The sequence below is a fragment of the Melopsittacus undulatus genome, chromosome 1 (assembly GCF_012275295.1).
Source record: "Melopsittacus undulatus isolate bMelUnd1 chromosome 1, bMelUnd1.mat.Z, whole genome shotgun sequence".
In the NCBI taxonomy this organism is placed as follows: Eukaryota; Metazoa; Chordata; class Aves; order Psittaciformes; family Psittaculidae; genus Melopsittacus; species Melopsittacus undulatus.
Window position 1 is genome coordinate 61,228,018 of NC_047527.1, and position 142,256 is coordinate 61,370,273.

The window sequence follows — 142,256 nt, forward strand, 5'->3', positions numbered from 1 at the left end:
ATCAGTGCCTGCTGATTCTCAGCACTTTTTTCTCATTTCATAGTTTTTGACTGTCATATGTTTTCCATTTAAAACCTAGCCCCGCTTTGCAGCAGAATTAAATTTGGCTTTAAAGATTGTCTTGCTGTAGTCAGTGCTGCCCAGATTCTTCTTTCCAAAAGCTACACCCTAGTGGTGCTTTCTTATTTGTCCTGTACTTAGACTAAGAAAACAAATTTCAACTCAAAAGATCAGACTAAAATTATTCCATAATATTTTGATGCTGAATGGAGTATTTCTTGAAAACGACTCGTTTGTTGGCAAAGCACAATAGCACTAGAGAGCCAGGAACAACTTCACTGAATCATCAGGTTGCTTGGAAATCTTTACAGTATTGTCAAAAGTTAGCTTGGAGAAATGAAAAACATTCATTGGAAAAAAAAAACCCTGAATATTTGTGGAAAAACATTCTCATTGCTCAAAAAGGCAGACTGTGTGTCTCCTTTTGTTGATATATAGCTTAACTGATACAAAAAGCAAATAGGCCCCAGCGGTAGCCTTACTGAAAAGGGATAGCAAAGCACGATGGCCTCATTTAATATTTTTACAACCATCTTATATGGGCTGCCAAGGGCAGCATCTGTCTCATTATTGCCATAAAGCTGACTGAACAAATCCTTAGGGATTAGTCTTAAAGGATTTTTTTGTGTGTGTGGGAGAGAACATGATATAAAATACTTTTTTCCCCTCCCCTGAGAAAGATGAATAAGAAAAATTCTCCAAATGTCACTTTCAGACTTTTTGTGATGTATATGTGCATTTTAAAGATAGGCGCTAAACCAGACGTGCACATTTTCTGGTTTATTCAGAGAAACCAACATTGTTTTCTGACTTCCATCATTTTGTGATAATATATATCCTCATTTCTGTTCTGGAGTTCACTGCTGAGATTTGGACAGAAAGGGAAATACGATCTAAAGAAAGTTCATTTTGTAGGAGTCTTTAGCTACAGTTAAATGTCTTAATATACCTATGAGCTTTTTTTCCAGTCTGGAATTCTGCTCAGTATGCTCTCTCTTTATCAGTGTAAGTGCATACAAAAAGCTGTCCATTTGCTGTACATTAGACTACATAATTCTCTGTGGTAGTGTTATCACAGACAACTTCAGCTGGCTAGACATTCTTCAACCAAATCTCCACATTCTGATGGGAAAATTGCAACTTCAGCTTTCATCTGGGTTGAAATATACAGCAATAGTAATAACACATGGGACAATTTACACAATTAAAATCTTCTGGGGCTAAAACAGTATTAAAACATTGTTAATATTTTAGTAATATGAAAATATTTCTGTTCTGCCATTCTAAAACTGTAAAGAGTTCATAGTTAGACATCTTTACCACCTTCCAACGTGTGACTCCTTCAGCTGCCGTGAAACGTACCTTTGTTAAATCTGAAGACGACACTGCCACAGTTTCTAAACAGACACATTTTACGAACCCAGTTTTGCAGTAGCTCACTACTACATGAATGGGGTTCTGAATAACTGTAAAAATAATGTGGTTACTTTCAGGATCAGGCTAGGGTAATTTATGCTATTGTTGCATGAAAAAGTTGGTTTTTTCCTCCTACTTTAGATTTGTCAGTAGTAACATTTTTGAAGTGTTATGCTCTAAAAACCTATTCTTCCAAGAACCATGCATCAACCAAGCCAACATCACTGTCTTGTGTATACAGATCTTCACCTCACATTCACAAAGGGGAAGCTGTATGAATTACAGAAAACTGAAAAGAAGTAAAATATCTCTGTCTCCAGATCTAGGGTGGGGTAAAATATGATCACTGTGGTTTATGCATTGTTTGCCATACACACAAGCTGCCGCCTGGAAAGCTAACAGCTGGTAGAGAATGTTTGTTTTTCCTTCACAGACAGCAGCTGCTTTCTATCAAATAAGCTCAGAAATGTTTTGAATAATATAGAAATACCCTCTGAAGGATACACAGTAAATCTTTCAGTCAAGCTTCAACAACCACAAAAAGTGTGATCAGATTCTTCTTCAGCAGGAAGAAAGAGAAGTTTTGATACAGCCCTTTCTGACTAAATTCTGTGTAAAGTAGTCTTAAGAGAAAGTTCACAGTTATGGGTTACCTATAAAAAGATTGAGAGATTAACACTGAAGGTATTTCCTGGCTATAAATAAATAATTTCTGACCACACCATGCTCAGAGCACAAACAGGACCAGGAACTCAAAGTGCCCCTAGCTCTCCAGCATATACATTTATCATTGGTCTGGTATAATGAAGATAACTTGATAAGCATTGTACTATGACAGTTTCTCTTTTGCACTGGCTGCTGAATGGACAGTAACTGTTTCCTGTGGCCAACCAGCTATTGATCTAATTCTGTTCTGCCAGTGGTGCAGTTAATGGGAATTCCACAGGCAAATCAAAGCAACATCTTGTCTTCATTTTATCTGAAATATGAGGTCATCTTTTGTACTCTAGACAGCCATTTACCACTCATTTTCCTTCACTGATGTTTATGAGCTGAGGTATAAAATAATTCTCAAAGATAGTTTAACTGAGTCAACAGTTGGCATTGTGACCGTGACTACTGCTGCACTATCAGCTGCATTCATTCCATAAATCAAAGTTTGCTTCTCATTCACCTTTGAGATAGCACACAGCAGAAAGTATCCTGAAAGGCAACTATGCTGTAGCTGAAGAAATGCAGCAGTTTGTCAGCATAAGAACTGAGGGGAGGAAAAAGTGCCCAAAGTCTTTAGCAAACAGCAACAGAATAGTAAATTGGTTCTTATCACTTTATATTCAAGGGCTTTTCCCCACATCATGTCTCAGAAATCATTTCAAAATGCTCGTTTTTACTTCTTAATATTTTTCTCACTAAATTATTGGTAACAAAATGAATTGAAGGAAGAGCTGTCATACACAGCAAGAGGGAAAGCCAAGGCACTCGATTCATTTGTAAAATGGTAAAGGACAACCAATACTGTGGGCAAGTATTTTTTATATGCAATATCAACTCATAAGATATAGTATATCTCATCTAATTTCAACAACAGCTGATGCTTTCCCCCTGGAAAACCCTGAAGTTGCCATTATAAAAGTCATAAATAATATGTTAATGAGATATAGATTGATTATATTGGAAAAGATGACATTCTCATCTATCATTCCAAATGCTGTTTAATGATGGATTACCAACCAGTAATTCCTCTGGTACAAGATTAAGTAAAATAGCAGGCTGTTTCAGCAGGCAAGTCCAGGGAGATGGCAATAAATCTGCTCAATTACTGTTATTACCAATCTTGTTTTCACTGATAAGGATATTATTATTTCATTTAGACTTGTTCATGCATCATAGGTTATTTCAGTCAGTCAGTGGGAGAAACTGCACTATTTTATTCTCAGATCTGCAAAGAACAGAGCTTTGAGAGAGCACAGTGTATGGAGATCAGCAGGACTTAACTAGACATATAAAAGCTAGCAATCTATCAGACCAAAAATACACTGTGAAAACCACATTTTAGAAAGCAGCATTTTGTTTGCAACCCAGCTTACTTATGTGAAAATTCTCAACCAAAGCATAGTGTGTGAGAAGCTGTCCCGTTGAAACAGTATTATTGGATCCTCTATGATTCATACTTCACCTTGGTCCTGTAATATATTGAGAATTAGGTTATTCAGACTATCTTTTGGCCAGGGAAATTAGACTGCAAATAAGCATAACAAAAAATGTCCCCTTTTTTCCCTGCCTCATGCTCAGGAGGGGAGAAAGCATGCAAGGAATTAAAAGAAGTCTACCACAGAAAGTTATTTTCTTTGCCAGCCAACCTGGCCTTGCAGTTCTGATAAACTCCCCCTCTTTGCAAGGAAATCAAAAACACTGTACTTCTCTCAGTGCCCATGTTCTCCCTGGAGTGTTTTTTAACAGCAGATAAGACTACAGTATGGAACATATCTAGTGCCTAGCTAACCAAACCAGATGTGAGGGAACTTTTAGATAGATAAGCAAATTTTAACCATCTATCAGTGGAGCAGGTGGTCTGTGGAAATACATCTCACTATAAGCGTGAACAATCCCTGTTACTTCAGCACTTATTTTTCTGTAAAAGAAGGGAAGATGAGAATAACGGCTCCTCTGTTCTCCAAACATTAGAAAGGCAACAGCCTTGCAGTATCAAGCTGTAATCTGTTCCTTGCAGGAGGGAATTTCTCCAACCCTGATCCAAAACCTGCTTCCCAAGTTTTCACAGACCTGACTCTTTCCCTGTGCTTATGGGCATCCCCAAAAGAAAGATGTCAATAAAGTAGGATTTTCCTCAAAGCACAAGATTGTTTACACTCTAGCTGTGGAAACTGTACTGAAGCAGCTAGATGAGCAGGAGAGATGCATGGAATACAGAATTTATTTCTCCCCTACTTTCATCTCCCAGGGGTCAGCAAAGAAGGGAAAGCTGCTGAGGTGCAATGGAAAATTTGCTTCAGGAAAAAGTTTCCTCCCTGACTTGTTCCTGTTTCGCAGCCCATCAGATAAGCTTTTATCTGATCGACCAAAACAAGGGCATGTTGCAGAATAGTGCCACCATGGAAGCATAACCATGAATATCTATGCAGTGCTGGACTAATTTAGCACTAAGGAAAGCAGTATGGGAGCCAGTATGGCTAGATCTTAGAAAAAAAAAATCAGTTTGATTGTCATCACTAGTCAAAAAGGCAACAAGAATTGTTAGGAATTATTGGGACAGGAGTGGAAGTAAAATAAAATATCATTGCATCACTGCATTTACCAACATTACCCATTCAAAGATGGTATAGCAGTTAGAGAATGCAACACAATCAAGAGGCAGACCAGCCTAACCTTACCCTGCTAATAGATCAGTAGCTAACTTAGTTTTAAAAAGACAATGAATCCATCTCAGATGTTGCACTTCAAGGATACACAGCATTGTAGAATTTTATCTTGGGCACCTTGACAGTGTTTGCTCTGTACAGAATTTTAAATGTATTCATATTATCAATCTAGAATGATCGCTCTGAAGATAAACCCAAAAGCCAAATAACTCAGTTAAAGGACAAATGCCAAAGAAATGTACAGAACCCACACACACCTGAGTACATTTAGGATTAAGATACATCCCAGGCACAAATTCTCCAGACTGCATTTGTCTCGTCTCATGGTTTAAAGTCTCTCTGCAGGCCTTGGCACAAGGAGCACAGCACCCAAGGACATTGCACACTGCTGACTACTGTGAAGGGAGGGAACAGGATTTTTTTGCCATCATGGTCTGCCTTGCTTGTCAAAACAGCTTTGTCTGGAACTTGCATAATGAAGGACGTCAGCACAGACGTAGGAGCAGAGCATGTCATTGTGGTGGCAGAACAAGCGGAGGGTAAATAAATATTGTAATTCATGTAATATGAACAGATGGCATTTCATCAAAGTTATTAACAAAATGGTTCAAAGATGTTTATATTCTCTTAACCTAAACAATAATGTACACCCATACCTAATTTTCACCTTGGACAGCCAATAGATTATGATGATTTCTATTCTCAAACCAATTTTTATCTTTCCAGACTACTTTAATTTTCTTCCATGTAGAAAAGCCAATAGAAGTTGACAATTCCTACCTTCTTATGATGTTTCCTCCCTTTTCCAGGCTATTTTTCACCTTTCTAGATAAGTTGCTATTATAGCTCCTTAGTTTTGTGATTACCGATGGCATCTCTGTTTTTTGGCACTCAGCTGCATTTCAAAGATGCCAGCTGAGTTTCTCCAGGATGCTTCTGGTTTCCAGGCTGAAGGGGTTTTCCCTGTCAATATTTCAGCAGGCATCTCCCATTCTGCAATTTTCCCTTTACAACCAGGTTGCCTTTATGGCTGCTCCCATCAGTTGCTGAGTTTGCTTAGTCTTTAATAAATTGACAATGCTTGACTCAGGAAAATGGTAGTTTGCAGGTGCTGCAGGATGATCAGAAAGGAAAGGTGTTCTGAAGATGTAAAAATGTCATCTCTTCAGCATACAACTGCTTATACCTCCTCTTTTTACTTTCCTTCTGATTCCCACCTTACCGAGGCTTTCAACAGTAGGCTGCATGATGTTTCCTGTAGCTCCTCAAATCTGCCTTGATACAAGGAGTCAGTAACTCATGTACCTGCCCTATAACACAAGAAATTCAATCTCTGAACTGTAATACTGAGTTGCTTGTGGATATATATGAAGGAACCTAAAGGAATTGTCTGCTGGTATTTTTTTAAATATTTTTTTCATGTTACATTTTTGTATCAGTTTTGATTCCTCAGTTTCTGAGATTTCCATGTTTAGGCCAGATTTACGGAGACTGAAGTCTGCTTATTTGATGTAAAACCAAATATACTAATAACAATCCATAAAGATCAGTAAGAATGTTATAGTTTTTTCCGATGCTGACGAAGACTGCTTGGCTTTGAAGAGGAAGTGTGTGTGGGGAGAGGAAGCCTGGCTATCTTTCCATGCCTTGCAGCCTTCCTGTAAGCACCGACGCAGTGCTTATTTACAGACCCAGTGGGGGAGCATGATGCTTTGCATGGCTATGAGGTCCTAATTTTACTGACTGTAAAAGCACCAGATATGGCTTCACTTTTTAATTATTATTATTTCTTCTGCAGGAAAGATTATTCACTTCTATACTCAATGCTAGTGCTTTTTGGACCATATGCACAAGTATGCAAAAGGCTCCTCTGCACAGCACAGGCTTAGGGAGATAATTCCTCTTCTTGTCCTGTCAGGAGCTACCTCCCACCATTTTAGTGAAAGCAGGTGGAAAGGATTAAAGCAGCAACTGTCCCTGTTTGCATCCTCTGCATGGCCATAGCTGGTCCAGTGCCCTGGACTTTCTTGAACAGACTTCCTTCTCCATTGAACAAACAGGATGCAGCTAGTCCCATGCAAACACAAAGGTGCCAGCAAACAGCTCCAACTCCAGAAACCTAGCAGCAGCAGCTATTCCCTACTCACTACCTGCAAAACACTGTGAAATGGAGGAGCAGACCAAGAAAACAGGATTACCCCAGATGGCTGAGGCTTAAATGGTATTTTCTTGCTGGGCCAATTCTTGCCTTTCATAACACTGATGAGCTGATATGCTTAACATCGATGAAATAATAGGCTGAGTGTGCTGTAGTAAGCTATCTAAAGATCACTAGAGCTTCAAAACGTGGTCAGTAAGTAAATATTAATCTGGTTACCTACAGCTGTTGTCTGCTGTAGGTGCACTCAGCTGGTCAGAAACCAGCCCTGCTGTCATCAGCCAGGACAGCTAGCTCACTGCTACACAGCACCCCGTCACAACCAAATGGCCATTCTGCCACACACTTGGTGCCAGTGGCAGGGAAGTCCTGACTGGAGGCATGACATCACTGCAGCTTGCAGGGAAGTTCCTCTAATTGCAGGGGACTGGCACAGCCCTCTGGGTACCCTGCACCCCATTCCCCTTCTCACTTAGTGTGTTTACAGCTCAGCCTACTGATTTGAAGTTTTCTATGCAACATCGGTTCCAAAGAGGTCCGGGAGATGCACTCTATTGGTTATCAAACTTTAGCTAGGTTGTGTTGTGCTTTTCCAGAAATACCCTTTCTCCACACTGCCCATCTTGACTGGATAAAAATCTTGACCTGTTTCAGTTCAAGGAAGTGTCTTGCCAGCACTGGAAGAGGGTTGCATTCACCTCTGCAGCATCTGAGACAGACCCTTTTCTGATTCTTCAATAATTGGGAGAATTTCTGAAAGCCACAATGAGTTCCCTTTCTTGGCCATGCTTGCCCAGCATTGTCAGTTGTACTCGCACGCAGTATCTACTACCATGTCCAGGTAATGCTTCTCCCTCAACAAATGATTTCTGAATAGGTTTTCACTAGCTTCTTTGCCCCACCAGTAAACTTATCAGTTATGTAAGTGCAATGACTGTCTCCTTATGGTGGTAGTAGACCCATTTCTGTAATATGTGCATAAATACATAAAGATAACACACTAGTGATTTTACAGTGGGTTGTTGCAGATGCAGTATTATTTTCATTTCAGTTCTTGTAATTTAGCAACATTTCTGCCTACTGCAGCTCCTCTTTAGGCCTCCTATTTTCTCAGCCATTACCAAAACGGCAGTGGTGCACTGATGGCTTCTTCATTGCTGGGAGTCTCTTCTCTGAGCTGATGTTACACAACAAGCCTTGTCTCCAAGAAATAAAAGGTGCATTAATGAGTCTTTATTATACTCTAAGTGAACAAAATCCTGGGAAATCTATCCTAATGATGTTAAGTGAAGTCATTGTAACCCCTGCTTGGGGTTTACCTTGGGTATTTCAAGATAGCACCCACAGGCACTATGTCTTCAGCAGGATTTTGTACCAAATTGGCTGTTACTGGGTAAAAACACATCAAGATATGCAGAAGTGATAACACAACCTTTGTGGAGTTTCACAATCGTTCTGAGCTGATGCAGCTGAAAAACATGCCGCTTGCCCATAAAAACACAGTCCATTTGTTTGTGTAACTGTTCTAATCTTTCACTTTGTACATAACAATAGGCTTTGCAGGTGTTGACATAATACAGGTTATCATGTTTCTGGTTTGATTTAGTAATTTTTGATGTGTCTTGTCTGTTCTTGTATCAAACTAACATCTAAGCCTGTACAGGATGTGCGATCTTAGTAGCTTTAATTTGCTATGCACTTCCTCTTTCTAAAATGAATTTTTGTTAGTTATAGATTCAGATTGCTCCCTACAAGAAATAGTACCCATATTCTTTAGGTATACACTTCCTATCATGACAACGTAGTTATCTGCTGCTATTGGGGGTTTGCCTGTTCCTATATTTTTTCATTTTTTAAATCCGTCTCCTTATTATGTGCAAACCTTGATGCTTATAATTCATTTTGTTGCACGTGTATCTCTTCTCTTTTAGTAAATTCAGGCTCTTTGGATGTAGAAATACTTAAGACTAGATGATCTTAAGGTCCTTTCCAACCCTAACTATTCTATGATTCTAAGACTGGCTGGATCCTCAGAAGAAACTGATACTGATCTCTTGATACCTGAGTCAAAGTATTACTAAAATAATGCCTCCAACAGTGCCTGATTTCCACAAGGCCCATTGTTGCTGTTGATTATTAATAGGAGACAATTATTTAAAATTACCTCCATGCCTGGCAAAATCTTGGAGCAGATTCTCCTGCAAGGCATGCTAAGGCACATGAAAAACAACAAGGTGCTTGGTGACAGCCAGCATGGCTTCACTAAGGGAAAATCCTGCCTGACCAATTTGGTGGCCTTCTATGATGGGGCTATGGAACTGATGGACAGGGGTGGAGCAGTTGGTGTCATCTACCTGGACTTGTGCAAAGCGTTTGACACTGTCCCACACGACATCCTTGTCTCTAAATTGGAGAGACATCAATTTGATAGGTGGACGACTCAGTGAATAAAGAACTGGCTGGATGGTCGCACTCAAAGAGTTGTGGTCGATGGTTCAATGTCCAGGTGGAGACCAGTAACAAGTGGAGTCCCTCAGGGATCGGTGTTGGGACCGGTCTTATTCAACATCTCTGTCGCTGACATGGACAGTGGGATTGAGTGTGCCCTCAGCAAGTTTGCCGATGACACCAAGCTGTGTGGTTCTGTTGATACGCTGGAGGGAAGGAATGCCATCCAGAGGGACCTTGACATGCTTGTGAGGTGGGCTGATGCCAGCCTCATGAAGTTTAACCATGCCAAGTGCAAGGTCCTACACCTGGGTTGGAGCAATCCCAGGCACAGCTACAGGTTGGGCAGAGAAGAGATTCAGAGCAGCCCTGCGGAGAAGGACCTGGGGGTGTCGGTTGATGAGAAAATGAACATGAGCCAGCAGTGTGCGCTCACAGCCCAGAAAGCCAACCGTATTCTGGGCTGCATCAAAAGAAGTGTGACCAGCAGGTCGAAGGAGATGATCCTGCCCCTCTGCTCTGCTCTCGTGAGACCTCACTTGGAGTATTGTGTGCAGTTCTGGTGTCCACAACATAAAAAGGACATGGAACTGTTAGAACAAGTCCAGAGGAGGGCCACGAGGATGATCAGGGGACTGGAGCACCTCCCATATGAAGACAGGCTGAGAAAGTTGGGGCTGTTCAGCCTGGAGAAGAGAAGGCTGCGTGAAGACTTCATAGCAGCCTTCCAGTATCTTAAGAGGGGCTTATAGAGATGCTGGGGAAGAACTCTTCATCAGGGACTATAGTGACAGGACAAGGGGTAATAGGGAAATTTAGATTGGATATAAGGAAGAAGTTCTTTACTGTGAGGGTGGTGAGGCACTGGAATGGGTTGCCCAGGGAAGTTGCAAATGCTCCATCCCTGGCAGTGTTCAAGGCCAGGTTGGACAAGGCCTTGGGTGGCATGGTTTTGTGTGAGGTATCCCTGCCCATGGCAGGGGCATTGGAAGTCGATGATCTTAAGGTCCTTTCCAACCCTAACTATTCTATGATTCTATTACATTTTCTCACATTCACATGTTTGTATAAGTCCTTTGGGACGTATAGATGCCATAATATTATGCTGCTGACTCAGAAAAACAAATCAAATTACAATTCTTGTAGGCCAAAAATTCTTTTGCTCTTTTTAATTCTGTTTTTTTTTATCCCTTTAAATTTCAGTTGCTCTATTCATCAGATATTTTACCTTTTACATCACTGATTAAATTAAGATACAAATTAATTTAAGGGCTCTAACTGCTTTTGTCAGCAATTTGAATGCTTATTAAGTGGTTTAAAGTATAATTAATTAAGGATGTATTGCTTCACATCCACGAGTCAGTAAAATATTCAGCATTTACATCTTAAATTTATTTAAGCATTATCACTTTTTCTGTAGTTCAAGAAGAGTTTTGAAGGCTGTAGTCATGATTTCCTCATTCTGAATGAAAGACTAACTACTAATTGCACTGAATATAGTCTTCCTCTGGCCTTTTATAATTAGAAAATTAATTGGCCTTTACAAAGTGCTACATCTTTGCTTGTTCCTAATGAAAAAATTATGTACCCACTCACTATCTGTTTCCCAGGTTAAGAAAGACTGCTGATCAGTAAATCAATGCTAGAGATGGGTCTGGAGTTTAGGCACCAACCTAAGTCACACACTGCTCTGAACCTTTCTTTTTTTTTCGCTGTTCTTTCTTCCCTGTACTAAAAACCTACTCTAGAACAGCAGCAATCAGTCTTTTGAATATATTCCAAAATAGTCCAGAAGGCGCAGCCACACAAACAAAAGCAGCCATAACACCAAATGTCACATAAGCAGATGTTTCTTGTGAGTTTACTGTGCTTTCCCCTTCTCCAACACCTTTATGAAAGTGAAACCATTATGCCCTGCCTTCACCTTCCCCATAAATCCTTTGGCTGTAACTACCAGGGTGGGGTAGGAGGGGTAAGTGGTTTAGGCAAACCCCATATTTCTTTGAAGGCTCCTGGTGAAGAAAAAGAAAGCATGCATCAAGTAAAAAGCAGTGACTGGACCAGCCCCATTCTAAATATGGAAGGAAAAGACTGGCCGTTGTAGATATTTTTCACATTTTTATATAACAATTTATTTGGGAACAGAAAAAACAGATCACATGCTCAACATGAGCTAAAAAAAAGTACCAGTGACTTCTCCCTCCTTATTTTTGAAGCTGAATTATTCTAAAATAACGGAGTATGTTGAGAGCAATCAAGACAGGAGGATTTGGACATCCTTCCCAAAACAGGCCAGCCTCTTTCACCTTTAGCAAAAAGAATTTGGTGTTTAAAGAAGCAAAAGCAGAACTGGAGATTTCTGCAGCTGATGTCGGTGGAGATGAATTAACCTCCTGAGGTTTATTTGCTTTTCCTCTTCTCATCTCACCATTAAAGGGGATACTTGAACCAGCAGCTGGGTGGGAGCCTGGCTACCAGCCAGGGCCAACCCAGCACAGATGTTCAACAAAAAGTTGCTTGTAAACTCTGGACTTAAGACAAAGAACAAGTAATTTAGGCTTATCAGTCTCTGTGTTCACTCTGCATCATTGACGTGAGTCGTCTGTGCTTCCTCACCATGACTGTACAATAAACTCCACATGAGAAAGATCTTTCCTTTTAAACCAGCTTATTAGTTTGCACGTCTATAAAACCACAGCTTCAGTGAAACTGGTTATACAATTATTTGAGTAATAAAGTCTGTTTGATCTTTTGCAAAGTCAGTGAGACCTAGAGCTGCTCAAGCTTTGCACAGCAGCTTGAAAGAGCACTGTTTCTAGAAGCTCACTGGAAAGATAAAGCATTTTCATCTGCAACTCACACCCAGGTTAATAAACAGTTAATACAAAGTAAGGTATATACTATCCCAATTGAATAATTTCCATGCATTTGCCTATAATCTTTTTCTTGTCAAATAGAAGTCACATTGTTCTTAAAACTGTTTGATATTAGTTTAATTCTTACTTAAGAAACCCTTATTCTGTGCAAATCTGGTCATTCTTCCCTCAGCTACTTTACCAGCTTGCCTGAAAGGGTACGTATGTATTTTTTCATTTTTGTATTTCTATAATGATTAAAAAAAATATTTTAAATGTGATTTGAGAACAGATGCATACAGTAAGGAAATGGAAACCCTGGTTTGAAATGAAGCCATTCCAGCCAAAGCAAGAGCAGATGATGCATTAACATTGAAAATCTAAGTATGCCCTACTTAACCTGAGAGGGTAAAATTTTGTAAAATCAAGAACAAAACACCTAAAAAGTAACAATGTAACTCTTTCATAGTATCACATCAAAATTACACAGAACACCCCAGTGATCACTAGGGAATCTGCCACAGTTTAGTTTTTCCAATCCGATTAAGTCCATACTTCGTGGAATAATATGTCCCCCTCCCCCTGCAGGCCGAAAGTAGATGCGGTCAAATCTCATCTTGCACTTGTATACGGCACGCAGGTTGGTATTGGAGTGAGTGTCCCAAGTATAGCGGCAGTGTTGTGGTTTACCCAAAAACTCCCACATATCCATAATGTTGTTAGGTAAATTTCCTAGTTTAGCAACCTGAAAGTAGAAAGACGGGGGGGGGGGGAGGGAGAGGGATTGGGGAGGGAAATACACAAGACACTGAGTTCACAAATTTAACCATCAAAACCAGATCTGAGTTGTCACAACATCACTTTTTCTGCAAAACATAAGTTGTGGAAAACAAAAAGAGTGGAGATGTTTCTAAATCATGGTATTTCTCAGGATACTCTAAAGCGTGACCAATTTCTGTAGTACTTTCTAAATCCAAAACATGTTACAAAATATGCACTAAAAAAATATCTCTGAAATTTTAAGATATGGGGTTCAACACCATGCTCTCTGAATCAATGTCATTCCAGTTTACTGCCATGGAACTTTATGACAGGGAAAGATGAAACACTGACCTTTTAGTAATAATGCATAAATTTTACTTTTAATAGCAGCAGCCAAAAATGACTTCTAATTTTGAATGTCTCAATGATGGGGTATTAATTCTGAACTCCAGAGATCTATTTCTCCAGAGCATTAACCCTCTGAGAATTGGAGAGTTGAGCAAGTAAAGATCAGGTTCTCAAAATGAAAAGATGCTTTTGAAATTGAAACTTCATCAACTGTCCCTGCATCTTCTCAGATATAAATACTGCTAATAAAGCATATTGTTACTGGGGCAGTGAGGGGCTCCTTATATGTATCACCTCAACTATAATAATACCTCAGCATAGCAATGCTGCAGTTTCTACTTACTCAGACTTCCAGTTTTTAAGAATAAATGTCTCATATGTCTATTCTGTCTAAGGAGGTAATTTCTCATGAAGACAACAGAAAAGCTTGAGGAGATTTTGTCAGAATACCTTCCAAAATAACAAAGTTGCTTATTTCTATTTACCTCACTGTCTCTAAGGTTTGTATCCCCTCCAAATATAACAGTGGTGGACTCAGGCTCCTTCTGCATTTCTTTAAACACTATTTGTAGTTGCTTCATACGCTCCTTGGAGTGATCTTTAGTGCTCTCCAGATGAGAAGTCATAAGGCAAAGTTCATTACCAGATATGCTCACCTGTGTGTGAAACGAAGAGGCAATGTTACTATCCACACTACGATAAAAAGTTCAAAGTCAAAAGTCTAATGCTGAAATAAACTACTTACTGAAAGAGCTCTGGTTAGTATTAATTTTACATTGAAGAAAAGTGGCTTCCAGGAGGATAACAGACTTTTAGTCTTGTTTTCAGACGTTATGAGACTTGAAAACAAAGTATGACCAGCAATTTACATAAAAGATTTAAGTTTGTTAGTAACAAATGAAGCCGAGTTTGAATGTTTGGTGAAGTTTTTCTGCTGTTTGAGACTGTCACAGAATAAAGCCAGTCCAGCCGTTCCTGAGATTTTTTATCTTTTGAAAGCAGAAATGCAGCTGTTAAGTACATACTGTCTCACTCACATGCACAACCAAAAGGTTCCTCATCATAGAGGTTGTTGGAAAAGGTATTATGTCATGTTTCAGTAGTTTCACTCTTGATTTCTTCAACATTATGACAGTGAAATAGCCATCTATGTTACCTGAAGAAGAACAAGGAAAGAAATGGTCAAGGGTATCTTCTGCTGTTCAGAAGGTTCTGAAGGAGACCTTTTTGCCATGATCCAGGAGAATCCCATTAATTTTAAGATGCATGAAGTCATTAGTTAGAAGTTTCACAATAGGGGTGTGACTTTTTTAGATTTTGTAAATGCAAATAATTAACAAATTACTTATCTATGGAACTTTCTGGGGTTTGGGGTTTTCCTTGTTACTCTTGCTATCAGTTTCTCAAAATGCAGAAAAAATAAAAAGAAATCTGGAGAGAGACATTTTTCAAAGACATGTGGTGACAGGACAAGGGGGAATGGCTTCAAACTGATAGAGGGGAGATTTAGATTAGACATCAGTAAAAAAATGTTTACTATGAGGGTGGTGAGGCACTGGCACAGTGCCTCTACCTAGAGCTGTGGCTGCCCCATCCATAGCAGTGTTTAAGGCCAGGTTGGAGAGGGCTTTGAGCAACCTTGTCAAAACACTAGTGGAAGGTAGCCCTGCCCATTACAGGGGGTTTGGAACTAGATGATCTTTAAGGTTCCTTTCAACCCAAACCATTCTATGATTCCAAACCAACAGGCAAGCAGGTTTTTCACATGCATAACTTGCATTATATCCTGATAGTAAAACACAGAAAGTAACTTAAGTGCTCTTTCTTGACTTTATTCCTTTCATTCCTGCAAATGGTCAGAGATTTTAGCAGAGGAGACAGAATAAAACTGAACTTACTTCTCTTGTTTCTGTCTGAAAGTGAGGGTTATTTCTTACCTGGAATCACAGTGTAATTGCCTGCTTTCATCTGTAGAAGACAGAGATGTGGTGGGACAACCTCTTGTAAAAACACAACATCTGGACTGTATCTGAAATCAGCAAGATGAGATTTTAAATTAACTACTGGAATGTAGCAGTGTTACGCTCTAAGGTCAAATGGAACAGGGTCAGGGGTTCAGGCACACTTTGACCTCCTCTTTAGATACTCAACTTCAGGAGCTGCAAAGTAGCCTTGGAACATATTCTACAACATCTAAGTTCTCCAGGAGATTCCGACTGTCACCTCAGTCCCTCACAACAGATCCCTTCAGGTAACCTGCCATGCATTTTCTCCAGTCTCGTCAATGAAGAGCTCTTAAGAGTTTTTCAGTCAGTAACAGTTTGTGTGAGGCAGCAGTCCTGAAAATACTGATTTAGATATGACTTTACAGCTGTCCCTATATTTGCTATACTGCTAACAGCCCTCCTGTAAGCAGGTAAAGGACAACCCTATCACCTTACTTACAAAAGAAAAATATGTCACCCCAGGTTAACAAAATCAAGTGAGAATTTATTTAGTTAAGGAGTTTCTGCTGGTTTAAGAGGAACTTAAATTATTACTTAATTATATAAATAATATAATTACTTTATTAATTTACACTGATAAAGTTACTGTGTTAAGATAAATCAATTTACGTAATTGTTAAGCTGCTCATAAATATATTCATGGAAGGTTTCCACTGGTGGAACTATAAAAGATAATTACAAATTCTACTGCTTTTATCTTACCTTGCACATTTTCATTTATAATAGACAAGTAACAGTTACAGCAAGAGACCCACTTTTCAAATTTTACTGAAAAAGTCTCCACTGTTTCAGTTTGCTCTAGAATGATGTTACTCATACTGCTGGAATGAGACAAGTTTCTTGCAGTTTTACACTTCTCATATACAGGATGGAAGTATGAAATATGCTCTTGATACACAACTACAACTTGCACAATATTGATTATTAAAAAGGCTTTTTAAAATAGGCACCACAGAATATATGACCTTTGGGATGCTGCATGGGCTCATACCTCTTCCAACCAGTATGTCAATGTTTCTTCAGCTATTTAGGATTTATAAAGTGATTGTATTGTTTTATCTAATGTTAACATAATCTAGGCATGAAGATTTGTAAGTATCTAAACCAAGAAGCTTGCTTTTTCCTTTAAAGCTAGGTACATGAAAATACAGAGATGAAGCTGTACTTACAATGCCAGGTAAGAACAGATTCCTCTAGCTCGTTCTTTTAGATTTCCTAGATCCAGCCCATCAATGTTCCAGGTTATCAGTGAGAAGCTGCTGTCATCTTCTTGTTTCTTTGAGTCTGCACTATTGACACTGTCATCACTAGTAGTTGCATCTGCTGTGAGGTCAATACTAAAGAGAGAGTTTACTTGTTTTACAACATGGATTATACTACTCTTCCTGCAATTACCTCCCTTATCTTCTAAAGCAAAATGTTTTAGACCCATCTAAAGAGCAACCCATAGGTGGCCATTAAAACTTTCACAACAAATAAATTAACATGTATTGATATCAGCATGATTTAAAAGCACAGTAACATACAGACCTCAGTCATCCGTAGCCTTAGTACACAGAAGTAAGCAGGCCTTCCTCCTCCTTATACATATAAAATAACATTTACCATTCTGATTTAAGTTAATCAGACAGCCACCAATATAATCCAAAGCACTTGAGTAATTCAACACTTTCCCCATGCTAGAGACAGGCTGGGTGTATTAGTTTTTCAAACACTTTCCAGCATACTAGAAACGAAGGACTCCAGCCAGGACTTGCTTTTTATGTGTCCATCTTTGTAGTACAGCCAAGTGTTTTCAATTGCCAAATCCCTGAGGAGATAAATGTGTCAACTCATTATGTAACAAATTTATAGCCCTTTTCTTTGGGAATACTCACGCCATATCCCACCTCAAAAACATAGACCCTGTCTACCCTGTGACCAAAACAGAGTTGATATCACAGTAATGTGTTAGCTGTTGTGAGCAGTGCTTATACAGCATCAATGCCTTCCCTGATTCTCCTGTTGCCCTTCCAATAAGTAGGCTGGAGGTGCACAAGAGGCTGGGAGGGAACAGAGCCAGGACAGGTGACCCCAAATGACCAAAGGGATATCCCACATCATATAATACTGCGCTCAGCCATAAAAGCAGGGGAAAATGAAGAGAAAGGGAGAACGTTTAGGGTTATAGTGTTTGTTGTCCCAAGTAACTATTACACATGATGGAGCCCAACTTTCCTGATGGCCAAACAGCTGCCTGCCCATGGAAAGCACTGAATGAATTGTTTTCCTTTGCTTGCACTTGCAGCTTTTTCTTTACCTATTAAACTGCCTTTACCTCAACCCTTGAGTTTTCTCACTCTTACCCTTCCAGTTCTCACCCCCATCCCACCAAGGAGAAGAAAGTTAAGTGTCTGTGGGGGTCTGAGTTGCCCACCAGGATTAAATCACAACAGTAATCCAAAGTAAATTTCTTGAGTAAAAGTAAAGTCTGTAACAAAATACATTAAACAGTATAGCTAAGACTGGATAAACTGTATTTTGGCAAAGTAAGGATTCCAGAATTTTCTTTTAAACATAAAATTTGTATGCACACATGAAAATAAGGCCTGGAACCAAACCAAATCTATTCCCTAGATCTTAGTACTGGTTTTGTACTTAATGCTGCATAAACAACCTAAGAGTCCACTACCATACACATGTAATCTAAACTGAACAGAAAAAGGAAAGCAGAGGAAAAAGAGGAAGCTAAGGGATATTTAAGTAGGTAAATAATGTGGTATATGCCTCCAGTGTCTCCATGATGACTTTCTATATTTATACTGTAACCTGAAGGACTGAGATGAAATATAAAAGTCTATGTGGTCTGCAGTGATCTTCCCGTGACGGGAAGGTCTTCAAATAGTCCTCCCTCCCAACACATCCTGCCATATAACAGCTCAAGACACAAGCCACAGTGCAAAAAGACAGAGGCAAGTAGTGAAAAAGGTGATGCCAAATTGATACAGATATATTCTAACTCATCATGGACTGCATACAGACTAATGTTAATGTTCAGTAGGCTTGCATTTTTTCATACATACATATCAAGCAAAAGCTGATATGCTGTTACCAAATACAGCTTAGAACTATAAAGATCATAAGATGTCTTATGATATCACTTATAATGTGGTATATGCCTCCAGTATCTCCATGATGACTTTCTATATTTACACTGTAACCTGAAGGACCATAAGATGTCTTATGATCTTTATAGTGCAAGGTCCTGCATTCAGGTCAGGGCAATCCAAACCACAATTACAGGCTGGATGAGAGCTGGATTGAGAGCAGCCCTGACAAGAAGGACTTGGGGTGTTGGTTGAGGAGAAGCTCATCATGAGCCGGCAGTGTGTGCTTGCACCCCAGAAAGCCAACTGTATGCTGGGCTGCATTAAAAGGAATCTGGCCAGCAGGTCAAAGGAGGTGATCCTGCTCCACTACTCTGCTCTCGTGCAGCTGTGCATCCAGCTCTGGGGCTTCCAGCATAAGAAGGACATAGAACTGGTCAGGCCACGAAGATGATCAGAGGGCTGCAGCACCTTTGCTTTGAAAACAGGCTGAGAGAGTTGGGCTTCTTCAGCCCAGAGAAGAGAAGGCTCCTGAGAGATCTTATAACAGTCCTCCAATACCTAGAGGAGACCTACAAGAAACCTGGAGAGGGACTTTTTACAAAGGCATGCAGGGATAGGATGAGGGGGAATGGCTTTAAACTGACAGAGGGGAGATTTAGATTAGAGATTAGTAAGAAAATCTTCACTTTGAGGGTGGTGAGACACTGGCACAGGTTGCCCAGAGAAGCCGTGGATACCCTATCCCTGGCAGTGTTCAAGGTCAGGCTGGACGGGTCTAGTTGGAAGGTGTCCCTGCCCATGGCAGAGGGGTTGGAACTAGATGATCTTTAAGGGCCCTTCCAACACATTCCATAATTCCATATATAACAAGAAAGTCTAATATATAAAACCACAGTAAAAACACTTCCCTCAGGACTGTGTATGGCAGGGATCAGTAAAAGTTAAATTGTACATGCAGTTCACTACCTTCGGTGTGCCCTATGGGTATGCTGTGAGATAATCTGTGTGTACAAGGTGCTGATCTTAGATTCTAACTTCCACAGGTACATTTAACAATGTGTGCATGTACATCAATTTTATTTATAGAAATATAAATGCACATAGAATCACAGAATCAGCTAGGTTGGAAATGACCTTTAAGATCAAGTCCAACCTTTACCTCAGGACTGACAAGTCAACCCTTAAACCATGTCACTGAGGGCCTCATCTACAGTGTTTCTGAACGCTTCCCTGGGAAGCTGTGAATGCTCCATCCCTGTCAGTGTTCAAGGCCAGGTTGGACAGAGTCTTGGGTGACATGGTCTTGTGGAAGGTGTGCCTGCCAATGGCAGGGGGGCTGGAACTAGATGATCTTAAGGTCCTTTCCAACCCTAATAATTCTGATTCTAAACCTGTTCCAGTGCCTGACCATCTTTTCTGTGAACAAGTTCTTCCTTATACCCAATATAAACCTCCCCTGGCACAGCTTCAGGCTATTACCTCTTGTCTTGTCAACTACACGTAGTATATGGCATATATGCAGTTTACATATATACAAATGTGTATGTGTGTAGTAAAACCTGCATATGTATTACTGCACAAGACAAGGCAAATGAGCTCATCCCTTCTCCAAGACTCACAATCCCAGAGGAAGGTGGCTGAAGCATCCAGTGAGGGAAAGTACATCTCCCAAGTCTGACAACCTCCCAAGAGAAACTATTCCCCTCGCAGACGATAGTGTTGGGGAGCAATGAGAACTCCTGCAGAAACTTCAGTGTGAAGACCACAAACCACCTGCCTCACTGCATGTCAGCAGTGGTGCGAGGTCAAATGGGGAGAGGAGCGCTGCTCCTCGAGGGTACACTATGACCTGGAGACAGGCGGGTGAGAGGCACTCTTGCTGTCCCCGGCTCCACGACCACCTACCAGCGCCCGGGCCCCGCGCAGGCCGTCGACACCCCGCCCGTGGCCTCATCCTCATTCTCCATCGGCGGCTCGAAGTAGGCGTTCAGCGCCCTCTGAAACACAGAGGCAGACGACAGGGTAGGCAGGGGCAGCTGCCGGGGCAGCCCACCGTGGCCCCCGGACCAGGCGTACCTCTATGTGCCAGTCGTGGCTGGCCAAGAAGCTGCGCGCCACCGCCGCGTCCCTGCTGGTGATGGCGGTAAACTCGGAGCACAGCACCCTTCTCCGCTTAGCAAGTGGAGACTCTTCCTCTTTCTCTTCTTTCTGCTGCTCCTCCTCCTCCACCGCCTCCACCACCAGCAGCTCCCCCTCCGCCTCCTCCTCCGGCCGCCGCCTCTCTGCCGCCGCCGCCTCCATGGTTGCTCGGCGGCGGGACGCTGCGGACGGAAACTAGGGGGAAAGCTCCGCCCGGCGGAGTTGCTGTTCCGGAGCGCGGGCAGCAGAGGAGCTGGCAGTATGGGGTTCACGGTGGAGAGCCTGAAGCAGGCCATGAAGTACATGACAGAGTCGCAGGGCTTCGACCGGGTGCTCAACAAGGTACGGGCGGCCTCAGAGCGGGACACACGGGAGGGCGTCCCGCCGGCGACGGGCAGGTAACGGCAGCCTCTGACCGGAGAGACGGCGGTTGGCCGCAGCGGGGCTGATCGTTTAAAAGCCGCTTTTTCCCCTCCTAGAATAAAAGGCTAAGCTGGGATGAAGTGTTGTGGTGGGTTGCCCTTGGCTGATGCAGGTGCTCGCCAAAGCCACTCAGCTGGACAGGGGAGAGAATATACGGCAAAAGGCTTGTGAGTTAAGGTCAGAGAGATCACTCACCAGTTACCGTCATGGGCAAAGCAAGCTTGGCTGCGGGGAGGGAGGAGGGAGTTTAATTTGTTATCAACCACATCAGGGTGGGATAATGAGAAATAAAACTAAATCTTAAAAAAAAACCCTTCCTTCTTCCTGGGTTCCACTTCACTCCCAAATTCTCTATCTCCTCCCTTGCCAGCAGCACAGGGGAACAGGGAATAGGGGTTGTGGACAGTACATCACACGTTGTCTCTGCTGCTCCTTTCTCTTCACATTCTTACCCTGCTCCAGCGTGGGGTCTGTCCCACAGGAGAAAGTCCTCCATGAGCTTCTCCAATGCGAGTCCTTCCCCCAGGCAGCAGTTCTTCATGGACTGCTCCAGTGTGGGTGCCTTCCATGGGTGCATCCTTCAGGACCAGACTGCTCCAGTGTGGGTCCCTTCCATGGGTGCTGCCCTTCAGGACCAGACTGCGCCAATGTGGGTCCCTTCCATGGGTGCAGTCCTTCAGGACCAGACTGTTCCAGTGTGGGTCCCTTCCATGGGTGCTGCCCTTCAGGAACAGACTGCTCCAGCATTGGTCCCCTGCATGGCCACAGGTCCTGCCAGGATCCTCCACTAGTGTGGGCTTCCCACAGGGTCACACCACAGGGTCACGGCCTCTTTCAGGCATCCACCTTCTCCAGTGTGGGGTCCTCCGTGGGTTGCAGGTGGAGATCTGTTCCCCATGGACCTCCATGGCCTGCAGGTGTAGATCCACCATGGACCTCCATGGGCTGCAGGGGCACAGCTGCTTCACCATGGTCTGCACCGCAGGGAAATCTCTGCTGTGGTGCCTGGGTCACCTCCTGCCCTCCTGCCCTGACCTGCAGGACTGACCTGGCTCCTGCAGGCCTGTTGCTCTCACATGCTCTCACACTCCAGGGTCTGGCTAAGCTGCTTTATCCTGCCAGGGCAGTAGCTCCTCAGGCCCTGCCTCAGACAGGCAGCAGCATGACAGGCAGTGCCCTTGAGCCCCACAGGCCAGGCCACTGGAGCTGGAGGATGCCGAGGGCTGTGGAGTGTTAGCTGAACCATGACCTGGTGTCATGGCTGAGGGCACTTCAGGAGCACAGTGGTGCAGGCCTGGATTCAAGATCTCTAAATGGTTGTAGTGGTAACACATGAAAGCACAATTGTTATTTAGTAACTTTTAAAATACAAGAGCTACCTTCCAGTACCTCTCTAAGGATTCTACTGAATAACCTGCTGTGACTTATTTAGTAATTAGTATTCTTCCCTTCATAATAAGTGTGACTAAGCTAACTTCCAGGACTGTGAAAGTATGAAATAAATTATTACTCTACTCTGTTTAAAAATTAAACATGGCTCGTTACAACATCTCACAGTTTACCTTGAAGTCAGACTGGAAGCACAATCATCTCACTGCTCTGTGAGGTTCCACAAAAGGCCCAGCATGAAGAAATGTATTTAACTGGTATGGCTCTATTGTAATGCTACGTCATGATCAAAAACGTTGAAATTACTGTATTGTCCTAAAATCTGTAGTGTAGCTTCTGTGTAGGGTGGTCCTGTGAAGCAGTTTCATTAAATTTTGCAACACTAGAACTCTCCATTTAATTTCTTATTTATTTGTGTGACTGTGACATAAAGGGATGCAATAACTATATCTAAGAAAATCAACCAGGTCAAAATGTACACATTTTGCAATACTGAAGCATTGCTTTCATTGACAGCTTCATGATCTGATATATTTAATAGAAGGTAACTGTTTGCAGAGCAACTCATCTTGTTTCCCCAAGACGTTTTGGTCTTGTATATAAAGCTTAAGAAACTCATTCATTTATAAAGTAGTTCTTAGTCAGCCTTCACTGTGGTAATTTACTCTCCTTTACCTTAAAACTTTACCAGTCTAGTAAGTGGAGAGCAAATTATAGAATCATAGAATAGTTAGGGTTGGAAAAGACCTTAAGATCATTTAGGTCCAAACTCCCTGCCATAGGCAGGGACACCTCACACTAAACCATGTCACCCAAGGCTCTGTCCAACCTGGCCTTGAACACTGCAAGGGATGGAGCATTTGCAACTTCCCTGGGCAACCCATTCCAGTGCCTCACCACCCTTACAGTAAAGAATTTCTTCCTTATCCAGTCTAAACTTCTCCTGTTTAAGTTTTAACCCATTACCCCTTGTCCTATCGTTACAGTCCTTAATGAATGCACTATTTCAGCTCATAATGGCAGCTGTCTGGAAGTGAGCCTTAGGAGACTGGCTTCGTAAGACAGGCTTCCTCTGAAATGCTTTTAGACCTTTTCTGCAGTCTCCTAGACTTAAGATGCTATGAATATAATCATAACAATAGAAATGCAGTTTTGTTTGAATTTAAACTATTTGCTGGTTTTTTTTTTTCCGGGAGATACCTGAAGCTTTTCTTTCTGTAATTAAATTACTCGAGATTTTTCCTGTTCTGGATAAGACAGATTCCAGTCTGAAACTTTCCAGCTCCAGCAACAGACTTAGTTTCTGGTTTCATTCCAATGTGACATCCACACAGGGCTTAATGACTGTGGGTTTTAAAGCCCTTTCTCCAAGGAAGTAGTGCATCGAAGTAGTAGCTGGGAGCTGAAACACCATACTGTTCACAGAGACAGAGGCGTGGGAGGACAAGCACAGGAGGGCTGTGAGAGGTAGAGACCAGCAGTTCTAGCTGTGTAAGTCCTGGAAGCATTTGTACATAGAACTATTTTCGTCAAGGAGAGCAGGCAGCTAGTGCCAGATCAGAGCAATGACAAACCAGATGTTTTCCTTGCCTTGCTGATGGATTGGAGCACTCCCTGATGGTACTGAAAGCCATCTGCTCCCAGTGTCAGGCATCAGTGAAGTCCTCATTAGATCTGTCAGAAACTTAGACCTTCAGTCAGTGCAGCACAGCATGCCTGGTTTAGTATTTAGGACTTCTGTTGATCAAGGTGCTATTTCTGTATTAGGACACTGCCTCAGTGATTTCCTTCCCCTCTGCTTAATTCTAGCTTTTTGCATTCATAGACAGACTGTGTACTACGTCATCATTTATCTTAGTATCATTTCTCTGCAGAATTTGAATAAATTTTGGCCTTTCAGAAAGGGACATAGACTGAAACTGAGTGCTTACACTGCATCATAAATAAGGAATAGCAAAATGAGAGACATTTAAATCTTAATTCCATGTAAGATTCAGAAGATTTGAGTCAACTCAGCTGATACGGTATTGAAACGTGTAACTTTTTTAAAGAAGTGTAAAAAATCAGTAGGAATTATAATGAATATGCCCGTATTTCACTTGTGACAGTCTAAAGGTACTTCAAAGTCTTAGTTGTAGATGTAAACGTATATGCTGAACTTACCTCAGTTTTGCATCTGCTTTCAGATTTTGAACATATTTTGGATTTTGACTATAATGCTACTAACTGAATCACGGTAACTTTGTGGTCTCAAAAATCCAGCTGCTTGTGTTAGTTACAGGGGGAAGCATGGTACCATATGTGTACTGTAATTTTCTATTTAATACCTATGGGCTGGAATAAAAGTTTATACACAAGTTGTGGTACTGTAATGCAGTGTGATACAGTCTTTGATACTTCTGCCAAGGAATATGAATTTCAGTTCAGGGAGACCAATCTGATTAGCATTTTCAGTGCTCCTGTCCAAATACTGATTTTTACTGAGGTTGCTCTGGTAGGAGGATTATTAATGAATTACTGTCAGTCTCATTTCCATTTAGCGAGCTAACAAATATGCCTTCACAAGTGTGGTACACACAGATAGAGCAGTTTTGTGTTCCCTCTAATCTGGCTTTTCAGTCACAGATGAAAGCAGAAGGAAAATTGAATGTTGTCTCCTAAGCAGTTCCTGAGAGCATAGCAAGTATTGAAGCTTTGTTAAGCTGTCAGTTTAAATCTAAACTGAAAAGACATTTGTATGCATTTTATCTGCACTAAAAAGATATTTGTCTTCTAAGGCAACAGTCTTGTGCTCAAGATTTATGGAAATACCTCATATGACAGTTTAATTACTATATTTTCTGTCTTCTGTCTCATGAGTCCAGAGTTAAGATTTACTTTCAGTTTGATTCAGGCCACTATTGGGTGTTGGTACTATTGTCAGTAAGCTTTTTTTATTCTTGTTTTGGTTATACAGATGAAACTTCTTTCTGCAACTCCTGGAAAAATTGTTTGTGAAATGAAAGTTGAGGAGGAGCACACAAACAGAGGTGGCACATTACATGGAGGTTTGACAGCCACGCTTGTGGATGTAGTGTCAACAGCAGCATTGCTGTACACAGAAAGAGCAGCACCCGGGGTCAGTGTGGACATGAACATCACGTAAGTATCAGCCATGATATTTACCAGAACATACTAACTTTTTGTCCCCTAACACAGTATTGAGTCCATTGTACATCATTTCTGTGCTGTAGTACTCACTTAAAAGAAAAAAAACCAAAAGGCTTTCTGTGATTTTAGAAGTCTTGTTTGGATAAATTAAGGGGAGATTTTATTTGGAGACACTGCCATTTGGTTGTAAAATTGGAGTTGGACTTTAAGCTTTTATTTGTTACATACATTTAAGAGACAGAGCCCATACATTCATAGAATGTGAAAGGATGTTGATGTGTGGTGAATTTTAGTCTTAGGAGATTGGCTCAAACTCAGTCTTTCCTTGTAAAGATATGTTAAGAGTGTCCTCAAACACCAAGATCTATGGTAAGCAGCTTTCTGTAAGCCCTTTTTTTAATATTTTTGAATAAAATATTAAAACAGGGAAAATATTGAAACAGGAAACAGTTTAGTTCTGTTGTATGCTCACATAGAGAGCAAATTACAAATTGGATCAGAATTTCTCAGTGCAGGAAGATTCCTTTGCTCATTCAAAGGTCATTCAAAGGTAGTTTTATACTGAGAATAGTTCTTTCTGTCATGCAAATTTAAAAGCACGATGTCTTTAAAAAGTTGCTCTAAAACCTTTTCTGCTCATGCTGTTACAGCTTGTCAGCTTTGATTCGTTACTTTTAATGAAGACATTAAGACTAATTGGAAGTAAAGCAATCCTACTTGGAATAACTAACACAGAGTATTAAAAATCTTGGGAAAATATCCTGTCATCAAAACTTAAAAAGAAAATGTAAGCTTTGAAAGTGTCTGGGGAGCGATCTGTATCTTTACCAGGTTCTCTCCCCCACCTACCCCAGCATATTCTGGTTTCTCCACTGGATGAGTGGGACTGGAGTGTCTATTTAAGCTTCGTACTGCCACTGTGATGACTAGGAACTTACTGAAAATGAAAACCTGAAATTCTATGATTCTTGGTTTTTTTCCCTATAGTAGTATAACAAGAGGCCAACATATGATTATTTATATTATAAAGTATGCCTACCCAATTACAGAAGCCCTAAAATCTTAAGATAATGCTGTCTCTGGAGGTGATCCAAAATGGTTGAGTAACATAACCTTTTGGAAATGTTATGTCAAGCAATATTAAGAGATTTGTTTAACCCAGACTACTGCTTTACTTGAACAAGTGAGATATTGCATATTGAATACTGCTATAGTACAACTTTTTCCTTTTGGGGAAGGAGCTCTTTAAAACATTGACACAAGGGAGATATGTCAGTAATGGAAAGAACAGAGACACAGAAGCTTTTTGTTTGTTTGGGGTTATTTTTGTTGCCTTTTTTTAAATCACAAGAGGATCAGCAGCAGCTTCTAAGAATGAAACAAGACTGAAACCATACCCTCTGTCAACTGATGTGGCTTGTGCTACACCAGTATTAGGCATGACTGACGATACTTTTGACATGGTCTCATGGATAAAAATGGACTGGTTGATGAAAGTAATCTCAATAAGATTTATATCCAGCAATTACACATCTTCCTCTGTAATTCTAACATTTGAATATTGTTCCCTTACCTCAGATCATGGTTGGATCATATTCATCCTAATTCTTTCCAGGCTATTTGTAGGGGAGTTTCTTCTTATTCCCTGGAGAGGTTGTTTTAAAAGCACACCCTTCTATCCATGAAAATAAAAACAAAGAGTTATCTAATGAATGGAAACAGCATCAAACCTGGGAAGTTTTGAAGGCCTCCCAGATTTCCATTACTTTTATCATGGTGTGGGAAGCAGTTAACCTATGCTTGGGTTTCATAACAGAAACGACCTTCTGGAGTTTTGTAATAGAGACATTTTGCAGCTGAACCAGCCAGGCTAGTTTAGAAAGGCTGTAGGGAGCTAGCAGTGGCTACAATAGGACTTGGAGCTGACCTTCTAACTGAGGTCTTTGGTACCTGTTTGTTTCTGCTCCAAAATGGACTCTTCCTCAGAATCAAGCCAATGGGTTTCTTTGAGTCCTCTATTTTCTCAGAGAATTCTTATACTGAATTACCACTGCAGTACTTAGAGGAACTCAAGGACTTTAAGAAGTGGGGATTTGCAAGCAGGCAGTTATGATGTGTCTTTATTGCTCACTTTTGTTAATTCCCTTTGTGATAATCTAAAACCACAGGAGTAATCTTGGATTTGTGCTCTATAAAGCCTCTTACCTGTTGCTTTTGCTCTTCCTTGAAGATATACTTCTGCTGCTAAGATGGGAGAAGAGATACTGATTACAGCTCAGATTTTGAAGCAAGGAAGAAATCTTGCATTTGCCACCGTGGATTTAACAAATAAGGCAACAGGGAAATTAATTGCACAAGGTAGACATACAAAGTATCTAGGATAAGAAAGTAATGTAAAAAATAATAATTTTGGGCATAAGAATCCCATATAGAATTATTTTTCTCATTATGCTATAAGACATTTGTACAAAGTTGTGTTGATCTATATGAAGTGAATTTGTCTCACTCATAATAAATGAACAAATTTCTTAATTACCACTAGAGTGACTACAAGCCTAAAATTAGTGCCTATTTTGAGATGAACAACAGAGTGTGATAGCATGGGGATGCATCTGGCTTTTTTGAGTCAAGATAGCAAAAGGAACAAGCCTTTGGAGCAGCCATATGGGTTATCAGCATGACAGTGTTTTAGAAGACCTGTTTTCCTTGCTTGCAGTGTGGTCGTGTGATAAAGTAACCCCGTCTTCAGGCCCATCACAGTCACAATCAAAAAACACTATATATGCTTACAAACTAAGCTACTCATTGTGTAAGATAGGTGTAGTCCAGAGTTCTTGTAACAGAGTGTGAAAATGGTTTGAGAGTGTAAAGCAGGGTAATACAAAATGTGATTTACTGATACTGTAACAAATTCAAAAGTATTAAATAAAACTTTCTGAAACTACCTTTTTAAAGATTATTTAACAGTTTTGTAGTCTTTTTGCACTGAGTAAAAGCTTGCCAGCATGGAGTGGTTGAGAGTGTGTGGTAGAACCCTTGTATGCAAATTCACCTGAAATTACATCATCCCCCTGTGATTCTTGAATGTGAAAATGCAGTTACATCACTGGGGCTTTTCACCTTTAACTACCTGAGTTCTGGCTATATTTGTTTAAATATCATCAGTTCAGAGACATACCAAAATAAATTGGATGAGCCTTTCATCAGGCTAAGGCTGTAGATTGCCTGACCTGGGTTGAATGTGGTACAGTTAAGCTGCTGTTCTTCAGCTGAAAACTTGTCTCCTCATGCACTGTTGTGGACAGGTTAAACCACTTTCTTCAAACTGATGACAAACAATCCTTGGCAGGGCTATCACACTGCAATAAAAATGGTGATGCTATGTATGCAGTGCAAGTTTGCATAAACCATGACCTTAGTCTCTTGTGGAAGATCTGAAAAAGTTAACCTACACAAGTAAAGGGCATGCAGAATTCTTTTTGTTATTGTTGACAAAAAGTCAAGTTGACTTATTGTCTTCAGTGCTTTGAATTTTGTTATCAAATATGCAGGGGTTTTATGCATTCCTAAACCTAAGAAATAATTTCCCATGAGTTAAGCGACCTGTTCATGTAGACTGATTTTCAGCGTGAAGTTGAACAAGATTACCAGTATATCAGACTCTCCAGAAGTCTTTTCAAAAAAGTGATACAGCTGATAACCTTTAATGGAAGCTCTCTAAAGAAATACTTACGGTGGGCTCAGGCTATCAGCATGTATTTTAGCTGTGAGTTTATAACAGTTATTTGTGGTATATACATTCTCACCAAGGCTTTTTCTCTAAGGCTGTCTTCAGAAGCTTACGTGCCTTACATGCCTGTGGGTAGTTGAACTAATAGCAGCATCCTCTCTCAGCAGTGCATCTGTAATTATTTTTCCCCAGTATTTGCACTCATGCTTAAAATCATCTCTCGGTCCTATTTATAGAAACACAGTGCTTTGCTAAAGCAGTTCTCTGAAGATTACAGGAGCAACTTATTGCAGGAGCAATCTTTTCTGCTTAGCAGTATGATATGCTTCACTCTATTAAATTGTCTCTCACTTTACAGCTTCCTCTGCCTAGAGCTCTATTATGAGTCTTAAACATCTCCAACTCCTCCACAATTACTAGGATGAGCAGACAGAGAAGATCTGTCATAGCATGTGGACACACCAAGTGGTTTAGCAATTGCTGTTCTAGTTGTTTTCTATTAACACGTTCTGCCATCTCCAGTCATCTTTTTTCTCATTCTTAAATTTACTGGCTGCCTTCTTCCATAGGATACCCATGTGGTAGAGTGCAAGGAAATGGAAGCAAGGATTAAAACTGCTCCCCCAGCTACTACAAACCCCACTGGGACACAAGATGGATTTTGTCTAATATCTGAAATAAAAGACAGAGGGTGAGAATGATGGAGGTGACAAATTGAATATGTGCCCAAAGATTGAATGCTCTCAGCTCTGTGTGCTGGGGCTGCTCTGTCCTTGTGTGACTGTCCCACTGCAACTTCACATGACTTTCCTCAATCAAAGCTGGCTGCCTCAGGAGCCTACCATAGTTAAGTGGTCCCATTCTATCACTGAGCATTCATCATATCTACATAATTACAATTGAAAAGTGTTCAGGCAAATTAAGAGCAGCAAACCTCAACAGGGAAACAACAGTATCCTCCTGTTCCCTTTCAAGCCTGGCAAGGATTGTTGCAGGCTGAGAGGAAACGGGGAACAACCCCTTCCTGAAGTAACAAGTGAATTCTGTTTTCCCTTGTAACAGACCATTCAGCACAGTGTTTTAGTGCTGCCTAATTAATAAGAGGGATGTCATTATTATTCAGGCCAGTTATTTTAAAATGGTTCATTGAACTGATTATTTTAAGACAACCTTGTCTGTACCTCCTCCACCAGCAGCAGCATGTTGACCTAATTTATTTCACAACATGACTTAGGCTTGGAGATGATCTTAGAAGGAATTGTTGCCACTGAGCTTGCATAGCTTTGGGAGTAAACTGTCAATCATCAAGCTTAATGTTTGGAATTGTTCTTTACTGATTTCACTCTAACCTACATGTTGAAAAATCTGTATCTTACCTTAGCCGAGTCTCGAAGTAAGGGAAAAGATTACTGTTCTAAGGATAAATGGTACATAGGGTACCTGGCATCAGAACAAATAATCTCCTGCGGAGCTGACCTGGTTCTATCACTACAGATTGAGGCATAATTCCCTTACAAGCAAGCAAATAAAGTGGCTTGATCAGACCATCTTGTGCGTCTTACACCAGTTTACATATCCAGTATCTGACAGACATTTGTAAACTCCGTATCTTCTGGCTGCAAATTACACCATCATTTCTATATTGTGCTCTCTTTTTTCTCCTAGTATTTTTATTTTTTTAACATATCAAACACCTGCAGTGTATTCCTTGATGCCTAGAGTTCTGTCCTTATGGAGGGCCACGCTTTTCGCATAGTGATATGTGATGTGCTGGAACAGTTTGGGTCTCTGTGAAAGTAAGTGTAGCTTCTTTCTTCATGCAACATACGGGTCAGCCAAGCGTTCCATGCTGGTTTCACTATTGCATGAGTGCATTCAGACAGACACCCAGATACTTGCACCAGTGTACAACTATGCAATACAGAGCCCTTGAGACAATGAGGAATTGGGACAGAGTTGTTCCCACTGGAATTTAAAACCAAGAGCCCAGATACAGGACAAACACACATCACAGATTAAGGTGCTTTGAGGAGGGATTTAGTCATTAAGTATTCCAGCTCTCAGGAAGAAGCAACTAGGGAGAGCTAGGCTGTTAAGTAACTGTTCTGAACAGCAGTTTAATTCTGTTCAGCTTCATTGACTGGCTCTGAGCCACTTCCAGGGCATATGGAAAAATTTCCAACTGTATTTTATCACTAACCATTTTAGAATTCTCTATCTGCAGAATCCATTTGAACAGCAGAGACTCCCAAAACCTCTCCCTTACCTCAGTGGCTATGGGAATGAAGAAAAACATTACTTTGATTCCTATTTTGTTACTCAAGTGCTCAGGGACAAGGTGACGACAGTTACTACTTTGTGATTCTGTAACACGTGCCTTGAATGACTGCTGTTGCCAGATCCCCTGATCCCGAGCTGCCACAGTTGTGGGACACTGAAGCATATGCAGTTCTCACCTAAACCAGAGTAAATTACCTGCAAGCTGTAATCAAACAAGACACATTGGCTATCCTCCAGAAAACAAACAAACCAGCTAACTTTTGTTCACCAAACCAGTGCCTTGGGGCTGTGCCACTGTAGTGGCATCCAAACTTTGATTTGTTTTGCTTGGAAGCGGTAGCTGCTTGAGTAGATTTCAAGAGTGCAGAAAAGCAGCTTGTAGAGTGGGTGCTCTAGCATGAAATAATTGTGCTCAAATTAAGGGACCTTTCCATATGTAAATCCTTTCCAAGCAGAAGTAGGTCATAGATATCTTCAGCCCTAAAAAGCATTTCAGTCAGCCATGCAGAAGAGGAATTATGCTCACCACTTCACTTGCCTCAGCTAACATGTAGAGCTGGTGCACCCTTCCACCATATCCGTATTGTCTCGTCAGCTTCATGATGAACTGCGGTGCATCCGTCAGGAAGCAGCACCTACTGCTCTAGATGGAACTGCCATTTTTATCTCAGCATCCCTGACAGTAAGAATGAAAGCCAAACCCTAGACAGAAATATCCTTTCTGTGTGCTAGCAATACTAACGGACAAGTAATAACACTGGCTTTATGGCTAGGGAGAGTGGTTTACATGTAAAGATTATCCAAATGAAAAATTCCACTAAAGGACTTCCAGAATAAACACCACTCAGGCTAGTACCATTCTTCAAACATCCATGCTAAACTGTTCCCCTTTTGTAAGACATTATTAAAACCCTTTATCTCACTGCTTCATTTCAGAAAGCTGTTCCAGAATCCATACGCTTATGTAGCTTCCAAATGTGCTGCTGCAGTAAGTGCAAGACTAAAAAGGGAGAAGCTTTTCCAGGCTAATAAAAGAAAATGGCAGTTAAATGAACTCACAGCACGTATCTGCTTAATGCATGTAAATGTAGTCTAGTAATTCTTGGCTCTAACAGCTACTGTGCTAGCGGCAGGAATCTTAATGTAGTCTCAAATGAAGCCTGTAACAGTGCATTAGAGTAATCTCACACTTAAGGAGCAAAAAAAACCCTTAAGTGACCATTCTCAGCCCCTAGAGATCCAGATGTAACAGGAGATGGTGTTCATTAACTGTGAGTAACTGAACTTTGCCTGTGACAAGCACCAGAAAACACCATGTTCTCCCAGCCACAAAACAGACACAGGCAGGGAGACGCCTGCAGAACGCTCAAGCCAGGAGTATGCACAAGCAACAGGAATCTGTGCACCTGTAGGAGGTTTGAAAGTAATTTTAAAGCTAATACATTATGCCTTAACACGTCACCAAAGAGATGCGGTCACTCGCAAGGACCAGAGCACCTACCTGTAGTGAAGACTGATCCATAATTACAAACAACAAAAAAGGCAGAGGATCAAAGTATGTCTTTCAGAGGTATGTTTTTAGAAGTCTGGAAAATTGAAAACTGGCAAAATTACCATCTTTCCACCAGCTTTGTTTCCAATAGGCTTAACATTCTGATATGAAAAAAAAAAATTAATAATCAGCTTGTAGCAAGGGATCAGTACCTTCAGGGAAAGCTTTCAATGCTCAAAGGGTCAGTAGTAGTTTTGAGTAACTGATTTCTTTTTGCAAGAGAAACACTGATATCCCCAATGTGTTTCTAGTACCTAATCTATCAACACAGCAGTTTTAGTGTTACAAAATAGCTTTTGAGAAGCCATTTGTGCTGAGACATATGACAAAGGGTATCAACTGCAAACTAGCTACAGACCTATTACACTTGGGCAGTGCTTGTACAAGCAGTTCTATCCATCCTGCTGTATTTTTGATACCACTTGTGCAGCTTAAGAGGTCTGACAAATGAAGGGAAACTATACAGCCATGTACAGGCTATGACACTTAAGAAGTTTCTCCTCCTTATCTGGAAAGCACCTGACACAAGCTTCCCATCAACAGACTTTTTTCAATGCAAGGTTTAATGGGCCTCTGCCCACTTCATTTTGCTGCCTCTAAAGTTTATCCTGTTGGCACTTGCCAAGTTGACATGACAAATCCTCAAGCAATAGCCCGGCAAAACTCCCATATTCAGATGTGATAGAGCATATTTCAATTCCTGCAATTAGCATATCCAAAGGAGCCACAACAGCAGGTAGCAACCAAAATTGCCTTCTAAAAGAGCTTTTTCTTTACAGACAGCTCCACTGAACCAACTAATCTGGTTTAGAGTCACAAACTGCTTTGTGAGCAGTTTTGTGAGATAGAACTTAGGCTCTTAAGAAAGCCTACCAAAAAGGCACTAAGCTGATACCAAAAGGGCCTGAAAACAAAGGCTAGGTATTGCGAACTGCTCCCGTTCACTTCTGAAGCACATTTTACTGAAGTAACTGAAGAGTATTCTGAGATTGAACTAGAAGCTCCAGTGAGAAAGAGTGGGACAATTTCAGACTTAATCTCTTCTTCAGAAGTCATCCTGCTTGAGAAAAAGATACCTTTCAAAGATGCCAAATCTTACTATCGCCAACACATAAAAAGCATTTGTATGCAGCCATTCAGGCCAACACCTCAAGGCTGTTAAGAGAAACCAGAATGAAGAAAATTCCTAATGCGAGAACTACTGTAATTTCCTTTGCTAACCAAGATAACTACAGCCATATTCTGACTGCTGTGAGATGATGTCCAAAACAACACATTAAGAAACAGAGGGATTGTACTTGGAAAGCAAAATCCAAACTGATGAAACTTGAACATACATGACCTTACAAACCCCATCTTGAGCTTCATTTTATGTCTTAATAATATGCTTGGTATTATGTCTTACAGGTCAATCAAATAAGGGAAATTTTAAGTACTATTATAGCAGGTATGTTGATAACTAAATATTCCAGAAAGTCTCCACATTCTGTGAAGCAGCATTTTCAAGATACTTCTTTGTGATTTAAGGCATTTAGAGTGAAGTTGCAGCTTTCAGGTGGTGTTTTTTCTATGGTGCTCCAGTTTAATGTGGAGGACTTTATGAGCAAAGAACTAGAAATATCCACAATAGTACAATAGTATGTCAGTGATATGTTTGACAGATCACTATACAATAGTACACTAGTGATATGTTTCACAGCTAAACATTTCACTCATATATGTCAGAACATCTCTGCCACTAATCTTAGTTAATACCATTTTAAAGTCTGCGTATTTTCAGTGTTTGTAGTGGGTGATACTGTCAAGATGCAAGACTACTAAAATTGAGTTCATAGGATTTCCATAAATAAAACCAGTCATCTTTCATCTAATTTATTTAAGTTCCAATTTTTTTTCCAATTCCAAATAAAAGCTAAATACAAGTTTTAAACAGGTAAGCACTAGTTTTATCCAAAGGGAGCAGGCTTATGCAGTTTTACTCCAGTAAAGTACTCAACCCTTAAGCAGAGCCTTCTTTGTCATCAAAACTATACAGTAGTCTTCCTTTTATCATTGCACAATCTTAAAATGTTCTGTCAGAACCAACTTTTGACACTCCAAACACTATTTTACATTGTTTTATAACATCTATTCCAAAAGAAAAAAGAAAAAAACAAAAAACAAAACAAAAACCTCAATGGGTTTTCCGTAAGAAATGTTTTAGAAACCAGTATTTCCTGCACAGTTCACCTGCACGTTTACAAGTCTCAACTCTCAAGAAAAAATAATCCTCTACCAACATTGTTTCTGCAGCTATTATTTTACTTTATTTTTAGCTGCTTTAGCAACTTCAGACTCCAGGTCTGCCTCATCCATACAAATGCACTCAACTTGAAAGAATACTTCATATAGTTATACAGCAACTTGGGGAAAGAGATACAAAACAAAAGTGCCAGTAAACTTAGACATGGCCCAGCAAAATAAAAGAGGCAAGAAATGCCTACACATTAAATGAGATGCCTTTTTTTTTTCTAAAGACAGATTTCTTTCCCACATTTACTTCCTATTGTAATAGCCACTTTTCTGTTCATTAAAATGATTGATAGTGCTCTTTGATACAATCATTAACAGCAAAGCTGTAAGGCTTTTATACCCATTACATTCACTTCTCACCCTCCGAATACTGATGGTTAACATTACAGATGTTAGGGGGCATGACCAGCACAAATGGGAACACCACCACAAATGATCACCTTGTGCTTTCAGATACATTTGTTTCAGTGTACAGTCCCTTCACATTTTACCAAGATGCTGATGCAGTGCAGAAGGTGCAGAGCATCCTCTCTTTCACAAGGTCCATGCAGAAAACATCTAAAAAAAATTGTAAAGTTCTGAGATACAAATGATAAAAATAATCCAGGATGATCAAGGTTCACAATGTATAGTGTTCTGAACATGAGTCCATTTTCTTCTAAATTCTGAAAGAATAAAGTGGTGAGGAAAGTGAAAATCCACTGCTGCATTCTGTGATCTTCCCCATTTTGCTGGCCAGAACCTTACTCTGGCATGTAAGGACGGAGGTGATCCTCTATGGTACCAACTGTCCAGTGAGTGAGCTGCTCCTGTGGCAGGTACAGGCAGATGCTGCATAACTTGAAGATTGTAGCTTTGTTTTTTGGAGTCTAAAGGCAAAGACAAAAATCTATTAAACATGAAAGTTAACTCAAGACTAATATGCAGATGCCCAGCAAACTCAATCCTTAGGTTGCCGCTGGTTGCGGAAGAATAATACGGACATTTAAAAGCCACTGTTTCACTTGTATGAACAGCCTGAACTCTCTATTAGGCTGACATCTAATACCTGAAGTATTTTCACTATTCTGTTCATTCTTCACTTGAATAATTTTTATAGTATCACCCAAGTTAAGCCATTTTTTATTTTTTCCAAACCACTGTTAAACCTATTTTAGACCTTATTTTTTAATACAAACCCTTTAAATTAATTGTGTGAATGCATCTGTGGCTCACAGCTCGTTTCTGTACATATTAATCCTATTTATAGCACAAGTTTCCTTTGAGACTGTTGAAATTCAAGCATGAATGCATGAGCAACTTTTCTACCTCAGTATTTTGCAGCAAGATCACTGATATTCCGCAGACGAAAAAGCATTTTGTGGTTACCTGCAAGTGCTGTCTGTCAATGAAGAGAAACACTGACTGGTTAGGGTTGTTGACAACAATTCCAGTCTTGTCCTTTCGGCTCAGAACATGCAGAAACTGTTTTTCATAGTCACCGTGATGAAATTCAAACTTGGCCTGTGTTGTGTGAATGAGGGGAATAAAATATTTAGGAAATTAAAGCTCACACTTAACCAACTGATTTCCTCCCACCTGGAGCTTTACAACCACTTCTGTTTCTTTCCTTCTCCCACCTATGAAAAGCAGAACCTGGGGACCATAGAGACAACAGCACACTTGACTCTTGGCACAATTTAAAGAATTCCCAAGTTTCTTTCTGCGAACACTGACATCAGTTATTGCAATGACGTACTAATAATTCAAAGGTACAACTTCAACTGCATTTACAAATCTGGATTTAGCTTGTTGTGGCAGAACATCCTGGTGCATCAATAATACAGCACATTGCTTCATACTACTGCAGAACTGGCACAGAAAATGCATATAACTGTTCAAAAAACTGAATGCAAACAGCTAAAGTTAGCTATTGAAAAGAAAATTAGTCTAAAATGTTTGACATTTATTTCAAGGTAAAATCATACTTGAAGAATTCAATCTATCTCAGATTCTCTTTAATAAAATACAGTAACTTGAGATACTCTGAAAATCTTAATGACGCCATCATATTTAGACAAAGATTCAACTGTACTAAAAGCCACATACTAACACAACTCATGCACCTGCAAATACACCATTTGCAAAGGTCCTTCAGTCACACAAACTTTGGAAGTGCTAAAAAAACAGTGCATAAAGATGGAAACAGAATTTGGCATACAAAACACTGCTTCATAAACAGAGAGCACACTTTAGCATCTACAGAAGATGCATAACTTGCCAATGAACTGGTTAAGAAGAGAGTACTTATTCTCCCCTTCAAGTGTGAGTTACTGAATGAAGTTAAACAAAAATAATTACCTGAACAGGCCTAAAGGATTCATCAGATCCCTTCCACCGAGAAAACAGGAGACAGACTATCTTCTCAATATCATTACGAGGCCAAAGAATGAAGTCCATCTCCTGGGTACAGCCGATCACATCCTGTAAGTAGCAAGGTTCTGTACTTAGATTCCCTCCGTTAGTAAAAAATACAGACCAGAAATTTATCTACACAAGCACACAACTGAAAGGTGGTATTTATTACCATATTTGTGCAATGCTCCAGTTGTATTACTCATAGCCCAACTAAAAGCCTTCCTTACCTTCCACTGAAATTTAGTATCAGGATCCAGTTAACATAAATTCCCTTTTAAGGAACTTTTAAGAAAACATTCGCAAAGACTATCTTCCAATACTTGTAATGAAAAACCATTTAGCTCTGCAGCAAGAGCTGTTGCAAGAATTAACACTATACCTAAAGAACAAGGATAGCAAGAAGATATAATTCCCTAGGCATAGTTGAATAAGATAGATGAAGGGTAAAGCTTGAGCACTATGTATTTAAACAGACTTTAAGAAAACATACGCTGCTACCCTTCAAAACAGACCCCATAAACACAAGACCACAAAATCCTCATGCAGCAAAAAAGACAAAAAAAATAGCCTTAAGAGCCACAAAGAGCAGCACAATATTGAAAATGGTAACTCAGCAAGTGTAAAGAGGAACTTTACCCTGCGCATAGACTGGTAGCGGGGTGCATGAAGCTGTACTACATCCTTCTGCAGAAGCTCTAAGGAACTTTCCAAAGAATAGCTGGAATCCCGCACACCTTTCAGGATATTTTCTTCATAATTATTGGTCATGACTGGTATTACTTCAGACACTTCAAAAAGCGCTGACTTTTTCTTCTGAAAGAAGCACAGGTTACATGAAGATTATAATTCTTTCTACGCAACCACAGGTAAGAATTTGGCAGGATTAGTGATTTTCTGTTAGCATTCACATCTGAAGTGCACATCACATCAATCAGGACTTTGACACAAACACTAAAATGTACATGCAAAATTTTAGAAATTAAAGAGAATCAGTGCAGCAACCTTTATTAAAAAGAAATAACATGGCTTTTATAGTCTCCAAAGATGCAGATTTACATTACCATCTTGCATACAATAAAGCTGTATCTAAACGTGAACATAACTGCCCTTTTATTATGTAAATACTTTACTTCAGGCTGACCAAGAGTCCCCTGCACATCAAGCAACACTTTTTTTTCCCCTTCACAATACTTTAAAGCTGGCCTTTTATGAAAAGGGAAGTCTTTCAAAGCCACATTTGGTAACTGCGTGATCAAGGTCCAATCTGAAGTTAGCTGTAAGTCATAATCTTAGGAGAACTATTTTGATTTGCTAAGTAACTTTTATAATCACTACAAATATCTCAGTCTCTCTCAAGCAAGGCAAAAACATCAGGGAATTAGGAATAAGTTTCTGCTGCATGAAAAATTGCTTAAAGTCGTATATCTGCTTCTAACAGCTATACAATATCTGTTATAGCTTACAGCTCATGAGAAGTCTTGACCTATTTAAGAACTACATGACAGCAAAGCATATTTTATCAAATAACCCCCCAAGCCCCTGGCCAGAACATACATAATGGGCAACTATGTGACAACCAAGCTAGGCTGAGCTAAACTCCTACTTTAATCAAACTGGCACTGATGGACATCTTCAGTTCACTATAAGCAAATTCTGTAGGATTCAAAACAGGCATCTGCAACTAATTTCTACAAAGCAACCACAAAGTACTATTAATGCTCCAGCTGAAACCATTACAGTCATATCATCTGAGAAAACCTAATTGTTACTACTGCTTAAACATTCACATTTCTTCCTATTTCTGTGACAGTACTAGGAAATTACATTCCACTATATCCATTTGTTTGCAGTAGAACTGAAGAACAAAAGCAAACTGAACTTAAGAATTAAGTAATTTTTTCAATTAAAGTTCAGAGAACAATCATCACTAAAAAGCACACAGCTATTAAAGCAAATGCAAAACCTATACATTTGAAGGGATTAAACAATTTCGGTGTTCATCTACATGCACTTCGTGCATGATGAACTCTGCTACCATTTGCTTCTATCTTCACTTCCTCATAATTTGTTCCGCACATTCTCTTACTACAAGCACCTACATTTCTTCACCATCTGTGGACGGAAACTCTCCTAAAACTGCGGGTCTATAGTTAGCCTTAGAAATATCACCAGGCTCCCCACCCTGGCCCACACACACAGCATTCAGGAGCAGCAAAAGCAGCCAAGCAAGGACTTCCTCTTTTGCTTCCTCACTCCCTTTCAAAATGGTAGCAGCAGCTTCACATATGCCTGCACATTTGGGCCACTTCAATATTGCATTTCGCAACCCTTCCCTTCAACTGCCAGATCGGCCCTTCTGTTTTAACCAGATGCATAGTTACTTTAGCAATTGAACCAACCAGATCTCCCTTTTCAATTCAACTGCTCACAGCCAGCAATTACACAATCCAAACTCCAATTAGGCTCAATACATTACAATATTAACTTTGAAAAACCTTTACCCAATTCGGAAGTCATCAAGTAATCATTTAACGGGGCACTGGCACCTCTACATTACAAACCTACAAATATGTGAAAAGCCAAAATGACAAACATAAACTAAATAAATATGGTAATTAAAAAAGAAATCATAAAAAAAATGCAATCTATTAAGGATAAACTGTAAGATGCAATCGGGCAGCAAGACTTTACACAGCATCGTTAATATCCATCACAACAGCCAATACCGCATGAAAGATTAAAACTAAGTTACCTTGTCTTTGAACACAAAGGCAATGTACATCTTGAAGTCAAACTGGTCAGCTAAAGATTCTTTTTTCTTTCTAAGCTGAGCACGAAGTCTGTTCAGAGCTTGTTTCTTCCGGGAGTTTGGGTCCCCCATTTTGTAACACAGGTGGTACTAAAGCCTTTGGAAACTGTCGCTAAACTATGGGCACCTTTTCGGAAGACTCAAGTACAACAGAAACAAGTCGTTTGATTCCTGCTAATATGACTAAACAGATAAAACGCTAATGTAACCCAAAACCGCACCTCAGGCAATATTTTACGAAAATGGCCTTTCGGAGGGGTCAAGGAACCAAGTAAGTAGTTGTCCAGCCATGGCTGGAGAAGGGATTTTACAATAAACCAAGAAGAAAAACCCCTAAGAATTTTGAAGACAATTTAACAGTTTAGCTGCAGGAATAAGTGGGCAAGAAAAAAAAAAAGAACCAGCAAACAAATGTTATCACAATTTATGTGTACAATAAAAAGCAACTGGCACAAGCCCAATCCATGGGGAGGGGGGTACTTTTGCTCTGCTTACAAAAGAAAAAAAAAAGTGAAGCTGAAATTACAAATTGCGTTTTACCCCAGCCAGATCCATGACTCTGATTATTATTATTCTCAGCCTTCCACTACTGCTATGTTGCCCGCCTTATTTTTTTCCCCCCTTCAGAATTATTACACTTGGTGGAGAGCAGAGAAAAGGGTGCAAAGGACGACTGCACATCCTAGGAGGTACATTTCTCTGCCAACAACAAAATCAGCTACAGACGACACAGTGATGGCTTGCAGGTGAGCAAAGAGAAAAAACAGCGGACTCATTTCTAACTTCATCCTGCTCATCATCAGGCACATCACTGACCTGCGGCTGCTGCTGCCAAAGAGAAGAGGGCTCATGATGGCCATAGACGAAGGGCGGGCAGGGGTTTAAGGGACAGTATTATCTCACCTAGAGACTAAAACTCAAATTAGTGCCCCAAACCCAGGCTCCTTACCAGTGGGAGAACCCTATATCCCCCAGCACCTCACACACTTCCTGGGCTGCTGACGCCCCGCGGATCCTTCTCTCTCAGCTGCTGCTGCGGCTCAACAGCGAGCACGGTTAGCCGAGGCTGTGCATGGCCAACGCTTCTCGCTTCTCCTTAGGCCTCTCCCTACACAGAGTGCCAGAGGCTGCAGCAAGCAGGCGGGCGGCCCGTGCCCAGGGCGGCGGGACACGCCGCAGGAGGACGGTGTCTCCCCTCTCACTTCATGGTCACGACTTGGGAAACATGGGAGAGTTTTGCTCCTGCTTTTCTCGCAACACAGGTTTTTGGTGTCAAATTTTTGAGAGGTTTAAAAAACAAAAAATAAAAACCTGCAACTCTAGGTTGCAATTTTAAACCTCTAAAACACCCTCCCCCCAAAAAGTAAAACCCCAATTTTCAAGTTATTTTCCTCCTCTCTCCAGACATTTTTTCCCCACCCCTGGTGTTTGATTAGTCGGGGTTAGTAAGTTTTTAGGTTAGGAAATTCGTCGGACCAAGTTAAGGAAAGGGAGGAAAAAAGTATTCCCCCCTCCTCCTCTTGTGAGGAAAGGAAAAAAGGAAAACAAAACCAAAAAAGCAACCCCTCCCAAAACTTCTCCCCCTCACTTAGGCAAGGAACTGAGAGACTGAGACAAGAGACCGAGCCCGTGGCCCGCTCGCTACCCGCAGCCGGCGGGCGCAGGAGGAGCAGTGGAGGCGGCGGCGCTGCTAGCAGCACGGAGAGGAGCCATGTCAAGATAAAGCCACGAAGCCGCGGAGCCCCGCCATGCCTGCTGCAGTAGACACGGTGACCGGGCCGCCCGCTCTGCCGCTGCGCAGCCCCAATCTGGTCCCCATAGTCTAGCTCAGCGCCCCGGTGCCGGGGAGTGGGGAAATGGTGACGGAAAGAGAAAAAGGAGGAGAAAGAGGCGACGGCGGCAGCAGCAGCGGAAGGAGGAGGAGACGGCGACGGGTCCCTGCGCTAGTGGCTCCTACGGAGAACGGCGGGCATAGAGATCCCGGAGCGGCGGATAGGGATGGCCGGAAGACGGATGAAAGAGCTAAGGCGAGCTTCTCTTCTCCCAGGCGGTCCGGGGACGTCCCCGAAGGCGGCTGGCAGGAGTGAGTGGCAGCGCCGCGGTGTGCCCCGGTAGCTCGGCACGGGAGCGAGCGCGGAGAGGAGCTGCGCGGCCGGCACCGACCACTCAAAATGGCAGCGCCTGAGTCACACAGGCACCGCCCTGCCCGCACAGCGCAGGCGAGTTCTGCCGGCGCGTACCAAGAGCTCCAGTCCCCGAGGTGGGGATAGCACACAATGGACTCCTATGCTTCGGGCAGTAAGGTCCAGCGGTAGCTTTGCTAGCCGTGCGAACGCCTTTTCGGGGCAAGCAGAGAGCACACCGAAGGGCAGAGGACCCCCGAGCCGTCCTCACGATAAGAGTTGGGGTTGCACCTCCGTGCTCCTTCCCCCCGCCACTGCCACGCCCCGTGTCATCCCCCTCGTGCGCCATGTGACGCCGGGTGGACAAGGACCCGGATGGAGTTGCACAACAGCAGTTCTGTGAGACAAGGGGTGGGGGAAGTAACGTTGGTACCGCGCAAAGGCGGGCTAACATCGATCGAGTCGCTCCGTCCTCTCCCGGTACTCATCGGGAAGAGAATGCTTAAACCTTAAACATTGTGATTTATATTGGTAAACACAGTTTTTAAGCCTGGTAGCAGCACGGTTTGTTCAGTTCTTTTCAGCCCATCATACGTGTGTGAAGTAAACTAGAAGAATGTAAATCCAGCGTTTACTAAAAGTTTACATGGCGATGGCCTGACTCCAATACTGATCTCGCATGTTCCTAAGGTCCTTTCCAACCCTAACTGGTCTATGATTCTCTATATATTATGCTTACAACAGGCTGTGTTCCTCTCTGGTGGTGGTTGCAATGCTTCCAAGGAGGCAGACTAATTGTTGTAAAGCAGTAATAGCTATTCCAGAGACCCAAACCTAATCCTCGGATAAAAGTAAAAAGAGAAAAGTGTGAAATGTAAGCAGGCTTATCTGTACTATGGGGAAACAGTTCTTTCACCCTCCCTGAAATGGAAGTGCAGTGAGGACAAACCTCACTTTTACCTGGGGTCTTCCCCAGGGTGAGAAGGAACAATTACTATCTTCAGCACTGGGCACAGGCATTTGGTGACTACCCCTCCTGTATCCCTGCTGGGAAAGCCTTACCACCCAAAATAACCCACACTCCATAGGTTTCAGTCTTTTTTTCTCCTTTTACTTGTCCCTTATACTTTCCCTTGTTCTCTCTTGAGAACTATTTCCCTCTAGTACTCATTTCCTTTACACACTTTCCCTTGGATATCTTTCTCTTGGATTTTCCTCCTGCCTGCCTTGCAAGAGGCTGCCATGTTGTAGCCATTAGACCTTGTTTTCCTCACACTGCATGAGTCAGGCTCTCTGATGCAAACACTTCATCTCGCCTTCCCCTTCATAGGTGTTACCCAGGACACTCCTCTCTTGTTCGAACAGGAACAGAGCAGAAAGGGAGTAATTTTTACCCACTTACTTACACACTTGTTCACTCCTAATGGCAGTGCCTGTTGGAAATCACCCTTTGGAGGTAAAAAGTAAAACCTCTACACAGGAATACTCTGCTGCTGGGACTATTTAAAAATACCAGCATTTTTAAACTACATTATCAGTCTGGCCTTGATGAGAGCTGTGCTTAGATACCCTTTTTTTCCATTCACAGCGTTTTTGTTTGCCGTGCCGCCCTACAGGGTATATTGTGCTGCAGTCTTGTGCCTGCTGCTATTTTAAGCCGTGACTCACACTTGGCCTGTGACCCTCTTTGTGCTGGCACTGCCGATGCAAGGACGGGTGGATGCAGCAGCATTGCAGGACACAGGGATTGACCCGGGACAGAAGACCCTCTGAGAGAACTGGCACCTTTCCTGCAGTTTTCTTCCGGCCCAGTAACTCCAGCTGCCCTCTCAAGTGAAGGGATGTGGCTGCAGCTACTGCTCTTTGTCACAAGGGACTGGGCAGCTGCCCAGCCCCTGGTTGAGGAATGTAGCCAAAAAAATCTGTCAAATGTAGTGCTGGCAGTACAGTTTTTCTTCTGGAAGACTTTCTAGAAGAGCTATGAGGACTATATGTACTTAGAGGAAATATATATATACACGAATATGTGCAGAGGAAACAGGAGATCGAGTACAGAGTATTACATGTTAAGCAGCTGCCAGCTGTCTCCTGCAAACTCTGGCTGCTGGAATCTTTCCACAACATTTCAGGAGGAGATGGGGAACTGAAATCACTCCAGGTTCCTTGTGTATAGATTGCCACTTCTCCTTGTATAGGAGAACCAAACACAGGGACTTTTTTTCTTTTCACTCAAGGGCTAGCAAAGATATCCTGACAGTGGTTATACAAATGACTGCATCAACCAAACAAAGTATGTTTATTATATATATATGTGCAGAAATATCTGCACTATTAAAGCCATGAGTAGTAGCTGAGTCTTGTCCTACATTTACAGTTTGCTGCTTTTCCTCCATCATGCACAACGATGAAGATCATACAGTAGGAAAATGCCAGCATCTTGGTTAAAATACGTATTTTAAGTAATGTCACTGAGTGGAGAGTTAAGAATTATGAAAATCTTTACATGCAGCTAACCCATAATTCCCTTGAGCTGATAATTGTATATTATTGTTATGCTTCTTACTGGTTATGCAATGTTGTACCATTTGAAAGAGAGGCTTTGTGCCTGAAAGCTGGTGTGTGTTTTGCAATTACAGTACTTGGTCTAATGACAGACTGCCTCTCTTCAAATCTAGTTTAAAATTATGTAAGCTTTATCATGAAGAAGAGAGAAATGTGTGTGGTATACAACACAAACCCGACAAGTAGGTTGTGGCAGTATACGCAAAATACATAATAGGGTTTTTCTTTAGGCTTCAATTCATTAGCACAGCAAAACCAGTGTTCCTTGTGCATGTTAAATCCAGGCTGGGCACAACAGTCAGTAGAGTGGGTCAGGTTCTGTTTGGTTAATGCAGCACAGACAAATAAGCTGGTGTCCTTTATTTCTTTCTCTCACTCAAAGTGAGGAGGACTTGATAGGTTACCATGTAGCTGCAGTCCCATGGTCTCTGAGGAACTGAATGCTTGTGTACCCCTAGGGACTTTGGTCTCTGCAACAGAGGGGTAGACTGTTTTGACAGTTCAGCTGTCTGTCAGACAGACTGTTCAGCTGTCATCCATATTTTTATACAGGATCAGGCAGCATGGGCAATAAATCGTGTGGAGGTAGGAGAGACCTGGCCACAAAATTACATTCCTTGGGAGAGAAGGTGTCTGAGTAATGTAGTTTTGAGAAGTACTGTGAGTTCGGAGTATCTGCTTACTTGTATATTTTTACCTTCTCTGCTCTGAAAAACTTCAATTTTCTATTCACCATTTTATTGTTTCCATGCTGTTTTCAGTGAAACAAAACACTGTTGTTTTCCTCACATTGCAGTTGCATAATAACTTGTGGAGTTTTCTCCTGTAAGTTAAAAAAGGATTGGTAACTATAGAAAGACCTTGTCTTTTTTTCTCCCAAATGATGTGATTTCACAGTCTAGTTCCTGTTTTCGTAATTAAATGTTTACTCATAAGCACGTGGGCAGAATTGTATGCTAATGCCTCTGTTCTTAATTTCCAGCTCAATAATTAATTAATATGTAACAATTTCTAGTTAATAATTAGTTTGTAACAGATTGTATCAAATTGATGTACATGTTATAGGTATAGTTAGGAAGAGATGAGCTGGATTCTGTAATCTTTCTGGTTATGCTTTCCATGCATACTGTGCTGGCTGTGTATGTTAGAAGTAGTGTCAGCCCTGAAGCTACTTGCTTCAAAAACAAAACTATGATTAATTCAGTGCCAAATGTTTATGCATGAAACAAAAGTAAATTAGTATTCTTTATAAATTCAAACAATGCAAATTAGATGGCAATTAAAACTCTTTCCTATACTTTGGAATATAGTGCAATTCACTGTTTTCTGCCTTTAGAGAAAACATTTGTTTCTAAGACGTAACAGGAAAGCTTTTGTGCACAGAAATTACAATGTTTAGTGCATAAAACATTCCTTATATCATGCTCTGGATGACTGTATATCTGCTGCACAGCTACTGATACATAATTAAGCTTCATTCATCACTTCCCTATGTCCTGCCTTCTAGTCGTAGGGCTGTGGTCACAAAAGTGGCAGGGGGATTGGAACTAGATGATCTTAAGGTCCTTTCCAACCCTAACTATTCTATGATTCTATGTTGTTGGGCACGTGAGGTATTGATCCTAAGCTTATATCTACTGTCGTTATGTTTGTTTCATCTAAATTAGTATAATCCTTCCTTTGGACAAGGTTTCATGCAGCCTTCCGTCCTGGTTAACCTAGGGAAAAGAAGACAAATCATGAACTTCTTGTCGGTAACACACGAAACACTCCTCTATGCGATGTAATACCCCAGAAACAAGACGCTGAGGGACTGGAAGCGTTAGGCACTGTGATGCCACGCTGCCACCTAGTGTCATCCAGCAAATTGCGGGGAGCCCTTTTATCCCTCAAGTAAATGACCTTTTAATTGGGCAGACAGGCCAAAAAAAACACCAACAGCAAGAGACCCGAGAGCCACAGTTCCTGTTTATTGATTCAGCGATCTCGGGGCTTCCTTTCCTGCAGCCCTCTACAGGGCTTGCACCCAGAGGAGGACTGAGACACACATAAATGTCACCATTGTATGATTCTATGGTTTATGTGTTTTAGAGGCACAACACTGCACTGACTCCCTTGGCTCTCTCCACAGTAGTTTTCTGCATCTAAAATAATTACAGTAGTAGTTTATGTTAAATAAAAAAAAAAGAAAAGTGTTTACGATATTTACTTATTAGTGTCATTTATGAAACACAAAATTACAATGTAGTTTACCTGCGCTTAATGTAGCAGGTAGAAATAGAGTCCTTAAGCACTCTAGAGCTAGATAATTATCTGTAGGTTACAGAGCCTTGGCAAAAGGCCTTGACAAAAGGTAGATAGAATGTGGCTGTCAAGTAGAAACACCATTTTGCCAGTATTTGATTCAGCTAGCCAGGTCCAAACTCTGTGTGTAATGCTGAGGAAGTTTCCACACACTGGAATCTAGGCAAGACCGCACCCCAGAGGTAGTAGAGACTATGTAGTGCCTTTCCACCTACTCCTGTGTTCCCAGATTCCTGGAATCATAGAATCAGCTAGGCTGGAAAAGACCTTTAGGATCATCAAGTCCAACCTTTACCCCAGGACTGCCAAGTCCACCACTAAGCCATGTTCGCTAAGTACATGAAGAACTCCCAAGAAGCTTTTTTTCAGCTGTCATTTGCTATAAGAACTGATGACATTTATTAGTAGCAATGGTGTACAAAAGCTTTAAAAATCACACACTGTTGTGCATAATCTATCAAATTAGCTGGGCTGTATGCGAAACCTCACTGTGTTTACTTAGGCTTATCTGAAGTGCAAATAGTTCTAGGTATTCATGACAGAGAGGTTTGGGTTTTTTTATAAGCCAAATAAGCTAAAATACATTATATTGCACTCAGTCTGAATAACTATGTATTTTCCTAGCATTGGGTTGACAGAATTTTGCATTTAAAATGCCATAACCCCTATTTAAAATTAACCTTCAGTCATAAAACCAGGAATTATTACAGTTTGTAATTAATATAATTTGTAGTTATCAAGGAAATTTTATTTGCTGATGTGATTTTCAAAGTGGAAATTAAGTCTGTGCAGTTCTGGTGTCCTTAACATAAAAAGGACATGGAACTGTTAGAACAAGTCCAGAGGAGGGCTATGAGGATGATCAGGGGACTGGAGCACCTCCTGTATGAAGACAGGCTGAGAAAGTTGGGGCTATTCAGCCTGGAGAAGAGAAGGCTGCGTGGAGACCTCATAGCAGCCTTCCAGTATCTGAAGGGGGCTTACAGGGATGCTGGGGAGGGACTATTCATTAGGGACTGTAGTGATAGGACAAGGGGTAATGGGTTGAAATTTAAACAGGGGAAGTTTAGATTGGATATAAGGAAGAAGTTCTTTACTGTGAGGGTAGTGAGGCACTGGAATGGGTTGCCCAAGGAAGTTGTGAATGCTCCATCCCTGGCGGTGTTCAAGGCCAGGTTGCACAGAGCCTTGGGCGACATTTCTGAGAGTGAGGTGTCCTTGTCCATGGCAGGGGGGTTAGAACGAGATGATCTTAAGGTCCTTTCCAACCCTAACTATTCTATGATTCTATGATTACTTTTTGTGAGATTTTTGTATAATTTTTAGTTTCTCCCCCCCTCCAAAAAAAAGGAGGAGGCTCTTTAGACAACTCTAGAAGTACTTTCCAAAGGATATTGTGGGCGATGAAAGTTTAAATGGGTCAATGGGAAACTGAACAAGTTTATGCAAGAGAGATTAGCTTTCTTTCCTTATCCTTGTTTACAGATTTCCTAATGCATCCTTATTTATATTCTGCCCTTCCTTCTTTCATCACACCGTCACATTCCCCTTAAGACATGCTCCTAGGTACTATACAGTTTCTTCACAAACAGAAGACTGACAGAGTGGCATGCTATATAAATGCTTCTCTCTGTAATGATCCCAATTTCTAATAGCTCCATCAAGTTGCCTAGAAAAAGTGTTGATATCTACTCCAGCTATGAGACCTTCACTGCAAGGAATGTGTGCTTAACTGTACAACCATTTACTCACAAGTCAGCAGAAGATTCTATTATCATAAATATAAGATAAAAATGCAAATATTTGCAAGAACATAATCATAAAGTGGCTCCTAACAACCTTAACAGCATACCTTATGCATAATTAATGGAGACTTGTAGTCTATATCATATGCAAAATTATTGTTGCTATCAGTTGCTGTGGCTTAACCATGTTAATTTTCTCCCCTTTTTTTTTGCAAATTGTACTGTATTTAGATAGGAGTGATGGCAGTGAAGTGGATACATGGTTCAATTTGGTTTGGTACAATATCTTCATAAATGATGGTAAGTTTGGGGAGTGACAAAGCAGTCAGATAGACTTTGCACCTGTTTTCAAGCTACAAGGAGATTTTGAATATAGAACCAATAGACCTTCTATGCAACCTTTCAATAGCTAAGATGAGCACCAGGCAGTGCTTGTGTGTTTAATTTCCTACAGCTTTACTCAGTCCAGATGAGTCCAGCCTTGTTACCTAAAATTTGGTGTAAAGGAAATACTCTCTAAGACTCGTTTTGGAGTTTTAGAAAGCAGGTATTTATTCAGTGCTAGGAACACACAGGATTGCTCCACCTAGCGTGTCCACTGAGTTGCACAAAATTCATTCCTTTTATTGTACAAAACGTGCATATGCAACCCATTTCTTGGAAAGAGGCAGTCTCTCCCAAGAACTAATTCAAATATTTACATTCACATTCCACATGTACCATTGAGCCTGAGGTCCTTTGAGGGGCTCTGGTGGTCTTTTAGGGCCAGTATACAGTGTCCTTCAGTTAAACTCTGATAATGAGCATGTGCTGTTCAGACATGTTGCATAACTTGTCACAGTAGTTGCTTGCAGACTACCAGTCTGAACTGGTTACAGTTCCTTCTGTGGAAACCAGGTTCTTCTGATCTTTCCTGTTTTGCTCTTCAGAATGTTGACTTGTCATTGCTTATTGCAGATGTTTCGAAACATGACCTTGCCTCCAGGTTGATTATTTATAGAAGCTACATACTCAGAATCAAGTATTTTACAAATAATTCAAGGGATCAAGTCTGCCCTTTTCGTATGAGAGTTTTTGATGGATCGTCATCAGAGACCCTCATAACTAAACCTTTGTACCCAATTTTGAAACATATTTGATTATAACAACTACAACATTTGTATCACCATACAGGCAGGGATACAAATTAGGATAGTCAAGATTATTCCAACAAAAAAAAAAAAAAAAAAAAAAAGAAATTAACCAGGACAAGTTTGACAGCCAAGAGTTAAGTTTATCCTGTATTTCTTGGAATCCCCAAGAAGTGTAATCTGTGGTAACATCATGTAAAACTTTAGTGTGATCCCAGATCTCTTCCAAATCCATAGTAATTCTGCCACTTTGATCAATATACATGCAACAGCTGTATTTATGATAGTACAAACACCGCCTTGTGAAGCAAAAACAAATCAAGGTCCTTCCTGTTTTGGATCACTACATTTGACAGGCTAGATACTTCAATCTGCAAAGCCTATATGGCACAAACGGTTTTATTTTCAATGTTTTCTATTACTGTTGTAATGTTTATTGTGTTTTTCTCTAACTCCCTTACCCCAAGCCATGGGAAGAACCATCTCATAAAACTGTGAAAGCCATGGGGTCTGTCAGCTATAGCACTACGAACCCTGTTTACTGTACTCCTTGCTGGTATGGTCTGTCAATAATTGTGATGTTAGGAACTAAAGCTCCAAAGGTACATGCTCCTCTGTATCCTAGGGTAATATTTCCCAAGCAGTTGTGCCACATAGCCAATAACATCCTGTTCCTGCTGGAACTAGAAGACCAGTGTAATTCAGTCATTGAAATTCAGGGCCTATGCTTGTCATGTTAAGAAAGCGTCTCATTACAACATGAGAGTTTTCCCACAGAGATACCATTTCCTGAACTCACTAAACAGGCACATGTAATATTTTCTTCTAATAGAATTGGGGTTTTTTTCCAGTATGTTTCCCACTTTGTAACACTGGATCTTTTCAAGAGTGGTATTGCTCCAAAATTTGTCCAAGAGCCATTATGTGGAAGTGGGATTCCTATTAAGGATAACCTTTGACTAGAATCCTTAGGCGCTGGGTGCAAATCCAACAATCTCATTTTTGTACAGGAATTGGGTAATATTTTGGATTAGAGATAAGTGTATATTAACCCTTATTCTCACCAAAGCAAGATATAGAACCTGTACACAAGTCATAAATGTGTCCTGACATGTATTTTCCAGCTGAGTTTTGTGTTATTCTTTCTACCATTCCACTTGACTGAGGTCTATATGGTGTATGCAAATCCCAAGAAATTCACAATATTTTACTCATTTGTTGAACTTCTGCTATAAAATGCGAGCCCCTATCTGATGACATTCCCAAAGTAATTTCAAATAATGGAATCATTTCTTTTAATAGCATTTTACCACTTCTCTCACTCTTTTGGTGTGCATGCAAAGGCTTCTGGCCAGCCAGTAAATGTGTCTATTAGAACAAGCAAGTATTTCCATCCCCCTTTTCTTGGCAGTTCAGTAAAATCTATTTTCCAAAACTCTCTGGGTAAATTATCTTGTTTATTGGTCCCTAACAACATTTTATTCTGAGTGTTAGGATTATTTTTACTACAAATTTCATCTCTCTCTGTAACAGATCTCACAACTTCTATTGTATTTCAGCTAATAACAGCTTTCTGGAGGTGTTTCAATCCATTTTTAAATCCCCAATGTACTCTAACATGTTCCTCTTTCATGATTTTTCTCATCAGAAAGTGAGGTATTACTATTTGTCCATTAGGGGTCACCGCCCATCCCTTTTCCTGGTTTTGTGCTTGTAAAGTGTCAATGAATTTTTCGTCTTGAAGGTCATGTTTGGGGTTTTCAGTTAAAACAAGTCTCTTTTCTGGCATTAGGGCTAACACTTCACCTTCCATTTCAATGCCTTTTTCTACAGCCGCTTTTGTTGCTAAATCTGCTTATCTGTTTCCCTGTTCTTGAATGGTTTTTCACAATTGATGGGCATAATAGTTTTTCTTCTAGGAAGTCTGACACTGTCTAAACAATGTGGTCAGCATCTTTGACCTCAGTCCCTTGTGCTGAAAGTAATCCTCTTTCTTTCTATATGGCTCCATGGGCAAGAACTACTCCAAAGGTCCATCCAAATACAGACATCTTTTCCTTTGCTCAGTTCCAAGGTATGGGTGACATCTATCAGTTCTGCCTTTTGTGCTGATGTTTTCGGGAGAAGGGACATCACTTCTGTTACATCCTTAGCAGTGATCACTACACAGCCCAACATATGCTTCCCTTCTCACATAAAAATACTACCATCTGTATATAGAATCATAGAATATTTATGGATATTTATAAAATCATAGAAAAGTTTGGGTTGGGAAGGACCTTAAGATCATCAAGTTCCAACCCCCCTGCTGTGAGCAGGGACTCATCACACCAGACCATGTCGCCCAAGGTTCTGTTCAGCCAGGCCTTGAACTCTGCCAGCATTTACCACTTCTTTGGGCAACACATTCCAGTGCCTCACTACCCTTACAGTAAAGAACTTCTTCCTTGTATCTAACCTAAACTTCCCCTGTGTAAGTTTTAACCCTTTACCCCTTCTTCAATCGCTACAATCCCTGATGAAGAGTCCCTCTCCAGCATCTTTGTAGGCCCCCTTCACCTACTGGAAGGCTGCTATGAGGTCTCCACGCAGCCTTCTCTTCTCCAGGCTGAACAGCCCCAGCTTTCTCAGCCTGTCTTCCTGTGGGAGGTGCTGCAGCCCTCTTATCATCCTTGTGGCCTTCCTCTGGACTTGATCCAACAGCTCCATGTCCTTATGTTATATAGTTCGTAGTCCAGTTTTCTTAATGGAACATCCTTCAAGTCCGGATGACTGGAACAGGCTTCTTCAGTGGTTTGTAGACAGTCATGCTCAGATATCCCTTCTATCAGCTGGGATGAAAGAAACATGGCAGGATTGACAGTGGCTGTTGTTTTGAGCACAACATCATCCTGTTTGAACAATACCATTTGGTATTTCAAGATGCTTCCTAGCAGACAACCAATGCACTCTTTTCTGGTCCAATTCTTTAAGAACCATTTGTGGAACATGTACTATCATTTTCTGTCCCAAAGTGAATTTACGAGCCTCGTGTATTAACAGTACTGTTGCTACAACAGACTTGAAACATCCTGACCATCCTTAGCTTACAGTGTCCAATTGTTTGGAAAAATACATCACAGCTCATCTTGAATTTCCCAGATGTGATAAACCTCCCAGTGCTACTCCCTGCCTTTCATAAGTGAACAATTCAACAGCTTTAGTGGGATCAGGCAGCCCCAGAGCAGGAGCTTTCGTCAGTACTTGTTTTAATCTTTTAAAGACAGTGCTGCCTTTTTCCGTCCCCTCCAACTTGGCGTCTGACAGTCGTTCCTTAGCATCTCACCTAACAGTTTAACTAGAAGTCCGTAATTTGCAATCCATAGGCGACACCATCCGGCCATTCCTAGAAATGCCTGCAATTCACAGGCACTCAGTGGCGCCCGCAGGCGACAGATGGCCTGCTTTCGTTCTGTGCTCATTTGCCTTTTATAATCTCAAAGCCCAAGCAGGTTACAGTTTCTTGCACAATTTGTGCTTTTTCCTTCGATATCCTATATCTGCTGAGACCCAGAAAATTTAACAGGCTGATAGTCAATATGGCACACTGTTCTTGAGGTTCTGCTGCTATTACAATGTCATCTACATACTGCAGCACCATCCTGTCTGTATTTTCTTGTCACAGTAATTCCAACTCCTTAGCTAGTTGGTTTCCAGACATTATATGGCTATTCTTGAACCTTTGTGGAAGGACTGTCCATGTGTATTGCGTTTTCCTCCCGCCTCAGGGTTTTCCTGTACAAAAACGAATAGCTCCTGACTCTCTAAATCAAGAGGTGTGCAGAAAAAGGCATCTTACAAGTCTAAAGCTGTAAACCAACCTTGGTCCCCTGTAAGGGCAGTTAATAAAGTGTACAGGTTGGTTATTATGGGATTAGCATCTTGGACGATCTTATTTATTGCCCTTAAATCTTGAACTAACCTAAGGTTCTCTCAATCTGTCTTTTTCACTGGTGCTATATTTAGATTTACATTCCTTTAACAAATTGTATCTAATAAACTTCTGAATGATTGGCACTAACCCCATTCTAGATTATAGTTTTAAACATACTGCTTCAATGTTACCTGTATTGATCCTGGTTTAAGCTCAACTCTTACTAGTTTGGCACGTCTCAATCTCACAGCTATTTCTCCAGCCCACACAACTGGGAGTACTGCTTCTTCTATTTCCTAAGAGATTCCTGGGAGATTTCACGAAGTGAGAAACAATTCATCATCCCACTTTCCCTCTCTTTTCAAAACCAACACTGAGTGAAACAACACATCATAATCCAATGTTCCATTCTTCGGCCATTTCTCTCCACTTATTCGTACAGCAGCCACCACTATAAGAAACATTTCATTAGACCTTGTCTCCTTGCAGTTCCTCCTTGGGCTCCTCCAATCTTTCCCCAGCGTTTCAGTAGACATCCCAAGGGAGATTTCTTTTCAATTCCCCCATCCCGAAGGCTTACACTTACGATACACAACTACAAACACCAAACCTAACACAGAAGTGCTCCTCAGGCCGCCTCCAGCACCACTCACTCCTCCCGATCTACGCTCCCGCTTATCCCACCCGCCCAGGGCCCCTCAAAGCGCCCGCTCCGCTCCGCCTCCCTCGCCCTCGGTCCTCCCGCCAGTGGCCCGCGGGGCGTGGTTCCCCCGGCTGTGGTAAAGAGCGCGGCCCACGATTGGCTCGGAGAGCGGCGTCTGATCACGTGGCTGTGCCCCCTCTCTCCGCGCTCCTTAAAGCCGCACGCCGAGGAGGAACGGGCAGCTGGTTGGGTGTGCGTTGAGCTGAGGCTGGGTGAACGGCTGCTGGTAGTGGTGAGCCGGGCCGAGGTCGGGGAGCTCGCTGGGTGCGTGCGGTGAGTGGAGCAGATGAGGCCACTCTCGCTGGAGCTTTTGGGAGCGAGGTGGGCGCAGGTTTGCATGGCGGCGTTTGGGTCTTGGCGGGCTCCTGCCTCGCTTCCCTATTGGCCGCGGCGGCAGGTTGGGAGGGGTGCTGCAGGCTTGGTTGGCGGGGGGATCCCTCCGCCATCTTGGGTGTGCGGCTGTGGCGCTCTCCCACCTCTCATCCGTGCAGGAAGGGACAGCGGGACTGTGGTTCGTGGCGGTGTCTGTGGTGGGCTGCTGTGGTAAAGGCGGTGTCAGCGACGCGGGGAGTGTCCTCGGGCTTTGCGTTTGCAGTGCCTGTAACGGGAAGGAACCCCGAGAGCCGCGCGGTTCATGACTGAATGTTAGTGCTGCCATAAAAGTTGATGAGGGGAAACTAGTGGCTTGTAGCTAGTGTCCCCGAGCTTCCTTTGCAGCTGAGCGTTAATAATTCTTTTGTTTTTTTCAGTGATCCTATGAATTCCAAAATGAAACAGAAACAGAGCGCAGAAAAAACAGGACCTTTGCAGGTATAGGCTTTAAAGTGTTGACGCTAGAATATGGGGCAGAGAGGGGATGGAAATTAAACGGTTATCAAGAGTATCTCAAACACAAGATTTTCTTTGTTCTGAGGTTTACGCTCAGTTCTGTAGGAAATGGTCCCTCTAACACGTGTTTCATATCCGCTGAAGGAATAGAACGTCCTTCCACCTGGCTTATGATCTGTTGGCTTGGGTAACCTCACGGCAGGCAGTGTGCTTGGGAACTGCTCTGCTTGGGCATACGAGGTTAAAGCTGCTTTTTTCTTACTGCTCAGCAAGTCCTTTTTACTTCGACACTGAGTGTGCTGTCTTCCCATGTGACTTGGGTATTTAGGTGCTGGCTACCTGCTCTAATTTGGCTACTGGATAAGTCTGGCTGCTAAGGGGTTGTAGAGTGGGTTCTGCAGTCTGCCCTTAAATAGGGCCGAAGAGTTAAGTTGATCTTGGCTTGAGCATGCTTTAACTGAAGTATTCATGCAGGCAGTTATGTTTCTGAAGTCACCCTCATGAATCATAGTTGCTGTGGAATTGGTGGAAAAGCTTAAATAATGCAGATTTTTTTTAAGAGGTGGCTTATAAGATATTAAAGTTTATACTTATTTTACTCTTGTTACAATGTTCCTTTGTTAAACCTTTTAATATAGATCCTAATTGGAACAGTACAAATACAAATAGAGGCTAATAGCCTTCTGTATGAGGAGCAGAGTTATAATGAAAACCTCTGGTGTTAATGAAAATTGACAATTGTTAACTCTGATTTATACACGTGATAATCTTGTCTTGTAGTGACTCTAGGGTATAAGTTTCTCAGTGTGGCTTTTTGTTCTTTCAGTGTGTTAACTCGGGTATTACTTAATAACTTCTTGGCAGAGTATACTTTAACCTTCAATAGCAGCAAGCAGTGTCTCACACGGTGTGCCTCCTGTTCCCACAGCAGTTAGTGTTTGGCCTTTACTTTAACAGTAGGGTGATTGGTGGCAGAAACTACCGTGGGAAATGCAAGCTCTTGTCATCTCAAGTACAGTGTGAATCGGGAACTTTCTCACTTTCTCACGCTGGTATGGCATTGTACTCCGGCTATTCTTGCTTGGTTGTCTGCCATTGTTTGCTATCTCGTGGTGGCTGTGTAACCAACCCAATCAGAAAGCTTTAATGCAGGAAAAAGGTATTTATGCATGACAGAAAAGATGATAAACATACTGTTTATACAAAACAATAACCTGTCTGTATCGAAGCAAGGAAGCTTTAGATACCTTTTAATGGGTAATCAAAGCAACCCATATATTTAAATGAACACCACTTGAGGGTGTGTTCACAGGTAACCAAAGCAGGTACTGCCTGTGATTTAGCCACATAAACTTGCAATTGCAGTCACTTTTGTCTATGTCCCCTGAAATCTAAGACTGCTGATGTCAAATACAACTTTGAGAGCTTCAGCTAAAGTTTGTGTGTCACTGCATTGTAACTGGCTTTGAAATCCAGTTGGAATATTTCTGCTGGAAGACCTTTTCAGGTTCCTTCATGAAGGGGGTTTCCCAGAGGCAAGGACTGAACATTGCTTCATGTGATTAAGATTCATCTCTGCTACAAGTAACTAGCTTTCCTTTACACAAGCCTTAACATAGGCTAGGGTATCACCTTTTTCTTTTGCAAAGGTGAACCATGTGTTACCTTAATAGAAACATGACGAATTCAGAAGCCTCATTCTATGGAGAGATAAGTGGCAAATGTCTGAAGCTGTGTTCTTCCTTCTAGAAGTACCTCACAGACACCACAAGCAGTGCTGCCCCAAGACGGACTCTTAAAATGATCCAGCCTTCAGCAACAGGTTGCCTAGTTGGCAGACGTAATGAGGTATGACTTAAAAGATAACTTGTAGACGTGTAATTATTTCTACTTGTAGTGAAATGCTTTTGAGCTCTTAACTGAAAACCAATATTGTTGAAAAACATAATCTGCTAATAAGTATGACACAACTTAAGCTTACTATTGTTTTAACAATTAATATTAAAAACTATCAATTTCTAAGTACTTCAGAAAAATGCTTGCTGTTTTTCTTTTGATAAACCTATGGGTATAAAGAAGATGTGTGTAAATTAGTACTATAATGCAAAAAAAGCAGGGCATACGAAGACTTATTTTCAGTCATAGTGAGCAGATTTACAGGTCTTTGTTTTTTTAAGAAAAAGCTGGAACGTTGCTCTGAAGTTAAACCTGCCTGTCTTCTATGTAGAAGAAATCTTCAGTCAAAAGGAAATGCAAGTTAACCTCAAAGGCTTGTCAAGCTGAGGTGTCCGTGATAAAGGAGCAAGAAAGTGAGAATATTAATGATGCTATTGAAGCTGTAGATCTCATGATAAAAGGTATGTGGTAATTCCTGAAACATTCTCTTGCACATTTTATGCTCCTATTGGAATAGAATTTGAAATGCCGTTACTTTTGTCAGTTGGATATGGGCTTTGTAGGGACTTTTTTTTTTCTGTGATTCCTAGCAAGAATTAATGATACTTATTGTCTATACAGTGGTAAATACAGTATAGATAGCCAATGCTTAAGAACAAGTTTGATTGCCGGTAGCTGAAAAGTGATGTGTGCAACAGTGTTAAGAAGTCCTGTAGCTTGTTATTTGGCTTGGCTATGAGTTTTTAAGTGACTAAGTTGAGGTGAAAGCCTGTTCTGGCATAGTGTGATGTGTGTGCAGTTTCTCAGAACCATTAAGGCCAATATGGACAGTGACTTGGTAATAAGACTTTTATCTTCTACAAAGATAAAAAGTACATGTTAAGATTGATATTTGCAAATATGACCATCTGTATAGATTGTAAGCTCTTTTCTGTAAGCTTATGTTTCTAGTTGTAAATTTGTAACTAATTTCTGGGAAAGCAATACATGGAGGGAGCTCTTACTATCACAGTTTATAGAATACTTATATACAAATTAGATCTCTTAAAGTGATCCCAAGAATTCAGTCTTAGCACAGGCTCACTGTAGTTTCTTTCTTCAGAAAGTCCTTCACCTCAGTATTGGAAGGAACTCGCTGAAGAAAGGAGAAAAGCTCTGTATGAAGTGCTTCAAGAGAATGAAAAGGTAGCTAGTGAAAGATAACCAACTTCCTTACTAGTGACTAGTGTCTTTCTGTTTTAACGTTTTGTTATTTGAACTCAGTTGCACAAAGAAATTGAACAGAAAGATGGTGAAATTGCCCGCCTGAAAGAAGAAAATGAAGAGCTGATGTCCCTTGCTGAACACGTGCACTTTATGACCAGCATGATTGAGGTACTTACAGGAATTTTTGGTTGTAGAATGAAAATGAGAAACCAGCAAAGATGCTTTTAATGAATCATGGCTTCTTTTTTTGTGTGCTCCCAGAACACTCCTTTTTAAATTATTCACATGTTTCGTGTAGGTTTGTTCTAATCTAGAGGCAGGGTCTCTTTTAGGGGATGATTTTTTTTCCACCTTGGAACCCACAAGGGTAACAAGTACCAAGAGGGACCTTTCCTGAAGGGAAGGTTCAACCTATTGTCATAGCACAGGCTTTGCATGTTAGAGATGGTGACAAGGAAAAGAAGGGTTCTTTTTCACTTTGAGATGACCTGGAATTCAAATGTGTAATAGACTCTATGAGGCTGCTGGCTAAACCAAGTTTTTGTACTGGTTGTGCCCTTTGAGGAACTAAAGCTGGAACAGGGACACATGAAGAAGACCAGCAAGAGGGAGAAGGAAACACCTTTGCTTTTTAAAGTCAACTAAGGAATTGCCAGTTTTGTGGAAAGGTCTAATGCATGAAGTCTGTAATGTTCATAAACTTGTAAATTTCAGAACAGCTTCCTCTGAGAAGTCCTTGGGGATATGTAGTTGTCACTGATTCCATGACTCTACCAGCAGCAGATTGTAACAGCCTCTGAAGCTGTCATAAATAATATGGAACCTTGATACTACAATTACTAGCTAGGTGGTTTTTATAGGGATTGAGCTCTTAACTGGAGCATGTAGCTGGATGGCTGGCAAATACTTTGGTTTTGATTAGACTGCAAAGGTGGAAATAAAATGAAAAATTATTGCAAGCAACATAAAGTAAACAGGTTAGTTACTTAGCTCAGTCTTGAGAGACTCCACTAATTTGCTACACATGAATTACTTTTTTTGGTATTTAGGGAGTGCTGCTTGTGATTAACCCACATACAGGTGTTAAATGACTTAAGGAATTAAAGAACTAATGTACTTGGAAACTTCTCTACAGGTCCTCAATGATGCACCTCTTAGTTGTAAGCTGCTAACTTCTGAGGCTTTAATAAGCCTTAAGTGATACATGAAACAACCAGTAGCCTTAAGAGCAGCCTCTTAAAGTCCTATTTTTCTTCCTTAGATCACCTTAGATAAGGAACTATTAATTTGAACAGTAAGTGCTAGAAACTGCCAGGTCTTCTAATTCATCTAGACTTAATGTAACTTCCTTATCTTGGCTTAAAAATTGAGCCCCATCTGCTATATAGTATCTTTTCTAAAGTTAAACCTGTATAGTACTATTTTTAGTAATATTTAACTTGGGAAGCTGATTCACATATTTTAGGTTGCCAAACATAAAACCTGTCCTACTGTGAAGAACCTAAGGAAGACCTAACAGTCAGCAAAGCTGCAGATGTAGTCTGTGAGTTAGACATAGCAATTTAAGTTAAACTAGAGTGTCTAAGATTTTTGAGACTGAGGAATGCTTTAATTACACAACAATCTCAAATGAAGATAATCAGCTTGCTTAGTTTAATATGCACATTCTTATTTCACTGGCTGTTAAGTAGAAAGCAATAAATTTGTTGTCTCCTGGTTTTTCTTTTTTGTTTGTTTGTTTGTTTGTTTGTTTTGTTTTTTTTCCTAGAGGCTAACTGGGCAAGCACCTGACGATCTTGATGAACTGGAAAGTCTGTCTCTAAAGCAGTCCAAACAAGAAAATGAAGAGCTTAACTGTGCAGATGATGCAGGCAGTGCTTCCGAGGAAGGACCATCACAAATATGTGGCGTACGGGGGAGTATATCGGATCTTGCTTCAAAGGAAACAAGTAATTTGCAGGAAGAATGATAATCTTTAAATAGGCTTATATATGTGGCTTTTAATTGCAGACTTCCTCTTGAAAGGATATAGTAAAACTTCTCAGGTATAGAAACTCTTGTGGAAGCATTACAGATGTTGGTTTTAACTGGAATTATGTACAGTGAGTACCTGGATACTGCATCCAGAACTTAACCACAGGCTGTGCTTAGTTGCTTGTATAAATGCAAATACTGTGTATTTCAAATTGTTGTGTAAATATCAGTTGGTCTGACATGATAATGAAAGTTGATAAATAAATCTTTGCATTATTAAAGCTGCCTCTTATTTGAATGGGAAATTGCTAGTTCTAGATTTAAATCAGTTGTGACTGCTGTAGGTTAAAGCATTTGAGTTTTTTACTGAGTACCTGGGCAGTTTTTAACTCTTGACTTCCAGAGTTCTGGAGAATAGAATGGTTTTGGTGGATAGAGAAAGCAAAATAAAACCTGTGTGCTGTTGGTGAGACTTCAGAAAGTTGAGAATAGATAATAAAGAGTCTAGATTTATGCTTTTTGGGTTTTAAATGATTACTTCTGTCTTTTAAGAGAGCCTTTTCCAAGTTCTGTAGACCAGAGCTTAAAGAAAGTGTTTTAGAAATGCGTTTATTTGCTTGTGAAGAAAAGGTGGTGTGTTCTTGCTCCTAATAGCAGCTGTATTGAAAACTTGCATGGAGACAATGCAGCTGACTGCACTTGAGAGCTGTTCTGAATGGAGACTCAGTATCTGTTTTCAAAGTACTGCTCTGGTGTTTACAAAGAGATAAAGCACCTTTTTACCAAGATAGTAATGTTCTGAAGGGCTTACAGGAACACAAAGCACACTTTGGAACTTTGACCATCTTATCTGGCATTCATATGAGGTGAAAAATGCTTGCAGTTGAAAGCACTGAGGTAGAAAGAGTAAGTTAAATACAGTTTTCCAGTCCTGACTGAACTCAGCAGTTCTGTAACAAGGTCTTAAATGGCTTTAAAAGGTGGCTGCCATTGCAATATCTAGTGAAGATCTTAAAGTTGAGTGGCTTTCAGGAGGCAGAAGTACTTGGAGAGATTCTTGTTTATGAGTCTTATCAGGCTTTGTGAAAATGGGTGCTTCAGGGTATGTGTGAAAAAGATCTGTGGAGTTATTGGATGAGCACCTTTAGATTCCTTCCATATCTTATTATCTCCCTGCCTCTGTCAGTAAGTTAGATTTTTCACAATATATTTCAGTTGGGACACTTGGGGAATGTCAAACAATACAGGAAGTAATACTCCTTCTGTTTTCTATTTCACCTTGAATCTGGTGCCACAACATGAGGCATCATGTTTTCCTGGGAACATTGTAAGCAAAGGATTACATCATACAGTTTGTGCTCTAGAGGATGCTTAGATGTAATCCTTTCCATTACAGTGAAGAAATGGTGACAAAGGGGAGTCCTGTAATTTGTACTGGTGCTGTGTTTAAGAGAAAACAGCTGTATGCTGGATAACTGCTTTGTAGAGGAACCTTTGTTTTCTGTTCAAAGAAAAAAAAGATAATACTGTCAAGTGACAACTATCTCTGTTTCTTAAGCAATCTTAATGTCAGCAGTTCTTCAATAGTAAATACAGAAAAGCATGAAACCTTAGTTATAACTTCATGCAGTGCGATTCAGTTTGAGGTATTCATAGTTAACAGACATTTTTCAGAGGTGGCTTTATTTTTAAACATTGGGAATATTTTGCATTTGCAGAGACTGCAGGAGGGAGGACAGCATTATTGCATAATAGCTGACCAGTGCAACTGAGCAAGAGCAACTTGTTTTCCACCATTTCACCACCTGCTCTGTGAACTGCTGTAATATGGGTGCTGCTGTTAGAACCAGGATTTGCATGGTTTTTTCCTTATTTCCATCAAGATGGGCATGAAAAATGCTTATTAGACTTAAATCTTGTCCTTTTTCTTGATTTTTTTTTTTAATGTTTTAAGTAAAAGACTCCCCTAAGTAGCTGCATCCCTACTTCTCTTGGTTTTATTAATTTCAGCTCATTAGAGAGAATAGTTTGCTGTATCAACTCCTGAAAAAAAGATGGTGCAGGACAAGACTTAGGGCATAGAAATAAAACCCATGTACATGCTCAGTCTCCATCTTTGATGTTTTGGACCTTTGATTGAATAATCTCCCTAGGCCTATTATGTCAGAAGTATTGTGTTGTCAGAAGGTTTAAAATGATGCATTAATCACTGCTTAAACATCCTCAAAAAGGAACAAGTTTCATTTATTGTCTTGAAATTCCCAAGCATTTTTGGAACATGCATGCAGTCAAGTGATGTTACATAGCCTAGGAACTTTGTATGCAGATGTGAAAGGCTTGTCAAATGTGTAGTAATTGTACAGAAATCTATGTAATTAGTTCTTTTACAACCATCTGACCTCTTATCTTTGTTTAATTATGTAGGGAATTCATTTACCACTGAAACATAGCTATGTAACAGCTGAAAATCAGCATCACTGAAGACAATGACATGTCATATCTAGCTAAATTACAGAGACCATTCTGTTGAGCAGAATAAAATTACCATTTCTGGAACATAACTGCATAATGTGATTCTTTCTGAGAAGTCATAAATGCTTTTGTGTACCGCGTGCCCAGCATGCTGACTCCTTTTCAGTGCAGGGACTATGGCCACAGTCTTGTTTTTCCCTGAAGTATCCTATGGCTGCTGAGAAGCGGGATGCTCCTGCTCCATCCCAGCACTTCTCCCATAAAAAAAATGTGCCCCAACAGAATGATTTTGGACATGTAAGTGAAGTGTGGGGAGATGGGCCATTTGCAGGTGTCAGCTGTTTGAAGAGGGAGCTGCTGTTCGGGGACAAGCAAACAGGTGGATGTTTGTGAGAGGAAAAGCTTTTAACCAGTTTAGCAAAAAAAATAACAATTTTTGGTGTAAACATCCATTGTACTTAAGACAATGCACAGAGAAGTGAATTAGACTGTAATAACTACTTGACTGAACAACTGAAACTGGTGGTTGGCATTGTGTTGCTTACATGAGGGCCCAGAGTGTTGTCATGCGTTGCGTAAGTAGTGACACTGGTCATCTGTTTTGCAAGGAAGTGGAATGCATATTCCTATACTCTTCCTTGAGGGCTGTCTGAGGTTGTTTTCAGAACTGGCTTTGAGATTCTGAGCAGGTGGTTTGCAGATCTGCCAAGGCTGTGTGTTTCCCATGCTCTGTTGTTCTTGAGGCTGAATTGCATTGTTACGATTTTCTTCAGCAGAAAATGTTCACTGCATATTGTTAATTCCTATTTCCCGTCTTGTGACAACACGAAGTAGTTCATCAAGTGCTAATGGTGTTCTGAGAAACATTAGTTTGCTGCTGCTCTGTAAATATGACACCTGAAATTAAATGTGATTGGCTGTGTTCAAGGTTAAACCCTTGGGTATGACCATACCTCTGTCATACCCTCAGGGACACTGCAGCCATTTGGAGAGGGTGCTATGCATCCTATTGTTGGGATAATTCCATTGCAAAGCAGGAGTCCATACTTAAGATGTGTGGTCTGGCAGTTGTAGTGACTCCTGATTTTGAATGTTTAAAGTTAGCAATAACCTGGATATGACTGCAGTAAAGGATAAAGGTTTAATGGATGCTTTTTCTGAAGGTATACTGGAGACAGGAGTCTTGGTAGTAGTATGAAGCTCTGGGCAGCCCAACTTACACTGTGGCTATAGCTAGAGTAATATAGAGATACTATGGGTTTATGTCTACCAGGCAGAATACAGAGAGACAATAACAGCATGGCAGGGGTAGTGAGAACCACCATAGCTATGAAAAGCATGAAGTGAAAATCAAAAAGCACCAAACCCCTTTTCCCAGTGTACTTTTCCTGATTAGCTCCTTGTCTCCTCAGTCTGCACTGCTACCAAGTTACTTCAGGAACTTCTTCCTAAAGTATTTTTCTGGGGCAGCCCAGGCCTTTAAGTTTGTTCTAGTCAACCTGCTGCAGCCCTGAGGAGAAGGATTTGTCAGAGAATCACAGAATGGTTTGGGTTGGAAGGGACCTTAAAGAACACCCAGTTCTAACCCTCCTGCCATGGGCAGGGACACCTTCCACTAAACCAGGTTGCTCAAAGTCCCCTCCAACCTGTCCTTGAACGATGACAGGGAGGGGGCTTTAAGCAACCTGATGTAGTGGAAGGTGTAACTTACTACCATCTGGTTCATTCTTGCTCATTAGTAAGCATCCTTCTTGCTACATTCACCTCTGCAGGTCTGTGTTTTCCTCTTCTACAAAGGAGAGTTCTTCCATTAGTGTGGTAGTAAAGGGCAGCACTGTCAGCTGTGCAAGCATAAAAGCATGTAATTTATGAGACAAATATAGTGCTTGTTCCTTTTTATTTGCCTTCTGGTTTTGGAACTTTGAAAGTTTGTTCACTTTTTCAAGGGTTTATTACCCTGGGGTCATGGGGATGTTTGGTTTTGTTCTTAAATTGAGAGTGTGATTTTATATGTTTGTCATGAATCATATTAAAGCATGATTCTTTGTTAGTTTTCTAACACAGTATTAACACTCAAAGTGAAATTTAGCCTCTCTACATCTGTGTCCCAGGTTCAAGCTTGTCAGTCTCAGCACAACAGGAACTGAATGTGGTCTAACCACTCCCACTTAAACTCCTGTGAATTTCCTCATTGACTTTATTGACAGGAGGATTTGCTCCTGCCTGGTTCATATGAGCTGTGTACATGTTTTTTAATGGTTATAATGGTGTAGCAGATCAGTTTCAGGTTAATGGACTTCTCAAAAGGTGGATTTAAACTACAGTGAGATGAAAGTAGCTATACATTCCATTCCAGCTTTGACTCTGCTCAATAGGCAGTTCTGCATTCCCTAGGTCTGTGCCATGGGGCTGAATGTCTCCAAGAGGAAAAGGACTGTTGTCTGTCTGAGAAGTCTGTCTTCACAGAAGGAAGAAGTAGCCAGCAAAAGTCTCATAACAGCCCTGGAGCCTCTTCAGCGTATTTTCCACTAGTCCTTGTGAAACCTTTCTTGATTATCTTGAAGGATAGGCAAAGCTGGTTTGCTCCAAACTTAAACTAGGACTAGCCAGAAGTGTCAGGTGCTAGTGCTTACTTGAAAGTGAACTCTGCTCCTTCCAGAGTGACAGTTCAGGATGTAGCACCTGCAACCGATGACACTGGGGCTTTTGTGTTAACAAAACCATGTTCTGTGCTGTGATAGCAAATTACAAGCAAGCCTTTGACTGATAGTATATATTACAGGTAGGAAATTTTGGCAGAAATATGAATATAAGAACATTTTCATCTTTTTAAATACTGTATACCTCTTGCTGATGTTCTGGGGTGGAAGCAAGGGCCTGCATTGAAGCAACCAGAGAAGGAACACTGAGAGGGCACAGTCCTCCCCTTAAGACAAGGGGAGTTAAAATAGCAGTTTAGTTTATAACTGGCTTTTTTAAGAAGTGCTTTGGTTCACCTTGCAGAGGTACAACTAAGAGCAGTTGTTTTCACTATGCTTTCCTCTCTACTTTTTCTACTTCTGTGGCTTGTGTGTTTGTTTCCATTACTAAAACAATTTGCCACATACCCCCATCTTGTCCAGCAAAAAGAAGGAAACGCAGGTGTTGCACATACTAAGACACAAGTTAGTGCTGTGCCTTTTCACCCCTGCAGAAGTTGCAGTCTTCTGTCTGCCCTCAGGCAGCAGTCCTTGCTATGTGTAGTTCACCTGTTCTGATGTTCCTGTAAGACTTTAATGTTCTTCTAAGTCTTGAAGTTGATCTGGTATGGAACACAAATCATTTCTCTGCTGTAAGAAATCAGCAGGTGACTTCACATACTTTAACTAAACTGAGATTCGTCATAAAGTTTTGACCTAACAGTTCTCCCCAGATCCAGCTGCAAGTAGTGGATGGAAGAGCTACCTATGATACTGGGACCTGACTTGCAGGATGTTTGAAGGCTGTAGGAGCCTCACAGGAGAGAGGCTGCTGATAGAAAGAGGGAATATACATATGGACTGATTGTGCTTAGTAATTAAAAAATAATCTTTATTATAACTTAAATGTGATAGGAAATATGGTGAGTACAAATGCCACAAAACTCAAAGGAAAAAAAATAATAAAAAAAGAAGCAGAAGTCAGTACAAAAGGACACCTTGGAAGAATTCAGCTGATGGGAGAGGTGTGGTATAAAAACCATAACATGGCTATTTCACCTGCTGCAAAAACAGTCTGTCTTCCTCAGTAAACAAGCATTTTGAACTGTACAAAATGTACTTTTTTAATTAAAGGAAGAATATATATTTATAAATATACAGATATGTACACTGTTGTAACAACATTCACAGTAAAAAAAAAACCCAAACAAAAGGGCCCTGGCCTGCCAAGTGTTTGGCGCACAAGGCTTCCTTTTGATGTGAACTGTTTGCAATCTTTTCTATGTAGCCTATGCAAATTTGGGTACGTCAACTGACATCTAAATAGCATTTCATGCATAATGAACACAGTACAGGAACACTCTTCTGTTAAATTCTATTCACCTCCTCTGTTAACTTAAGGCTCACAATCAACAGTTTGAAGTACTTGCTGTCTTTCATCCTTGCAGTGGGGAGGGGGGGAATGCATTCACCCTCTGTTTATTACTGCCTTCTAGGTCCACTTGTTCTAGTTCATTGTATTGAAATGACTATAAAAAGCTATGATGCACTAATTAGAGTGTATGAACTCCAAGCCTGCCTGCAACTTACAGGAGCAAATGGCTTTGGGGACTCACATTAACTGTATTCACTCCTTCCTGGAACAAATAAATGCACTTTACCTTTTCATTTAGTTTTCAGAAACCTACGTGATTGATCCCCCTCACAAATCTCTGCATTAATAACAGCTTGTTGCTGGAGGGCGAGAAAGGAAATAAAAGGCCAGTGAAGGCATTTAGAATGAGTCACCAAAGTGACACCTCCCAGGGTTTACATCATGCTGTTTCTGGAGGCAAAACTTGAAGAAACTTGCTCTGTATTTCATTAGTGAGAAGGCCAAGTGGTGTTCCTTGCTGCTGGAGTGTTGGTGGGAACACCAAGAGAAGGCTTCTTTGGTGTCCTGTTCAGGTGGCCTCTGACTTATCCTTAGATACAGCATCGCACATCTCAAGCTTTCACGACAACTTCAAGGAAGTAAATGCAATACTCAATAAAACAGATGAAGATGCCAAATTCTAAAAACTCATGGAAGTTTGTTGAGGCTGAATAACTGTGATTACATCATACGTTATTGATCGGTCAGGACAGTTCCTCAGCATCCAGCTGTTCCATCATGAGCTGCAAAGGGGAGCCAATAGGAACCCTTAAGCTGGATTTTAAATGTTGCTTTTCCTTAAGAGGTCTGTAAATTGCTACATTTGAGGGCATTCTAGAATTCTTCAGTCTTCCTTCTGCTCCCCACACTGAAGTGCAGCCTCATCCTCCTTTAATGCCTGTCACGAGTAGGCAGGTGCTTTTCCACCTAAAAACCTGTGGCAGTTTCAGTTCCACGGCGGCTTCCAGCTCTAACAAATTCCCGGGGAAATTTGTCCAGCTGTTCATATGCCAGTCTCCCATCTTCACCTGGATGCAAAATGTTAATGCATAATCATGTATTAAGTCATTGCCCTACAACATTTGAAGTACTGGATTCTCTGCTCTTAGGAAGTACTGTTCAGCCACTAACTTCTTCCCCTTAAAATTCCTCTTGCTGAAGGCAGCTTCAGAAATTAAATGGAAAAGTTAAGCATGCTCTGAATATTCAAATTATTTTATTTTCTCATGTAATTTCCTGGGTTTATCTACAGCAAAGCAGAGGCAGATGTGCCTTGTATGATTAGATGACAGTATCTGTACCCTTGGCTTACTAGATGACCTGTGGTACTCATCAAGGTCTCAGTTGCAGCTATGATATACTTGAGGGAGATGATGTTTATCTACTTCTACTTTGGACAGTATAAAGCTTACCCAGTTCTCACTTCCTAGCACTTTAAATAAGTGAGTCTAGCCACTTCTTCACTTATACCACTGACAACCAAGAAGCAGTCTATTTGCTAAATTCAACTATTTGTGTCTCAAACCCTTTTTTCTTAGGCACTGTCATCTCTGTGCACCTCAAGATAGGACTGAGCTTAGTATGCTGAATTGGCCATTAGGAGCCAAAATGCTCTCTCTGTGTTGTCTAGAGCTCTCCCAGAGGTTTCTGAAGTGTCCCTGCATAAGTTGTTTCATAATGTGGGCACTGACACATCCAACAGCAGAGTGAATTCCTGTTGAACTGGTGAATGAAGGAGAGTATATTTGAAGAGTCTGCATAACTAAAATCACAGATGGGCACACACATGCAGTAGAAATTCATGCCTGATATAAAAGCCATTAAAATACAACTTTACTGCCCTGAAACTGTACTGGTTTGAGTACGGATGCCCTGAAACTGTGCAGCCATGCTTGCAGTCACACACTGCTAGGCAGCTAGATTACAGTTTAATGAACAGGGTATCTCTTGTCTCAAGGACAAATGAGGGTCAATGCAAGGTGCCTGAGTTATGGTGTGAAGGACTTGCAGGCTAGGGTCTGCCCAAATAAGCATATAAATGAACACTTGGCAGCGCTGATGGCATTTGAGAGTGTGACTGTGGCACTACAAGGGGGGGACCTCCAAGAGGAGGGGTTATGAGATGCAGCAGGCAGCCTGCTCATCCTGCATCCTAAATGCTGCTTGGTTTGCAAATTCATTATGTATTATTTCTGTTTGCCAACTTCTCCTTTGCTGTTTTTAATTTTCTGCTTCATCCTCCAGGCTCACACAATTCAATCTCTCTTTCTGGTTCATTTTCATAGTTTTCAAAATAAATGATATTTAAGAATATATATTTTCTAACCTGTTTGAGTCTCTAGGTAAAGCTTTGTTTCAATTTATAGTCTTATGCTTTGCATAACTTAGGTATCTTACATACTGCTTTGTCAAAAAAGAAAATGAATTCTGCTCTAAAACAGGCAACTCACCAAGGGCGAGCAGGGTTTCAGATGCCACTTTTCTGATCTCTTCATTGTCAGATTGACAGAGTGTGACCAGCATTTTAATACTCTCAGTAGCCTGGGAAGTGCAAAAGATAAGATAAACTTTGCCATCATCACAGAGCCCGGCTGTTTTTGCTATGGAGCTTCTAAACCATTCCCAAACAGTACAGTATCTGTAAAAGGAAGCAGTGCAGCAATGCAAAACAAAAACACTATTGCTGCTGCTGTTGCAATTCCTATTTTGCTGTTTGTACCTCTCAGATATCCTTTCTTTAAAGTAAAGCCAAGAGCCACAATGAATTCATTGTCTCTTACCTTGAGGAACCTTAAAGCCAAGCAGGCTGCTTTCTGCAGCTGGAGGTTGGGCTGGGTTAGTGCTTCACAGTAATAAATCAAGGCCTGAAAAAAAGATAAAGAAGAATACTGAGGAAAATGTGTGTCTGTATGGAGCAGGAGTGTGGAGGCATTGCTGCCCTGCTAAAGGGAGAGGGATCACTAAAGTGAGCACATGCGATGGTGAAGCACAGCCTCTGCTACAGGTAATATGGTGGGATAATTCCCTACAGCAGATAGGAAACTATCTGCAGCCCAGGCCACTAGTTATTGCTTAGTAATCTCAGGTCAGCTTTGTTGAGGAACAGTTCATGTGAAAGCAAGAGGCACAGTCTTGTATCCTTGAGAGCCTTCCCATATAAATTACCAAAGAGCTTTAAATGGGCCTTGGAGTCTAAATAGCTCAAGAGCTGACCCTTGAGATGGTCTCTCTCTAATGCAGAGACAGTAATGAACAGTCTGGGATGGACCCTAGGGGGACTGCAGGTATCTATTACAAGGTTAGCATGAGCTGCTAGACCACTTTACTGTGTGGCCCTAGAAATTAGTAGCTACTGCTGAGCAAACAAACCAGTGTGAGCAGCAGATCTCAGCAGCAGTTGGCTGCACAATGAATTCAGCTGCAGCATAAGGCTGCATAATGCCCTCACACAAGGCATCTTGTGGTTCTTCCTGCAGACAGTGAACCAGGTATCACCTATACATGCCTGTTTCAGGAGGAAGTTCTATTTCACCTGAGATGCTGCCTCCATGATGCTGGGGTTGGATGGAATGAGATACCAAGAGGCTGCAAAACTGGAAGATGAAGTGGGAGGGCAAGCAAAGAGGGGATTGGATCTACAGAGAAGAGCAGCAAAGAGTGAGCTTATTTTTCTCCTCTCTCTGCCTTCTTTCCACCACTTTTCCTCTTCCAACTGCCTTTTATTTCACTTTCTCCTGACAGGGAACCAGAAGGATAGCTGGGAAAGGTCTGCCATGAAAGGGCAGAAGCCAACCCCTAATTTCTTCTTCTTCTCCTTTCTCTTTCATATTTGGGTTTAATCTGGCCGTGCTTGTTGCCATATATGCGTGACAGATCTCAGAGCTGAGCTGTGTCTGCCCAAGGTAGTCCATCCCTCCCAGAAATGGTGGGAGGTCCCATAGATGCCTCTTTGGAAGAAAATATAGAAATCCCAGACGTAATTCTTTGCATGTTGGTGATGCTGAGGACTATTGCCTTGAAGCCTTGAGCTGAAGCCAGGTCTGAAACAGGCCAGCAGAAATGCTGAAGTGTGGAAGACAGCGGGAGAGCACAGCCATCAGTAAGTACCTGCAGTTTTGGTTAGTACCTGTTTAGTGTAATGACAGGTAGAAGCAGACTGGTGTAATGACAGAAACAGACCTGCATATTTGCAGAAAAATTAGATGGGAAATCCCCCTGGGTAAGTTTAAATCAAGCTTGGAGCAATTATTTTATATGTGTAGACATTTGAGACACATAGGCAGAAAAAATGTCATGACAATACAGGTCTCTTATGCGATAGGTGATTTTCTGCTGCTTACCTTCTCCCTGAAGTGCCTGTTTTCTGCAGTAGCTGTCAGAAGTGATGCCACAGTCTCACTGACTTCATTCTTATTTTCATTGAGGAGTAAAGCCAAAGCTCTCAAAACTTCTTGCTGTGGTGGAAGGTTATTGGAGTTTATTTTGGCCACGTTTTGCTGCAGTTTTCCATCTTTCACAGACTGCAGCACCTGAACCACAGAAGCTAGAAGTGCAGGAGAAAGGTCCTTGTTATTTATTTTATCCTTTCCATACCCTGAATTTCCCTGCCAGCAATCGTCAATTTATACTATGCAGACAAAGCACATGAAAAAATCCCCCTCTGAGCTCTGAGCAATTGCAGTATTGCAGTGCCTGCATGGGGAGCGAATTGTTTGGGCTGTAAATTGTGCTGGTTTCCCAGGTGTTTTCCCAAAGATGAAGAGATGGGCTAGGTGGGACACTGCAGCATTTAACGCCTACTCTGAGCTAAGGGCCTACCTGTCAAATCTTCACTTTCTGCTGGAAGATGCAAATTCTCTCCCAACAAGTGAAACCCACATCCTTGTCAGGGTAGTGACTTCCAGAGCATCTTTGTGAGAGCTTTTCCTAGGCAGATTGATGTCCGCCACCCAGAGCCATGCCTAATTGTTCCAGTGGAGGGCTGAAATATGTTTTTACTTCCAGGCTTTTGAGTAAAACTCTGCAGTAAGCCCAAATAATAATGAAAAAACTAGGCAAGGTTCCTCCAATTCCCTCTCAGAGTAGAAAACTTGGCACGCCAGGGACTGCAGTGTAGAACACTCCAGATGCTCTGTGAAGCATCTGCTTCTCTTTAGCTCTCAATGGCAGAGCCTGTCAAATACTGAAGTGCTATGATACCTTGGCTCCTGAGAATCACTCAGGTCTCTTCATTAAGGATAGTGAAAAACTGGAATGTCATCCAGTCATCCAGGCAGGCACAGAAAACCTCCCAGCCATTTCCTAAAAACTAACTTTCAACATAGTTTTTACCTTTTGAATATGGAAATAGAAATGACTGAGGATATATCTGCATCAGCTCCTTTATTTCAGTGGGTTCAGGTGCATTTGGACTTACTATCCAAGGCACTTCTTTGACTCCTTTGCCCCCTTCTTTTGTGAAATTAGCCTCTGGGCTGAATTGTTTTGAGCTGAACTCAGAAAGACACCGATGGGCTCCCCTGTTAGCCACCAGAATTTATATATCCTACCTTCTTTAGCGAGCTGCAGCAAATAGCTTCCAAGGTCATTAACACTGTGGCTGGCAAAATAGTTGTAATACTGAAAGACGGTAATGATCTCAGAGGACATGCTGGAGTACAGGACAGGCTCCGTGCGATCCAGGATCTGAGACACCAGGATCCTGAAGACTGCAGGCAGTCATGGACAAAGAGAGGTATCAGTGAGGAAAAACAGCTGCTGGCAAAATGCTGCAGTCTACTTTAAAGCCAGAAAGAAGGAACCATATCTGCAAAGCCAGATACTTCCCAATGTTTCTAACCTCAGCTGTGGCTAGGTTACAAGCTAGATAGACCTTCTCCTGGCCTAGCTCTTATCACCAGAGGATATCTTTGTAAGGATGAACCTCTGCCAGTTTACTGATGGCTAATGCCATCAATGCCTATCCAATCAATGTGGTGTTCTTTCTACCCAAACGATATCCTGAATCACTAAACACATACCCACATGCGATGCCACTGTACTTCACTGGGATGCACACAGAGGCAGGATTTGGCTTTTGGCTTTGCTTGGGTTTATGTTCCTGCGTGAGCATGTGGCATGAAGAAAACTAGTCTGAGGCACTGTCTGTGAGAACTGTAGCATGGAGCAGAAAGGAAAACACTGCCCTGGGTAGGCATCTGCAGTGCAGGTGCTCACTCCTGAGCAAGTCACCCTACTTCCCTGTTCGGTCCCACAGACAGCTAGTCTGTATAGCTGGAGTTTGAGATGTGGAGCCTGTTTTGAGATAAACTCAGTTGAATGTGTATGAATTTCATCCCCAGTGCACTGTAGTGGGGCATGGACATAATACAGACACATAAAATCATGTGTGAGGATTCGTACTTCAGCCTGTACTTTGGAATAGACTTACTTTCCAATTAGCTCATAAACATTAGATCATGAACATCACTGTATTTTCTTTCCTGCTGACCTCATCTTTTTCTCCTATTCTGATCTCACTATCTGGGGCCAAAACTGTTTCAAGAGTTGTAGTATTAGACCTAAAGTAAGATCTTGAAGCTGTGATGAAACAGACCTCCAAGAGTTTGGAAAACAAAGCAATGAAGATCAAATAAAGCCTAGTACACAACTGCTCTCCATTTTGATAACTGACACTTTTTTTCTGCAGTAGTTGGTACCTGTTTCTGCAAGTCCTGGACACTCCTCATTCACAGTGGTGGCAAAATTGAGATCCAGCTGCTTCATCATCTTGTCTGCAGATGTGTGATACACTCCTGAAGGGCCAGTACACTTCATCCAGAAAGCCAGCAATGATAGCTTCTTGTGGAACTCTGGAATTGCTGGAGGAGAAGACAATATGTACAATGAAACAAAGCAATACTACAAGCACCAACTTCCAGAAGAGAAAAGACTGTAAGAGCAAAGGAAACCTCACCTACTGATAGACAGTTACTGTTTGGTGCATTGTCTTGTGCCATTACCTTTACAGATTGTGATTATGTGCTCATCCCAAGATTGTGCCATATTTTTTTTGTTTCCCATAGCAGGATGTGAGAAAATTTGCTCATGATCCAGTTCTGGGCATTCACATCTCTTCCTTTTAAATACCACAAAATACTAGCGAAATAGCACAAGTGTTCTGCACAAGACTGGTCCCTTCCTAGCACTGCTTTGTGGCCTTGGGTAAGTCACTCAATCTTGCCTTCATTTTCTAACAAACAAAGTAAATACACCATGTTATATTTACGTATCATGTCAAAGTGCTCACGAGGGTAGCTATGTGCTTGTCAAATTCTTCCAAGTTATTAAAATAGATGCATCAATAGGAAAAATAATGAAATAATTCTCCGTAAAGATGACAAAATATAATTGATAAAATATTCAAGAAGTTGTATTAATATTTACAAGGCAAATCCTGCCTTTCCTTGGGAAAGAGGAAAGAGAGGTGGAGGAAGACTTTGGCTCTTCAGAGGTGGCAGCATCCCCACTCCATCACAGTGGTGGTGGACCTCTGTCCATATTCTGCACAAGGAGGGTAAAAAGTCCTTTCTCTTTTCAGCTGCCTGGTTTTGGATAGCAGAGCTGAAGACAGAATAAGGTCCCTGACCTGCTGTGGTGACTGCTACATCTGCTGGTAAGTCACGAGTTGGCCCTTACTATGGTGGCATCTCCTCCAGTGATGGTGAGCTCTGCACAGCACTCGTTTCAGCAGGTATGCATGTCCAAACAAACCGTTTTCAGAAGCACACCCCTAAATTGTCTCTTACCATCAGTAAGGGAGGTGATGTTTCCCAAGTTCTCACTGCTGATCTCCGCGATATTCTCCATCACGAGGATCTGCCTGGACAGCTTATCCAGGAGGCCTCTTGCCACAAAAGGTGTTTTACTGGAGAACACAATTTGCTGGTGGAGACAAATGGGGAGAGAGGAAAAGGATTCAACCTCAGAAGAAAAAACCCCTCTGAAACACCTGGCAACTGAAGTGCAATAGCAAGTTCACTGCCCTGGAACCATGGCATCTCCTTAACTTTGAAAGTTAGTTTTTTTCTGGGATAGTGTATGGTTGTGGCTGGTATGCATTGTTGCTTATATCTTGTATAACATCCACATCCAGATCCAGACACTTGAGTATCCAAGCAGCCATTTGCATATGTAATTTCTGATTTACGCACTCTGCAAAGCTAAAGGAGTCTATCATCACAAGCCTTAAAGCCAGAACAGAATATTAGTCTGACTTTCACATAATATAGGCTGTGGACTTTCGGGACATACCTGCCTGAGGGCACACCAATGATAGCTCTTTCTCCACTCCATTTCAGCTCTGATGAACTACTCAAGTGCCTTTATTAATTTGGTGCCTTCTTCCTGCTGCTGACATCTGCACGTCACTCTTCTGCAGTCCATATAAATATTGTTCATATCCAATCTGCTCCATGTGTGGACAATAGCTCAAGCTCACCTCCCCTGGCTGAATAGCTACTGTGTACTCTTGTATTTAAACCAAAACACTCAATTTTTCTCATACTTGTGAGTCAGCAGTGTCCAGCTCAGCACTAAAGGTAATGGAATTTGGCTTGCTCTCTATTGATTTAGTGGGCCTTTGGGAAAATAAAGCTAATTATATCTACGATGGAAGAGCCAAATAATCACAAAGAGGAAGCTGCAGTATGTTTTGATTCCCAGGGAAACCCTGAAGCCCTTGCTTGCTGGAGTGGCTTTTGATGGAGGTTTAAAATCACATTTCCTGTGCTCAGGTTCCAAAAAAAGAACAGCTCTAAAACACTGTGCTAGTTACCTGTCAGCGTGAACAGACACTTTTGATGTCTGCCATGTGTCAGGGGGCTGCCATGTGCTGCCTTCACTGTGTCCGTTGCAGACCACCTCACTTACACAAAGTCATTTCTGCTCTTAAACATGGAGGCCTTTGCTCAGTTTTAATCAGTGGGGCCACAGGCTTCTGGTTTACCATGGAAGATGTTGGCTGCCTTAACCAGGGACCTATTTCATTAGGATGTCCTCCTGGTGAAGCCAGTGGACATTTGTAACCCAGAGCAGGGGCTGCCCTGCTAGGATGGAAATCATAGAAGCATAGAATGATATTGGGTAGGAAGAGACCTTAAAGATCATCTAGTTCTGACCTCCCTGTCATGAGCAGGGACACCTCACACTAGATCAGGCTCCTCAAAGCCCCATCCAGCCTGGCCTTGAACACTGCCAGGGATGGGGCATCCACAGCTTCTCTGGGCAACCTGCACCAGTGCCTCACCACCCTCATAGTGAATAATTTCTTCCCAATATCTAATCTCAGTTTCCCTTCTTTTAGCTTATATCCATTCCCCTTGTCCTATCACTACACGCCCCTATAAAAAGACCCACTCCAGCTGATTGGGGGTGAAGGATGTCACCGCCCTACCCCACACAGCTGCTGTCCCGGCACTGTGCTCACTCACGCTGCCTCCCAGGAGCAGCACAGACCCTGCTCGTACCCCACGTTACAGGCACACACCGGTGCCTGCAGGAGAACCCCACATCTCCGCAGAGGAGCTGTGCTGGTACCTGGATGAGCTGCGTGCAGTACTGCAGGTGCTTAACTATGGTGACATCCAGGCTGTCGTTCCCCGTGGTCAGCGGCAGGGGGCTGCCGGCCACGCTGGTGCCCACGCCCGTGTCCTCGGTGAGAGCTTCGCTCAGGTGCCCTCTGGCTTCCGGGTGCTCCGTCCTGTAACTGGGGAGGACGAAGGGAGGAGGGGTCAGTGCAGGGCCAGGCACGGCCGTGGCACACACACACACACGCACACACACACAGACAGACACGCTCACTCAGGGTGAGAAGCAAGCAGCAATGCTGGAAGCAGCCACATCATACCGCGAAGGGGCAGCGCTGCCTGGCCGGGCGCCGGAGGGCAGTACCCACCGAGGGGACGGCTCTCTGGGCCCTGACTGGTTTGCCCTGAGCGATGCAATGCCCTCAACAGTAACCCTTTTTAACCTGCAGGCACTTTCACCTCTCATCTGTTGGTGAATCGCCTCCCCAGTCAAGATGGATTAAGCACCATTCGTGCCATCCCAGGCACCGAGCTGCTAAGAGCAGCTCTGTGCTTTCCTTGTCCTCCTGCTACCAAACATAATGCGCATTGCAGAAGTAAAGGAAATCCACTGCTGGAGTCAGCGACATGATGTTTTCATATGCTGTTTCAGGCACAATTTGTACAGCTTGCTTTGCTAATGGTTTCTGTAAGAGCGTAAAGCTGGTCTCACTGTGTTTTAAAATCCTTATATCCAACATTGTCTTGTGCAAATGTGTTTAAACACAAAGCCTGGGGTCAATCCCAGATGGCAAGTGTATTTGGCTGCAAGTTCAGAAGTTTCAGCACTTGCAATCTTTACACTGAGTCACACGCTTACACATCTAAAAATGGAAGCAGGAATCTACACTGTCTGGGGATGAGCCAGAGGGAAAAAAAGAAAATACAACTTCTACTTTTGCTGAAGAGATTTGAGCTGCTTTCCGAGTTAGCTTGTAAGTGACTCACATTTTTGCTGCCTAAGTTAAATTTATGCTGAAGCGCCTGGTTAAAGCCAGATCCTTAAATCAACCCAGGCTGAACGAGCTCAGTGCCATTTTTGTAAGCAACACCATTTCCCAAGTTTGTCTTCCCACCAAGTCATATTCTGGAGAAAAGATACCCAGTGTGGTGGTGGGAACTGCACGGTGGCTGCTTGTTTGCACTCAAAATCCTTTTAAGCAGGTCACAATAAGCTGCAAGAAGCACAGCTCCCTGGCTGGGAAGCAAGGGGTGCCAGGGAGCCATGGTGTTTTCTTTTTTTCCAGCTCTAGCACTGCTTATATGCCTGCTGGGCATTGTGTCAGCTGCAAGGATGCAAACATGCTTTTAGGATCTAATGACTGAAACACACAGCATCTTAAGGTCACACGACAATGACAGACCACGGCACAAACACCACAGCTATTTCTTTTTCTTTTTTTCTTCTCAGAAAGACCAAAAGTGATGAAAGAAGGGCAGGTAACACGCAGGGCCATGAACAGAGTACCAGTCATCACTCTTAGATTCCAAAGGAAACCTACACCATGCTGCTTAAATCTGGCCCTGTGTTATTGTTACTGACAAGCTTAATCCACTGCAAAGACTCATTCGGCTAGAGAGAAAAGACAAAGGGAGGGGGGAAAAACCACAGAGGAATTAGTAATTGCATCCAAGGAAAGCCAGGTCCAAACCTATGTCAAGGAAGAGGCTCTGCCAGTATTGATGTCCGCTTAATTTAATTTAACCTTCTCCTTTGGAGGACAGATTGCATATATTTCAACAGAGAAATGATCCTGGAAGCTACAGATTTTGTATGCAGCAGCCACAGGGAACCCTCTGACCCTATGAACTCATCAAGGATTACTCAAGTCTTCCTTGAATAATGTGTGCACCGGGATCCCCTGTTAGCGACAAAGAGCTAGGGTATCAGTTTGGCGTAAGCACAGCTGGCAGTTGCTACAAACTTACCTATTCTTCTCAATCTCAGTATCTGAAAATACTGAGTCTGCACCTCCTCCACCATTACAAACCTCCACACCACCACCATCCTCATCATCAAAGTCAGAGGTGTTCAGGAAATCAAAGCTCTCTAAAGCACTTTCAACTGTTAGACTTAAACTGGAGGACCTGCTTCGGCTTACTGCTGGCTTGCACTGCAAAGGCAGAACGAACCAATGAAAACCCCACATATTAGCTACTACTGAAAGAAAAGAAAAAAAAAAGAATAAAGCTTAAAACTTTCAAATTCTTAATTTTATTTTTTAAATTTCATTTTATTGGGTGTTTCATTTCAAACCTTCATATTCATAGCACATACAATCAAAGCCTGAGAACTGGAAAACCCCTTCCATTCCTCCTCCCCTCCCCATCCTACCCACTTTCCTCCCCAAAGCAAAACTCTCAAAGGCAAAATTTGGTGTGTTTTATAGAAATGAGAAGTACAGCTTGAATCCAAGTGACTCAGCTTTCAGTGTTCTCCAAGAGGAGAGAACAGCAATTAACGCAGTGGAAGTTGAGAGGGGAGGGAATGTTTTGTAATTACTGTTCTCCACCTACAGAAGCCAATTTCTAGATAACCGATGGCACTATGGGATTTATTCCAGATGTAACTCCAACAGACCTCAATCAGGAGTAAACGTAGTCCCATATCTGCAGATTTATTCATGGGATGAGAGGACTATTGTGGCCTTCAAAGCCACATAGCTTATCAAGGAAAAGCCAATTCAGGCATCAGAGTTGACAGATAAAGCCAGTATTGTAACTCAGAAATTAACAGTGTTAGAGAGCGGGGAGCCATCCCAATTCACTACTGGGAAGAAACGTGACAGAAACTGTGCTGTTGCTGTAGAAAGTATCAGACACTCTGGTCCCACATGGTGACACATCCAGACATGCCTACAGAGTTGATTCCAGGGTCACCTTGCAGGAGCAGATGTAGCTTGAAGGATCACCTCCATTGGTTTGTGCAGTGACTTCAACACCTTTAGCACCATGTGGTTATTTGATCAGAAACAGCCAGGAGCCACCAGTGCTGTTACACGAGGCACGTCTTCTAGGCAAGAGCCAGGACTTGAAGAAAGAAATGCATTGGCCTCTGAGCTGCTGCTGACTCAGCACCAGCTGCTCTAGAGCTGAGGGGGTTTGGAGTTCTGTTTCCAGTTCATTTGCACACAGTATTAACTTTATAACAGTTGTATGTTAGCACTTGACTCTGCAGTCAGTAGCTGGTCAAACACACTTCCCAACACCTCTGTGACACAGGTGGGTGCTGTATTCTGATTCTTCTGCCAGCACTGATGGTTTTAGCTACCATTTCTTCAGGTATTCTTCAGGCAAAAGCAAACAGCAATATGTGGGCTTCTCTTCTTTGCCCATCTAATATGGCCAAGAGAGATTTCTTCAGCCACAGCTGGATTCCAGTTCAGCCTTTTTGCATGGGGAACCCAGGTTGGCTGCTGGCAATGCTGAGTGCCAGTTTGCAAGCTGATCAATAGGTGACACCCAGACATAAGCAGATCTGGAAGAGGCGTTCATCTCAAGTGTGCAGGAATCCTGTCTGCATACATGTGTCCTCTCCCCCCATCCCATCCTTTGTAACTTCTGATAAAAGGAGTGTAAATAAGCAGTCTCCATTGTCCCTCTGCTGTTTGAGAAGCTGCAGAGCAGCCAGAAAGTTAAAAAGTAACAGTAACGGTAGCTTTGCCTGCTGGAACCTCCTTGGGAAATACAGTGCAAAACCCAGGGGCTACAGGCTGTTAAAAAAAAACACTTAACTTGGGGAAGTACCATGCAGCTGCAAACACCAATTGAAACAAGGATGTTAACAAAGCTCTTGTGTAAAGATGATTCTGAAGGATAAACACATCCCTCCTTCCTCCTCTGCCATGTTTTTGAATGATGAGGCTTAAGTGATTAGCAGACTGACTTGCATATGAATATGAAGCATTTGAAATGATCATTTCCCATATAATACTCTTTGCACAGTAATGCCTCAAGAGTTGTTATTGGTGGGAGAGATACCAGTCACAGTGATCAGTAGTAAAGGCATTAACAACACGCATGCAAAACACTTTTCTTTTTGTCAACACTTTCTGTCCATCCTGATGTAATGACAGGATGTCTCTCATTTTAAAAATGGATGGGGGAAAGAGGAAAAGGCTTGGAAGAAGCCTAGGTGATATGGGGATGACAACCTTCAGCAGGACTTGTGCATCTGAATCCATTTGGCAATTTAGAAGATTCGGATTTTATGGCTGCAAGGCCCGATCCTCAGCTGGTGTAGTTTTACACAGCTCCAGAGAGTACACCCACTGAGGATGTGACCCATACATTTAAAGGGCAGAAGGTTGGCTATAATCTGATCTTCAGTATGGCACAAGCAACGGATTCAAAAGTGGTTTCTCCAGAGAAGGGTTTGATTTAATTATCCCTCTGCCACTCCACCTTTTTCTTTTTCCCCCAGGTTTTGAGCATGTTAAAAGGTCCATTGCTGGAGAATACAAGGCTACAGTAAGCACATCATTGACCACAGAAGTTTAAAAATTGAACACTGTGAAAGGATGCTCCAAGCAGGAGCAAATCTACTGCTACTGAGGAGTTATACTGGTCTCCAAAAGCCCTACTTTGATGTTTGTGAGGCAGGGGAGGAGATTCTACCCACTTAGATTTTCTTTAGGGTAGTATTTTCTGAAAACGTACTCACTTTTAGGATGTCATCTAGATGCATCACTTCCTGGTCCAGGTCCTGAAACTCTTTATACTGCTCTTTATGTGGCTCAAGAGCTAAGAGAAGCCCTTGCAAGGCTTCTTCAATGCTTCCATCCAGATAAGACTTGTATCCTTCTGACTCCCCACTAATCGACCCCTCACACAGCAGCCTCTCTGGAGTCATGGGTGCCTCAGCTGATGTAAGCCTTTTTACCAGCTGCTTTGTGATGTTGCCCTCATAGGTATCCAGCTCCACAGGCTTGAGCTCTGAACCTTCATCCGTGTCCTGCAGGAGAGACACTGGGACACTTGCTTCTAGGAAGACATGATCGCTCCCAGCATCAGAGGTCTTTCGGCAAACTTCAGGAGCTGCCTTTGTGGTGCTCTTGTTCTCAATCACTGTGCCCTCTCCCTGGGACAGCAGGTCCTTCGGCTCAGTGACAGAGTCTCTGCGGGAGTCACTGCTGCTACAGTCCAGGCTTGAGCTCTTGGAGGAGTCAAGACCTTGGTGCTGGGTGGGGGTCGCAGTGATGTCAGGGCTGGAGCTGACGTGGGCAGAAGAGGGCTCTGCTGAGTTGGCAGGGGGCACACGGTCTTCATAAGGCAGGTCACCAAAAGTGAAAGAAAGAGGCCGTTTCTCGGTGGTTGCTGTTCCATTCTCAAAGACATCATCTGGCAAATTTGACTGAAAAGGTAATAGAGAAGGAGAGAAAAGTTTTTCATTAAGCACTGGAAAGAGGGAAAAAATACAGCGTGTGCCTGTGAAGTAAAAACACAAGGAATACGAATAAAGAAGCATTTGGGACTTGAAAGACAGGAAAGATATTTCAAATCCAACTTCTGCTTTCATCTGGCACTGCTCCTGATTTCAGCAGGCAAACTGCTGGGACACTTGGGCTCAGCACCTCTCCGATAAGCAGAGAGCTCTAGGAAGTAAATCCCAGAACAGAGACCCAAAGTCTGCTTGATCTACCAGTTTCCCTCAGACAGCATTTCCAGTGAGCTGCTCCAGTTCCTGCAACATGTCTCTTTTTAATGGAGTTGTACTTAAGCCACCCTGTCTCCATTTTCCTATCCATCATAGATTTTCTGACTTCTAAAGTAGCAATCCCCAAAATTTAATGCTGTTTGCCCCAAAAGTTTCTCTAGTATCGTGGCATTTAAATGGTGACATTACTGTGCTATTGCTTTTCTGTTGAAATTTTGTTCTGTATGTGGATATCTCTCCTAATTGTTGAGCATGAGTTATATAGAAGTCCTATTCGACAGGAGTTTCTGCCAGAATGAAACAGAAGAATTGTGTGGTGATGTATTGACCAGATCATTCAGGAAGCAAAACCAGCATATACAGACCCAAAAGTGATCACAGCATGTCATGTCTCTGACAGACCTATGGAGAAAAATCACTCTAGGAGTCACAACCTGCCTATCTGACCTACAGATCTTGCTCTGTTTTGTGGCCAGCTCATAGAAATGCACAGCATAGATGGAAGGCAACTACTATTTTGCTGACGATTTGCTGGAAAGAGCCATAGACATGCACATGTTGGTAAGGTGCATAAGGCTAAAAGTACCAAAAACTTGCATTTTTTTCCCCCAGCACTATTAGCAGTCTTTTTTCCCCCTAAATATAATTATACTCGAAGGTTTATTTTTATTTCTTCTTTTCCTCAATATGGGTATGCTTTTAGCATCTGAAAGTCCTGTTACTAGGCAAATGTCTAATATCAATCAGTGCAGTGGGAGAATTTTAGAGAATACCATTAGCTTGTATTCCTGCCCTGCTCTCTGCCCCCAGATAGTTGGCTTCTGATCATTATCCCTGTAGAAACCAAGAGGAATTTTGATTCAATGGGAGCAGCATGGGCTCACAGTCATGTTCTCCCCTCTAATCAGTCAGCAAAATGAGTGAGTTGCAACAGAGAGCGACGCATGAAGCATGCGGGGGAATGGAGATGCCACATGGGGACTGACAAAATCCTTCACCAAACATAAACGAGGACTCACATATAGCTCTAGCTTTGGGCTTAGCCTGAGCGATGGCAGGTCACTAAAAGAGCGACTGCGACGAAGCTTGTCAAAGAAAGTGTCTTGCAGAGCATCTAAGATTGTCAACTTTGGCCTGTCTTGCAGGGGGTGCAGCCATTTCTTCAACAGTTAAAGCAAAGAGGGTGTGAGGAAGGGCAAGTTAAATGAGTGCTTTACAGCAGTGCACTAGATTACAGGCATGAGTTTCAGCACTTGTAAAATTCATATCTGTACAGATGGTCTATTCAGTTTATATGCAGTCCTAATTAAGCATTCAGGATTTGATTCACACAAAAATGTGGGAGCACCCTATGAATATCTTAGGTACAGGAACAAATTTTATCATGGGATACATTAGAAATACTAGTGCGATAATGGTTGTTTAACTACTGTTACAAAATGAAGACACATTTTAAAAAGCTGATTCAGGTTTTCTAGCAGTCAGGCAAGAATAGGTATGCAATAATTTGCCACATAGTTTGAAAGATGCCAAGATCACAGCCACCTTTTAGGACAGCAGCTAGGAATGCACTTTCGTTATAAGTATTTGTAAGGGTAGCCTGCTGCAACCAGGGGAAAAAAGCTTCTATGTGTAAAGCAATGAAGTATTTTCAGTACTTGAACTGCTCTAGGGCTTCTCATTACATAAACATGAAGCTAAACAGAACTTACAAAGAATGAGTGGTCCTTGAAGGTTGGTGTTTCAGGAGTGCCTTGGCTGTACATGGACATTCTCCTCTGGAGAGCAGATGCCTTGCTCACATTTCCTGCAGATGGGGTCAAGTCTTCAACATCAAAGGGGCTATGGACACACAAGCAGAGAAAAACAAAAGGTTGTTAGGTTGAGAGAGAAGGAAATTCAGGTCCACAGAAAGGATGTTTGAAAAGGTGGTTTATTAACACATCAAAACCCAGAGGTAGCAAGTTCTTTTAACAGAAATGTTTAAAAGAAAATGTTGTTAATTAGACAGCAGGTTCCCAAGTGTGGTTTTCTGTTCTGGTAAGTGTTCTACTCTCAGAAATCACTTATGTAGCATAGTTATTCTTCTCACATGAAAAGTAGTCTTGGATTTGAGTTGCCAAGTGTCACACATACTAATGAGAAAGGTGCTCTACTATTAATAGAGCTGTTGCATTATAAAGGAAACCAGCAGCTGTTATTGCTGACTTCATGTTTATTGTATTAGAAGAAACAGCATACATGACTGTAAAAGTTAAATACATCAATGCTTCTTCATTTACCTATTTCATTAAAATGCAGTGAGAATTGGGTTTGAATCTTAACACTGTGCTGACCACTGCAGACACATATGGCAATGCTAGGAGATTTCCTACCACTCTCATGGTGAATGAAACCCTTAAAAGCCAGCTTTTAAAGATTGGCAACTTCTGATCTTGACTAGAGTGGCATAAATCCAGGACAACTCTATTGAACTTTACTATTAAGAAAATGAATGCACATATGAGCACTTAGTTCTTTTGAACTTAGGGAAGAATTTTACACTTAGGCAATTTTATGATCTCTCATCACTATACGTTTCACATGTCTTTCAATGTCAGTACTTACCAAACCTAATTTAACAGCTGAAACCAGGCACAAACCCCTTTTGCCACAGGTAACACAGAGAATTTATGGGTGGCCATGAACTATTTCTCATCTCCCAAACTTGAGCCATAATTCCTTCCCCATCTGTTTCAGCAGTAAGCAAAACAAAGAGAAGAGACTACATGGATGGACCTTTTCTCTTCGGTTGAATTTTTACAGTTGCTTGACCAATCAATCAGTTGTACTTACTACCAGGTGATTTCAAGGTTCAGCTTTATTGTGCCAAGGTCATTAATGTCTACTGCAACCACCTGAGGCCGAGCTGCAAACAGGTCTTTTGTCTCACAGGTAACACTTCCCACAAGGATGTGAGTTGCAAGTCCTTTAACTTCTGTGACCTGTAAGAGACCAGGGAAAGACATAAAATCACAGAACGGTTTGGGTTGGAAGGGGTCTTTAAAGCTCATCCAGTTCCAACCTCCCTGCAATGGGCAGTGACACACTAGACCAGATTGCTCAAAGCACCATCCAACCTGGCCTTGAACACTGCCAGGGATAGGGCAGCCACAACTTCTCTGGGCAACCTGTGCCGGTGCCTCACCACCCTCACAGTGGATGGAGCAGTGGTGGAAAGACCTGTATATTTCTCCAGATCAATAGATGCTGCTTTCTTATCTGAACAGTATTAACAAACTCATCAGGACTGGGATTTTTCGGTTTTATAATTTTTTGTTGTTGGTTTTCTTGAATGCTGTTAATAAACAGGTTTCCAATGCTCCCTTGCTTTGATGTAACTGATCTGAGTTGCTGGAGAGTGATGTGAGGCAAGGTTCATGTTAGTGTGACTATGGGGAGAGTTAGGATAACCTCTCCACAAGACTCCCAAACTGGTAAGTCTTGTAGCATTTAGGATGAACAATACTATAGTACATCACTCTAGTAGGTATGTTGGAAATACTAATGATAGCTCGTTTCTGAAGAGTTTAATGATCTGTTTCTGTGGGCTTGCTGATAGTGCATGAGAAGGCAGTTTCATGACTCCTGGCCTTGCTTGCAGCCAAAGGAATCAGCATGTGTACCTTAATGGAAATCAATCCAACAATGAGAGGGAGGAAAACCATTTCTTCTCCATCCCAGCTCTGCTTGCCATTCACTTCTATTTTGCCCTTCAGTTTCCATCGCTGGCGACCATAACGCATGAAAATCTGAAAAAGAGAAATCCTCTTATTTTCTTGAGAAATCTGCTGTCATGATGCACAAAAATCAGAAGCAGAATTGGGGGAAAGGGTCAGTAAAATGTTGGAAGAGGTAGTGGTTTGGTACTGCTCTTCTGCTTCCCATCAAGCCAAAAGGAAAAGATCTATCCTGCAGGATCTGTGCATCCCAGCTCTCCTAAACACTTCTGGTAATGTACCTCTTGCCCCAGCTTTTACCTTTGTGTACCTAGATGACAACTAGCTGCAGGAGTTTTTAACTCTATTTGCAGGAAAGTAGCAATGAGGAGGGCAGGATGAAAGCCCCCATGATATTTCCTAACATCTACAGCTTGCTGGATCTGCTGCCTTCCCAGGCAGAAGAGAGGGTAGATGAGCTCATGGGTGTCCCCCTCACCAGCAGTGAGACTTTGGCTGCCTGGTGATGCATATAACAATGCAGTAAGACAATTTGAAGTGATAAGAGCAGCAAGCCCATTTTGGGCTGTGGAGTTGGCTGGGAGGGACCTGTACCAACTAATTGGCCCCACAGGGGAAGCACATGCTTGCAGGCATGAAAGCATCAGGAGAGATTTCTCACAGGGAATGAGAGTGGGAACAAATGAATTGATGATCAAGACATCTGGGAAGTACAGGCTGGGGAGATCCATTACCAAGCCACTGCGATCTATTGCAGGGTTAGCTCTGTTCTGAATAAAGCTGGAGGCTTTTACTTAATATTACTTAACCTGCTGATAATATTCTCCACTGGAATGTTGCCCTGACCAGAGATCCTGACACAGCCTCATAGCAGGTAATATCTGGGTCTCAAGAAATGGTTATTCTGTGTCTTTCTGCTGCTCTGCTTTATGATGAAGTAAAGTCTTAGCATCCAGTAAGGATGTGTTCAGTTTGCTCTACATGCATGGGATGCAACATATGCGTTTTCCAGGGGAATTAGAAAAGTTTGACACAAATAAGATTTTTAAAAGTTAAAAAGCATAAAGAAAACTTGTAGTCCTTCTAATAGACATTATCCAGTGCTCTGACTATAATTTTCATGTCTTCTGACAGATGCCTTGGCAAAGGCAGAAGGAGAACTATAAGGTTTTTCAGAGCATATACTGGAAAAATAATTGCTGTTTCTTGGGGTACTGATGTGAAAAGGTTTTATACATTTTGATGTGAAAAGCAGCAGAAATTTGCCTTCAGATTTTTTTACTATTAAATAAACCATAAACCAATGCAAACATACCTCGTATTGATCTCCTGGGCAGAGCCGAGCGAAGCCAGCCAGACCTGAGAAGGAAAGACATGAGGGGCTATGGGAGGGCACAGTGGTGTCCGGCAGTGGGTTGCAGTGGGGTGCTTGAGGCCACTGCTGCTGTGCTTGGACAGGAAAGGGTGGCAGCATCCTACAACCCACTCAGCCACTCGCTGGGAGGTGTCTGTAACCCCCCTCTTACTTCTGCCTCCCTTTCCCCCAGTCTTAATTTTCTTTCTATTTTTATTGGTACAAAATTAATTGGGTTGGGGCTTCTTGCATAAGAAAGACTTGCACTTCCCATCCGGTTTTCCTGGAGAGCTCGAAGTTTCCTTTTCTATAATAATTATAGAAAAAGAAAAAACAGCTCCCTGACATCCTCTGGCTTCAGAAGCTCAGCTTAACACACTAACTATCACATGGTGCAGGTGAGCTGCGGAATACTGTGCACTGCTTGCTGCTTAACACTAATCAGATGGAGCTGGACATTTTAACACAGATTCCCTTTTAGTACATCTTAATAGAGACACAGCAAATTAAACAGGCTGCTTCTGCTTGGCATTTCCTTAACATTATGATTCCCATACTAGCTGAATATCTTCCAATAGTAAATACATCACAGAAAGTGACTGACATCTGTAAAATGAGATTTATCCCATCTTTTCCCAGAGGGGGAGTAGTGCAGCAAAGCTCTAGTGTTTACTTATCTTTTTCGTAAGATAGGACATGATGATGCTATTTCTATACTGGCACTGTGCATATGCAGTGAAAGTTTCCTGAGGGATCATGCTGAAATCCCAGGGAAGCTACTGTCCCTCTCCTGGCCTTGAGACCCTCTCTTCTACAGGACTGAACCGGTGGTTTCTCATTCAGAGGGATCCTTCCCTTTCTCATAGATCTCCTCAGCAGGCAGCTGCTGCACTTATTTTGCTGTAGAAATTTACCAGCTTTGCCTGGGTAAGCCTGAAACTGGCTCCAGTGGTGTTGCAATGCCCCAAGAGACCATCCTGAGGAGAAACACAAAGCCTGTGGCAGAGAAAGGAATGAAACCAAAACTGCTGGGGTCTTCAGGCTGTGTTTGTCTTAAAATGCCATGACTGAACATATTGGGTGTGTTAAAATTACAGCAAGTATGATGAGTCCTAGTACTGGCTTTATTTGCTGGCTGAATTAGTCCCAATCCCTGAGACCTGCTTGATCCTCCTCTTCCATTTCTTTGACCAGAGAAGAGTTTTCTTCAGTCCTCTTACTGTGCAGCCCTTACAGAGGGGCCCTTGCGCAGCACTCATATTACCAAGTCCTTCCTAGTTTATTTACTGTTTATAAATAATTCAAGCTTACTAGCACTTCACTGCTGCTTCTTTCTCCCCAGGCACGCTTTTATAAGTGAATTTGATCTCTTCTGGGATACATCACTGAAAGTATCTGAGGAAAATAAAAGGTCCTTTCTTTGCTCAGTGGATGGGGCTGGAGGGTGGGAAGCACAGCTTAAAAGTCCACATGTTGTCTGGATGTTGTCTGGAGTCAAGGTCTTTGAGTGGTGACTGGCCTAACCAGGCTGGTCAAGTGTCTTCAGCCTGATGAACAGGGGGATAAGAGCTTACTTGATTCCTAGGAAACAACTTTTTGGTAACCGACTGGCTTCTGGGGACTAAACACATGGCAGGAGCCAATGGTGACTATACAAGCACCATGCCTGTAGTGTAAATGGAATGGGTGATTGCTCCTGGAGTGTCAGCATAAGTGATTAGGAAATAAGGTCCTTACATGGCTGTGGTAAGGTGGCAGGGCCACCTGAAGCTCACACAGCCTGTACAGCCATGTGCAGGATGCTGGACATGTGGACACATGGACTGTGTGGTTGTGGTGCTGGGCTCCATGCTGCAGAGCCCCTGGTGCATCAGGCCAGTATATTGCCTTCCCTGTGTGAGACAGCTGGGTATTTCACCTGCTATCTTGGTACTTCCAAGAGGTAGAGGGCATCTCCCTATACATCATAACAGGACACACTGATTCCATACCAGAACTTCTAAATTTCCACTGTTTAATTTTGGCACCTGATTAATCCCTGAGCAGTAATCTAAGCCTGTTGAGAAGTTTATTATCTTTATTTTGAAAAATAATTGGGCTTTTGGGGGGCTTTTTTTTAATACTGGCTGTAAAAATGCAGTGTGGGTCCCCTGCTTCCTGACAGCATTGTGTGGTTTGGCTTGCTTTCAGTGTAAGTGACAGAGGGCACAAGGTAAAAATAACTTTCACTGGAATGGCTAGGAACAGATAAGCTTTGGGGAGAGGAATGCTTTGATTTTAAATTAGATCCTAAAGTTAGCTGGATATACTGCAGTATAACTTAAGGGAGGAGCTTGCTCTGTGATCTGCAGGCTTTTGTGGTAGAGCTGTTATCAGCTTTAGCAGTGGCTGGATTGTCCTATTGTATTCCTGTTCCTCGGTAAGACTATCTAAATAGAAATCTTAGATGTCCTAATTAGAGAATACTTAACGATACAGCATTTCTCTTTGCTATTTTCTAATTTGGGCTTCTTTATGTTATGAGAACTGTGTTCAGAGGTAGCTGCTGTTTAAGGTTTGTGCTCAGCTCTCACACCCGAGTGCAGCACCTGACTTCTCAAGAGCTCATGAACTTTGCTGGAGGATTTGGACACAGAAAGTAGAAGGGGCCAGACCTTTTTCAGCACAGATTTTTGTGACACCATGACATCTTCTGCAACATGTCCTGCTGTCAGGAACAGTGCATTGCACTGCATTTACAGCAAGTAAAGGAACACTTCGAGGGACATGGTGTGATGCAGTGCCCTTTCTACACTACGTGACCTCATGTTTCCTTCAGCATGTTCATGCTATGATTCTACTGTGAGTTTTTTGTACAGCAACCTCTGACTTGGTTTCTGTGTGTTCATCTTGTCACTTTACATCTGTGCATTTTTGATTGCCTTTCCAGTACTGGAGTGGGGGCTTTAAAACCTGAGGTTTGGTGCTGTGGGATGGAGCTAGGAGAACAGCTGCTGCACTTGTTTCTCTCATATGAGAGCACAGAGTAACTATTTTAACTTAATCTAAGCTAGATCATGTCAGTGCAACCATAAGAAACAACTAACTCAACTGTGACAAGGCAGGCAGAATTAAAGCTCTGTATGAGATTTGTAAGCTTTAAAAAATGCACCAGCAGATTTTTTTAAATGGCAAGATTTCAAGTGAAGAATTAAGAGTGCATGAGTATTTCAATGCTGATTTTGTTTGGTAGAACTATTTTCAGGCCAGTGATTGAAGATCCAAAAAAAGATATCCCCCACAATCTCTTCTTTAAGAGTCTTAAAGGGATAACAGGATTAGCAATACCCGGTGATTCACTGATGCTTCAAGTAAAACTGATTCCATTGTATGCAAACCTGTCAAGTCCCCTGCCATAAAGACAAGGAGGAAAATGAAAAGGTGGGTGCCACCACAGAGCTATATATGTGTTTAAACGGTAAACTACCCCAGCTCTTTGCTTTTTTATGTTTGTTTGAAAATAGTAGTAATCAGGATCAGCAAAAGTAAAGGACTTAGAAACATCTGATGTCAAAATAAGGAAGTTTTGAACTTCAGCTCTGTGGGCATTCACACCATTTCCCAGTCATCTTCTTAAAGGATTATGAAAAGGCAAAAGAGACAGCAGCATTCGAAACTGAATTGCTTTGGCTATCGGGGGAGTGTCTGAGGGAAGTAATTAGCCTTGAAAACAAGAAGCAGCATCTCAGAATGTGTCTCTGACAGTCCTGGCTCTGTGATCCTTTCCAGTGTGCAGGGGTGTAAGCTGGGGGTTTGAGGGCTCAGCAATGCCTGTGGTGGGGGGAAAACCACACCTATCATAAATACACATCACAGCAGTGTGTCTCGATGCCCTCACTAGCCTGCACAGTGACTGCTACTATTTTGCAGAAAGGAGGGAAAGGTGAAAAGGCAATTACCTTTCATCTTGATGCAAAACTCCCCCAGTAGGCTCTCCAGCTCTGCTTCTATGGTACACATGTTCTGTGTCAGAAAAGAGAATGGTGAGGTCAGACAAACCCTCTCTCTGTCTTTTTTTCGTTTTTTCTTTTTTAAGGTCTATTTGGAAGGGAAGATTCTGTTATGCAGATGAAAGCTGTGTTGCAATAAAATCAGTCTGCTGAGCCATCCTTGCTCTTTAGCTATGTCTGACCCTAAAAATGGCAGCTGAGCTATGCCTGCTCCCTCTGAAGCTGAATGTAACCCCGAGCTCTTCTTCTGCTGCACTGTAATCCTCCTGTTGGCACAGGGCAGTTGTGGCCCTTGAAGCATGACCTGGTCACTCTCCCATTTCCCTCCAGCCAGGACATGTGCCAGCAGCAACTCCATGCCAAAGGGGCTCCCAGCATGATTTAACATGAACTACATTAAGAAAAAAAAGACTCTGTGAGGTGTTATCGGACTCAATCCAGTTCTTCCATCAGATTTAGGAAGGTTGTTACAGCTTGTATCCTGGGATGTCTGCAATGCTGTTAGACCCTTGTTCATCTACTGCCTGTTTAATAAAATAGATCACAGTCAGTAGAATAGGATGTGTTGCAGCAGATATCTGTATATGTGTGGGTTCCAGCCAACCTGCTATCCCCAAATTTGCAGTGGTTGGAGTATATGTAGATTCAGGGCAGATTTCTACTTTTTTCTTGTGCAGCAGTTCCTGGGTATAACCCTGCTCTCATAGAGCACAAACATTATTATTTCAAGGAACTTGCGGGGCCCATGTACCCTCTCTAAGTCACCAGGTGTCAAGTTGAAGACAAATAAATAATAATTCTTTGCTGAGTTTGCTTTTAATCCTTTTATGTGGATGAAATTCTCCCTGAAATCAGTGGCACAGTTCCCCTGGCCTTCACACAGCGTAAGAGCAGAAAGTGTAAACTGATGAGGCTGTACCTCTGTGTACTCCTTGTAACTCCTGTTGATTTCAGTTAAACTCTCCCGAGCTGCTTTGCTGGCAGGAGACATTGCGAAGGCTTGCTTCATTTTGCTGGCACCATCACAGAGACGTCTTTGGATACAATAGGCTTCATAAAGCTCATCCACCTAGTTGGAACAAGGAAAGTGTATTGGAAAAAAAACCAAGAACCCCATCAAAATAAAACCAGCAATGAAGTCATTTGCGTTGTAAGGAAACTCAGCCAAGCTGTTAGATCCAATGGAGAGGCTGAGCTAATGAAGCTGTGATACTGTTACACTCTGTGAAAAAGAAACACAGGGTAAAAATCACTTCCAATGTAAAAATCTCATTACAGTAAATGCTGCCAGCAATTCACCTGCTTGCCCTGCTTACTTTAACCACAGCTACCCCCTTTCCCCCATACGTGGGGCTATGTGCAGTCGTAACTGTAGAGCAGGCATGCAGCAAGTCTCTCAAATATACTGGTATGGAAAAACTCTTTCAAAGGCAACTGCAATGCTCACACTGCCAAATGGGATTGGATGCCTTAAATGGCACATTTAACAGGGCCAGCAATGTCTTCTGTATTGCTAAGGTCAGCTGTGGATCAAGGCTGTTGCGATAGTTGACCAATAGGTAGTGTTGGAAGGTGGGAGTGATTTTTGGAATTCTTACTGCCCATACTCCAAAAACTGGGAGTCATAGCCAGCACAAGTAAGGGGCTTAGAAACAGCTGATGTCAAATTTAGAAAGTATTTTGAGCTTCAGCCCCTCAGGCTGATAATTTCCTTGTCATCTTCTTAAACTCCTTTGGCATGACTTGGGCACCCAACATTTTGTAAGCACTCTGGAAGTTTTGCAAAACCTAGTCACACGCTGCTCACCTGGATCTAGCTTCAGAGTGCAATGGATCTACATGTCTCAAGCTCTAGTCTCCCTTTTCTCTCTAATCCCTGCTCTAAATGTATATATTTATTCCATCTGAGAGGTTCAGGAGGAGTCCACAGTGGTATAGCTGGTGAATGTACATGTTTCCCAGAAGAATCTGTCTCTATGAAAGCATCCAGTACTTTGACTTGTTAGTGTATGACTTTTTGTTGCTGCATTAGAGATAATGCTGATGCAACAATCCAGGGATGTTCCAAATCCTATATTCCAAGCCTTGTTTAACCTCTAACAAAATGTGCTGTTGCTTATTTGTTTGGAATGGGACTGGTCTTCCTGACAGCTTCAAAGCCTTAGGTTGTCTTTTTCAAGGCTAGCTTGGATACCTGGTGTCTGAAGCCTCTGACTTGAGGGATCGCTAACTAAAACAGGGACTGCTTTGCAAACTGAAAGAGTTCAGCAAAGGGTAATGGGGGCACAGGTAGCATTTTGCCATTTCAAAGTTACAAAATAAGCCTCTTGGAGTCACTGCTATGTCTTTTGCAAGTCAGCAAGCTAAAGACAGCCACTATAAATAGCTGTCAGTTTGTATTTACTTCTGCCATCGGGGTGAAGCGTTTGCCTAGGGTTGATGTTGTGCCCTTCCCATGGGTACGTGGGTAGGGCATGCTCATCTGCCCCCTAAATACACAAGGTCTGCTGCTGTGCACCCCATTTTCCTCATTTTGGTTTCTCTATGGAATGGGGCAGAATGCATTGCTCTGGCTCTGATTTGGTGCTGCTGAAAAAGACCTTCCCTATTGAACAGAGCCTTGGGCAACATGGTTTAGTGTGAGGTGTCCCTGCCCATGGCAGGGTGGTTGGAACTGGATGATTTTAAGGTCCTTTCCAACCCAAACCATTCTATGATTACAAAGAAAGACATTTCTTTACCTGCCCAAGCCCATATGCTTTAACACAGCAGAGCTCAGCTCAGCTCCTTTCGTCTCTGTTGCTGTGGGTTACAGAAAGTGAACTAATGTACTCGGCAAGCTTGAGTAATACTGACCAGCATTACCTCTTGTGTTTGGTGCTTTTTAGTCCTATAATAAGCCCAGAAGCCATTAAATCCAAGGAGGCTGGAGTGGGAAGGACTTGGAAGGAAATGTTCTTCAAGCACTAATTTTGCTATTCATGTTGCCAGCGAGAGAGAAGGTGGTTTGGGGAACAAAATTTCTGTCTATTGCCTTATGATTTATATTTTTTTCTCAGCTCCAAGAGCAAGAGAAAACTCAAACTGAAAGGTATGGATGGGTTGTTATAATTGGAGCACTTCAAGCTGCATGAATGCTTTTCAAATGACTCTCTAAAGACATTTCATCCATCAAAAATAATTCATTCTTTTGTCAGGCTCAGAAAAGCAACTAATCGCTAGCAGATATGTTTATAAGTAGAAGAATACATGCCATGGGTTTTGCCTGGCTGTAAAATGTATTAGTCACAAGTACCTCTACTGAATACTCTCACCGATGTGATCAAGTGGATGTGGGCCCCAAGCCATGCAGCAAAAGCATCAGCAGTGAAATCCAAGAATAAATCCAATCTAGCTGCTGTGTACAGTAGAGACAATTGCTGAATTAAATTGCTTTCAGATGCAACTCTCCTTTTACCTATAGTTTAACAATAAGCATGCACTGAGATAGATTTTCCCAGCCAGTGTCAAACCCTATGTTCTCTCTGTACTAAAAGCGGGAGGGAGTGTTTCAGGGCACGGCTGGACCTCAGGGACTACAAACCATGTGGAAGCCTTTCTTTGGCTCTGCCCACCAGCCCATCACAGTAAAAATGCTGAATCTGGGAGAGGCTTCATCACATGAGCCTCCCTGGAGCAGAGGGTAGCAGGAGGCCAAAGGTTTGTTTTCCTAATAACGTAGGAGCAGATGCAGAAGAAAGATGATAGGAGTGCTCATTACCTTGCTAATGTGGAACTCCAGCCTTCTCATGTATCTTTCAACTGCTTTGATTTGCTGGAGGAGAGGAAGAGGTAGAGGGTGAGGCACATGAAATAAATCAGTAAGACACCACCACACTTTCTCTGCTAGTCCCCATGGATCTGAGAGATGACTCCTCAAAACACAGAGGGTTTCAGTGCCCATGAATCTGGAATCAGCTGGCCCACCTTACTACCATTAATCTGCTGCTGACAGTGGAGTTCACTGACTTGCATACCTAATATATTTTCAAACAAAAAAGGGGTTTTCTTTGATGGGATTCCTCTCATTTTTTAAATTCAAACAAACACAGAGAGCCTTTTTAACCCAAAATACTGCACTTTCAAGTACTGTGAAAACCTGTATTAAAATTGATCAGATTTTGCATTCAAAATCCATTCTCTTCCTTAGCAAACACTTTCTGACAGCAAAACCAAGCCTGGCATTTTGACTGAAAAAAAGCCAGACTTGTTCAGGAAACATTTTTGAAAGTTTCTCTTTTGTTTCACCCAAATTTTCCTGCAAGAAGAAATATGTTCAGCTTTTCCTAACCCAGAACTGGCAGAAGCAGGGATGAGCCAGGGCTTGACCTGGCTCCCACAGAACCCCCTGGGGTGCCCCTGCCAGCCTCCCAGCCACCTGGATCTGGCAGAGCCACGTTGCACAAGGTGACAGCTTTAATGGCTGGCAGCTGACAGCTATAGGAGGTCTCATTCCTGTCTCCCTCCTCCCCTTGGCAGGGGTCTCATTCCTTGCCTATGCCTGTCCCAGAGCCTGTTTAACTTGATGGATCCTGTGACAGGGCTGAAAAGGTAAGTTTGATGCTGGGCTAGCGAGCACAGCTGGTTGCCAGAGGTTCTGGATAATATCCTTGGGAAGAGGAGGGGGGTGGGACTTCTTCCTTTTCAAGAGCAAATTGTCAGATAACTTCTTCCTCAGCAGTGCTGGCCTGACCAGTAGATCCAGCTGAGAGTTTTCCCATGCCAGCTACCTGTATATTGTAAGGGTACTAACTTCTTTGCAAAACCAGTGTCAAAGGGAGTAACATACCTTATCTAAATCATACAGGACTCCCTGCAACAGAAAGCACAAAACTGTGATTAATTTTGCAGCATAACAGCACTATGAGAAACTTGATGAACTATGAGAAATTTAATGGACCATGAGAAAGTAACGTTTGTCAGTTAATAGAAATCAGAAGTTGGTCACAACTAAGACCAGGGCTGGAAGGGAAGAAGAGCATCAGCGCAATTTCTCTGTATCCTACTCCCACCCCCTCGTTGCCCCAGCACCTCAAGGAGGTTCACTATGCATCCACACAATAAAAGGCATTACACGTACCAGGCGTGAGTTTCTTTTCATGTCTTTTAACTGAGTAGTCAACTTATCCAGCTCTGTCTGGTGAACTTCCAGATACTCACTGTAAATACAAGCCAGAAAAGGGATGCATGAACTCTGCAGCACACAGTGAGCTGGCTGCTGATCATCCTAAAAGAAAATCTCTCCAACAAATGTCTTTCCTTACTGGATATGTTTTCAGACAAGAGCTCATCCACGTCAACCTGTCCTAAATGCAGCTCCCTGCTGCATTTTGTGGAATAAATAGGAGCCAAGTATTTAGCTGTATATTAGCTGTGTATAGCACTTACTTAGCTTGGTGTTCTCCTCTCACTGAACAGCCACTTTCAAGTTTGCTAATCTGCTGCTTACTTTGTGGGCTGGTGCTTTCCAGTTACTGCCCTTGTATCTGGCTGGTAAAAGCCCTGTTATCCTCTGGGTTGTTATCTCAAAGGAGATAGGATTCTAAGAAATCCTATTTTAATAGGATTCTAAGAAATTCAGAGTAAAGAAAAAATAACCTAATTTTGAAACCCCATCCTTTGGGAGCTTTCCTAGCAATTTCAGTGGAAATGGGATTCTGCCCCCGTATTCCTGTTTCCCATGCAAGTATTTCAGATTGTAAGCGTTACAATCCAGGCTCCAATAGGTATATGCTCCTCTCCTACAGTTAAGGATCCCTGTTCCTGTGATACGTTTCTCTAGCCTATAAAATGCCACAGAAAGTGTCAATCGGAAGCAGGATAAAGGCTCTTACTCCAGGCCACTCTTCAGGGCTCGGTAGACCTCTTCCATCCTTTTAGGCTGGGGTTCTTTGGGCGTGGTGCTGTTCTTATGGCCCAAATTATGCATTTTCTTCACCTTTGCTTGGGGCTTCTTGAGTGCAGAGGAATTTTCAATAAAGGAGTTACACCTGCAAAATGAACATCAAAGAGGAGGAAATCCCTATAAATCACAACCGTCTCAAGGGAGGCACAGCTTGGAGAAATCCTCTGATATTATCTCTGCTAGCAGAAAGGAATCTGGTGCTGTGCCTGCCAGTTGAAGGTCTGTGTTTGTTTACAGGTTAAGAGGTCTGAGCAGCCTGGGACATGCCCTGTAGGCTTTTGATGTGCCAGTTGCCTTGCTGAGATACGAATCCAGGTCTGGAAATGCCACACTGAGTGTGAGGCTCATCACACGTTTCTCTGTCTTATACCATGTCTTTCCTGCCTCACACTGCTCGGTCATAGCCATAAAAGAGCTGAGCTACCTCAGGTACTAAAAACAAAGGAGAGCCCAGATAATCTGAGCCATAAAATGTGGGGGGCTCCTAAGGAAGATTTGGCTCAATTAAGAGTGCCTCTGGAGGACAGCATCACGCCTCTGGTCTTGAGCGTGGACCATACTTAGCTCTGTATGGAAAAGGAAGGATAGTTGTGCTACGTATAAGTGAATCTCCCGGGGATAGGTCAGCAACTAACAACCATTGCTGGCTTGACAACAGGAGGTGGCCCTTTGCCTGCTGTTCCTCAGCTGCTAACTGGTGGTCTGGCACTAGGAGATAGTGAATTCAACAAGATAAAATTAATTGTAAGGTAGCTTCTGGGGGCACTGGGGACTGGAAAATTTGCTAAGTGCCTGATTCAAAGCTCTAAACCCCGCCTAGCTAAAGGGAAGTGCAAGGAAAGGCTCTACAGCCAAGCTCTGCCCTGTTTCTAGCAGGACATGAAGGCAAGCAGCCCTGCAAGGGAAACAGGAGTTTTGAATTCATAGCAGCACTGCAATGGAAAAACTGTCTTTTAGGTAGGAACAGTCTTAATCTGGGGGCGGTGGGAAGTGTTCCTGCACTTGTCTCATGTTGAAAAGATCACTGCATAAATTAGTAAATTAAAATGATTCTCTGAAATGCTCTCACAGCTCTGAGGCATGTGAGGAAGCCCTGCATTAATGGGGGAGAGGCAAACAGGCACTTGGTAGCTGAGGTTGATGGTAACAGCTTAATTAACACAAACAATACATAGAAAGATTTTTGCCTAGAAGACTTCCTCTCACAAGTCAGGGAGAAGGCAGTCCTCTCTCACCTCTTTTCCACCTTCACCCCTAACCCCCAGCGCTCCTTAGGACCCGACTTGGAAATTCCCCTTAGAAAGCACAGCACTTGCCTGGAGCGTCTCTCCTGAAGCCCGCTGAAGCCAGCGAAAGACTGGCTTCTAATAATCCCATTAGGACCTCCTGGAGAGAATGAATGTGATCCTATTGACATGATTTCAGGGAGCCTGGATGATATTCCTGAAAAACAACAGAAAGCAGGTCAGTGATGGAGGATAAGAGGCAGGCAGCAAGGCTGGGGCTGCCTGGTGTCTATTAGTTATGGTAAGGGGTAATCAAACCCCAGGAGGAGCTGTGAGCCAGGGCACGAATCTGTTTGTGTTGCCAAATTGTCCTGACCCCAGAATAAAGTGGTCCTATTTTAACTTATGACTTATGGCCCAGGATCTACTGAAAATTGCCAGAGACACCAAGAGGGTCTGAATGTGGGACTAGGAACCAAGTTCTTCAGCCTCATAGCTCTAGTGCCATCCCTGATATCTGCCATGCCTCATGTTCTCCCTCAGTCCTGGTGTCCCCATCTGCTACATAAGGGTGTCCTGGAGATTACCTTGGGCTCTTAGGGTACACTCACCATCACTGCAAAGTGACATTGCATATAATAAAAATTTTAAAAGAGGGTTCGTTCAGCATGAATCAAGCCCTGAAGCTCCCCTTTGATCCTTGCTCCTTTTCCTCATGGCTGTTCCCACCTGGCTGCTGAGAAAGAAGATGCAGTGACTGTATGCACAGCTGCAGCATTCCATGATGAGAGAGGGATGCTCTCCACCATGAGAGGTAAGTAAACAAGCTCCAGGTACCATATTCTCTGCATATCACACGTTTGGGAGAGGGCTTCAGCACGCTGGGGGGAAGCCCTGCTCTGTGTGTTTGCTCATTTCCAATGCCCAGCTCAGCATCTGCACCAAACTAAGGTGATTTCAATCCACAGAGAAATAGCAAACAAGTGGCATGGTTCATAACAGCTCCACCAACTTGTTGCTGCCACTAGGGTAAAGGGAGGATGCTTCCCTCTTCCTCTACTATGAGGGTGGTGAGACACTGGAACAAATTTCCCGGTGAAGTTGTGGCTGCCTCATCCCTGGCAGTGTTCAAGGCCAGGCTGGATGGGGCTTTGAGCAACCTGGTCTAGTGGAAGGTGTCCCTACCCATGGCAGGGGGAATTGGAACTAGGTGGTCTTTAAGGTGGCTTCCAGGCCAAACCATTCTATGATTCTATGACTCCAGTGCTGGACCCAGATGGTCGCAGTTCATTTCTCTCCACCAGCTGGGTCAAAGGGTGAGTTTGGTGCCAAGGCAGGATGGTGTGGCAGGGGCTGGAGCTGCCTGCAGGCAATGGAGATGATGCCTTGTAAAACCATGACCTGCAGGCTGAGGAGGTGAGAGTCTAAATCATCCTCTCATCCTCACAGATGAGGAATGATCACAAGCGCCCCAAAAAGCACCCACCTGTGAAGGTGACAGGTTCGTGATGTAAACCTTCACAATCAAGCCTATTTATTAAAGATAAGCACCAAAGCTACGTGGCTCCTGCACAGCAAACATTCACCAGAGAAAGCAAACATGGGGAAACACTGTGCACCATCCAGTTATGTTTAATTAGTAGCACTAAGCTGGGCAAATACTCTTTGAGGTGGCAGTAGGTGCCACGGTGAGCTACTGCTTCTCTGTAGAGAGGACTCCATTGCCTGAAGTGCTGTTTTATCAGGAGCATTTCTGCAAGAGATCTGCTAGGAATTCTTCTTTCAGTCCCAGCATTGCCAGTGCTAGTGGTAATGTGAAGCTTTCCCTATCGCACAACCAAAACAGTGTACATCTTTCTGTTTTGGAAGCAAGGCCTGCAGTGGGCATGTGAGCGAGCATACCACCTGGGTGGGCTGCAATTGCAATTAAAGCCAGTTCTGTCTGTGGGCTCAGGAGAAACTGCAGTGAGGATGCACTTTAGCTAACTTGCACAGGAGTAAATGTGCTACAGCCACAGCTGGAGATACTTGATTCTTCAGTCAGTGAGAGCCCAGATTTGGCCCTACACTCACTCCTAGTTCCTTTAGGCTCTCAGCACACCTCTCCAGAGCTGAGCTCTGCTTAGGCTTGCAGCTACCCAACACCTGGCTGAAGCTACTCTGCAGCTCCCAGGATCACACCTCACATCCCAGTAGATGGCACAGCATCCACCCATGCCAGTCTGACAGTTCAAACCCAACCAAGAACCAGCTCCTGCTCTTGCGAGACAAAGCGGAAACCACCCCATCACAGTACTCTGGGAGTCTGTCTAGCAAGTTCCCTTTGGTTTTGCAAATAACCCGAAGATGGTTAAGCTGCGTGCCGAATGCTCCCATTTGCATACAAGGATTTGCATTAAAAGTGGGTCCAGAGAGCCAAGGAGCAGAAAATCCCTTGCAAGCGTTCAGTGCTTGCATCGTTTGATAGGATGATTAACACACATCCTGACAGCAGCTGGAGACCTAAGGGCAGAAGCTAAACAACACTGACAGTCAGAGGAGATTTAAATGCATAAACATCAGCCATTCCTCAAAAAATAAGAGGAATAAAACCAGCTTGGGGTTGGGTGCTAATCATGATCACATTTGCTATAAAAATATAATTACTTTAGATACAAAATTCAAAATGCTAACATCTTCCACACGATTAATATGGTCTGTATTAATGTGAATTAAAGATGAATGGGTTTCCCGCTGAACAAAATCTTTGTGTCCAAATATGACCATGTGCAGACAGACTGGATGTGTTTTGATTTTTCTTTGGGTAAACTTAAAAAAATAATAATTCTGGAAAAGGAATTTAGTTATTTTCTTTATTTCGCTCAAGCACTCAGATGGCTTCGCAATGCTTTAGTAGCTAAGACTTTCCCAGAGATACCAGAAGGAAGTGTGGAATAAGTGTAATTGAAATGCAAATTGAAGACCTGCCTGGAGCTGCTTTTGCTTTTGCATAAAATGGTCAGAACTCAGAGCACAGATAGGCTTGTACTCTCTATATATTATATATAATCTTAGTGATTAATGTATGTTTGGTTTCTGTACAGAAGAAACTGGGATAAAAGGAGGTAACAGTCGGAACTGATGAAATCTCCCAGTTACTTTTCAGTTTGTCAGATTAGAAGTTGACCCTACTGTACAAACACAATCTGTTCTTAAGATTTAAACTTACATTGTTGACATCTCAAATACTTCCAATTGATCTTACAAAATAACACTGACTCCACCAGCAGCAGCCTCTTAGCTCAGACTCACATAGACACTAGCTGCATATGGGCACCGTGTCACTGGATTATTTATGATACCTACATCTAGCAAAGACACTTTGAGTAATGAGTATTTGTCATATTGTTGTAATATACTTCGCCTCTTAAACCATTTCCAGGCCTTCATGCTATCAACTAAATAGACCTACCTCTGCATTTAATAATACAGTTGTATTCTGATTCTGTGCATAGATATAGTCACTAGTATAATTTCAGTAAGGCTCAGCCCACAAGGACTGAGCCAGATCTTTTACTGACCTGACTGGTATCTGTACAGATGAACACTACTAAGGGGATTTTGGCACTACTCCAAGGTAGCGATCAAGTTTCTAAGTCTACATTTAGTAGTTATATGACATAATGCTCCTCTCTTCTAGATACAGCATAGATTTTGCCCTCAATATAAAGCATATTGCACATTTAAAGTGATATTAAATGCCTTTGAGATTTGAGAGATCCACCTCAGCAGTGGACGCACTGACAATGCTTACATTTTTAAATCTATCTAGCTAATGAACCACTGATGTTTCATTTTAAAAAGTCACCAGTCTGCTTACTGTTAATGCAGAAACACAATTAATATAATTAGTACTGCCCATGCTAAGTGCATGGCAGTTGAATGATAAGCCCATCAGTGAGGCAAGGGATAAGGTGAAATCCTATCAGTACTCTTTCCCTGCCCTATTCTCTGACAGTTTGCAGCAGGGAATGGCAGATAACTGATGGTGTCTCTGTCCCCAGGGAAATAAAAGTCCCCTTTCCCAGCTCTCCTTTCAGTCTGGAAATGGGAAAACAGCTGAGCCTGAGCTAATGAAAGTGGAAGGGACCATCAGGGCCATCACATCTATAGGGCTGCCCTCTCTTCATCACCTTCATCATCAACCCCCACCACCCATAATGCAGAAGTATTTGAAAAACAGCATGGATATCAATCCAAGATAAAACAGGGGAAATTCAGTCAGATACATATGTGCTAAGTCTAGACTAACTTATGCATGGTCCCTTTTGGTTTGCTTTTTCCCCATGGTATTTTTTATTCACCACGTTTTGAGAAGTTGGTTTTGGTACACATGCGCCAGCAACCACGTAAAGTTGCAATGAATATCCCAGTGGTAATGGTGTCCTTGATTCCCCCTGTTTTCTCCTTGTAGAAGCTACGGTTACAGCTCTGGGTGTAGGCTTTGCTGTAGGCTGTTAAGGAGCTGTCTGCAGCTGAGGGTCCATGGAATAGAGGCTTCAAGGACACTTCAGGATTATGCATAATCCTTGATTAAATAGGAATGAGGGGCAGGACTCAGTGAATGAAAGGATCCTTGATAATCCTTTGTTCCTGTATTGTTTTTTTGCATGACACATGTTTCGAGGTCCACTTGGGATCTAAGCAGCTGCAATCCCTACAGGGAGATGGTTTGTATGTTGTTCCTTCTGCTGATCTGTGTTCTGCAGGGTGCCCATTAAAAATTGGTGGTAATTATTTAGCTTAATGTAAACTAAGGGGATTCTCTAAACTGATGTGAGCAGATGGCTACAGAAGACAACTGATTCTATTTTGCATGCTAGGAACATTTCTTATCTGCAAACCTGGGGTATGTCTGACAAATTAACTGGTACCTTCTTGAGTAATGAAAGAAAAGATGTTTCTCTTCCATCTATGTCAAGATCTATGTTCTGCTTATCAGACTACCTGGCCAAAGATAAAAATTTTTAATTGCAGTAAGATCACATTCAAGAGTGTGCATCTCCAAAAGAATAAATCCAGTAAGGTAAGAAACTGGTTATACCCTGGTGTCACTTGCTTTTGTAGCTTGAAGTCTAGTCATTTTTATTATTTAGTTTCCAATTTCTTCCTTCTTACTTAATGGAATCACCCTGGCAATGAGGCCAGCATGGCCAGTAGCCCATATAGCCACCTGGAATTTATGGTTTCCATGTTTCTTAGACTCCTAGAAGGCACAGAGGTATGCACCTTGGATGAGAATGTAGACATTCTTGCGGATGGCTTTTTAATATAAAAAATTAACAATAATATATGGGTAAGAGGACTCAGGAGCAGTATAAAAACTTTCATGAGAAACTTGATTCTCACACCGGAGTTTTTACACTTTTTAGGCATTGGTGCAGAGGCTCGTAATTCCTGAATATGTCAGGAACATTTCTGTGGGATGAGATCTCCTGGAAGCACCTGTAGTAGGGTGTCTTCTACTGGTCATTAGATTACATGAGTTATGGCTTTCGCTGCACATTTTATGCTCCCGGTGACTGGGCTGCTCCTTCCTTGTGCAGAGCAGCATTAGCCAGAGCTGTACAGGCATGTGAGCTCCATCTGAAGAACTATTCTTGGTTGCCAGAACAAAATCATTTGCATTTTTTCCATCAAAGTCCAAGGCTATGAGATTCCTAAATAGCAGCATATGGCTATACTGACAAGCACACTTCCCAAGTCTACATCAGCCGGTGAAAGGCCAGCAGATCTGTGAGCTTCAAATGTTAATTTTAGCATACAGAACAAGAGCCACGTGGACTGACCAGCATGGCTGCAGAGAACAGCACTGCACAGAGAAGGAGCTATAGCTGACATAGGTCACTCTCCTTCAAATGGGAGTTGTGGGAGCACCCAAGTCATGCTTGGGCAGGCATCAGTTTTTACAATGCACAAAGAAGTGTTTATGCAACTCATGCATTTTTTATAGCTCTACTTAAGTCCATAGCTGGGAGCTTTGGTTTGCCATGCAGAAATCCCTGCAAATGAGCACAAGGCACCATTACCTATTTCTAAGAAACAAAAATGTTAGATTTGGGTATTTTGTTGCCAAATTTTACCTATTGTTTCAAATAATATTCTTTCCAAGACTTGATACTGATAGCAAGACTTGTACTTCATGGTCTCATTTCTGTAAGAACATTTTTTATGTTGAATGTAAGGACATTTTCAACTCAAATGCTGCAGTATTTGCTAGCTCCTCACTAGACACCCTGAGCAGAAACACAAATTGTCTACCAACTGGAATAGCTCATGCTGTTTGTTCTGCTCCTTCTACCCAAATTGGATGTACATAAACCAGAAAGTAGTAATAATAGTAAGAAAAAAGCTAACAGTGAAGGTCAGTAGCAAAACAGTAAAGAGTATGTGGCTGTAAATATGTAGGTCCTGATACTCCCACTGCAATATAGCTCCATAAATTCAGCAAGCATCAGTCACCTTTTGCACCAGTCTAGCTGCTAAATCAGTGTGGGGACTTTTAACTTTATCTTGCATTTTTTCCTGTAAAACATGCCTTTGGCATCACTTCACGAGCACAGAAATAATGTCTGGGGGTGGCTAAAGTAAAAGCAGCACCCATTCTGTCTTATACCGTGATTAGCTTTCTTCCTGCCGCTACTCTTTCACCAGAGGTCCTGGTACATGACCCACTTTCCTTGCTGGGGAGCCACAGACTGCCCTTTCCTTTGCTTAACCTCCCCTCAAACACTCACAGCATTGCTCCTTACCCTTGGTACGGCACATGCCAAAAACATAAGGAGAGGGAAATGCAAATGAGTTATTCCACTGTAATAGATCCAAGAAAAATAAATATGATGCTAAATGGTTCCTGTGCAGGGCAGATGGGCTCATGGTCACTGACCTCCTTTTTCTCAGTTCCAGCATTTGCTTCTCTCTGGCAGCTGGAGTGAGTGTGTGCATGAGCCCACATAGTCCCCTCCCTAATGCCATTCCCTTACAGCACTAGGAACAAGGAGCAATCATATTCAGCTGGCATTAGTGTAGATAAGCAAAATTTGGTCCGTAACAGTGTGTATGAATGTGGCTGAGGGATCAGAATCCAGCTGTCTAATCAGATTTGACGTTCGTTCATTTCAAACCCACCCCGCTATGCAGAATTATCTTTGATTAGAAGTCAGCTCCAATTCTACTCATCATTGATTATTCAGTATGTCAATCAAGTATTTAATTAAAACCAAAGCCCCCCTGCCATTCAAGTGCCAGCAAGTAACCTAAAGAAAATGTATTTCTGAAAACCAGCTGAAAAATTATCTTGTGCTCTGAACACACCTTTCCCTAATACCAATTGAGGGCGAGTGACCTGTGCATGTAATGAATCACGCTGTCATTTCAGCAGTGCTACCCAGCAGTAAAGGTGGAAGGCTTTGTGCTGTCCTGTTCTCTACCCCTACATTAGGAGATCAACTACAAGTAGTGATTGTGTGTTAAGCACTAAGACTAGCATGAGGCCAAGCAGGCTGTGGGAGCTACTCTGTCCAGCAGCAGCCTGGATACTTCTCTACCTCTTTTAGCACAAGCCACTGAACACTGCCTGGCTGATCACACATGTTGGGTGGACTTCCAGTTTCTCAGTTCAGATCACATAAAGCCATCAACCTATTCTGCACTTCTGAAAGCATTGGCAGTAGGAAAGGCCTAGGAAGCCATGAATGGTGCAGGTGGTCTCCCTTGGCCTTTACTGACCAACAGTAACAGTTGGATGAGCCCATGAGTAAGATCTGAGAATAAGGATGGTAAATCATCCCTGATATCAATAGATGCAACTCTAGTGGGAGTCTTTTGTCAAAATCCATGATGACTGAGCAGTGACCTAAATTTTTGTATCAAGTACAAGCAGCAGAGTGGCTTCACTTTCTCAAACTGTGTAAGCAATGAACATAAAAACCTTCTCACTGGCAGGAGAGAAGAGCAATGACCCAGCAGTGTTTCATATAAAATCATCCTTAAGAGTGCTGCTTTCCTTTATTACTTGGCACCAGTATTTCTGCTGTTTACAACTCTCATTTAATGCAGATGGCAGCAGCATGGGCAAGGACAGCAAGCAGAGCATACAGCCTCTTTGCATCAGCAGGGAAGTAAATGCATCAAATAGACATATGTAGGATGATTTTGGTAACCAGTGGACTGCTCTAGACATTATTTGTTTTGCTTCAGCCAAGACAGACAAATTGTAGCTGTACTTGGTATCCATTCCAGGTATGCTCTAATATAAGCATGAGCCAGCTAAATTAAACAAATAAGACAGGCTTTTCATCCTTGAAAGGAAAGTAAAACATCATTGTTGTTAAAGCCTTTCAGTTGCTAATGAGATACAAACACTTTCCTGCTCCTCTTTAAATACATGGGATTAGGGTGATTTAAACCGGCCTGGATGTTTTATTGATCATTCTGTTTCAAGGGTCTTCTTAATGGCATGTTGCTCCCTAAAATATTAAGATACAAAACTACATGTTTAAAGGCAGAGGATCTTCAAAGCTGAGCATTCTTGTCCCAGACAGGAGCATTGCAGCAAGAGATTTGTTTAATCTTTTCCACACCTCACAAGAGCACTGCCGTAAAAGTCCTGTATTCATTTGTATTTGGCTATAGCATGTGTCTGAAGCTCTCCTTTAGTACATCATGTAGCTGAACACTGTCCATGCACAACTAAGAGAGGCTCTGTGCCCAGATATTACTCCCTTGTCTTTTGGCTTCAGTTCATTTAAATTCAGTACTTGAATCTTGTGCTAGAGAAGACCTTACATATACAATTTCTATGAGTTTTATTTAAAGTTATGGCAGAGGTTACTATTCTTCTTGCTACAGTATTTTAATCTTTTAAAACTCTCAAAGGTATAATAACAGGGCATATCTAATATCACTAAACAGCCTAAACTTCCCCCAAACCACTACCTTCTTTAGCTAGGATCATTAAAGGAGCTGTAAAAAGCAGCTGAAATACATTTGATGCAGGATAAAGGGATAAGGGAAATCTGTGCGAGGAAGAGTCCCTCTTGGAAAAGCCTGTGTTAATGATGCTCATACTGGAGAAGGGATCTGACAGCCAACAAGGCAGCTGAGCAAAACCAGGAAGGTGCTTGCTCTGGGCAAGAGACTCGATTGTAGCCTTCCAGTTCTTATAGGGGGCTCATAAGAAAGTTGGGGTGAGACTTTTTAGCAGGGCCTGTTGGGATAGGAGAAATAGTAATGGTTTTAAACTAAAAGAGGGCAGATCAGACGTAATGAAGATTTTTTTTATTAGTATAAGGATAGTGAAACATGGCACAGATTGCCCAGAGAATTCAGAGATGCCCCATCCCTCAAACTATTCAAGATCAGGTTGAATCAGGCTCTGAGCAGCCTGATCTAGTTGAAGATGTCCCTGCTTACTGCAAGTGGATTGGACTAAATGACCTTTAAAGGTCCCTTCCAGCTCAAACTCTGCTATGATTCTAAGTTTCTCATCATAGGAAAGCTGTTCCTTCTTGAATCTGCAAGGGTTTTCTGCTCCCTGGGGCAAAGGAGGTTACACTGCTTAAGCAATTGCTGGTACAGATGGGGTTTGGGCCAGTTCACGTTCTCCCACACAACTACTGGGCATGGTTTGGGAACTGGCATGTGCCAAGGACCATTCCCAAAGCAGTCTTCATGTGTTTTCCTCTTTTGAAGAACAGGGGAATTTAATGCCATGGATACAGGCTGGTCTGTGCCTGTTGCCATTAGTGCCTGAGACCAATCCTAAATGCCTGTATCTTACTGTCACAGGTACAGTCAAAGCAAACCCGATGAAACACTTAAATACGTGGCAAGTAGATCTAGTCAGATTAAACTGGTAAATTTAATCTGCAGTGAACATTAAATACAAAAATCTTGAGTTTAAAAGTCATACTGTTCAGCCACGCTATAGGTTTAGTTACCATTTGAGTCTTTTAGACACGAAGACATTACAGATAAACCGAGCATGGAATGAATGGATCTGACAGCATTTACTGTTGCTGAACTACAAGGCAATTATCTTGTATAACTTTGCATTGCTCAAATTAAAGCAGCAGTCATCTCAGCACAGCCCTGCTTTTCCACAGTCTGCCATTTAAAGGGAAAACCCACTGGGGCTATTGCAGGCTAATGGCAAGCTTATAAGAATGACCCTTATCTTGTTCTCCCTCTCATTCCTTCCTCCTTTCCCTCTTTGTTGAGATTTCTGCATTTTCCAATTCACATCAAAGTCATGGTCTGTCATTGAGGGTATAGGAAAAGGAGGATATAATGGGTTTATAGGATGGAAAACTAGTTTGTCCTTTTGCCAATGGAAGCAATTGTTTTCCTCACCTCAAGGCAGCATGACATTCCCACAAGAAAAAAAAAGTGGCTGCAGAAATTATGCATACAGCATTTGGTTTATGTTCACATGGGAGCTGTTACACTGGATCCACTGGTCCCTTCTTCTGTACCAGGAAGGAGGATTTTCTTTTTAAGGGCAGGGCCAGGAAAGAATGGGGAAAAATGCAGCCCCTTACTGGATAACTTCCAGATGAAAAGCTATCTAATCATCAGGGATCTTCAGCTTTCATTGTAGGGCATGGAAATCAAATATACCAGCAAGTGCTTCCAGTCCAGCACCTGCATGCATGGAAGCAAGGCTTTGCGGTCCAGCTGCCATCTAGGGAGATGATGGCAACATCTCCCTCCGATTTCAAAGAAAGCAAAACCTTAGTATATGCAGACAGGATTTTAAGCTGATTATTTTCCAGCCTCAGCTGAAGCTTTAGCATTTTTAATACGGCTTTGGTTTGGTTTTGTGTGGCACAGATGACTTAGAGAGCATTTCCAGCATTTGACTTTATCAATATAAGTATCTAATAAACTGAGCACTCACCCCTGTTTACCTTAGAGGACATCTATTCTCATGCATAAGGTCTTGTGTATATCTAAGTAGATGTGGCCTGCAACTATTACACTGAATTCAGAAAAAAGCCTCATGGTTCAAAGAGCACCTCACAGCCAATTGCTTCCTGTCCCACAATTATCTCTGTGCAAACCTCCAAGTCCTTCTTTGAACTAACAAAATGGTATATTGCGGTTGTACCAAACAAGACAAGGAAAGGGCAGTCAGTCATGCAGGACTTGACACATTATACACTTAATTAAGCACTGGCATTTTTTCAACAGCATCTTCATCCGCAGACATGCCTGTATGGTTGGAAAAAGGCAAAGGAACAGCTGTTACCACCATAATCCAGCAACACTTGCAGGGATAAGCAGAGAAAAGTGTGTCTTCGTAGCCGGGAAGACTCCCTGGCCAAAGACTACTCACAGGGATGTTATTGCACAAAGCTGAAACATACCTCCCTACCACAACTGAAGTTTTAAACCCAAACATTTTTAAATTATATACCAACAGAGGATGTCAGGTTGCTTAATTATGGAAAAGGCCCTTTCCCTCATGTTATACGAGTACAAAACACCCATCAGACTTCGACTACAGAGCTACACTGAATGCCCTACCTGCCTGCCTGAGACAGTACCAGACAAGTGACACTATCTCAGCCCCAAGCACAAGATCCACTCCCCAAGACCTCTTCAAAGGGTATGTTCAGTACAAACACTATTTTTTCCTCTGATTTGCCTCAGTCTGCAGCACATGCAAGATAAAATCAACAAAGAAGAAAGATGCCTCAGTGAGGGACAAGTCAAGCTGTTTTGGCTGCTCAGACAGTGAGATGGTAATTTGGGGAATGAAAAAGGAAGCTGTGGTGGCTCAACCTTGCCCAGTCTGTTGAAACATGAACTCCTGCAGCTATCTGCAGGTGCTTATTTGCCTATCTCCAACAGATTTCACTGTAAATGAGTTCCTTCCTCTGGTCAGCTAAGATAGAAATGTTTAGTCAGTCTAGCCTGGTCTTTGGTAGAGGTGAAGGCACAAACTACAGCCAGAACCTTGGTGATTACTAGATCTCTGCTGCAACTGCTTTTTGGAGTTGATGGATGGCCTGAAGTTTTTCTGTTGATGATGTTTTCAGGACAAAGCAAAGTCTGACAAATATCTGGGTGGTTTTGAATAATAATAAATAAAAGGTTTCATGCAGAAGGGATTATTTGAAACAGATCTGATGTCACTGAAGGGTTACCAGCAGGCTGTCTGACCTGGGAAGCTCTAGCTGCTGCCATTAATTGGGCTGTTTGAGGGCCAGGGGAGAGGGCAGGCTGTGAGCAGTGGGACAGCAGTAATGAGGTGGCTGGCTCTGCCAGCCAAGGTCAGCTTACTGGAGGCATCAGAGACCAGAGAGCTTCTGATGCTTTAAAAGGGCTGGACAATAAAATGTATTATTGTAACTACTTCATGTGTTGCAATGGGTCCAGAGAACTGTCAGCTTCAATTTGTTCCTCCCATTGATGAGAAGGAAGATGCTCGCATACTTCTGTGCTAATCTGCCTTTTCTTTTGTGCTGGCTGGGGAGTAGAAAATACAGGACACACTTCTAACATAAAAACATGGCAGAAAAAGGTAACTTTAGGAAAGACAATCCAGTTAGTTCTTGCATCGTGCCTAGAGGACTTGCTTCTTATTGAGGCCACTGGGTGCAGAGCCTGAATGCAAAGACCAAACCAAGGTCTGTGTTTGTGGCTGCCAAAAAGGAACTCAGGCGCATCAAGGTGATTCAAGGTGTACACCAGCACGTATTGGGACTCGCTTTTTGATCATGGTTGGATATAGCCAATTCCTGGAGCCTTGCTGCTGCTCCCTAATTAACCTGGACATGGTCAGGGAGGGGGAGATCCTCCTTCTTCCCAGCAGCACCAGACCCAGCAGCAGAGATACTTCAAACCTGGAGTTATAATGCCAAAACTTGGGGGGGCTGAATCCAAACTGCCTGGATGCAATCTATAGTGAAGGGGTGATGGTTTTAAACTAAAACTTGCGTATATTTAGACTAGATATAAGGAAGAAATTTGTTATGATGAGGGTGGTGAAACAGTGGAACAGGTGGCCCAAAGAGGTGGTAGATGCCCCATCCCTGGAAATGTTCAAGGTCAAGTTGAACAGGGCTCTGAGCAACCTGATCTAGTCGAAGATGTCCCTGCTGACTGCAGGGTGTTTGGATTGGATGACCTTTAAAGGCCACAGAATCATAGAATGGTTTGGGTTGGATGGAACCTTAAAAATCATCTGGTTCCAACTCCCCTGCCATGAGCAGGGATGCCTCCCACTAGACCAGGTTGCCCAAGGCTCTGTACAGTTTGGCCTTGAATACTGCCACGGATAGGGCATCCGAAACTTCTCTGGACAACCTGTGCCCCTGCTTCGCCACCATCATAGTGAAAAGTGCTTCCTAATGTCTAATCCAAATCTCTCCTCTTTCAGTTTAAAGCCATTTCCCCTTGTCTTATCACTACACACCCTTGTAAAAAGTCCCTCTCCAGCTTTCTTTGTAGGCCTCCTCTAGGTATTAGAAGACAGGTCTCCTCAGAGCCTTCTCCAGGCTGAACAAGCCCAACTTTCTCAGCCTGTCTCCATAGGAGAGGTGTTCCAGCCCTCTGATCGTCTTTGTGGCCCTCCTCTGGACTTGCTCCAACAGGTCCACATCCCTCTTGTTTTGAGAGCCCCAGAGCTGAATGCAGAACTACAGGTGGTGTCTCACAAGACTAGAGGGGCAGAATCACCTCCCTCAACCTGCTGCTCACGCTTCTTTTTGACGCAATCCTGCATATAGGTTAGCTTTCTGGGCTGCAAGTGCACACAGCTGGCGGGTCCCTTCCATCCCAAACCTTGCTATGTTTCTATGAAATGTGAGATAAAACTGCTGCCCAAATGCTGCAAAACAGCATTTCAAGCCACACTTGCTTGCAGGAGGATGCTCAACCAGGTTTGGGCATGGCAGCTGTCTCTAGGTTGCCAAATGGGGGAAAACTGTCTTCTGGAGAGGATTACCTAGTACCTGCTGCTTTCCTTCTCCTTAAAATACCTGCCTGAAGCAGGAGCCAGATCACCAGCTTTGCTGGTCAGGATGGGACAGAAAGGGACAGGACAGGACAGGAATGAGCCAGCCCTAGCCCAGCCATCCAGCTCACACAGGTGCAGATAAGCAAGGGCAAGAGCAGCATTTGCATGGAGGAGCAAAAATAAAGCCGCTGAGCAGCTGTGGCCAGGAAAATACAGTTTCTGCTTGGATTTGGGGTATGCAGGGAAGGACAGTCATGAGGTTCAAAGTGAGCTGGCTGCCTAGCCTGAACTGAGCCATTCCTGACATTAGGCAGAGATATATAATATGATCTGGTTTATTGCATGCAGGGTTGGCTCCTGCTGCTGCTCTCCTTCCAGCCCTCTCACAGGGAGCTGGCTAAGCCCATCCCGCTGCTCCTCCTCCAGCCACTCGGCTCCTCTGCACACAGAGTGCCCTCCTGTCTTGCTCTGGAAAAACTGAATTGTCTGAAGGGTAGTGAGGGAAACAAAGATCTTGGCAACTTCACTACAGGAAACTGAATTCTCATTTACACTGTTGTGCATCCAAAGTTGAGCCACCACAGTCTGTGAAGTCCCTCAGAGCAAAATTGTTTCCCTCAAAAGACTTTGAGTTTGATTTTCTAACTTCACAGTGGGTCCAGTGCCTCCTCTCTGCCTTCTCAAAGGACAAGCACATCTTGGAGCCAGTGGGAAAAAAGTAGTGCATGCCCTTGCTGGTTAGTTTTGAAAATCTCTTACTGAGAAACATGTTTAAGAACCTCTCTGCCAGAAGAGCAGCAAGCACTGGAAGCTGAGTGAACAAAACACAGACTTCCAAGCTCCGGCTAAGTGTGAAAATAACCAGATTTCTTCACATTTTGTTAATAGAGTCATCCAGGAACCACATAGCTTGAGAGTGATGCAGCAGACCCCTATCTGATGCTAATTCATGTCCTGGTCCTCTCTCAGAAGCCTGTGCCAGTAGCACGCATTCGGGCATCACTCTCTTCACTTCCCTCCCTGGCTGCTTTCAGCTGATACTCTGTGCTAGCTCAATGGCCACAGACATAACCTGCCCATCTTCCTGCTGCTTGCAGCTTAGCTTGAGTGATGAAAAGTACCCCAGTAAGTGGGTTGTCCATGAGCAGCTTATCACTGCCACATGTATAGCATGAGGAGAAAAAAAAACGCCAAGTCAGACCAGCCATCCCTTTTTTGGAAAAAGCCAATGCTGCCTTTAGTTCTCACTCCCACTTCTTCCCAGTGGGGAAGCAAGGCAGCTCTCCCCAGAACCAGGCCTTTCCCAGCAGATGCTTTGTATGGAAGTTACCTTTCTGCTTGCTCGGGTTTAAAAATATCAAAGAGCAAAATGTAACCCTGCATGGCGTGTGAATGTGCTGCTGAGAGTTGTGAAGTCGCGCTTTGTACCGCTTGTACCCTGTGTGTTTGCTCTGTGATACTGGTGAACAAAGTGGTCATGTGCCTTGAGAACACAAGGAAGTACAGCCACCTTCTCACTTAGGGATGCTCCATCACCCTAAACCACACACTTCTCCCTTTATACATTCTCTAGTGTTTAAGGAATATTCATTCTGCTATAGAAAAACCTCTAAGATATAACTGGATTGTCATTCTAGAGAGAAGTAGAGATACAGAAAAGCTAACTGCTTTGATCCCAGGGCAGGCTCCTAAAAAGAAATGAAATCTGCTCCTTCTTACAAATTAAACAAGCGAACACCCCCCTAAACCCACACCTTGCCAGGGAAGTGCTGCTTGAATGTCAGGGATTAAACCAGCACCAGGTTATGGATGCCAGGATTTTAAAAGGCCACACTGCACAAATGCTTCCCTGCACTTGCAGCCAGTGCAGACACCATCTTAACCGACTCTCCTAGTGATTTAGTTACTGGCTGAGCAAAGGCTGAATTTACAGAAGTAAAGATAGATTCTGCTGCCTTTATACTCCCACTGTTTAATATATAGACACCCACACTTCCTTAAGCGTGGAGCACTCTGTCACATTTGCCCATTATGGTTATAAAGCCATGCTCCTAACCCGGCTCAGCGAATGCCTTCCTTGAGTCTGGCCACAGTAAATCACATTATATCTCTTCCCAGTGTGTGAAAATCTCAGAGACAGCTGGGCAGCAAGTGCAGACACCTTCTAGGAAAGACACCGTCCTCTTGCCTCCTTCTTTAAGCCCCCTGTTTGGGTATGCTTCTGCTTTTGTTTATTCAGAAGGAGAGGGATGCTTGTGAAACTTAATTACCCACTGGAGAACATGAAGATAATGTTTCTGTTTGGGAGTGTGTTCCCTGCCCCGGCCTCCAGCTGCGTGACAGCAGCTCAAACATGGTAATTAAGATGAGCGTGGCTGAATGCACGGCCAGATTAATGAATGCAGAAATTACACATGAAAATACATTCAGCTCTTCTCAGGCAGATGCATGAAAGGGTGCGAAGGCAGGATGGCCACACACACACAAATGCACACACAGTTTCCAGAAGCTTTTTGAAACTTTGAATGAGAGACAGCAAAATGCTCAGTTAACACAGGCATAGAAAAACCAGCCCAGATTAGGCTGACCTTTTGTAACGAGGGCGTTCAAAGGTAAACTGAAGTGCAGTGCCAGTGTGTAGTACGTTTGCCTCAGTTCTTGGGAACGAGCTAGAGACAGAAAGGAAAACTTAAGAGGGTCTAAGCTTTCCTTCAACTAGTAATACCATAAAAGCTCACTGGAAATAGAAGACCTAATAGACTGAGAGTTTTTTATGGAAACCAGGCTAAGCACTTCCACGCGCGCTGGGAAAACATTAAACCCGTTCCCCCGCACAGCTTTTCACGTCCCTCAGCGAACACCCACCCACAGCCGAGATGTTCCTCACATTCCCACCCCAGAAGTACACACAAGACGCGGCGCAGAACCCCTTTCTCCAGTCACAAATACCTGTCACCGCCTGACCCCCGCGACCGGCGGGGCCGTGGCGCTGGAGCGGGGTCAGGAGCCGCTCCAGGACAGACGCTCTCCATCCCCGCAGCCCTCGGGCTCAGCTCGGCCACGTCCTGCCTGGGCAGCAGGAGCCCCCCTTCCTCCCATCAAGGGTGTCTTTCCCGCTTCGACCCCCCGAGCCCGTGCTGGTTGGTACCTGTCGGTGCCGCCGCTCACAGCCCGTCCCGGGGCGCCGCTCTCCCGCCGCAGCCCAGCGCTCCGCGGGCAGCGCGCCGCCCCATCCCCGGCGGCAGCGCCCGCAGCCGCAGCGCTAATTATAGCCCCGAAGGATTAAAGGAGAATCATTTAAAATTGTAAAACTGAACAAAAAAAACGGGAAAAGGAGGAGGAGGAGGCGGACAGCCCGTCTGCGAGCGCAGCGCACCGCCGCTCTGCCAGCGAGCGCAGCCGCTGCCGCTTTTCCTTGCGGAGCTGCGGGAGGGAGGAGGAGGAGGAGGAGGAGGAGGATGGGGACAAGGCGGAGGAGGAGGCGCTGCTGCGCGGCGCTGCATGGCCGCGGCCCGCCCCCCCGCGGGCGGTGCGGAGCAGAACGTAGCTGAGCCCCAGTGGGTGGTGTGGGCCTCCCCGGTCCGCCCCATCTCGTCCCGGCTGTCAAGCGGCGGACCTGGCAGCTCTGCACCTCTGATGGGAGCGTCAGCGTGTCTCTTCCATCTTGCCATTCGACGCTGGTTGCCTCTCAGGCGGTTTGCCCCAAAGGTGGGACACCCGCAAAAGCCCTCCGATCCCAGTGCATATACCACTCTGATCCTTTTCATGGACCTGGGGTTTAGTGTGAGGCGTCCCTGCCCATGGCAGGGGGGTTGGAACTAGATGATTTTAAGGTCCTTTCCAACCCTAACTATTCCATTATTCTATGAATGGTGGGGGAACAGGCTGCCACAGCTCCGCTTTCCTGAGGCCATTGGGCTGCTGGCTGTAGCCTCAGTTGCCTTTAGTAGAGTGTGTGAAAGCAGACTCTGAATGTGGATATTGGGAAGGCTAAAATGGCAGTTAAAGGTGACTGTAAATGATAGAACATTGCAGTTAATGGACCTTACATTTCTTCCTCTGAACATCTTTCATTGAGTATCTTCCCTCTGCTACCCCAGAAAGGAAAAAAAGGTGGGAATGCAGCATTTTCCCCAGAGATTCTGGGGTGTTTTCTTCAAGCCCAGTCTTCCTTCCAAAATGTATAGTCCTATTTACTATAAGGGGGGGAATCCCTGGTAGGTCTGTACTGTTGGTAAATAGACACAACTTAGATGGTGGCTCAAGGGGGCAATATTGATACCATCCCTATATGTCTTTATCTTTGCCCATTTGGGTCAGGATAGGTAGACTCACCCTTTCTAAAGTGATATGTTTTTCATGGAGCATGTAGACCTGCCACACAGAGGATGACACAGTAGGAGGTTTAGGAAATTACAACAATGGAAAAGAGTTGGGCTTTCACAGAGCATTAGACACAGAAAAACCCCAAACCCTCAATGAATAAAAATCCAAGTTGCTAACTCCACCTGACCTGTCATCTAGAGTAATTTTCAGCAGCAGTAACGAACCTGTGTTATTTATATTGTATGCTGAAAATAAACAGCACCCAGTACCCTTAAGCAGTAGAAAGGAGAGAAAACAACTCCAGATTAAATAAAAGCAGAAAATGATGCTGCTCTTCACACTGGCATGCAGAGCTCTGGGGCCTACAGGCTATTCCCCAAGGATTCTGTGTTCAGATGGGCTTTACAGCAATCCCAGCGGCGCATTTCCAGAGCCACACACTTCTCCACCGCTGCCACCACAATACTGCTGCTGTAGCTCCAAGGTGAGACATTTAGGGTGACCTTTCTATGTCTCTGATGGGATTGAATACCCCCCATTTCACGGGTTTCACACAGGATGTGAACTGTGAGGCCAAGGCAGAGAAGTTGCTTTCTGGACAAAGCAGCTGTGAGCCTCGGGCTGTGGAATGCCAGGGGAAGAGGAGAGGGAATATTTGTGGCAATGCTGAAAGCTATAAATGTCTCATCATGCATACTTAATATGCTTTTGAGTCCATTTCAGCCTTTTAGGGGGTGGCAGAACGCACTGTGGAAGCTTGGTTAATTTATTAAATGTTTTCAGTGTCATATACTAATCGCAGGATCCTGCTGCAACCTTGGGCCTCCTACAGTAGTTCTTGGCAATTACTTTATGGTATAACCCATGTCACAAATTCCCTCTGGCCCTTTTGGTATCTTGATTAAGAGTTTTTGAACTTGAGGTTGCAGATGCAAATACCTCATTCATTTGCAGCCTCCTCTTTCAAGGAAATATTCCCTATCCTATGCAAATACATGTGCTAGGGATGTATGAGCTTATTTCTCTTGGTTTCTCATTGTAGTTTTGCATAGCAAACACAGAAAACTAGTTTTCTCCTCTTTGTCACCCCAAACCCTGCACACATTCCCTCTTCCCTGCTTCCAGTGCTGCAGCTTGCTGAAACTGCTGGGACACTGAGTAGGCTTGCAGATGCTCTAGATAAAATCTCTGTCCCACTTAGTCCTTCCGGAGACATGTATTCATCCTGACTCACATGCTTTTGAAAGGCTCAGGGTCAGTCATTCCACGTGTGTCTTGTTTTGCTAATTCGGTGGAAAATGCCAGAGAGCTCTGCCTCCCTCCATAATTAGGCAGGAACTGGAGCTGCCCTTGTATTGTGGCTGTGATCATGCTACTACTCCTATGAATTATTCACTGTATTACAGTGTAATCTGCTGTTATGTTAAAAATAGGTCAGCATGAATGTCCCCAGTGAAATTTCTAAGTGACAACAGCTGATTTACCTTTGTCTCCAGAAAACAGTGACATTTTGAAACCAGTAATTGCAATTATGCTGCACTTCCACCTCCCTGCCCCAGCTCCCGTGCACCTTCAGGAACACTGATTCTCAGCAATGGTAACCCCACATTATACTTGAGACAACTAAGCCAGAGTTCCTAAATTACCTGCTGAGCTTTGCCAGGACACTTTGTTTGCTATTAGCCTGTGCTCCCAGGCCAAATAGTAAATCAGGATTATCAGAGAAGAGATTATAGTCTGAAAATACCTAAATGGTCTGCTCCTCCCAGGCACCCGGAAGGCTCCTTGCAAGGGCTGAGCAGGATTTTCTGGCTGATATGCATCAGTTACACATTGCTCCGGGGGGTGGACATAATGAGAAGTACTTCACTTTTCCCATCACCCTACAGGCTCCAGCCTACTAAATCCATCAACTCAGCAGAGCCGGTGGAGCTCCTGGCTCGCACGTCCATTGCAGACCTATCTAAAGAAACCTGGAAAGAGGGAGCAGGACCCAGTAGTCTGGACATAGGTCTGGGGGAAACCCTTTTTCCCACATAAGATACTCTGTGGGAGGATTCTAAGAACACCCCTGTGAAAATGTGGGATGTTGGTGCCATTTCCCCGCTGATAGTGGGGATATATGCCTGTTATGCAGATACAAAGATTTAGCCTAGTCCTGGATTCTTTCACCTGCAAGCAAGGATTGGTGTCAATACTAAGCAGACCATACAGATAGCAATTCAGACAGAGGTCTCCCGTTAGCATGCTTGGATCAGCCAAAGAAGGTGGGGGCATAGGTGGGCAGACAATGGCTTTGAGCTTTGGATGTCTGAGATAGGTCAGGCCTGCCCTAGCTTTTAAGGAAGGCAATTTGTATATGAGCTTTTTCTGTTGTAACATTTCTTTGCTGTGTTTCTGTGCAACTTCTTGCTCATAAAGGGGGTGCCTGGAAATGCACGGCATCTTCCTATCCCTGATAAATGCCCAACAAGACATCTCCAGCAGGTATCACACTGTGTGAACACAGGTGGCAAACCTGAGCACTCTTATCTGGGGACTGTGATCCAAAAAAAGAGGTGAGTGATCACATTTCAGTGTGGGAAGCACAGCAGGTGCTAGAACTATCATTTGGAAAGGCCCTTATGGGAAAGGTAAAAGACAAGAGCCTGACCTCTGCTGTGAGCAACCTGGGCAAGACATGAGCTTTAACTTTCTAAACATGCACAAGTTCACCATTACTCTTCCCACCTAGAATGGCATTAAGGTGTTGCCACAACTTTCCTGCTACACCTTGCCTGTGCTGCCTTTTGGGTTGACTCCTCTGTCAGCTGAGCCTACCCAGCACATCTGGCTTGTGCTCATCATCATCCTATAACGCTTCTTACTCTCCTTCTAAAAAGAGTTTGATCTCCACTTGTTTTTCACTGCTGACATCCTCTAACCACTGTGCAACCATTTCCCCCTTTTTACTTCCCATCACTGTGTTGCCACTCCACCCTCAAGTTCCTCATTTCTCTTGATGTTGCTTTTGTAAAGCTTTCCACCTGCAGCTCTTGGGGCATTTTGTGGGAAAAGTTACTTGAGCTAATCTTCTGCAGTGATTCAGGAGCAGATTCAGTCTTTTGGGACTTCTGGCCAGATGCACAGCACAGCTGGAACTTTGAGAAAAGCTGAAGTATAATGCAGTAGTTTTGCTCTGTGGCATGGTGGCCAGGACACACTATATACCAAGGAACAGCTACACGTGCAGAGCGAGGGCTGGGGACATAAAGGGAAATTGCCTTTAGCCTTTCATGTACTGCAAAAGATAATACTTTCCATAGGTAATCCTTCCTTTATCTCTTCTTTGGTCTACCTTGCTGCATTTGTGCTGATCTGAAATAGCTACCTTAAGAGCAAGAACACTTTTTACTGATGGCCTGTGCCTCTGGCAGCATTTGAAGATAACAACCTAACTTCGGGAGGTATTTGCACAAGCATACAGCCTACCTGCCCTCATGTGTATAACCTGGGGGAGCAAGAGGAAGGAGCCACTGATTCCTTCCCCCCCCCCCCCCAGAACTGTCAACATTTCAAAATCAGCCTCAATGCCTTTTTCAGGCAGGTTTTGGGTGGCAGTGCTCGTGGAGGGCTGGAGGGAGCAGCACATTCCAGTTTCTCAGACTGCTTAGCAACCAAGGCCACTGAGCCGCTCTTAAGTGCACGCCAAGTGTGTGGATGGCATGTCTAGTACTGCAGCTCTAGCCTTATTTTCCCCCCTCTCTTGTTTTTGAAAAGCATTCCTTGTTTTCTAATTAAGGCACACAAAAAAAATGCTGGAAACTTATTTTTGCTTTCCAGGACAGCTGGAAGTCAGCTACACAATGCAATGATCAAAGCTATGGCAGTGATCAGAGAACTGAAGCGACAGGTACGGTGCTGTTGGCCTGCTTTTTGGGAGCACGGCTGTCAGACAACCTCTTCCATGCTGTTGGCAATGGGCTGGCTTCAAGTTCTGCTGGTGGACAGACTCAAAACCCTCTTTACCACCTTGTCCAGAGGAGTGGAGAGTGGAATGCAGTGTTTCCCAAAGGTCTGCAGCATGGGATATACCTGCTTGGGGCTGCCTTTCCCAGTACCGTCAGCATGTATAGGATTGAGAAGGCTCTGTTAGACTGTTTCCAGGAAAGGATCCGGCTTTGTAGACAGAAAGTTGATCTGATCCCAGCTTCCTTGTTGGGATTGTCTTGAATCTTTACGTAATCTCTTGGCTCTTTCCTGTTTCTTGGCTCTCAAGTGCCCAAATCTGGCTTCCTGCCACAGATTTCTTTTTCCATCACAGCAGTGGGCTGAACTCCCCACTGTGTTTGGGAGTCTCGTAGGGTTTGATGCCATCTCTACCCATGTTACCAGACCTGTTGCTGAAACTTGCTAGTGACATCAGGGCTGTAGTTAAAATGAAGACTCAGTCTGTGTTCACTTTCTTTGCAGGCTCACCTGCACGTGTAAATCTGGGACAAGGTCTGAAGCACAGAGAAGAAAGCCTTTCTTGCACATGCTCAAGCACTCTCTGGTTAGCAGTCCCAGGCATGGCTGGGCCACCCCCATACTCATCCACCCCAGGCTATGAAGTAGGCAACTGACCTGGAAGGACCAGGGATCATGAAGGACAGGTATTATATGGGGCCAAACACTGTAGGACATGTTAGCAACCACCAAAGGCATCCTAGGTCCATGACTGAGAGAGCAGGCTGGAGGCACCCAGGGCTTCAGCCTGCCTTGCTGTGTCCTCCAGCAGCGATGTAGAGACAGCCTTTGCCTTCCTCCTGCTCAGTGTGTCACATAGGTCATGGCAACAATGCAAGGAGCTGCAAGGATGAAGAACATGCTCTGGGGAAAATGATGGTCTGGTAGGAGAAGTATGCAAAGCCTGGGGTGGAGGGAACAGAGCAAATCATGCCAGACAAGTTTCAAAATCAAGTGCCATGTATGAACCCTGCAGTGCTACACACCTGTACTTCTGCATGTTCCCAGTGTAGTGGTTTCATAACAGAAACCCAGGAAGAGTCCTCTGGGGAAAAGGCTCCAAGCAATTTCTACCCTCAGTTACACTAGTATAAAGCCAGAGCTGCTCTGAAATCATTTCCAGATGGACAGCAGTATGGGAGACCCAGCCAGGTCTTCAGTGTGGCCAGCGACCTGGGCTGACCGTGCTCCTCTTTCCCTCTCCTGGGCAACAGGTCTGCACAGTGCACTGCAGCTTTGAGAAATGATTTTCATCCCCTTCCAGCCTCCAGCATACCACCACAGCCCTCTTTTCCTCATCACCACATATTTCTGTGGCTTAAATATAGCAAATATAAAACAAGTGCAGCGCACATGAAATGCCATTTCGGGGGAGAGCAATGAACACGCTGCCTCTGTAATATAATGAGCCCCAAGTGCATCTGCCAAATATTTGGACTGAGATTCCAAAGGAGAGGGAGTGGATCTACAGCATGGAGAAGCTTGTGAGCAAACTCTCAGGCCCGTATCCCTATGCATCTCTTGGGGGAATATAGGTTGCTTGTTGGTCCAGCTTGCCTTAACATGGAAGTATTTAACCACTCACGCAGTTGTTTCCTCTAGGAAAGATGAAAAGCAGCTTTTTGTACCATGTCACTAGGGATGTGAGTGGAACTGAATTAAAAAATGACAAATAATACGTAATTTAAAGCAAAGAAATGGTGTTTCCTTAGGGGTGTGGTCTGGCTTTGTGGCTAAGGTTAAATGACACTGGTTATACTATGCCAGCTTTTCAGCATCTGACCCTGGGTACTATTTTCAGAGCAGTGATTTTTGAAGTGATTAGTGACAACAGCTTGGCATTAATCAGTGGCTGGTGTTGCTGATTAAGCTAACCCTTCCTTGGCTCACAACAGGCATCAGGAATAGAATGGGCAGGAAGCTCCCTAGGGCAACTGAAGAGGCAGAGCAGATCAGGACCTCCCGAGCTGCCTGCTTTTCCATGGGAAAATCAAAACAAAGCTATAGCCATCCAACTCCAGAGCTGAGCTCAGCAGTGCTGGAGGGCTCTGCTCCTCCTCTGGCTTCGTTTTGCTTTGACAATGTTTTTCTATGGACCCTTTTCAACATTCCTACCCCTCTCAATAAGAAAAGTGACTCACTTGTTAAATTATGCTGGTATTGCTAGTGTGGCACCCCTTGCATGTGTTTGTAGGAGGACCTCAGAGATGCTATCTAGCCTCAAATCTATCTGCATCTGTAAAATTTCTCTTTTCCCTGAGGCACTCAAGAGAAGGAAATCTGTTAGTTCAGTGCGAAGGCTGAGTATTATGGCCCAGTCCTTCAGTCCTGATGTTACCCAAACTCCCCAAATCATTCAGTTCATAAATCAGACTCATTATCCAAATGGCACCCTAGAACTCAGGGGTTTCCTAGAGGAAGCAGGCTGTTCTCAATCTGCTCTTTACATCACCACCATTAGGAAACTCCAGTGATCCCTGGAGTGCTGGTGACATTTGAGACAGGAAAATCGCTTATCTACTCAGTGCTACCTCTGTTACCTTCACGGCATTACCTGGGCCCTGTCCTATCTTTTTCTTCTTTCTTGAGTGAGAAAATGCAGTGAGTGGGAGTCCAAAACTTACAGGGAGCTCCCAGCTGGTAAACTACACGGGCATAACCACCCTGCTAAAATGAACATAGTGCCCGTGGGTTACATCCATGTTCACAGCAGAGCTTTTTCACTGCCCTGAGCTATCACAAAGTGAGAAAGATGTGAATGAAGCTCCTTTTTATGCCATAGAGCCTGAATGCTGGCCAGCATCGTTAGCCTCTGGCACCTTAATCACAAACTTCAGAGAGCTGTAGGGCAAAGATGGAAGATTTCATCTCCAAGAGCATTCTGCAGGAGTCCTTGAAAACTTAATGCCTATGATAATGGCAATATATTCATAAAGCCATCGCCTCAGAGAGGCTGTCCCTCTCTTTTCTGCTGCAGGTGGTTCTGACACACCTCTAGGGAAGCTCCTGGATGGCTGCTGGGCCACTGCCATTCCCGGGCCATAGGCACACTCCTCAGGGGAGCCCAGAGGGTTTTTCACTCCAGTATTGCATGGCATGAAGAGAGGATCACTTGCACAAAAGCTTGCTGCTGTGGGTGACTTCCCCTCAGGCTGGGCACGTGGTGGGCAGGAAGGCAGGGCTGGCCTGGGGAGCTGCCTGGCATGATGAAAGGGGAGGTGTTGCAAGGCCTTGTCTGAGTTTTTTAGCAGTTTTGGGGTTTGCTTCCCAGGGTGGTCATTTCACCTGGGATTATGGACTTGAGTATTTGCCATTTGTTCAGTCAGGGGCTGGGTTGCAGTGGGACTTTCTCCAAAATCTTTATTTCCTCACTCTGGCTATGTGCTCCTCACTGTACCTTCCTTTCCTTCTACCTCACTTGTTGTTTTTCCATCTTTTTACCAACTGTTTGAACCCCAGGCATCACTTCCAAGCTCTAGGTGCCTGAAATTTCCAATTCCCAGACTCTGCAATTAAACCAGAGGAAGCCAGTGTCAGCCCCCATGAGTTATGCAGCACTAAGCCTATTGTGCTCAGCATTTCCACAGTGGTTTTGCTTCACCTGTTGTCCAGTTGCCAACAACACAGGGATATCAGTGGCTCCTCACAGCATAAATGCTTTCCTGCACCCTTCCCACCCAATCTTTTTTTGGGGTGTGCAAATGCACACACATATACCTACCCCCCCTTAGCTGAATGTCTCTTGGTTGAGCTAGGAATTTCAGCAGCACGGGAGGATTGCTTAAGTGGCTGCCACAGTGGGACCCCTCTTCAAATCATCTCCCTGCTCTTATATGCCAGATCAAGACAAAAATTCCATGGGGCCTGACAGCACCCCTCATCCCCCCAAGTGATGCTGAGATGTAGGAGAAATCCTACCATGCGGAAATCATCCTACCGTCAGTCTCTGTGACAAGCCAAGTGCTTGAATACTCTCCCCTCTCTCTCTAACACACATTCTCTGACCGTTTTCACTCCTTGCCTTTTAACTCTGCACTTCCTGCCCCGGTTGTTTTGTGACTGTCACACCCTCGGTACGTACACCAACCACAAGGCTTTGGTTTTAGCATCCAGGCAGGCGGAAGCTCATTTCAGAGGCAGTTGAGCTGTGCCTCGAATTGTTAAAGGGGTGAAGCTGTTTACACCACCAGCTCATGTTAGCCAAGCCACATTTATTTTGTGACTTTCATGACAGGGCTGGGCGACAGAAAGCTTGTTTCACAGAGCTTTGTCAAGACACCATCTAAAAACAGGAGGGGGAAAATGGATGAAAAGGAAGGCAATTTTTGCTGTAGCTTTTGGTGGGACACTTGTTTTGCAAGCTTAGAAGGTGGCATGAGCACACCTAGTCAGTGGTTTCTCTCTGGCTTGTACATACCTTCCTCTTTTCTCTGAGGGCTGGTTAAATGCCACTTGTTTATTTGACCTGGTTTTCTCCTTCACTGTTGTTATTATGAGTGATTTAGAAATATTCTGACAAATACGAACCAAACAAGTTACCTTCAAGACACGGAGAAGGAAACAACTCAAAGATCAAAGATCTTTAATTAAAAAATAAGGAGACAACAAAGCAGAAAGTATCTCTCCTTTCAATCCTTTTCAATTCTGGGCCTCACGGACTTAATAATTTCTTCTCCAGCTACAGAGCACAATGTCCTGTTAAAAATAGCCCTCCAGCTGCTCAGGACAGCTGGAAGTGCCGAAGGCCAGAGCACTGCGGGTGGGTTGATGCACCCAGGGTGGGGATGGGCATCTCGCACTGACTCCTCTGACCACAGAAAGCCCTCTCACCCATCTCCATAACTCTGTATCTGCCCATGGGCCACAACCAAAAAGAAGCAGCTGCAAGAAGCAGGTGAGTAAAGCATTTAGTATAAACAGGAATAAACAAAAATGCTCCCTAAGAGAGCTCCATTTTCTCCCTGCCATCTTCTTTCTACACATTAAGTAGGTCTGCCCATATTTTTGGAGAAAGGTGTTTCAATCTGAGTTTATAGGCCAAATATCCCTTACTACGATCTATCTATCTAGTTAAAGCAGACACCGTTGCCTTGGTGATGCAGTGATGGGACTTCTCTTCCCCTGGGTTGCAGTGACTATGGCACATGTGTTCTCCATTTCCAGGAGTATGAGATAAGCTGAAAGGACAAGTGGGGCTGGTGGGGCCTGTAAGCATTTTCAGGACAGTGATCTGTAGTCTCCCAGCAGTCAGGCAGGAGACGTTCCCATGCTTAATACATTGCAAATCTGCTCACCTTTACTACAGCCTTCTCACATGCTAGGTATTCATATGCTGGAAAAAGCAGACAAGTCAAACTCTGAGCTGAAAACACAGGAAAAATGGTATCTCTGTATATCTCTAAGACAGACATTCAGTGGAATAGCATATTGATATATACTCATGGATATCCTTAGAAGACATGATTTGTTTAAAGTTGTATCAGTTTGATGTGCTCTGTGGGGAGAAGATGTAACTGGGCTGGCCCCCACCAGAGCAGGGCTCGCCATGGTGGATGAATGGCTTTCTAGCTACAGCATGGAAAGAAGCTTGGCCCAATGGGTCATGGACAAGCTATGACACTGATCTCCCTGCATGACTTTCAGACAAGTCACAGCATCTATATGTATGAGGAAAGCATAGTCTTGTATTGCTTTAGGGAAAGAGAAAGGTTGCTTAACCTGAATTGTTCCTGAATAAAAAAGCATGTCTCAACTTTAAGTTAACATCCAAGACTTTATCCTCATTTTTCCCTAACATCAGCAGTGATGTTACAATACACCAGGCGGTACATGTAACCATGAACAGCAGCTACCTTTCATTTCAGCTAAGCCTCAAAACTGATCCCAAACCCCAGAGCTAAAACTCTTTCTCTCTTAAAAAGGGCAGGTAGGCTTTATAGGGATGTAAAGGCATCTGGTGTATTTCTGAAGCACACTTTTAGAGTTTGATGCAGCTACTATTCTGCTGTGAGCCTAGATGGGTGGCAGGCTGGAGTGTGGCTGTGTGCCATTGCAGCACATCAATCCTTTGCAAAGAGAAGACCCTGGGACTTCGTGCATTGCACCACCTCAAGTGGAGCTCTGGTCAACTGAACTGGAGCACACACTTGTTATTGGACCTTATGAAAAGACAGCTTTGCTTTTTTCCCCCATGTTTCGGAAACACAGATGGGATTTTGTGTTGGCTCTGGCGTGAGAGGCAGGTGACGGTTATCATGGGTCCAGCCAGTGGGCGCATAGAGGAGGTGAGGAGAAGTGAGGAGAGGTCAGTGTGGTACAGCTCTATGAAACAATATGCAATAAATCACAGTCTAACTTCTATTTCTCCTGTGCATGCTTGGTTTGGATATGCTGATCACTGCTAAGGAAATGCCTGGACCCATATGCTATCTGTGTTTGCTGAGTGCTTGCAAACTCCATGCACACATACATCTGAGTTCATCCGGCAGCTCCTGCTGTGCCAAAGTCCTGGACCCAGTCAGAGGCTGTGCTGGCATGGTGGCATCATGCCTCCATGTGAGCATTGGGCTCTCCTTCCAGGAGAGACCAGGGTCTGCCAAGAGAGCTGACTCATGCCCAAGTCTCCCCTCCTCCCTGGGCATGGGAACTGCAGGAGCCTTCCTGGCTCCTCAGCTTAGACCCAAAGAAAACCCATGCCTGTTTGGCTACAGTGATGAGGGGGAAGCCTTGTGCTAGTGGAAGCAATTTCTGTAACTTCCGAATCTCAGGCACTTAGAGTCACTGAAAACTAAGCATTTTCCCCAAAGCAGGTGTTTTGACTTAACAAAGGTGTAAAACTAATTGATGTCACTTGCCTTGAATTAACATACTGAGTCAGGCCATAAAAGAAACAAAACACATCACTGCCTGTACTTTCAAGAGGCTGAAATGGTTCCTTCTCAAAATATTTGCATACTACAGCTGTGCTCTGTGAAACGATGAAGATGACGCAGAGAAGAGGGAGCTGCACTTCACTGAACCTAAGCACAGTCATTTTGCAAATTCTCTGCAGATCCTTTGAAGGAGGGTAGCATAATATAAGTGCAAGGCTGATATTAGAAAACAAGAACATTGGTATTTTCTTTGAGGATGAACATTTTCAAGCTTTGAATATCTACTGCAAGAGTCAGCCTGATTTTTCATGAAGATATGTGTAGGCTATGTCGCCACACCAAGCTCCGTGACTTGGGATTTCAATAAGGTAAATAGGTACAATGAGGAAAACCAACGCTATTGGAGCATAAGCAGATAAAAATGGTGGAATTACCAATGATGATGCAGTGGTCCTGGCCTTGTTACAGAGTAGGTGATGTAGGAATCATATAACCAAAATGCCCCATCCCTAGCAGTGTTCAAGGCCAGGCTGGATGGAGTTTTGAGCAATCTGGTCTAGCAGCAGATGTCCCTGCCCATTGTTTTGATAATGTACTTTGACTTCTATAAGAAGTAAGGCTTGATAGTGCATGATATCTTATGCAAGAAGCTGAAAATGGAGTAGATCAATCTGGGACATGCTGGAGGGCTTCAAAACAAGTCTGAGTGACAGATGTAACCCAGCTGAGGAATCATCAGGGATGCGAGTTTCTAGTGAGGACCTGCACAGATTGATTCTGTCCCTATGGGATTTAACTCTTTTCATGTCAGTGACCTGAAAGGCAACTTTAAACCAAATATTAAAATGGCACAATGGCAAAGAGTAAGAGCGGTATGAATACAGTCTGTGGATAGTTACATGAGACATTTATATGTACAAGCAATAGTGAGTTCCTTGCTCTCCTGGACAAGAGGGCAACAACTCCAAAAAACCTAGAACAAATCAGCACTTGAAGAAAAAAGATAATGGCTATCTTTAACTGTGAGAGTAGCTAAGCATTGAGACAAGTTAAAAAGGTGGATGGGAGATCTGTCACCACCACCTTCCAAACCAAGCCAGATGTGGAGAACAAAAACCCCCAGCCCATGCCCTATGAGCTGTGGTCTGCACTAAGCTGGAGTTCAGCACCTGACAAACGCGTCCATCTGGCCTGGAAATCTCACACTCAGTTTTGTCTGGCTCCTAGGTCTCTGCAGTGCGAGCAGGGTGACTGAAACAGGCCCTGCTCCTCCCTGCTCGGATCCCACCCAGCCTGGGGAAGAGCACTGGGTTGTCCAGGGTCAACAGCACTCCAGAAATAGCAGCCAAGAGTGAATGTTTTTCTGCTAACCCACTCAAGAGAGAGGAGAGGGGCTGAAGGGGAAGGCTTGCACTGTGCCTGTGCTGTCCGGGCTTTCCAGCTGGCAGGCTTGGGAGCCAACAGACCGAGAGCAGCTGGGGTAGATGTGTTCCCAGTTACACGCAGATGACTGGAAGAGGCTGTCACCAACTCCTAGGCTTGTAGGATAACCCAGGTGGGAAGGAAGCTCAGGAGGTGATGTAGTCCAATCTCCTGCTCCAAGCAGGGTCATGAAGAGGTTTCTAAAATGTTCCTGCTTTGATAAGCCAGCCTCCTCTAGCTGTTGCTGGACCAGCCCTGCCAGAAACAACTTAGTTGAGAGGCTGGAAATGATTTCTTAAGTACTGTATCTTTCCCTTCAGATAACACAATATAAATGTCAAATAACCTGCACACATTCCTCTCCTTCCCTCCTACATTTCTGATTAAGAACATAGGCTAGAGGTTTCAGAAACAGCAATGAAGTCTAAATCCCAGTGGCTCTTCAGAGCACTTGAAAAAGTCCATATTGAGTCAGAGCACACAGCTGGTGATCCTGGGAAGCAGCATCCACCTGCATAAGAGCAAGATGCAGGGAATGCAACAAGGTACTTTCATTGCCAGTTGATTTGCCCAGTGGCATTTCCCCACATCTTCCCTGAACTATGAGGAGTTTTTCCTGAATGCAAATGATCTGATGTCTCCTTTCTTCAAATCCATTGCCCTTCTGAGCCCAGTCTGAGACACAGTGTGAGGAGTGGGGGCATACAGACGTGAGAAATGTATTTGAGTACAGACAGTACATCATTGAAGCTGCTTTCTTTTCTGTGTTGATGCCTTTCACTGGGACACAGATAACTTGATTTGGCACTATTCACTGCTAAGTTTTCCATACCAACCGCAGCTAAGCTTTGTTTAAATGAGGTTTGCTGAAGCTGTGCTGAAAGTGAGTTTAAAGGTTCACAGTCTTTGGAGCAGATCCAGGCAGCTCTTTGTGCCTTCAACTCCCTTGGAAACTGCAGAAGGCTGGGGGCCGGGAGATTTGCATGAGCAAGTTCTTTCCCCAGCCCCTGCTCAAGTGCAAAGGGTAGCAGCTAGCAGCAGCAGAAATCAGATACCGTGGGCCAGATTCTTCCTCCCTCTCAGGGTCCTCAGGTCTCTGCTGTTTTGACCTGAGATCACTCAGTACACATGTAACCGGTGACTTGGGATGCAAGCAGTGAGGAATCAAGCTACAGCGAAGCAGTTTTAGGGGTAAAAAACTATGGCATCAGCTTTGTGCCCCTCGTTGTGGCAGTCAGAGGAGCCTAATTTTGTTCTGGTAATTTAAGCAGAAAGTCACCTTTAGCCCCTGTAAAGAGCTCCTACTACTTTAGTGACAGCTGCACCTGTGGTGAATGCCCAATGCACTACTTTGCATAGTGCAGCCACAGTAGAAAACACATTTGATGTTCCCCCAGCTTTCTTCATCAGCAGTAACCCCCTTGCTAAGGAAGCAAGCTGTTGAACCAGTGTGAAAGTTATTTTTATTGTATCTAGGGTGCTTTTGTTCTCCATTCTCTTGGGAGAAAAAGAAAGTCTGGTCACCCTGTGACCTTGGAGCCCATAGACAACTTCAGATTTACCCAAGAAATACCACCCAGGCTAGAAACTGGTCTCTAGTCCGAGCAGGAGTAGGATTAGTTTAATAAAAGATGACTTTACCTTCCCCAAAGGCATCATCTTCTTCTCCGGGTGCAGCCAGATCTTGGGTGTGCTGCATCATGGCAAGGACGCAGCTCAGAGCAGCCAGAGCCAAGTGCTTGAACTGGTTCCTATGCTACAGCTTGACTGTTTCCTTTCACCGGTTTCCTAAACATTTTGGTGGTAACAGCTTCCGCATCCGCACTTACGAAAATAGCCTCATTCATACAAGTAATACTTCTTGTTTTTACGATGGGTTTTGAGGTGGTGTGTCCTTACTGCTGAGAAGTCGATACTGAGAGCAGAGGCAGGCAGGAGGGGCACGAAATGCACCCTGCCCTGTTGCAGCAAATGTCACAGCAGGAGCTCTGTCAGCCTGGGGTGTAGGGGTTTTGCATATGAATGCGAATCCTTTTTGGTGGCAGAGGTAGAGGCTGGCAACAACTTGGTCCTGCAGAGCAGTTTACCTTCACCCCAGGGACAGTTTGACCCAAGTAACCCCCTGGGGCAATCTTAGTCCCATGTGTCCATGGGCTTTTTCTCATTTAACATGGCAGCAGTGACAGTGCATTCTCACCCACACTGAGGTGACCTGTGGCAATGGACACATGAACAAACTGGAAAGCCCTAGGTGATGCAAATTGTCCCATGGGCAGATACACTAGCAGGGATGTGATTCTTGCAGTTAGGTTTTCCCAAGTCACCATCCTCAGTGTGTTACCAAATTAAAGGACCTTCCTGATGATCAGGTGAACAACAGAATACCAAATTAGACCTTTCTGTCTGTCAGTAATAGGTATACTATTTGAGTATTGTTGTCACTACTAACTGTATCACACTGGTCCGTTCAGTCTCTGTGTTTCCTGAACTTAAAAAGGAAGTTGAATCCTTCCTGACAGGTCTCCCAGTTTATGAGAGGACCTTGCCTACCACTAATGTACTCTAAACTCGCACAAAAATATATTTGGGCTTCAGGTAGTGTATGAGCCTTATATAGACCTGCTGACTTCACTGGAGCACTCAGGGGTACTTGTGTACATGTGTGTGCACATACAGGTGTGGGGCCTAACTCCGCTAGTCCCTCGCATCTCTGTTATCAGAAGTTAGGGTGTAATGACAGTAAACCTGTACCAAGTTTTGATTAATCAGTCTAGTAATTGCATGTGTCACCACACCCTTGAAATGAGATTCCCAGCACAGCAGAGGTGTTAGCTACAGCTTCCCGTACATGAGTCACAAGCAGATATAATGAGCTCATCCCAAATCATTATGGTTTGTTTTTTAAAGCTCAAGGGGTGGGTTTCTGCAGGGCTGGAAATGGAGACAGCTGATTTCCTAGGCAGTACACACCTTGAACTAGTCCAGATGGAGAAGACAAGGCAGAAGATGGGACAGGTCCATTTGGAGCACCGGACCTAACCCCACCCCAGACTTTAGAGGCAAAAGTTTCCTGCAAGAGCAGCTCTGGGCAATGGGCAGCTGTGACCATATCATTTCCTTAAAACAGCAGGAGATGGGTGAGAGAAATCTTGAGTCCTTGTAAAGTCAATGGCTGAACTGCCCCAGGATGCTGTGGAGCATGTCAGCCCCTGAGGATTCGTGTGGGCCAGAAGAGGCTTCACAGTTCCTGCTGGGGAAGTTTTTTGGGCTTGATTTGAGTAAGTTGTAAGATGAGCGATGCTACACATGCAAACTTGAATGACTCAAACCAGACAAACAGCCTAGGAGGAAGAAACCTGGAAAGAATATACTGCAGCAGCAATGCTAACTTCACTGTATTGTCCTGCAATCTGAGCTCATTTGTAAACTGGGCATGGGAAGTTTTAGCCATTTACTGCTCCTTCAGAAACACGATGGAGCAGGCTATGCTGTCCTGGTTATTGTGGCAGCTCCCTTTTGTGCCACATTTCCCTGGGACTTAAAGTTATTTCCCTACCCGCTGTTTTCAGTCAGCCTCTCCGGATGCCTGTTACCTTGACAGCCCTTTCTTCTTTTATTTTCAGGAATTAAAAGGCATCAAAAGCTGTCCTCTCTCCCGAAAACAACTGTCACCAGAATGAACACACCAGTCAGGCTGGTGATGAATGGTAATGACTCAGCCTCCACTGCAGATGCACAAAGAGGAGTGTATTCGTTCCCATTTGCCACATCGTCCCTTGACGGCAGCCTCACCTACATTGCTCTCAGCATGAGATGTTCCAAACCTGTCCCCCAAGGAAACAGGCTACACTTTTCCTTGAGAAAGGATAAGTTAACACGGACAAAAGTAGCCCACCTCAAGTGGGTGCCCTGACCCTCCTTCTTCCTGCTCCATCTTTGCATTTGTGGAAGCATGTTTGCTGTGCCAGTTTGCGTGCCCCTGTCTTTGCCATTTCCTGGTCTCAGCCATCCAGCCTAACAATGCAGCTTCCTCCCTGCTTTATTTTGTAGCATCTCAGTTTTTTATTCCCCTCTGTACCCACAAGAAGTACTTTGTTTTGTTCTTGTTGAGCTGTTCCCAAACACAGTAACTTTTCATCTGTTGGCTAGTGAAGCCCTACTTCACACCGGAAAAGTCCCAAATCAATTCTGCAGTCAAGGCAAAGCTCTCACATGTGTGTTTTTCAAGTAACCACATCGGATGTTGCTCTCAGAAAAAGCCACCACCCATCCTCTAAAAACCTGTCAACAAAAAGTGGGTAGACCAGGGAAGTGTCAAAAACAAGGGTGGATCAAGCAAAAGACAGCTCCTTTAAATCACCCCAACTTTACTCTTCTTATCCTGAAACTCCGTCTATTAGAATTTCTGACCCAGGAGAAAAATCAGGTGTTCTGATGCTTTATCTTCAGATACAGGACTAAAAGCAAAGACATCCTTAACGAAAAAGAAGTGTGAAAGCTGGTGCTATTTAGCAGTCCAGATGGGGCTGTTTTAATTCATCCCTATCTTAAATTACCAACACTTCCACACGCAATAGGAGAGATGAGTTGGCCCTTGTCTGCCCTGCTATGCTGGTGCAGAAGGGAGGTGTTTTTAAACAGCTTCTGCCCTATTTGTATCTCCTGCTCCAGTGCAAGGAGGATTTCCAGGACACAGAAATTTGTTTGTCAGAGGGTTAGTCAGTGCTCTGCTTTGTTCTGGGGTTACTTTGAGGGTGAAGATTGCATATGGGGGAATAACATACATGGAATACAAGGAGGGAAAAAAGAGATAAAGGAAGAGCAGATGACCCCAAGGTGGAGACAGTATGAAGAGGGATATAGGAAAAGGGGGTTGACATCAGTTACTGGTCAGTTTGGGAAAAGGGAATGTTCACATGGATTTTAAGCACTTCTGAAAGTTTTGCTCTGGATATTGCTGCAGTTTCAGTTCTCCTGGTAAACATCCTCCACAGAAACCTGATGGATGGTGCTGCAATAACTTGCTTGTTGTTAACTCATTTGCAAGCTACAGGGACTCCAGAGACTTAGATTATATTTAGACAGTCTGTGTCAGTTACTGACTGAGTTTAGTACAATTTTTTCATTGCCAACTCTTGAGACTTTTTGCACTTTTCCCCCTAAAAACTAAGAAAACCCAAAAAAATTATATTCAATTTCAGAGAAAACTTGGGAGAAATTCTCCCTCTTACTGTCTGGGAGAAGAGTCAGCAGGCCAGGCCAGTAGAAGACACGATTTACTCAACACAACTTCACAGAGCTTAGGAGCCCTGTGCACAAATCTTCATGAGCCTATAAAATAGACACCATGTATGTGTGCTGATAAAAGGGCAGGCTCCAGGAACCATTCACCCAGCAGAGAGGAGAGTGGTTCCTGAGGACCCCCATATTGAATTAGATGGTGGATGTATGAGCTGGTCTCAGGGGAAATTGCACTCTTGTGCCAGGTGGCTGAAAAACTGCGAGCTGGTTTGCCTAGCCCAGCTGGTGTCAATGTCCATCTTGGACATCTTGGTCTGGGAGCCCGGAGGGAGATTCAAGCACAGCCTTGCATTCAATAGCCCAACACGCACACACATCACAGTGAGCAGGAACCACAATCTGCGTTGTTGTTGCCTACTGTTTCCCTTCATGTTCCCTGCCCTGTTGTGAGCAGTGAACCCTTCATGTAACCTGGAAGTGAGCTGTATGCGTATCCATTCAGGTGTGCCACTGCATCTAGCATGTTCCACTACACCCATCAAAGGTGACTTTGGCTTTCTTCTTCTTCTGAGAGCCATTTTGCATTCCAGTATCATCTGGCCTATAAAAGCAATCACTTTCTCATAGCAAAATGCTAGTTTAGTAAAAGGAAGGAAGCAAACCACCCTGACAAAACCCCTACAGAATGAATATAATCTTGAAACTTGTACTTAGTGAGTAGTTCTCAGTGATTCATTATCAGAAGAGAAAAAAAAATGGTCAAGTGTGATTTTGCAGAGATGGATCTGATATTATTCAACATATTCTTTAATATCCTAGATGACAGAATGGATATGATCGCACTCATTACAATTACATATACTGGGGTTACAAGGAGTGTACATACACTGGAGGACAGAATGAAAACTCAAGCTCATATTGCAAAACTGAAGAAGTGGTCTGGAAAAAACTAAATCCAAGAAAGCGAGCTGTGAAGTACTATGCTCAAGCAAGAATAATCAACCTCATAAACAGAGGCTGAGAAATGGTTGTTTAATTGTGACATTTTAGAAAGGAGGCTGGAGGCAGCCAAAGGGGCTCAGCAATAATGCCTGAAAATAGCAGGCACCTTGCCATCAGGTGTGATCAAAAGCAGAGGCACAAAGTAATTCAGTCACTGTGGTTGGGCTTAGCAAGGCCTCTGCAGAGGCAGGACATGGCCTTCAGGCATCTCAGTTCAAGGACGATAGAGGCTGTTTGGTGACAGTGCTGAGGGGATGGACCAGACCGCTCAGAGGGCTAGAAAACAGGAAATGGAGGAAAAGATAGGGGGAACCAGAACAGCTTCATTTGAGGGACACAAAATGAATAAGGGAGATAAGAACAGCCCTCAAGCCCTCCACCTCTGTGGTGCACGAGGAGTCATAGACTTACACTGTAGAATGGAAGAATCGAATTAGGAAGCAAATTAGGTAGCAAACTCGCAGAAACTAGGAAGAAGCAAGCTAGGAAAAAACCTTTCCAGCAGTCAAGGCAGTGAAGCAGCAAAAGTGAGCGCTTGTGTGAGTCTGTGCTGAGTGAATCAGAGTGCTGCTTTAACTTATAAAGGATCCATAACGCTTTTGAAGAGCAGAATAGTCAAGTATCTATTGGGAATAATATAAGAATAGTTGATCCTGCCTTAGGGAGAAGCAGTGGGAGTAAGGGATCTGTTGAGGTTAGACTCAATGTTATTTTGCTAGAACAGCTATTGAGTAACATTGGATTTCTGCTTGTTAGGTTTATTTCTTAGTGACACTTAGCTGAGTGCTAAGTTGTCACACTGCTTGAGGGGTCCAGCACATTCCAGTGGCTCTTGGCTGGGATGGGAATATATTTGCTGTTTCAGCCAATTTATGTATCCCTGCTGTCTCTCTCCTCCTGTATAAATCTTTGTGTCTGGTTGTTTTTGCCTTCATTCTTTCTTAATTATTTTCACACCTATTCCTCTATGAGGTCATTGTCATCAACAAGGAATAGATGATGGACTTTTCACCCTTTGATGACTAAACCCCACCAGTTTCTCTCAGAAGTATTTCAGATTGTTTTGATAAATTGTTAAAAAGAAGTACTCTGCAGACCATAACATGCAAACTAGCTGATGCTGTCGCCAGCACAACCTACAAATACGCTCAATCCTGGTAAACATCAAAACCTTATGTTACACATCAATTATATAAACTTTTAACCAACTTGATCGAATTCTAAAATTGACCAAAGAGGTCTATACAATATTCTAATGCCAATACCAAAGCCACAAGACCTTCCACCTGTTCTCCACCATAGCATCTGTTAAACATTTTTTTCCCCAAGAGTACTTTTCTTGGGTGTTGGAGGAAGTACAGGGAACAGTACTCATTGTTCAGCTCTATGTTTTCAATCCCAGGCAAAGTATGCCACAAGTTGATTCATAGCAATATTTCAGTAATATTTCCATAAATATATGGAGTTCCTTTTCTTGCCCTTTAGGAAGACTAATAGAAATGGAGTGAAAGCCCCGGGTTGTTTATTGTAGACTCCCAGGTCACACTGTCAAACAAATGATGCCTGTAGATGGACGTCCTTGCTTCATGTTAAATTAGTTCTGCTTGTAGACTATTCCATTTTAGAACCTTTGCTGCTCTTTGTTGTGTACACCTTGTTTCCAGTTTCTCCAGCTATTGGAAGGAGTCATGAGTTGGCCTTCTCCCCTAGCCTTTTCTGTTTCTTCCAGTTCCAACCAGCACAGCATTTATTCTGCTCCTGTGAGATGACTTTTGACAGTATTGACCCCAAGCATTTTGCAAGACAATGTGGGGGTTTTTCTCTGACAAAGGAATTTCTAAAGACATTCTCCTATATTCCCAGAAACTGTGGGTAAGATGGGCAGCCGCAGTTGTGAGATGTCTCAGACCCTGCCTGGGGCAGCTGCAAAAGGAGAATGCAAGCATTTCTCTGAGGCTGTCTGACTTAGCCACTTCCAGCACCAGGACACTGTTAAGTCTCAGTATTTTCCCTTGCCCACAATGCATTCCTTTCATCAGTCCATAAAATGCTATGAATCACTATTTAGCATGATTCTGTGGCTCTCTTACAGAGCACCACTTAACAGGGGCTGCCACAGATAATGTTCCAGGCAGAAGTATGAAATTCAGGACATGCCTTTGCTTCCAAACTCTGTTACAGAGAGCTCAAACACCACAGGTTGTCTCTGACAGGAATTTCTCTGCTAGACTCTGTATTTGCAAGAGCTGGAACAGCCCTAAACCTTTGTTTAGCAGGAAAGTTTTACTTCAGTCTTGCTCACATAAGTAACTGCAAAGCTGGTATGGCACCAGCTTCACCACAGGCTGGAGACCCTAGTGAAGTACTTTGGTATGTAGCCCAGCCTGGTTTCCATCAAACCTTTGCTGATACTGGTTCCTGACTTACGTTCTCTCTTAGGCCATGTGTCACTCACACCTTGTACCAAGGTGCCAGGGGATCAGAGAACTTAAACCCAGACTTACTGGCAATGCCAACACTCAAGCTTTTGATCCTTCCCAGTAGTGTGTTCCAATCCATTCACTGCAGGTGGCTATGGCACAGTTGTATTAAAACTGGAGGATCTTTGTGTTAGAAGAACAAACATATGTCTCTAAAAGATGGAAAAGCTCTCTTATATTGCCTGTTTGGCATGTGACAGCACACAAGAACTTATTTGTTAAGGACAAGAAGGTGATGAAGTTGAGGCAGGCCTATTCTCTTCTTGCTTTTGGGCACCTTCTTGAGAACTTCTTGTGAAAAATGTCCCCACTTTGTATTTGCAACCTCCTGGTACATCAGTGCCACCCCAGGATTGAGTTCTCTGAATAATTGCAACAGCAGGATTTGCTTCTCCTTTTTCTGAAGCTGTAGAATAGAAATATAGCTGAGAACGGAACCTGTGGTAAAGGAAACCTCATTGCAAGGGATCCCCACCCTGTTTGCCTTCCTTCTTGAGCAAGCGGTACAGGGCATGCGCAGGGACTGGATGCACACAGGGCTGGTAATAGCTCTCCTGGAGGGATTGCTCCATTTTTACTCCTACAAAGTAGGGCAGAAGGGAGGATTTTTATAATTTATATATTTTTTTAGCACAATGTCTCACTTTCTGCAGTTTTCTGAAATGAGTAACAGCTCAGAAACAGTGCAATGGCCACAGCAGACTGATTTGACATTTGTGAGTTTGGTTGCTTTTAACTGCAGAGTAACACTTCTCCCTCCCCTGAAAAGCATGTAGGGTCAAAAGAAGGGGTGTGGATTTGAGGCCCACCAAAAGAAGGAAGGGAAGAGCCACTTCCATAACTTCTAGGAAGAAATTCTGCCAGCTGGGTGGACAAACAATGGTAATATTTGTGAAGTATCTTAAAATGAGGAAATCCCTGCAAACATTTACATGCTCCTGCAATTCTCTACCCCACCAAGGTATAATATACCTGTTTAAGACAGGAAGTGAAGAACAGCTTTTCCACCTTTGCAGGATGGATGTACATAAACTGGCTGCTGTTGACCATGGTATCCTAAACAAATTTCCCACCCTCGTAAAATGTACCTAAAGCCTTCCACTGGCAAGAAGTTTGGTTCCCTCCTTCTGCATTGCTGCACTAAACACTGAGCTGGCCCAGGGGAAGATCACCACCCACTGCATCAGTGCTTCTTCAGAAGCCTTGATTCTGTTAATCAGCCCGTCTTTCATCCTGGCCTTGTTTGCTGAGAGAGCTACTTCAGAGAGAGAGGTACAACGCAGGAAAGTAAAAATAGCAGCAAGTTTCAGCAAAATGTGGCACTTCGTGCAATTATTTTTTTTTTTGCTGTTTGCATCTCCTGAATTTTCTTTTCCTGACAAGTTTAACTCTTGTGTAGAGACCACCACACACACACACAGATTGAGGCTAGTGAGCGGCTCTCCTAAACAGTGATGGATCAAAGAGTTATATTCTCAAAGTAAGCAAAAAATGGCTGAATCTGAAGTACAAGCGTTCATGAGATTTAGTATTCTACACAAAAGGCAGTTCAGAAATAATAGTCATGGCTGATAGAAAATAACATAGGCTGGCCAAAAGGTAAACCATAAACAAACTAGTGTACCCCTGTGGGCAGACTCTGTTCTGGTTCAGAAAGGTGCTGTGCTTTATCTAACAGCTCCGTACATTGCAGAATTGATGAGAAACTGGTGATAGCAAAGTGGCGACCTGCAGTGTGTGACCAAGCAGCTACTGTGGAAGACACACTTGCATGCCCTACTTCATGCTCTCTGCATGGAGAGTGCACAGCCTTTGAAAAAGCTTGGGGGTTGTGTGTATATTCTATCACAATTTGACTTCATGCTGCCCCCCTAATTGTGGAGATAGGCAGAGAGATGGTATCGCTTGGGTAGGGTGGTAGGGATGGAGGAGCCTGGCTATGAGCTGGCTTGGTGGACAGCACCAGGCACTGCAAAGTGTGCAGCAGCTCACCTTTGCCATCAGAAGGCAAAGCCCCAGAGAAAGCCTCTCCCCACTTTTATCCAGGTGGTTGCCCCACATCACAGCACCCTGCCCTCCATGGGATGGTGGGGACAGGGATGGTACCCCTCCTCCCTGCTCTCTTGCAGAGGCTGGCCAGGATGGGGATAACAGTCAAAGTCAAAAGAAAAAAGGTTAATTATATTTTTCATCATGCATCTTAGCAACCACACCTACATGAAAATCTAAGTATAAGATCTTTTACCCCCCACCTTTCCAAGCAATTAGCATTCTGAAATAGAGGCAAGAAACAGGATGGTGGTGTCAAAACTGACACGTAGGAAGAACGTTTCCTTTTCTCAAGGGTACACCAAGCTGGCTGAGAACAATTTCTGAACTTTCTCCTCCCTGTGGAGAATTGCCTCCGCAGCAGCTTTGGTAACTGTCCAAAACCTCCTACTTTTGGTGACTGGCACTCTGCTGGCAGTCGACGCCCAGAAGGTCTCACATTTCCTAAGTAAGGAAGCCCCAGCCCCCATGGACCGCTCTCCAGTGAAACTAGGTTGCTCAAAAACATCTGAGAAAGAAGGCTGCCTGTTTGAAGTAGAGAGACTGTCTTTTGGAGCACAGTAAAGAAGAAAGGCAGCTGATGACATATTCAGTGCAGCGCTGGCTCTGTCTGAGCCTTCTTTTGTCGGCCAAATTTTAGATTAATCTCAGTCTGGTCTCTGAATCTTGTTGGCAAGTTTTCTGGTAAACTTCAGACTTAGAAGAGGCTAAAGAAGGATGCTAGCCAGACAAATTTATGTTAGGGTTTCCAGGTGTGGCCAGCAGTGCCTGGGAATATGTTTGTGAAACTGGAGGCTGCTGTGGGAAATGTGGGGTGATCTCCTCCAGCACTGCACATCTCCTCTGTGCAGGGTGAGCAGGCAAAGGCCCCTGGCTGAAACTCGGCCAGGCCTATGTAGCTGGCTGTGAACCCAATCTGGATATGCTCATGAGCTGATATATCTTGAATAAAGACTGAATCCAAGGCCTTTGCTTGTGCTATGTTTTCCTTCATAAGAGCAAATGATGACTTCTTTTTTTAATCTTAGCACCCAAGAAATGTTATTTCCACCCAACAAGTTTGCTGCTCCAACATGCAGATGATGACTAGAGCAGACAAGGCATCGCCATGTAAGGAGGACTGTCACTGGGGATAGCAGGGAAGATTGAGTTGGGAAGGAAATGCCTGTGGGGCTCCTTACACAAGGGAAACCAAAATCTCTAGAGATATCTCTATAAAGATATCTTAATTACTTCACGTTTACTGACATTTGCCCTCTGAGTGCCTTGTCGGACTGACAGCCTTGTTCTTTTTCTTCTCTCTGTGCTCCACAAGGCTGGGACACTGCCTAATGCCAACTCATCCAAACAATCCTTCCCAGAGTGCCTACTTGTCCCTGCGCAGGGTCTGGAGACTTGTGATCAATTAAAACAAGGCAAAAGGTCTTGTCTTGAAGGTTCTAATCAAATTCTCTTTGGTCTCCACTTACCTTAGCAGTTAGGTTAACAATCCATCACCAATGGGCTTGCAGGCCTAGCTCTGTAAGTGTGCCTGAATAAGGCTGTTTTCATTTTCAAGGCCAAACCTGAATTTCTGAGGCAGGCAATAAGCCTGTGATTAGGCCTTTAGAGTAGTTTGCATTTGAGAAGATGCAGTAACTTGTGGAATTAATCACTAAACCTGAAGTTGACTTTTCTGGTCAAGATTAAGAAGAAAGTAGCTGAGTGTAGGAGGATCACAAAATATGTTAAGCATAACAGCAACAGAA

General features: G+C 43.0%; 5 protein-coding genes and 1 long non-coding RNA gene across 11 annotated transcripts; 3 read left to right on the forward strand and 3 right to left on the reverse strand.

Moving 5' to 3' along the window:
* Positions 1 to 11,296: 11,296 nt before the first annotated feature.
* TDP2 (tyrosyl-DNA phosphodiesterase 2) lies at positions 11,297 to 20,823 on the reverse strand. Its single transcript, XM_034060262.1, has 8 exons — positions 20,764 to 20,823; positions 20,599 to 20,733; positions 20,428 to 20,519; positions 16,603 to 16,770; positions 15,365 to 15,456; positions 14,465 to 14,583; positions 13,913 to 14,083; positions 11,297 to 13,062 (listed from the first exon to the last, which is right to left on the reverse strand). The coding sequence occupies exons 1-8, from the start codon at positions 20,821 to 20,823 to the stop codon at positions 12,781 to 12,783; spliced, it is 1,119 nt and encodes a 372-aa protein (XP_033916153.1). The 3' UTR covers positions 11,297 to 12,780.
* Positions 20,824 to 20,851: 28 nt separating this feature from the next.
* ACOT13 (acyl-CoA thioesterase 13) lies at positions 20,852 to 28,582 on the forward strand. The gene is made up of 3 exons (XM_034070273.1): positions 20,852 to 21,003; positions 25,430 to 25,614; positions 27,854 to 28,582. Exons 1-3 carry the CDS (start codon positions 20,923 to 20,925, stop codon positions 28,005 to 28,007), a joined length of 420 nt encoding a protein of 139 aa, XP_033926164.1. The 5' UTR covers positions 20,852 to 20,922; the 3' UTR covers positions 28,008 to 28,582.
* A 6,459-nt stretch (positions 28,583 to 35,041) lies between these two features.
* Positions 35,042 to 42,865, reverse strand: C1H6orf62 (chromosome 1 C6orf62 homolog). Its single transcript, XM_005153433.3, has 5 exons — positions 40,627 to 42,865; positions 38,511 to 38,687; positions 37,818 to 37,940; positions 36,846 to 36,980; positions 35,042 to 36,346 (listed from the first exon to the last, which is right to left on the reverse strand). Exons 1-5 carry the CDS (start codon positions 40,753 to 40,755, stop codon positions 36,221 to 36,223), a joined length of 690 nt encoding a protein of 229 aa, XP_005153490.1. The 5' UTR covers positions 40,756 to 42,865; the 3' UTR covers positions 35,042 to 36,220.
* A 12,448-nt stretch (positions 42,866 to 55,313) lies between these two features.
* GMNN (geminin DNA replication inhibitor) lies at positions 55,314 to 63,623 on the forward strand. Of its 3 annotated transcripts, none has more exons than XM_005153591.3 (8): positions 55,314 to 55,395; positions 55,913 to 55,973; positions 57,741 to 57,839; positions 58,219 to 58,348; positions 58,990 to 59,072; positions 59,151 to 59,261; positions 60,862 to 61,042; positions 62,786 to 63,623. In XM_005153591.3, exons 2-8 carry the CDS (start codon positions 55,920 to 55,922, stop codon positions 62,824 to 62,826), a joined length of 699 nt encoding a protein of 232 aa, XP_005153648.3. In that variant the 5' UTR covers positions 55,314 to 55,395; positions 55,913 to 55,919; the 3' UTR covers positions 62,827 to 63,623. The 3 variants fall into 3 exon arrangements, with proteins under 3 accessions (XP_005153648.3, XP_030908797.2, XP_030908796.2); XM_031052937.2 differs by having other exon boundaries at positions 55,319 to 55,436; XM_031052936.2 differs by lacking the exon at positions 55,314 to 55,395 and adding an exon at positions 55,598 to 55,674.
* A 3,459-nt stretch (positions 63,624 to 67,082) lies between these two features.
* Positions 67,083 to 116,539, reverse strand: RIPOR2 (RHO family interacting cell polarization regulator 2). Of its 2 annotated transcripts, XM_034060336.1 has the most exons (23): positions 116,278 to 116,291; positions 99,215 to 99,341; positions 97,828 to 97,983; positions 97,074 to 97,152; positions 96,783 to 96,806; positions 95,715 to 95,768; positions 92,874 to 93,023; positions 91,904 to 91,967; positions 87,927 to 87,970; positions 86,558 to 86,683; positions 85,728 to 85,876; positions 84,605 to 84,734; positions 83,912 to 84,052; positions 81,900 to 82,589; positions 79,166 to 79,350; positions 77,208 to 77,376; positions 75,419 to 75,554; positions 74,330 to 74,491; positions 73,181 to 73,339; positions 71,972 to 72,174; positions 70,412 to 70,495; positions 70,082 to 70,172; positions 67,083 to 68,659 (listed from the first exon to the last, which is right to left on the reverse strand). In XM_034060336.1, exons 2-23 carry the CDS (start codon positions 99,313 to 99,315, stop codon positions 68,559 to 68,561), a joined length of 3,198 nt encoding a protein of 1,065 aa, XP_033916227.1. In that variant the 5' UTR covers positions 99,316 to 99,341; positions 116,278 to 116,291; the 3' UTR covers positions 67,083 to 68,558. The 2 variants fall into 2 exon arrangements, with proteins under 2 accessions (XP_033916227.1, XP_030908854.2); XM_031052994.2 differs by lacking the exon at positions 83,912 to 84,052 and having other exon boundaries at positions 116,278 to 116,539.
* Positions 70,999 to 76,743, forward strand: LOC115947231 (uncharacterized). Of its 3 annotated transcripts, none has more exons than XR_004549445.1 (4): positions 70,999 to 71,288; positions 71,505 to 71,730; positions 74,320 to 74,564; positions 74,696 to 76,743. It is a non-coding gene; the product is annotated as an uncharacterized lncRNA (long non-coding RNA). The 3 variants fall into 3 exon arrangements; XR_004549446.1 differs by having other exon boundaries at positions 71,653 to 71,730; XR_004549444.1 differs by lacking the exon at positions 71,505 to 71,730.
* Positions 116,540 to 142,256: the final 25,717 nt, after the last annotated feature.

Excerpts from the sequence above, each read along its gene's own strand:
- TDP2 (XM_034060262.1), bottom strand. The coding sequence starts at position 20,823 with ATGGAGGCGGCGGCGGCAGAGAGGCGGCGGCCGGAGGAGGAGGCGGAG. Across the intron at positions 20,520-20,598 it reads GCCACGACTGGCACATAGAG|AGGGCGCTGAACGCCTACTT; the intron begins GTACGCCTGGTC and ends TCTGTGTTTCAG. Across the intron at positions 14,084-14,464 it reads GGAACCTTTTGGTTGTGCAT|GTGAGCATATCTGGTAATGA; the intron begins GTGAGTGAGACA and ends TTTCACACACAG.
- ACOT13 (XM_034070273.1), top strand. The coding sequence starts at position 20,923 with ATGGGGTTCACGGTGGAGAGCCTGAAGCAGGCCATGAAGTACATGACA. Across the intron at positions 21,004-25,429 it reads TCGACCGGGTGCTCAACAAG|ATGAAACTTCTTTCTGCAAC; the intron begins GTACGGGCGGCC and ends TTGGTTATACAG. Across the intron at positions 25,615-27,853 it reads AGTGTGGACATGAACATCAC|ATATACTTCTGCTGCTAAGA; the intron begins GTAAGTATCAGC and ends TCTTCCTTGAAG.
- C1H6orf62 (XM_005153433.3), bottom strand. The coding sequence starts at position 40,755 with ATGGGGGACCCAAACTCCCGGAAGAAACAAGCTCTGAACAGACTTCGT. Across the intron at positions 36,981-37,817 it reads AATCCTTTAGGCCTGTTCAG|GCCAAGTTTGAATTTCATCA; the intron begins GTAATTATTTTT and ends CACACAACACAG. Across the intron at positions 36,347-36,845 it reads TTGACAGACAGCACTTGCAG|ACTCCAAAAAACAAAGCTAC; the intron begins GTAACCACAAAA and ends CTTTGCCTTTAG.
- GMNN (XM_005153591.3), top strand. The coding sequence starts at position 55,920 with ATGAATTCCAAAATGAAACAGAAACAGAGCGCAGAAAAAACAGGACCT. Across the intron at positions 55,974-57,740 it reads AAAAAACAGGACCTTTGCAG|AAGTACCTCACAGACACCAC; the intron begins GTATAGGCTTTA and ends TCTTCCTTCTAG. Across the intron at positions 61,043-62,785 it reads TCTTGCTTCAAAGGAAACAA|AGACTGCAGGAGGGAGGACA; the intron begins GTAATTTGCAGG and ends TTGCATTTGCAG.
- RIPOR2 (XM_034060336.1), bottom strand. The coding sequence starts at position 99,315 with ATGTCAATAGGATCACATTCATTCTCTCCAGGAGGTCCTAATGGGATT. Across the intron at positions 91,968-92,873 it reads GTTACAAGGAGTACACAGAG|AACATGTGTACCATAGAAGC; the intron begins GTACAGCCTCAT and ends TTTCTGACACAG. Across the intron at positions 84,735-85,727 it reads AACCTTGAAATCACCTGGTA|CCCCTTTGATGTTGAAGACT; the intron begins GTAAGTACAACT and ends GTGTGTCCATAG.